The 143,687-nt window shown below is 42.7% G+C and overlaps 2 protein-coding genes and 1 pseudogene across 8 annotated transcripts; 1 reads left to right on the forward strand and 2 right to left on the reverse strand.

Annotated features, from left to right (window-relative positions):
- Positions 1 to 18,830: 18,830 nt before the first annotated feature.
- golga5 (golgin A5) lies at positions 18,831 to 47,837 on the reverse strand. 2 transcript variants are annotated; one of them, XM_078562212.1, is made up of 13 exons: positions 47,645 to 47,837; positions 44,074 to 44,688; positions 40,956 to 41,177; positions 37,966 to 38,185; positions 34,234 to 34,357; positions 31,990 to 32,193; positions 30,791 to 30,961; positions 28,917 to 29,045; positions 27,737 to 27,835; positions 26,062 to 26,284; positions 23,467 to 23,572; positions 23,240 to 23,303; positions 18,831 to 19,218 (listed from the first exon to the last, which is right to left on the reverse strand). In XM_078562212.1, the coding sequence occupies exons 2-13, from the start codon at positions 44,651 to 44,653 to the stop codon at positions 19,132 to 19,134; spliced, it is 2,229 nt and encodes a 742-aa protein (XP_078418338.1). In that variant the 5' UTR covers positions 44,654 to 44,688; positions 47,645 to 47,837; the 3' UTR covers positions 18,831 to 19,131. The 2 variants fall into 2 exon arrangements, with proteins under 2 accessions (XP_078418338.1, XP_078418339.1); XM_078562213.1 differs by lacking the exon at positions 47,645 to 47,837 and adding an exon at positions 47,372 to 47,491.
- Positions 47,838 to 61,512: 13,675 nt separating this feature from the next.
- Positions 61,513 to 121,575, forward strand: lgmn (legumain). 6 transcript variants are annotated; one of them, XM_078562215.1, is made up of 15 exons: positions 61,513 to 61,555; positions 61,932 to 62,095; positions 85,915 to 86,080; positions 87,251 to 87,348; positions 87,438 to 87,519; positions 92,564 to 92,649; positions 93,725 to 93,800; positions 95,114 to 95,176; positions 101,613 to 101,679; positions 105,760 to 105,878; positions 106,618 to 106,707; positions 108,885 to 109,082; positions 114,034 to 114,204; positions 115,381 to 115,448; positions 119,173 to 121,575. In XM_078562215.1, exons 3-15 carry the CDS (start codon positions 85,934 to 85,936, stop codon positions 119,213 to 119,215), a joined length of 1,308 nt encoding a protein of 435 aa, XP_078418341.1. In that variant the 5' UTR covers positions 61,513 to 61,555; positions 61,932 to 62,095; positions 85,915 to 85,933; the 3' UTR covers positions 119,216 to 121,575. The 6 variants fall into 6 exon arrangements, with proteins under 6 accessions (XP_078418341.1, XP_078418346.1, XP_078418343.1 ...); XM_078562217.1 differs by lacking the exons at positions 61,513 to 61,555; positions 61,932 to 62,095 and adding an exon at positions 62,224 to 62,357; XM_078562216.1 differs by lacking the exons at positions 61,513 to 61,555; positions 61,932 to 62,095 and adding an exon at positions 84,815 to 84,957.
- Positions 121,576 to 124,303: 2,728 nt separating this feature from the next.
- LOC144693459 (small ribosomal subunit protein uS17 pseudogene) lies at positions 124,304 to 124,837 on the reverse strand (annotated as a pseudogene).
- Between the last annotated feature and the right edge of the window lie 18,850 nt (positions 124,838 to 143,687).

Here is a 143,687-nt window from a genome sequence, read left to right on the forward strand (position 1 = left end):
CAAAGACTCACTTGATTACCAGGTTAACATTAACAAATTAACGGGAGACCACAATTAAAATCTGTAGCTTTGTGGGATAGCAAGTTGTTGAAACATGTGGCAGCAAGTATTCCTTTTATTAATATCTTCAAACTAAGCAACTGAGAAATTCATATTGTTGGAGTTTCTTTTTGCCCACTGTGGACTTTCTGCCCTGAGGGACACATCCACTTGTTTAAGCACAATCGGGACCTCCTCAAGGAGTATCGTTGGAATTTAATCAGCTAAAACTGTGCAACACGTCAGCACAAAGCATTGTTTCTCCCATTTTAAAAAAATCCAACCAATTAGGCAATTGTGTTGCAGAATTGGAACCAAGTGACAAGAAAGCTAGCCATGACTGACAGGTCTACCCCTTCAGGCTCCATTACTGAGCCAGGCTTGTCAGTTGATCACTAACCCTGCTTTCGAGTACTGTAGAATATCCCTCTCTCTCTTGGGTCAGATTATTCATTTTCCACAGAGTGCTCATTTGATTCCAAACTTCCACCACCAGCCGTATCATTGTGGAGCCATTTCAGACTCTAAGGACTGGGCTTACCTCTCCCCTCGAGGATAGTCACTATTTAATCATTAGTTGGAGTTTCCTGGTCAGCCATATTGCAGAAGGCAACTCTGTTATGGTTTTACCTCGGGATTCTTTCCTTCTTACTCTAGAAGCGATCTTGTTGGAAACAATGGTCTTTTATTGAAAACATGTTTATTTACATACTAACTATTTACAAAGGCTAAGTAAGACCAAGATGTACTCTCTAAGATTCTTCTCAGTCATCTTCCTTTAGTGAGTGACATCACTGTGACATAGCTCCTGATGCACATCTCAGTAGCTTTCATTAGAATTAATATTTTCCACTACACCTCCTCCTGAGTCTTCATCCCCCTACTTTATACACAGATTCCCCTACACCTCCCCTGAAAGTCTCTTCTCTTAAAGGGAAGGTCCATTTGGTTGTTTCACCAGTCTTCCTGAACGCATGTGGAACCCCTTCTGAGGTAGCTGGGAATCCTGTTGTTCTGAGGTCAATTTGTGGAGGGTTGTCACTCCTGGTTTCCCTCATTTGAGGTTCTGTAGGTGTGACGTTCTCTTGAGGTTTAGCGTACTCTGCCCATTACTGTTAATGGTGTTCTGTCCATTGAGATTAAGGCAGATCCATTCCTTCGAATGATGCCTGACTGTGTCTTGACCAGATATGATTCTGTTGCTGTATCTTCTCAATTACTGTTCCTGCACAGTTCTGGTCTCTGATCCATACCCTCTCTCCCCCTCCAAGAATGGAAGGTCTTGAGCCCCGTGTCCCTCGTTAAACGCATGAGCTTGATTCGCTCCATAGGCTTCTGCCTTCTTCGATGATGGTCTTCCACTGGGATATTTGGTAGTGAGGTGTGGGGCAGGAAAGGAAGTTGGATCTTTAGCTTGTGGCCCATCAGAAGCTCTCGGGGGGCAAACCCATTATGTAATGGTGTTGAACAATAATTAAGCAGAGCGAGCTCAAAGTCATCATTCTTCTTCAAGAGGTCTTTGACAGTGCGTACTCTTCAATTAACTTCTCCGTTAGACTGAGGGTATTTTGGGGAGCTTGTGGCATTTACAAATCGATATGACTTTGCGAAGGATTGAAAGCTCTCATTGGTGAATGTGGTCCTTTATTGGCGATGACAATGTCTGAAATGCCATGCGTAGAGAACATTTTCTTCAAGGAGGTAAGAACTGCTCCAGAGGTGAGGACATGTAGTTCTTGCACCTCTGTCCAGCGGTAACAATGGTCTACCACTATAGGAAATGTTTTCCCTGTATAGTCAAAAAATCCATGCCAAGGATTTCCCCTGGCCTTAATGGGAAGGAGGGGGCAGAAGTGGCTCTTTCTGCTCCTGCCTGTGGATGGCGCAGGTGACACAGCTGGAGACCTCTGTTTGATAGTGTACGAAATCTCTGCCAACATATCGACTGCTGTGCCTGGCGTAACACTTAGTTATGCCAAGATGCCCTTGGTGGATCTTTGGGAGGGCTTCCAGGCAGAGAGCTTGTGGTACCACCATTCTTGTAACGTATACCCGGAGGTCGGCTACAATACTGAAGTGGTGTCGCTGCTCGAAATATTGCCTCAAGATGGGGTTGCTTGGAATGTGATCTGTCCAGAGGTATGTGTGAATCTGGATGCACTCTTCATCTTGTCTTTGAGACGTATGAAATTTGCGCAACTTCTGGTCTGTTGCCAACAAATATTTGATAGACAAGGCTGTAAGGGCTTCAACTGCTGTGCTGGGGGTTTTGTCTTCCTGTACTGGGTAAGTAGCGCAAATCCTGGACAGCGTATTGGCCAAGGTCTCATTTTTACCTAGTAAGTACTCTGTAGTAGTATCGTATTGCATGAGTTGAAGTTAGAATTGCAGAATTCTGAGTAGCATCTTTGTGATTTACTTTCTGTTCAACAATGTTACTAATGGCTTGTGATCAATCTCAATCTTAAAGTGCAGGCCCAGTACCTAATCAGAGAATTTCTCACATGCCCAAGCTGCTGCAAGGGGTTCCTTTTTAATCACAGCATAGTGCTGTTCAGTGTCGGTTAATGACCTGGATGTATAGTAGACAGGTTTTCATTTGCCATCACTTTGGACCTGGAATAGCACTGGCCTCAGTCCAGTTGCAAATGCATTAGCTGCCACAATTGTGAAAAGTTCAGTGTTGTAATGGGCTCGGACTTCTGGGGATATTAGCATCATTTTGCGTATTTTGAATGACTGCTGCTGATGCTCACTCCAGCACCATGCCTGGTCCTGTCGGAAAAGTTGTCCGAGGGGTTTATTTATCTGGGCTAAGTGAGGCAGGAGTTCTCTGGTTGACCATGCCCAAAAACCTTTGTGGCTTCATTACATTTCAAGATGGTGGGAATTCCTTTACAGCCTTCGTTTTCTGTGGGTCTGCGGTAATCCTGGTTGCTTGAATAATGTGCCCTAGGAACTTTATCGTAGGCCTAAAATACTCACATTTGTCAATGAGTGTCAAGCCAGCCCCTTGCAGTGTGAGTAAGACTGACCAGTTTACCTATTCCTGTTTCGTTGACCCATGGATCAAAAAGTCATCCTTGTGGCATATTATGCCATCAATGCCCTGCAGTATAATGGACATTGTCCTTTGGAATATTTCAGGGGCTGACATGATGCCAAACAGCAGACATTTTAAACAGTACCGTTCAAAAGGCGTAATGAAAATAGTTAAGAGTTTGGACTCCTGGTCCAATGGCAATTGCCAAAACCCACAGTTGGCATCAAGTTTGTGAAGATGGTGCTTTGCAAGTTTGACCAAGTTCTCATCTACCACCGACATTGGATGCATTTCTCTTTCAACTGCCTTGTTAAGATGTTAGATCAGCTCAGATTCGAATGGAGCCATTAGACTTTGGGACTGGGGTACCATGCCAGAACGCCACATGGTTGGTTTAGTGACTGGCCAAATGACTCTTGTGGCAGAATCGCCTCAATCTCACTCCTGGGTGTGTGTGGGACCTTCCTTTGCATGAATATACAGAAGGGCTTAATGTCTGTCTTGAGTGTAATGTAATACATGGTTTTCAGCTGACACAAGCCTGTAAAATGTGTGGGGCATGATGTCCTAAATTCCTTACTGTGTGTTTCTATGTTGACCTTACCGACTTTCGGAAGCAGGCTCAGAGCTATTAAACAAAGAGCATTACTGATTCTGGACAATGTACAATCTTTCAGAAATTTCTTTATCTTTGTATTTCAGTGTCATCTCTAGCTGGCCTTGAACAATTAATTTGAACCCCCCCTGGTCCTGGGAGTTGCATAAGGTACAGTTTCAGTGTCACTTTATTCAGCCATGAAACTCAGCCAGATAACACTGAGACACCAGCTCCTGTGTCTAGCTTGAATTCAGTCAGCTGCTCATTCACATCAGTGTCAGCACTTTGATGCTGGTTATTATTTTCCTTTCTTTCTCCTAGGAAGATGATTTCTTGGTTGTTGAGGTCTTGAACTTCTTGAATGGAGGTTCATTTAACAGATTTCGCCTTCTGTCTTGTAAACAGAGATTGCCTGGAACGACAGGCCATTCTAAAATGGCCTAACTTACCACACCCATGACACTGCGCGATTCGGGTGGGACATTCTTCCCGCCTGTGGACCTTCCTCCCACCACAGGGGGCATTGGAAAATGGGAGCTAGTGCCTTTTCAGGACGTTTCCCTGGTTGCTGCCTTGTATAGTTTTGGTTTTACCACCCACAAATTGAATGAGAAATTACCCTCGCATCTCTGACAACAGCCTTATTTCTGCCTCCACTCTTCGGCCTGTCTGGCCAGTTGTTCAGCTTTGCTTATATTTAAATCTTCCTAATGTTGTAAGAAGTCAGAGAGATTCTCTTGTAAAACACCAACGACTATTTTATCCCTGATCAGGCCGTCTTTTAGTGTTCCATACTCACAACTTTTGGCTAGGTGGTAAAATTCATTGATGAATGAGATGGTCCCTTCACCCTGTTTTTGACCGCACCGATTAAACTTCACCCCCTCAGTGACAACATTTTTATGAAGTATGAGTCAAAGTTTCCGATGACATCGTCGTAGGAGGCTGTCGCTTTGTTCGCTCTGTGTTTGTCCAGCACATCATCTGATCTGCTCCCATCATCGTATGACAAAGTGCTAATGTGATCTTTGTTCTCTTTACTCGCAAGACCTGAGGCGTTACAAAATGATGGGTAAAATGTCTTTGCCAGTTTTGCCATTGCTCAGCCTGTCTGGGGCCCTCTATATTTTGAAATGATTCTGGCTGGGGCGAAGTTGTAGCCATTTCTCACCCTGTTTTGAAGCTGTATTTGCCCCTGCTGCTTGCCCTACCAGTCGCTGGGCTGCCTTTGTTATTTTGTTGTCTGCGGGATGGTTGCTGGGTTGGCCTCGAAATCCTTCACCCACTGAGCTGCACTGTAGCTGGGCTTCACTTGAGGCTTTTCCCACCATTTTTATTGTTTCTGTGTGGGTGTAGTCACTGCTGCCACCATCTGTTATCGTGGTTTTATCTTGAGATTTGTTAGCTTCTTACTCTAGAAGAGACCTTGCTGCAGGCAATGGTCTTTTGTTGAAAACGCATTCATTTACATACTATTTGAAAAGCTAAGTAAGACCAACACATAGCTGGAGCTACTCTCTAAGATGCTTCTCGGTCCTCTTCCTTCAGTGAATGACATCACTGCGATAGCTCCTTGTGCACATACTCAGTAGCTATCATTAGATTTAACCCTTTACTCCACAGCAACAGCAAACTGCTGCAGTACTTTGCCAAGCATAATCATGAACCAATCCAATGGAAGCCCATGGCATGATATCTAAAGGAGGAGGAAGTCATTAGTCTGATAAAGGCAAATATGAGCCATTGATAGGGAGGCAAGAGTTACTGTGAGCTCCCCATATTTGCTGGATGAACAGCATAACTTAACATAAAATGTTGGTGTGCACTGATATCATTCTGCCGATAACGGCACAAACTTACATCATCTCCCACTTAAAGGTAGTTCCAATGCTGTAAATGGCGGTGCAGTACTTCTCTTTGCCTTTTCTACAACCTAATCATTGCACGCTCCCACCATTGGACACATAAGCATGTTCGGTGAAATTTGTAAATTAGGAGCACCAAGGGATTTGCAGCACGGTCTTAATTTTCCAAATGGCTTTTCTATGTACAGTGCACTGGGTAAGGCAAACACCCTGGGCTTGGCTGTACCTCCTGTAGTTTTCCTTCTTTCTCTTTTTCATATGGGATTGTGCCCAATTCAGGGGGCCTTCCAATATGATGCGAGTCCAGTTCATTTGTTGGGTATCCTAGTTCATTGTTATCCCATGTACCTTTTCCATTGAGGGAAGGATGTATTGATCCTGGGATCTGCTAAATTGGCAGTTTGCAAAGGACAATGTGGCTGCTATTGTTGTATATGTCTTTAAGCGGTGGCAGCATGCCATTATAATATAAAGGTGTTCAGCAGAGCAAGGGTTAATGTGGGGCTGGAGAATAGTACCACCCACGGTATGATGTATAGAGTTACATGATAGTAGATTTTGGGAGTAAAGTCTGGAAGGAGGCAATATCCATGCATGGCAGTACCTGGGGTATATACACAGTTATGGGTTAACAATTAATGGTTTGTGTTTAAACATACAAGTTTCAAGACCTCTTAGTGAGAGACCAAATGAACCTTTACAATATGGTGGCAGCCAAATGACTGAACCCAGAACCCCAAAGCAGCTAGAGGAGGACCATGGGATCCTAAGGTATGAAAAATTTACTGAAGGCTGACTTAAGAGAGGTATACCTGCATTGAAGACACAGTTGCAGTTTGCCGAAGAAGAAAAATTGAAGTCACATTTGGACATTGCCTAAATAGAAAGCTCCATTACAGACATGGGGGCTGAAAAGCTACCAGAGCGTGTGAAAATCCATTGTTAGGCCTGATCAAAAAAGGCAGAGTCAAGGAACCTGGCCTGATCATTAAAAAAAAAAGGGCTGTGCAAATTTCAAAACAAGAAAAAAGGAAAAAGGCTGACTGAAGGAGGATCCACTGTAAAGAAGAATCCACTGTGTAGATAAAGAGAATCACCTGAGTGAGGCAGAGTCTATAGACCTGGCCAAATCACAAGAAGGGTGAGCAAAATACAAAAATAAACTTTACATGTTTAAAATAGGTGGCAGTCTCAGGGCTCAGTAAGTCTCTAGGGCAGCTGGAGGAAAGCTGCAATGCTAGCCAGCACCATAACACAAGGTGGCCAAGCTGAAGCAAAAAAAATAAAGTTTAGAAAAAATGGCAGGCAGAGTAGAAAGAAACCTGCAGTTAAAACAAAAAGAGGGAGCAATTTTGTAAAAATAAAAAAAAAGGTTCACTATCACTGAGAGATCCTGCCAAACACAAAAAAATGTGGGAAAATCAGAGAGAAAACAGCCAGCTGCAGAGCCATCTTGAAGTGAAAAAATGGTTACTGTGCAGATAGACTTAAAGGGGAAATGGCATTTAAAGCAGTACTACAAAAAAAACCCCAAAAACAGCCATGGATAGAAAATTAGGACCACGAGACTCATTTTGGTTAAGGCAAGGGCTAAACCAAACCCAAGATTGGGACTCTTGGACAAGGGAATTTTTAAATTATTGGAGTGCATTGGGTCTAAGCACAAAATCTGAAGATGTCCAGATTAATACATTTTTACACTTGTTTGGTGAACTTGCTGACGAAGTAATTCTTATACAGTGTATTGATAAGACCTGAACCAGCTTCAATGAAATATACATTTTTTTTAATTCATTCATGGGATGTGGGCATCGCTGGCTAGGCCAACATTTATTGCCCATCCCCAACTGCCTTCTGACGAATGTTTTAATCTTCAAGTTGAGGACCATGTAGAGCTTAAGAAGAAGCGTAGAAAGCAATGAAAAGGCAAAAGACAGTCCCTGAATAAACCACATGAGGGCACCAGAGAGCCACAAAACTTTCTGCAAGTTCCAGGAATGCATCTAATCGGGGAGCCCAAGACAGAAGTCCCAAATGATTTCCTTTTCAAAGACACAGACGTGTTTCTGGAACTCTAACAGCAGCTGGTAGCGAACGACAAGGAAAAAGCCCTGTGGCTGGAAAGAACAAGCAGGATTAAAATCAGAAAATGTTTGTAACAAAGCTGAGCTGGAAGATTTGAAGCATGAGATTCATGCTGGGTAATGTACCTTTGAAAATGTACAATACGCTGCAGTCTTCAATGCACCAAGCTGTTCAGCTCCGAACAAACATATTTTAGAGACGACGCAAAAATATCAGGGGGAAATAACGACCCTCAATTCCGCAGCGGGCAAATTGAAACAGGAGTTGGGAAAAGTCAACCAGATGTGCAGCCAGGCAAAACAGCAGGCAGAAAAGGCACGCAGGGAAGTTGTGACCCTGAAAGACTCATCGAAGAATCAATACGTAGCCAAGGAAAGAAATGAGGAACTTAAAAGGATGTTGGATATTACTTCAGAAAACGGTGTCTTGGAACTAACAACAGCAATAAAGCAATGTGCTGAAGCACAGAGTGAGTTGGCATGAGGTCAATTAGTAAACAGCTGAAGAAACATTTGATTGCCATTCACGATCAAATGCAAAAGGGATAGGTAATCCTCCAGCAGCATAAAGAAATGACAACTGTCATAAACAGTAGAATGGAAGAACAGCAGAAAAAATTCACGGAAACTCTGCTGACTTGCAAGAAAACTCAAGATGAAACAATTGAGCTTCACAAAGACAAGGAAAATCTGTTGAAGGATCTTCACACATTTCAAGGATCCTTTAGGGCAAAGTCTGTTCCTCTGGAAAATTAGGATGAGAAGCAAAATGAATTTAAAGGCACTCTGAACAAACTGTAAAATCAGTTGGTAGAGAAGACTCAGCAATGTTCTATATCCTAGGAGGAAGCCAAAAGGTACAAGAAAGAGACTGAAGAGCTGAAAAACCAGGAAAAGAGGAGGCACTGAAAGGAAAAGCCATAGAACTTTTCAAGCTGCAAGCGGATAATGAAGACATGAGTAGCAAGATTACAGAACTGAAACAAGGTAAGACTTTGCCGGAGGTTAATAGTGAGACTGAAATGAAGGACAAGGACAAAGCTCTGCTGCAGATAGAGAAAGAAAGAGCAGAAGTAAGATTGGACAGTGTAAATCTGATGCCGACATTCAAGGAAATAAACATACTGAGAACCACTGAGTTGTCGAAAAATGACATGGCAGAAATGAAAATCAAGAACCAAGAATGTCAAGAAAAAGTTGAACAGTTGCAAGGAAAAGTAGAAGTTCTCACAAAGCAGCAGGAGGAGTCTCAGAGACAACTAGCAGAAGTAAGATTAAAGAATGTGAACTTGCAGGATAGCACACACAAATTAGACCCTGCTAAGGAAAAACTGGTCAGTGTAGAGAAACAACTTTCATGTACTTAAAATGAGCTTGTTGAAATGTTGGAACTTCATCATCAAAAGAGCAATGAAATTCTTGAACTTCGATCCAATCTGAAGAAAATGAAAAATGAGATGTATAATATGGGAGAGCAAATTCAGACTTTAAAAGCAGAAAAGGAAAATTCTAAGAAACAGATTGACAATCTAATGAGTGAATTTGAAGAATCTAAAGAGCAGTCAGTGACCATGGAAGAAAGAACTGAATGCCCAGGTGAAGTTGTTAAGTGTGTAGAAGTATTTTGCAGATCACTCTAAAGCAATGGCAACTGAACTCACCAGATTAGTTGCTGAGCTGAATGAAAAGATTCATAAGCTTGCAAAACGATTTAAAAATGAAACAGCAAATAATGGCAGCCAGCAACACCAATATCCCATGAACGAATAAATATAAAAAAAGAATGCTCCCTAGTATCCTGGCCGATATTTAGCCCTCAATCAACATCAGTGAAAAAGATTATCTGGTTGTTATCACATTGCTGTTTGTGGGAGCTAACTGTGTGCAAATTGGTTGCCATGTTTCCTATGTTACAATGGTTAATATAGTTCTAAAGTACTTCATTAGCCGTAAAGTACTGAGTTCATGAAAGGCATTATGAAATGTAAGTCTTTCTTTCTTTAGGGGCTGTTAGTAGCTCATTAGTATTTAGCATAGTGGTGGAGTAAGTTTGCTAATTCTGGTTGGGAACATTCCTGGAGATTTGATCATATGACATTTTGACCACATGACAGCTGTCCATGATCAATGTGATGTTAGATCACATGAAATCAGATCACATGACTTCCACATATTTTAATAGATTTACCTTATAAAAGTTAGGTTCCATATAACTGAGAATCTTTACTTGTGATTTCTTGCCCCTGCTGTTATGTGTGAAGTGTCAACAACCAGGAGGCTACCTGAAAACACCCAAAGAGGGGAAACTGAGGGCAGGAAAAATGGGGAACTATTCTCTTTATCTCTCTTCCCTATGTCCAATTTTCCTCTTCCCTGAGTCCCCAGACTCCCAATCTCCCTTTCTCCCATGAGCTCTCATTCTCCAGCGTTCCACTGCCTCCAGCTCTTGAGCCTCCTGTGATTTTACACAAAATATTTAATATATCCCTGCCATAGTTTCATACAACAAATTCTATCTCCCATCTCTAATTACCACCACTCTCTTTAATTATTCTTCTGTTTTTAATATGCTTAGAAAACCCCATACAATTTCCTTTTATATTATCTGCTGGACATTTTCATCTTCCCTTTTAATCTCCTTATTTATCTTCATGCTACATTTTCGATATTCATTAATCAAATTTGCATTCTGCAACATTACAGATAAGTCAATGCAAAACCATGTTTGATGACACTGGGATTTCAATTCACAATGATGATCTTGCACTCAGTGCATCAGGACATGTAACTGAAAAACTTGTGAATTAAATTCAAGATTATTGTTACACTTCTAGCAGACTGGAGTACAAGGTAAGAATAATTAGCTATTTTTCTCTTCCTAGAGTTTTCAGTACATTTTCTTAAGAAACATCTGGCCAGATTTTTCTGCTTTCAGGTGAGGTAGGTCAACAAGTTAGGTGCAGCAAATTTCTTCAATGGTGTTGGCATCCCTAGCATCCCCCGCTCCATCAAAAATCTTGCTGCAATTTTAAGTAAAATTTCCTGAATAGAGATAGCCTTGACAAGGAAATAAATGACTTGTATATGATATGTGAGCAGCACAATTAACCTGTTTATGCTATTACAAGTGCAAGTCTTTATAAGATGGTTAAGTTTTAATCTGTCACTTTTAATTTAAGGTAAAACAGAATGTCCTAGATTGGTAGATGGTGAAATCTTACTGAACCCTGCCTGGGGACAGGCCCATGTGATTTTGTTACCATGGGGACAGAGGCCCAGATAAAAACTCATAGAAACTCAAGTGCCAGTTTTTGCACCTTGTCAAAAAAAGAGCTGGTCTTGATGGACATGGACTTTCAGACTCAGGGGGAGATCTGAAGAGGAAAACCTAAAACAGTTGCTGCTGTGCCAAGCAAATGAAGAGACTATTTTGTGTTAACCACCAAGAAGAATGCTGGTGAGAACAAATTCCCTGTTTGAAGAGAAGGAACATGTACAGATTTAAAGACCAAGGAGTTGCTGGAAGTCAATTCAACAACACTCAGAAGATTGAGCGAATGAACTTGAATGAAAAGGACATTGGAAGACTCACCCTGGTGTGGCAGGGAGAAGAGAACCTGTTGAATAGCTGGGAGGAGTTTTGAACTTTATCAATAAGTCTACATATCTGCTGAGTGTGGCATAATATAGAAATGTGGCAAGAGTTTTTGTTTATGTTAATTAGTTAATGGGGAAAGTACCTTTTCTGTAGTTTAGTGTGTTGGTCGCCAACTAAGTAATGTTTAGTCAATATTGATTTTAGTTTGTTTGTTACAGTAAAAGTCTTAAAATGCGAAATCTTGTAACTCTTTCCATCAGATGCTAGGAAATTCATATCTCTTTTTAAGTTATCAGTCTCTATGGTAATCATAACAATGCTAAGCTTAGGAGCTGACACCCAGCCTCAGTATTTGAAATATCCAGTTTTAATAGTGGATGTTGAACAGCTCTAGGATTCAGGCAAAATAAATAAAAAATGAGTGCTGATCAGTGGTTTCTCCATAACCACTGTCTATTCCAGAACCACTGTTCTGGAAAAGACATAAGAATAAAGCTAGAGTTTCTTTTATTAAAATACCTACCTGATTTTCTTTTAGTCGAGGATCTCTGAAGCCAACTGTAGTGACCACTGCTGCCAGCAGTTTAGCACACTATAGGGACTGACACCTGGACCTGGCTGGTTTACATGGGTGAGTGCTCATACTGGATAGAAGTCAGCCTCATTGGCCCAACAGAAGGATCTCAACACAGGATTTTGATGGAGTTTCAGCCAGCGCCAAACAGTGACACAGGACATCAACAACAACAACTAGTATTTATATAATGCCCTTAACATAGTAAAACATCCCAAAGTGCTTCACAGGAGTGTTATCAGACAAAATTTGACACGGAGCCACATAAGGAGATATTAGTGCAAATGTCGAAAAGCTTGGCCAAAGATTTTAAGGGGCGTCTTAAAGGAAGAAAGAGGTCGAGAGTAGGAGAGGTTTAGAAGGAAATTCAGGAGCTTAGGATTCAGGCAGCTGAAGACAAGGTAGAGCGCTTAAAATTAGGTACGCTCAGGAGGCCAAAATTAGAGGAATGCAGAGATCTTGGAAGGTTGTGGGGGTGGGTGGCTGGTGGCAGGGAGCATGTTATGGTACTGGAGAACATTGCGGAGACAGGTGGCAAGGCCATGGACAGATTTGAAAATAAAGATGAGAATTTTAAAATCAAGTTGTTGCTTAACCAAGAGCCAATGTCGGTCAGCAAGCACAGGAGGGAATGTGTGAACGGGACTTAATGCAAGTTAGGCATAGGCAACAGATGATCTGAAGTGCCACACTAACCTGGCAGGGAAAGACGAAAGGAACTAACAACTACCAGAGCCTGTATTTGGGGTGGGGCTTGTGCGCAAAAAACAGCTCCAAATGTCTGTCTTACCTTACTCAGTCTCATGCCCCTAGCTAACACCTTTCACAACCAGGACACTGACACAGAAAGTTAAAGGAAATGAAAATCAGGGGAGATGTATAATGGCAGCTTAACCAATGTCATCTGTCTCACACTATCACTCAAAGCCAAAATTACACCCAAAGTGTGTAATTAGTACAGCCATTCTCTCAGTCTCAAACATGCACAGGCTCTTTAAAGTAATACTTAATATCAATTTTACCTCAAGCTTTTGAAGTTTAAAGCTGTTTCTTGGCACACTGGCATATTGATGTTAAATCCCAGCCTGTCGTTTTAACTAATTTACAGCTTCTCATGGAATAAATAACAAATTAAAATGACTTCTGAAGAATTTATGCAAACACGGTGATTAGAACATTTTAATTTAAACTGTGCCTGACTAGTGACTGCTCCAAATCAAACATGCTTTCAGATTCCCCGCAATTCCTTTGCGTGTTGCCTGGTTGAATGGAAATAAACATGATTTAGTTGCTCTTGGCAAGCCAGACTGGCCTGTAGAGATGATTGTAGTACGAGTGACTCAAGCCATTTGTCTTCTAAATTGCTTTGATGCAGTTGCTATGAAATAAGCACCCAAAGTTTGAACTGTTGATCTGCCACATTCTTCAATGTCCTGTTGTAATGATGCTGCAAATGGACAAAACAGAGGCTCAGCAAGTTACACCCCTGAGGTTGAGGTACACAAACAATGAAGGTGGTCTGTGCTGGGTTATCTAAATGTGAGGCAGTAGTTGTGATACTGTAATTAGCCTGAGCATGAAGTTAAAGCAAGGGTAATTCAGTCTGGTTTCACTTTTCTGATGGCTTTTCTTGACCACGAGAAGTGGACATTCAATTTTCAGCCAATCAGGTACAGCTGTGATGTGCTACCAATGTGTTGGTTGACAAGTTGCCATTTATGTGACAATGGAGGGAGAAGATAGCTGGAAGAATTGTTCCATAGCAGAGTATACATTGGAACATACATTGGAGGTTAAGGAGGTCGATTTTGGAGAAAAAACTAAGAAATACATTATTACAGCTTTCAAAATGATAAGATTTTGTTCAAAACATAATAGACAAATCAGAGGCCATGGTGACAAATGAAAGAAACCACAAACTAAAACCTTGGGGCAGATCTACAACTTCATTTGATTGAAGTGCATGTTGTAAATTAGTATTTTTTTAATTCATTCACAGGATGTGGGCTTCGCTGGCTGGGCCAGCATTTATTGCCCATCCCTAATTGTCCTTGAGAAGGTGTTGGTGAGCTGCCTTCTTGAACCGCTGCAGTCCATGTGATGTAGGTGCACCCACAGTGCTGTTAGGAAGGGAGTTCCAGGATTTTAACCCAGCAACAGTGAAGGAACGGCATTATATTTCCAAGTCAGGATGGTCTTGGAGGGGAACTTCCACATGGTGGTGTTCCCATGTATCTGCTGCCTTTGTCCTTCTACATGGTAGTGGTCGTGGGTTTGGAAGGTGCTCTCTAAGGAGCCTTGGTGAATTCCTGCACTGCAGGTCAGTGTGATGATCTGCACAAGGTGCACTGCACTGTAAAAGTGATACTCAGAAAATGTTTCTGCTCAAGTCTTTGACTTGTGGAATAATTCATCACCTAGTTATCACCTACTACTGTAACACCCAACAGGGAAACTAGTAGACAGGTAGGTATTTGAGTGAGAAAGACAGAACAACCCAAAAACATTTTTATAAACAGGTACAAAGTGTAGGCAGTTTGTTAGGGAAAAGTTGGGCCTTTAAAGACACAAAGAGAAGTTTTCAAATTAAGGGAGGTAACATGCAAAAGTATGAAATGAATATTTTGTTTCTGTCTTCACAAAAGAAGCAAATGATGCAAAGATTACACTAAATGAGTATTGGGAAGTTATGGTCAGAATAATAGAGGTGATGTATTAAAAGAATCAGTATTACTGAAAGTTGGTAAGTCACCAGGACCAGATGGAATGCATCCTAGATTACTGAAAGAAGCAAAGGTAGAAATAGCTGAGGCAATGGTCATAATATGTCAGTCCTCATTGGATACAGTAGTATTGGAAGACTGGCTAATGTTATACCACTATTCAAGATGAGAGGGATAAACCAGGAAACTCCAGGACAGTCGTTCTAACATCGATGGTGGGGAAGTTACTGGAAACCTTTATCAGGGACAAAATAAACTTTTATTTGGAAAGACATGGGTTAATCAAGGAGAGCCTTGATTTGTTGAGTCCGACAAACTTGATTGAATTCTTTGAGGTAACAGAGGAGGTTGATCAAGACACTGCAGTAAATGTTGTACATATGGATTTTCTGAAGTCATATGACAAATTGGAAGACAGAAGGCTTATTAAGAAGATAGAATCCCATGGAAATAAGGGAAACTGGCAGTATGGATACAAAATTGGCTAAATGACAGAAAGCAAAAGGTGGTGGTAGTTGGATGCTTTTCAGACTGGGAGGTGGTCTGCAGTGGCATTCACCAATGATGAATTTTGGGTGATTACTTGTTCCAACTAGAGTCAGTATAGAGAGAAGCATTATAAAATTTGCAGATGATCTATATTGTCAAGTTTCATATCACGATAAGGATAGTTATAGGCTTTAGGATGACAGAGAAAGCATAGTGAAATGAGAAGCATTGCAGATGGAATTCAATACAGAGAACAGTGAAGTCATGCACCTCGGTAGGTCTAATGCAGAGACAGTACACAACAAATGGCACAACTTTGAAAAGTGTAAATGAAGAGAGAGACTTCAGTATCCACGTACACAAGGTTGGGGGAGGGGGAGGGACAAGTGGCAGTATTGCAGCATTGATTAAAGATGGCATTACAGCACTGGAGAGCAAGGATGTTCCAGAGGGGTCAAGTACAGAATTGCTCTAGCTAAGAGGTAAGGAATGAAAAAGGTGCAATAACATTGATCATGTAGTACATAGACCACCGACTAGTGGAAGGGATGTAGATAAACAGGTTTGCAAAGAAAGTGCAGAGAGGTGCAAGAATTATGTAGTAATTATAATGGCGGTCTTCCATTATCCAAATATAGACTGAGATAGGAATAGTGCAAAGGGAAAAGAGGTGCGAGAGTTCCTGTAACGTATTCAAGATAATTTTCTGCAGAAGTACATTTCCGGTCCAATGAGAGGACAGGCACTGTTGGACCTGGTTTTGGGGAATGAGTTGGCCCAATGTTGATCAAATATCACTGGGAGAGCATTTAGGGGACAATGACCATTATATCATAAGGTTTAAGTTGGCCATGGAAAAGGACAAGGAACAATCCAGAGCAGGGAGAATTAATTGGGGAAAGCCAACGTCGATGGGATGAGGATACATCTGAGTCAAGTGAGTTGGAATCAAATGTAGGCTGAAAAGACGGTGGCTGAACAATGGGCCACCTTGAAAGAAAAAGAATTGCAGGCAATGTCAAAATATATTCCCTTGAAGGGGAAAGGTAGGACAAATAAATCCAGAGCACCCTGGGTGGCAGAAGAAATAGAGGTGAAGATGAAAAGGAAGAAGTGTGCGCCTGACAGATGTCAGGTAGAAAACACAAGGGAGAATCAGGCTGAATATAGAAGGGCCAGACGGAAAGTGAAAAAACTAATAGGAAAAGCAAATACATGAAAAGAGACCAGCAACTATCATAAAAGGGAATCACAGGTCTTCTATTGGCATATAAATAATACAAGGGTGGTAGAACAAAAAGTAGGGCTGATTAAGGATTAAAAAAGGGGACATGTATGTGGAGGCAGGAGAAATAGCGGAGTAGTTAAACAAGTACTTTGCATCTGTCTTTACAAAAGGAAGAAGATACTCCCAGGCCAAGGCGAGAGGAGGTAGTAACTGATAAACTGGAAGAATTTACCATCGAGGAGGTGGTGTTAGAAAGGCTTTCTTTACTTAAAACCGATATGGCACCAGGACCAGATAAGATGCATCCAAGGTACTGAGGGAAGCGAGAGTGGAAATTGCCATGGCACTAATGATAATTTTCCAGTCTTCCTTAGACACAGGGGAGGTGCTAGAGGGCTGGAGAATTGCAAATGTCACACACTTGTTCAAAAAGGGGTGCCAAGATAAAGTCAGCAACTACTGACCAGTCAGTCTGACTTTAATGGTAGGGGAACTTCTGGAAACTATAGTTCGGGATAAAATCAATAGTCACTTAGACAAGTGCAGGATAATTAAGGAAAGCCAGCATGGATTCATTAAGGGAAAATCATATTTAACTAATTTGGAGTGTTTTTTTGAGGCAACAGAGAAGGTTGATAAGGGAAATACAGTTGATATGGTATATATGGATTTTCAGAAGGCCAGCCAGTGCCACACAATAGACTTGAGAAACATTCTAGCTCATGGAATAACAGGGAAAGTGGGCACTTGGATAAGAAGTTGGCTGAGTGACAGGAAATAAGTGGTGGAAAATGGCTGTTTTTCACATTGGAGGAACATTTGTAGTGGAGATCCCCAGGGGTCAGTGTTGGGACCCTTGCTCTTCCTGATATATATTAATGACCTGTGGTGTTCAGGGCATGATTTCAAAATTTTCAGATGATAAGATGATTGGAAATGTTGTCAACTGTGATGAGGATAGTCTTGAACTTTAAAAGGACATAGACATGTTGGTGGATTAGGCAGACAAGTGGCAGATGAAGTTCAATGCAGAGAAGGGTGAGGTGATTCATTTTGACAGGAAGACTATGGACAGACAATATAAAATAAAGGGAGAAACTCTAAAGGAGGTGCAGGAACAGAGGGACCTCAGTGTATTTGCACACAAGTCATTGAAGATGACAAGGCATGTTGAGAGTGCAGTTAATACAGCACATAATATCTTAAGACGTTATTAATAGGGTGATTGAGTACAAGAGTAAGGAGGTCATGTTGAACTTGTATAAGACACTTGTTTGGCCTCATCTGGGGTACTGCGTCCAGTTCTGGGTGCCATACATAAGGGTGTGAAGGCATTGGAGAGAGTACAGAGGAAAGTCACAAGAATGATTCCAGGGATACAGAACTGTACCTATGTGGATAAATTGCAGAGGATGGGACTGCTTTCCTTAGAGAAAAGGCAGCTGAGAGGAGACTTGATAGAGGTATTCAAGATCCTGAGGGGTTTGGACAGGGTAAATTGTGAGAAACTGTTCCCACATGACAGAGCATCAAGAACTACAGGGCACAGATTCAAAATAATTGGCAAAAGTAGTAAAAATGATGGAAGAAAAATGTTTTCACCTAGGGGGCGGTTGGAGTCTGGAACGAAGTTCCTGAGAGGGTGGTGGAGGCAGGTTTGCTCGAGATATTGAAAAGAGAATTGGACTGCTATCAGAAATAAATAATGTGCAAGGCTATGGGGATAAGGCAGAGGCATAAGGGACTAGGTAGAATGCTCTTTCAGAGAACCAGTGTAGACTTGATCAGCTAAATGGCCTCCTTCTGCACTTTAAAGGTTCTGTGAAATCCATAAAGATGCAGGCCAGTTGAAAAGGTGGCTAAAATTTGGGTTCCTTTGTTTTTATACTCTATATCTCTATTTCTGAAGCTAAGATATCATGCTAGAAATTTATATATTACTGGTTAGGCCTCAACTGAAGTATTGTGGACAATTCTGGGCACCATACTTGGGAAAACGTGTGACGAGGTTCATCCATGTAACCATGGATGAGGGACTTGCATTACGAGGAAAGATTGGAAATGTTAGGACTGTTCTTGGAACAGAGGTGGTGTGCAGGTGGCCTAATAGAGATATAACATGTGAGGTTTTGAAAGAGTGAATAAGAAAAAGATATTCCTTCTGGCAAGTGGGTCAATACTAGAGATCATAGATTCAAAATCATTGGCAAAAGTCTAGAGTGGAGATGAGCAGAAACTTCTTCCAGGAGGTTCTCAGAAATTGGAATGCTGTACCTGAAAAGGTAATGGAAAACGATTCCACAAATAATTGGAAAGAGAATTGGATAGTACTTGAGGTGGAGGAATTTACAGGGTTAGCGAGAGAAAAAACACAGGGATATGGACTTAAAGAGCCAGTACAGGCATAACAAGCCAAATTGCCACCTCTGCTGCATGCTTCTATGATTGAATGAACACTGGAAAATGTTCAGGTTGGATCATGGAACAGGCTGTGGATGGCAGTGAGCTGCACAACCTTTTCTCATTTCTATGTTCTTATGGTTCTGTGCCATTACATTATTATAGTACCAAATATAGTACCATGCAGAGTCAACATTTTTGGAATAAGTTTATTAAAAGATATTGCACAAATCAAGTCATTTCTGTCCCTCAATATAACTACATATCTGCATTTGTATGTACAGACTCTAAGAGAGGGGAGGTGGGAAAGTGCCAAGATAAAATGCAGAAAAGAATTAAACTTTTTAAACTTGTATTTCTTATTCTCATGATCATAGTCAAAATAAGCTAGTTCTACAGTATATACAGACTTGTTGGTATGTAGCCATGTGCTCCATAAATATATTTAAAGATATGGATTCAACTTTGATGGGCTCATGGTTGTTTCTTTTCATTGGCCATCTGGTCGGGAGGAACCGTGGTGTATCTCTGGTGTGTATGTCAGAAGTACTATCATTACCCAGAGGTGTAGCAGCACCTAAAGCAACAAAATTATTTTAGTTAAACATGCATGCAATTTCTAGGAAAATATACGTTAACATCAAGTTTCTCCTTGTGATCTAAGGGAGGCATTTGCTTGCTTTTCAAAGGTGCATGGATTGCTAGTAACAAGGAAACAAATTCACAAGAAAAGACTTGTAAATACTTGAGCTATTTAACCATAAAAGGAGGCGACTAAGTATTCACTGAAGTATTCAAAATATAAACTGGATAAAGATGGGTCAGAACTATTGTTTCAAGCTAAACCACAATGGTAGGAAAATGGGCCGCAGGTTGTGAACAGTGAAGGGCAAATTTAGGGGTCACATCAAAGATAATATACATATAGGACAGGATTCTGGCTAGAATGAATGCAAAAATCAATTAAGAAATAATGAATGCAGTGACTGAAGAACGAGGTGAGCTGTACTTTTCTTCTGGATGGAGGGACTTAGATGGCCGAGGGATTTTTCATGTTATTACTTAACTGCAGATATTACGCTGAAATCAGCAATGTTGTCCCTGTATTTGTAAACTGACTCTAAGGTTTTGCTTTGGGGAATCTGCTCTCAAAATAGCTCTAGTTTTGATAAATGTCTTTCACCAAAACCGCATCCCCCAATTTCAGCTCAAACTCATTTTCATATTGCTGAATGTAAAATCTGCCATGACTAGTGTAAATCCAAGTGTTTTGGAACAACATTGCAAAAAATTTGCAAGAAGAAGAATTTCCTTCATATATTTAAGCCGTGCAGCTTTATTAATACAGTTGAAATTGGGATTACCTCAAAATAAGCATTTTAATCCAAGTGTTGAGACCACCACTTTAAATGACTATACAGAACCATCTGCTAGTTATATTGGTGCACAGTAGCCAGTTTCTTTGTAAGTGAAAAAGATATTGAATAGCAATGTTTTAAAAGCTTTTGATGTCCTTGCATCTAAAAAAGAGCTAATTTTTAAGCCTCCGCAAAGGTCTACAAATGAGAGTAATAAAAATTTGCAAGTGATTAATTCATCCTTAGGTGTGGCCATGTTTATGGATGGGGCTGACTTCTAGTGCAATATTTTTTAAACTAATGCAAAAGATCGTGGAAACTATCTATTGTGAGTTTCTAATTCTAATTTCTATTTAAAATTCTGAGATCTTTGGTGTTAGTTTAGACAATTTCGGGTGAATTGTAGCAAACAAAATCCCAGTGCAACCTTGCAGGAAAGCCAGGCTTATATATTTTAATTCCTGTTCAGCAAAGCAGAGGACAATGCTTTTACATAAATTTACATGAATGTCTGAAAATGCCTTGCTTCACCTGTTCACCCATTTTGTTTCTTTGATTTGGGTGCAAGAAATCAGAAATTTGTTGTATTAAGAAATCAGATTATATCTTGGCGGCAATTTTCTTTATCATCCTCAAAAAATAAAAATTAACTCCTCACTTAGTGAATATATCTTTGTTAATGTTTATCTGATGCTTATTTTATATGATCTTCATTTATTTTCAGATGGTTGCTGATAAGAATTTTGTTTTCCTATATGTCCCAGCTAGGAATCTGAATGAATGGTTAATTTATCAAGGACTTTTAACATATTCACCTATAGATGCTTTTATATTGCAGCGGCCTCGCTGGGCTCCCTAAGCACAGGTCTTGCATTGGTGGCTGCAAGCCAAATAAAGAACTACCTGGGACTTGCCAAGAGAAGCCACCCAGAAAACCTGCTAAGATGGGAATTCCTGACAGCCACTTTTTTTAGTATTACGTGTGTTTTGTGGCTAGCTGCACACAATCCATGCAAAGAAACCTCAGCATCAGTAGTTCAATATAAAAGTGTTTTGTAATTCTACAGAGCTGCTCTTATATCTGTATTTTGATACTGAATGCGACCTCATTGCATGAGGTAAGTTCTACAAAAAAGACTGTCAATAGCATGAAAGATGGTCGAGCACAAAGCAATGAAAGTACATACACAATCGGTGAACAATTTTATGCTTTGATCGGAGTGAAACCAAACTTTCTGAATTATGCAAGCATGTGCATCCGTCAAGTCAAAGCTTCAGATTTATGGGAATCAAATACTTTTGTTAGTCAGATTTAATTATATTTAATACATTTAAGGTATCAGTACCAACAATTTAGAAAATGGTCTTGCAGGTAATGCAACTTCAGTCAACAATGTTCGTTGCTGCAAACAAAGTCCATATACATAGAAATTAAGGCCCTAGGTACTCCAATTACAGAGGGTGAATAGCTGCAAATTTTGATTTATAAACCTGAACTGTTACTGTGATAAATTGAGAGTCAGAGCATTAATAATCTAGAGAGAGCAGCAGAAACACATGGGTGAAACAACTGAGCTTTTAATTCTTAGAAGTGCTGTTGTCTGTGTTGGGGAAGATAGTGAGCACAGGGAAGTCACTTCTCCATAAGAGGAACAACAAAAAAAGAAATATCAACTGGCAGTATTCATGCTTCTTATTAGGCCCCACTTACAGTTTTGGGCAGGTCTCTGTTAAGGAAAGATACAGGCCTGAAGGTTGAAAGTATGGATAAACTTGCAAATGTCACGTGAAGGTCTCATTTCCACAATTACAAACCTTAGTCACCGTAGAAACTGCTGCCAAGTTTTATTTCTTTACTCTCCTTGAACTCAAATTGATGGTTTATTTTAATAAGCAAGTGTGCTCCACTCTTGCTAAAGCAAATCATTTCAAAGCTTGCATGAGTAAACAGCTTACTTTGTACAGATTTTCTTTCCCCATCTCATTGAGGTTGAAAATGTTGAGTTCTGTTTTTATGTAATAATTCATCTGGTTAGGATTGTTAGTTTTTGTTTTTACATATTTAGTCATTAAATCCGTTGATGGGATGAACATGAAGACCTAAAAATTCAATTAAACAATGCTGTTCTCCTCTGTTTCTCTCCCCTTTCCAGTCCACATACTCTACCTACACTCAACTGCGAGTAATATATATTAGGAAGTTGGACAGCAAAAGATTCACAAGCATTGAATAGACAACATTGCTTTCACAAACTCAGTGATATTTCAGTTCAGGCTCTGGGCAAGAGACGCCAAACCAACTTCCATAATCTTACATCTCAGATGCAGGCTTCCCAGCAGCAATGAATCCCACACTTCTGTACATCATTCAACCTGCTTTTCAGTTTTCATTCCCAGTCAGAACTATTTAAAATTGGAACACTTTAAGATCAGTCTGTACTGATTCCACTTTTGCAGGTGAGATACGGCTACAGAGTATTACACCTCCTACCAGTGTTCTTCAGCCAAGTAGATATTTGAACAGGGACACTATAGATGACAAATAAGGTCAAACTACCTACAATACCATATACCAAAAAATAGTGAATTTATGAAAATACATAATAAAAAATTAGAATTTATCCTTATATATCGTTCCTTTGTGCATCCCTTCTCTCCTTCAGCCTGCATTTTGCAATGAGAACAGTTCAAGGTGCTTCTCAGCTGTATTATCCTTAGCAGATACGTCATTGAAAATGGGCTGATAGAAATGTTGCTTAACATTATGTGCAGTCCATTCGAATGGCTATATAATGTAGAGGTCAATCTACTGACTGCTCACATGCCTTGGTTGGCAGGAGAGGGGGAAGGGATCTAAATTTTTTTTGTGCACATTTTCAATGTTCAGGCAACCACACTACAATTTGCATCTTGTAAAGGGTGCTATCTTCACATTAGGATTAGGAGCAGCAGTAATGGGAGCGACAGTGCCAGCAGCAGAACTGTGGTGGCAGAAGCATGCATAGGAGCTGGCAAAGCAGCCAGAAATGCAGACTGAACTGACAGCAGCAACAGAAGCTTGAAAAGCTGCAGTTGCCCTATGGTCCACCTAACGTACCCCTAGCAAAGAAAACCTTAGCATCACCCATCTGAACTAGTTCCAATGGCTGCTTTAAATTAAATTAAAATCTAAATGCTGAGACAAACCATCAGCCAGAATATGCCAGACATACATTGTAACTCGTAAAAGAATAAACTCACCATATAAATAATTACAAATACCCTTGCAATTGGATACCGTCTCAGAAAAATTCCTAACCGGATGCTGTAAAAGACATGAGGCATTATTTCCACTGCCATCACCATAAAATAGAAACAGAACACTAAAACATATGAATGAAAAAAATTAAAGATCAAATGTATATATACTAGTCACAATTACGTTCTGTAAAAAGAAGTCAAAGCAGGATTTAACAGCAGAAATTTACCTGAATCGATCTATTGTATTTGCTGCTTTGCGGACTTTCCCATACATTCCTGCTGTAGTGCTGTCTGTTTCACTGAAAAGAACTGGAACAGTCCTCATGCGAGCACCTAGTTCAGGTACAATATATTCATTAAAGTATTTAATCAATTCACAGATGTACGATTTTTTCTAAAGCAAATGACTGAGTGTGGCATCAAGAAGCCCTAACAAAACTGGAGTCAATGGGAATCAGGGGGAAAGCTCTCTGCTCGTTGGAGTCATACCTAATACAAAGGAAGATGATTGTGGCTGTTGGAGGTCAATCATCTCAGTTCCAGAGCATCATTGCAGGAGTTCCTCAGGGTAGTGTCCTAGGCTGAACCATCTTCAACTGCTTCATCTATGACCTTCTTTCCATCATAAGGTCAGAAGAGGGGGATGTTCGCTGATGATTGCACAGTGCTCAGCACCTTTCATGATGACTCAGATATTGAAGCAGTCCATGTCCAAATGCAGCAAGACCTGGACAATAAGCAGGCTTGGGCTGACAAGTGGCCAGTAACATACGTGCCACACAAATGCCAGGCAATGACCATCTCCAACAAGACAGAATTTAACCGTCGCCCCCTGAAATTCAATGGCATTACCATCGTAGAATCCCCCACTATCAACATTTTGGGGGTAACCATTGACCAGAAACTGAACTGGACTAGCCACATAAATACTGTGGCTACTAGAGCAGATCAGAGGCTAGGAATCTTGCAGCGAGTAACTCGCCTCCTGACTCCCCAAAGCCTGTCCACCATCTACAAAGCACAAGTCAGGAGTGTGATGGAATACTCCCCATTTGCCTGGATGAGTGCAGCACCAACAACACTCAAGAAGCTGACACCATCCAGGACAAAGCAGCCTGCTTGATTGGCACCCATTCCACAAACATTTACTCCCTTCACCACTGATGAACAGTGGCAGCAGTATGTACCATCTACAAGATGCACTGCAGGAACTCACCAAGGCTCCTTCAACAGCACCTTCCAAACCCATGACTGCTGCCATCTAGAAGGATAAGGGCAGCAGACAGGTGGGAACACCATCACCTGGAAGTTCCCCTCCAAGCCACTCACCATCCTGGATTGGAAATATATCACTGTTCTTTCACTGGTGCTGGGTAAAAATCCTGGAACACCCATGTACCTACACCACATGGACTACAGCGGTTCAAAGCAGCACCTTCTCAAGGGCAATTATGGATGGGCAATAAATGCTGGCCTAGCCAGTCACACCCCCCATCTTGTAAATGAATAAAGACTTGGCCCAGATTTTGTGGTCAGCAGCAAAGTGATGATGCTTTTTGTTGATCTCAAACAAAAATGCCCTTTAAGATCTAGCAAGCTCTTTAGCATGGATTTCATCTTTCCCATCATTTCATTCTGGGTTAGCTATAGAGGATCTCTGATGTTCAGCAGCAGTAATGTCACAAAGCAGGCTTAGAAATCAATTACACTGAAGCTTTGTTAAGGAAAGCAAGCAGGAAGTAAGTCAGGGAGTAAATCATTTTACATAAAGGAAAAAACGATTGTGACATACACATAGGATTAAGGAAGATGAAATATTAAACTTTAAAAAATATTTTTAAAATCTATGGAATTATCATAATGGAGAAATTTGATGTTCTACAAAGATAAAATTAGATTTTCAGGGCTAGAGGAGATTGCGCATCAGTTATTATAACTTGCACTTAAAAACCCAGTTACATCTCACTCAACAAGGTGTAAACCTTTTAAGGGTTACTCTAGCAAGACAAAACAGTGCAAAAAGTGAAAGCGATTTCTATTTCCAGATTTCCATCTGCGGAAGCTTCAACAGCAGGCCTTATGGAAGAGTGGGATATCAAATGACAGCAACTTAACTACGCATCAGACATCAGAAGTTGCTGTCGGTTTCAGAGCAATTCTGGTGAACACTGATGGTTTTACTGTCATTACAACTGCAAAATCTGGGCCTTTAGCCAGAACTCCCTAAGCCGGGGAAAGATGACTGATTTATGGTGCAGTGGGATAGCATTTATCATGCTATTCAAATAGCAATCAAACAACATACATCTTCTATACAACTCATTATACAGTGAAGCCATATTCTAATCATCTTTTTGATGCATAATGGAAGTTGAGCCTTCAGTTAATGGACAACATTAAAGGATTATATTCATTAAAATTAAGTCATTAAATTTGTTCACAGTTACTGAAAACTCGCAAAACATACATGATTGCAGGGAAGAGATCAGGGACAGATGTCCTAATTCTTATTTCACTGGTGAAAGGACCTGGATAAAAGGATTAGGATACAATCCTTTGACATGATATTAGCCCATTCCAAATTAAACATCAGTCATTATTACTTAACCATACCGAATCCAGGGCAAAACTGATTTTCCACAATAAAATATAAAACTGTGTGAATTTGATTGAAACCTTTATAAAATGTACCATAAATATGAATAAGGCCATTTTAATCAAAGGCTCAATCTTAAATTAACACAGTTCATTTTCCAGCCTCAAAGCCCTAAACCAATAACTTTCCAAAGTAGTTCCTGTCACTGAAAGTGATAGTTGCCTACCTTCATTGTTTTCCAATAAAGACACATTAATAGCAGGGCCATTAACACTGCTTCCCTGTACACTCTTAAGCTGCTGCTCGAGACGTTCCAGTTGGAAGACAAGCGAGTTCTTCTCTGTACTGAGGGCCTCTAGCATGGTCTGTTTCTGGATCAAGGTCTCGGTGAGTTGGTGAAGTCGGTTTTCCAGTTCGGTATGGCTGCTACTCATAGCTTTGTTTGTAAGCTGAAAGTTGTTGGGAGGAAGGGGAGGGGGTGGGAAGAGTGGGTAGACAAAACTCAGCAGTCAGTAACTACAGAAATTTAAAACGCAGAATGAGAAGATTTGGACTATCAATGTCTCTCTTAGAACAATCCAAGATTAATCCCACTGCCCTGCTGTTCCCTCCATAAGGTAATTAGCCATAGTCCATGAGCCACCATAGGCATCTCTCTGTTAGAGAAAGACATGTGGTTAGATAGCTTGAAGGGCACCCAACTCCACACCAAGCATGGGGAAAAGCAAGAAGGCAGGCTTCCATGAACAACCATAGCTGGAACAGGGATTGAAACCGCACCATTGGCATAGTTCTGCATCACACTCTCGCCAATTAAACTAACTTATCCCTAGTTTCTCCCCATAGCCATGTTGCATTTTCTGCTTCAAATATTTATCTGTTTTGCCCTGAATTAAAATGCCTCAACTACTCCCTGTGTAACAAAGCAAAACAATTAAACAGAGCTGAAATACACTTGCAGCTTTGCTAGGAATTATATAGTTGAGCATGTGTTTCTGCAATTGACAATAATAATCTTACCTTAAGGTATGAGAAAGATGAACAAACCAAGAAGGTGCAGTACAACTATTTTTCTGTACTGTGCTTAAAAAATTCTGTACTTAAAAACTACCAAATGTTTTTGACAAAGGATTGTACCTTTTCATCCTGAATAGAAACTGTCATTCTACAATTCTATTGAAACAGCTAAAACCACTTTACAGTGAAGTTATCTGGTAACCTACATGGTTGTGATCTAGACTTTCGAATGGAAACCACAAATGCCATTATCTGGGCAGCAAGAAATACTACCCACACTTTACTGTATGTATATGCTCCTCAACCAAAAGGATGCCGTAGTCTCAAGACTTGCATCCTCCTTGATCCAAACTTCATTTTCCCTCAGCATCCTGCCTAGAACAATCACAGCTTTTGAATCATTATTCTCTTCCTCTTCCACCTTCTAACTCTTGGGCCCAAGGTTCACGTATTGTCATTTTGAATTTCCTCAACTATCAACATGACATGACTTGGCTACTTCGGTACTCCAGATTAACTCATACAAGGCAAAGATTTTATGATACGAAAACAGAAAATGCTGGGAAAACTCAGCAGGTCTGACAGCATCTGCAGAGAGAGAAACATAATTAACGTTTCGAGTCCGTATGATCCTTCTTCAGAACTCTGATGGGTCATATGGACTCGAAACGTTAATTATGTTTCTCTCTCCGCAGATGCTGTCAGACCTGCTGAGTTTTTCCAGCATTTTCTGTTTTTTTCAGATTTCCAGAATCCGCAGTATTTTGCTTTTATCTTAAAGTCTTTATGATATTCACTTCATCAGATTTAACATGGAAATATTTTGAGGTTGTGAAGGCAGACAACCATGTTTCATGTAAGTGAATACTAAACAGGAGCAGTACCTGGTTTCTGAGTTTCTGAATTTCCTCCTCTCGGTCTTTTATTCTAGTCTGCAGTGTGTTCTTCGTCCGGTGCAGCTCCTCTTCTGTGTACTGAAACTCCTGTAATTCAACACGGAGTGATAAATATAAATAGAAGATTATTAATAATTTAATAAAAATACATAGAGTAGCTGAATTATTACTCTAGCATGTCCTGGTACAAAATCTCCTGCTATACAAATATGTTCTATAGAAACACTCCAATATCCACACACCTGAATGTTACAGCTAACCTATTCCATATGGTTTATCGAGCAAATTCCATCAGGCTGAGACAACTCCCTAACTTATTATCGTAAACTATTCCATATTCTAGCAATGCTACGGCTGAACATAATTCATATTTTAAGAAAAGCTCTTTCCTTTAAGTGTTGGCCCCCAAAAACTATATAGAGTCTGGAGACGCTTTACAAACCTATCTAGAAAATTGTAATTTTAACTAACCAAGTGACTGAAAGCTGCGTTCTTGTCAGTTTTCTTGAAAAGTAGCAGCATAAGGGTGTGCGCTCACATCTGCATGCTTACAAATGTTAACTTAGTGGTAGCTTAACATTTAGTATTAAGTTAGGATTTAAAAATACATTTTACTTCATAATATGTGAGCTTTTTACGTAATGAAAGACTGACTAAACTGTCCTTGAGCCAATGCCGTACAGAAACATTTACTGTCATATTAGAAAGAAACTACTTTTCTTCACTGATGCAATTGTTTTAAATACCAAACTGTAGCTGAAAGAATATTTTCTGCAAATTTCTTTCCATCTTTGTGTACTAAACACAGGCATATAATACATGAAATGCATGTGTTCGGGAAGGGTTTTTTCACTATTTCAATTGTTCTAACAGCTATAATGCAGTGCATATTTTGTGCTATAGAGATAACAAAATAACAGATGGCATCATCAGTGTTAGGGTCATAGCAGTTTCTCGGTCAAAATCCTGGACCTCCCTTCCTAACAGCACTGTGGGTGTTACTACAACACATGGACTGCAGCAGTTCAAGAAGGGAGCTCACTACCACTTTCTCAAGGGCAATAAGGGATGGGCAATGAATGCTGGTCCAGCCAGCAACGCCCAAATCCCATGAATGGATAAAAAAAATTTTGTAAAGTTAAAGAACAATAAAAAAATTCTGTTTTGCCTGTTTCTGACGCTCCAGTTCAACCTCCAGTTCCTTTTTGCTTCCCATCAGTGTGTTGACTTGTTCCTGTAGCTCTTGGATTTGTTCCCTGGATGACTCGGCCTCACCCAATTGCTGTGTCTCTGTGTCCTGTCATTGAAGTCAGGTACATAAGCTGAATCGGTCAGCAGAATTTCATTTTTTTAAACATGAAATATATTATATATATATATATATATATAAAAAGATATATATCTCCAGCATTAACTAAATTGTATACTTCTTTAAAAGAGTTTAAAGTAGAAACTAGTACAATTACTCAATTTTAAGGTCATATCCTTGTAAAGCCTATGCTTCAAATAGGAAAGGAACAGAATTACAAAATTACACTTTATAGCAAAAACTGGATCATAACATTGGATCATAACATAAACATCTATCACCATTAAATCAGTCTGAACACTATGATTGAATAAGTTAATTTTCTCCTATTCTTATTTGTTGATCTTAGTGTATTACCCAAGATGGTACACTGAAAATGGGACCTGAAGTCACTGGCAGCTATAAATCAATCTTTTTTTTTTAAATGTTATTGAAGATTGAGCATTTGACCGCTTTTCCCTCATCAGAGAGTTATATGTTTTTTTTTCTTTGTAACCAACTGAAAATTTGTCTGCCCCACAATAACTGTTGTAGCAATCACTTAGTGGAATGGTGTCACACTATAGAAAATTTCTATATTTCAATACAATTCTATTCAACAATTTCATTTTACTGTATACCTGATTCAAGGTATTTGGTAGTATTATGTACACCAAATGCATGACAGAATATTGCTTTATAGAACAGCATTTTGACATACAACTGTTATAGCACCACCTAGCGGAAAAGGTCAAGTACATCATGAACAGACTGATGGCCCAAATTAATGTTCTGTTTATGCGGTTTAGATAGTCCTAGGCTTTGGACTCGGAATACGATCCTTGAAAACTACAGATAGCCATGACCTCAGCTAACTTGTGCCTGGCATCCACAAAAGTTTCATTACGTATTAAAACAATCCCTGATGTACTATAAAAACGCATTTGCTCACTGGCAGTGGATGAGCTTTCAATTTTGACCAAAACCCAACAGTTTTGTGCACCTGCTCAAGGCCACAGCAAGAAAGCCCGAAAAGTTGTCAAACTTGTGACTTATCTGAATTTTACTGATGAACTGAACGGGTCCGCTGCTGCAGCTTATTCTTTTTGGAGAGCAGACCATCGGTTGGCTTCTTTTCTTACAAATAATCCTCAGCGTGTGGGCCTCACTGGAAAGGCTAGCATTTATTGCTCCTCTCTAGTTGTCCTGATTAAGGTGTGGTGGGCCTTCACCATTAATCACTACAAAGTGTTCAATATAACTCAGTGGCTCACTAGACAACTTCATCAGGCAGATAAGAATCAACTATGTTACTTTGGGACTGGAGTCACAATATTAGTTAGAACAGGTTAAGGATGACAGGTTTCCTTCTCTAAAGGGCACTCCTTTTATTGATCAGTCAGTAGGGTGGTTGGTCCTGTTGTCTGACTTTCATCTTCCAACAGCCTCCAGTCTATTTTGGTCAGTAGTGCATTTGATGCCTACCTGAAAACTGCATCACGAAGGCAAATGGGTGTCCAAAGCACAGTTCAGATTTTCCTGCTGGAACCACTTGTTTTTAGACAACAAACCCATGGACGACAAATCCCTACACAATCATGCCCCTGCCCCCACACAGTAGTCTCCCACAAACTGCGTCCTAGATAGTGATTTGAATAGGCCACCATTTTGTTGCTAGTTTTGGCTGTCATTGAATGAAGTACAACATATTTTTGAGAGAATTATACAGCTGTTGAAAGTAGGCAGCTGATTACCTGCAGTTCTGCTCTAAGTTGTTGGATGTGACCCAGCAGTTTTTGGACTTCTTCACGTTGCATGTCACGCTCATGCCGCAGTTCCTCCAGTTCCATGGTGATGATAGCGTGACTTTCTAAGCCGTCAATTCCAGAACCCTCTTTTAGGCTGTTAATTAGTTTTTCCTTGGACTGTAGAAAAGATACTTTATAATCACAAATTTGTTTTAGATTGTTTTGGAATAATAGCCAAGAGAAATGTGCATTGCATATCACTTATATAGGTCTATAATCACCAGCATCTCCTAATCCACAATGAAACACATTAATTACTTCAAATAGAGTACAATATTTAAATTTTACATCATCATCTCTCTTTGGCATAAGTTCCACTCAAAATAGTCAAAATGAATCATTTGATCAGTGATCGTATCAAAGACAATATGTTGATTTTATATTTAACAGTCTGAACTAAAATTAGCAATCTCTGGCTGCAAACTGCAAAAAGTTAAAATGATAGGAGTGATACAAATATGGAAACTGACTCAAGCTACACAATTTACTTTTGCCCCTAAAGCACACTTCTGCCATCTACTAACCAAGATTAAATTCTGCAAAGCAACAGAAAATGGGCAAGTTACTTCTTTAAAAAGTATTTCACTGTCAAGTGTGATCATGAGAACCAAATAACATTTTATTTTCTAGCATTGCATATTTCCTACACACAGAAGGGCACTAATCAAAGAATTAAAGTCTCTTAGCCCAAAGGGGACCTGGCAGCTTATCATAGCTCTTTGAGTACAGCTAACTTAAACCCATTTTCCCGCTCGTTTCCTTTTATATTGGTTCTTGTTGAATACTAATCCAAGGTTCTCTAAATGCTATAATCTCTGCCTCAATAGCCACTTGTCATAAAACATTTTGCAAATATTCTGCAAAAGCTCTGGTGAAAAATATTCTCCCCACTCCCCTATTGCTCTTCTGGTATAATTCCAAATTAATGTCCCATTGTTAATGATTCCCCATTCAGCAGAAGCTTGATGCTTTCAAAATATGGTCTAGACCAGGACTCTTTTTGCAGAGCCTAGGGCCTGGGACTTAAAATTCGAACATTTGTCTTGGGACCCTGGTTACATAAAAATTATAAATGGCCAAACCTACAGTACTTCCTAAAGACAAACAGAGGGGTTTTCTGTACTTCTCCATAATCGTGTCTTCACCTGAAGAATTCTGGTCGCCTTTTGTTTGTAGTCCATTAGTTCCTGCTTAGCTAAATCCAAGCTGGTCTTAACAACTTTGAGCTGTTGCTGCTGTTCATCTGCCCTCTTTTTCTCTTCAATCGCCTTTCTCTCAGATGCTGTTAATGTTTCTGCCAGACTTTGACGTTCAAGCTCTACCTTACTGAGTCTAGCTGCAAATTCATTCTGAACAGAAGATACAAAAGAGGCGTTTCAGATCATCTCAAGCATCAGAAAAAAATCAGGCAAATTTTAACCATTTCCATGGCTTATAAGCAGGCATAAAATGTTGCTAAATGTCTGGGAATACAATATAATTTCATATAACACACCTATAAAAAGGGGTATTGAACATTAAGTCCTTGCATTTCTCACCCTCAGGTATTCACAGAAAAGTAACTTTGTACCTATCTCTTACTCATTTCCCAGGATCACATATGAATGACAGTCCTTTGGACGCGGCATTGGAGAGTGCCCAGCATCCAGAAGAGGAGGGGAGAGGATAAAATTGATAGATATAAATTTGATAGATTAGTTTCAAGTTCATCACACTAGGTTTGTCTGTTGGTTGAGAAGACAAGGAGTACAACGACGAGCTGGAACAGAGGCTAAGCGAAGTAATGGCATTTCAGGACCTTTCTTGAAAATTCTATAGATGTGGAGGCCTCCAGAAATTCAGCAATTATGGCTGGTAAACTAGTTGTTTCTAGAAATTAGACAAGAGCTGGGCAGGAGAATTTGTCCCCCAAGAGTTATAGTACTTTTCTTAATTCAGATGCAAATTACCACTAATTTCTAGGAATGAACACAAGAAATAGGGGCAGGAATAGACCATATGGCTCATCAAGCCAGCTCCGCTATTCAATACAATCATGACTGATCTTGGGCTTCAATCCACTTTGCCATCCGCTCTCCATATCCCTCAATTCCCTGAGATACCAAAATATAGACTGTAAATAGCAGAGACCCCAGCAATGATCCTTGCGGCACTCTAGTTGCAGCCTGCCAACTCGAAAATGCCCTGTTTATGCCCAATCTCTGCTGCCTTTTAACCAATCTTCTATCCATGCTAATCTATTACCCCCAATTCCCTTATCTTGCATGTTAACCTTTAGTGTGGCACCTTATAAAAACCTTTAGTGTGGCACCTTATAAAATGCCTTTTGGAATTCTATTTACTAACCTATTTAACCAATCAACTGCAGCCAGTTCTCCCTTCTAGTCTATGTAATTGGCTTTGCTTAAGTTTAAGATTCGTGTTTGTGATTGGAGTACGTCACTTAACATGGAATTCAGTGGTATCATGGTCACTATTTCCCAGTGAATCTTTGCCTACAACACTACTAATTAACCCTGCCTAGGTGCACAATACTTGACCTAAGATAGCTTTATCCCGAGTAGGTTCCACAGCTTATTGCTCCAGGAAACTGTCACAAGAACAATCTACAAACTCATCTTCTAGACCACTCTTGCCAATTTGATTGTCCCAGTCTATTACTAATTCCAGTCAATTATTACATCACCTTTAAAAAAGCAAAAAGTTTATTTTTAAAAATGGTATATATCTACATGTTTTTTTTTACATGTTTCCCTACACCATTATACAATGATGAAATATACAGCTTAAATCAACACAAGTCAGGTCAAATCACTAACAGGGAGAGTGGAAAGTTGGCAGGTGGCAGCCATATTTTTTCACCACTACAGGCTTTGCAAACTGCCAGCATCCCAACTCAGATTTACAACATCCAGAGTAGGTGGCATTTGCAAAGAAAAATATTCTGAATAACCAAAATTGTGAAACCCCTTTTTTTTGTATTTGGCTTCTTTTTGTAATGGCAGACAAGGTACAGGGCAGGGATGGGACTTAAACAGCACAAGGATAACCCGCTTACCAAAGTTTGATACTTTTTAAAAAAACTGAGTTCCCAAATTTTGATTTCTAAAGTTCCATCTTTAGATGTTTGCAAAGCAATGATGCAGGTAAAGCTTGGTGTAAACAATTTTACTGAATCTAGGTCTGCTTCCAGCTTTGAACTACATCATATGGCAAACCATTTGACTTGCAAGTAAGTGCAACCACATGCCCTGGTTTGATGCAAATTACAAACCAGGTGAAGTTAAATCCCGAGTACAAACAAGGCAAACGCAGTATGCTAGATATTTAAATGACATTATCTATGACGTTCAGCTGCCATGAATTGGATTTTTTCTCTCCAAACAAACCTGCATTTGATTGTAATTATCTTGTTCTCGTTTAAGCGATGATTCCACTTCCAGAAGCCTCTCTTGCACCGTTTGTAAGGCTTGGTTGTGCAAGCTGCTCCCTTCACTATGATCTTGCAGTATTCTTTCAAAAGAAAAATACATTATAAAACTATCTCTGGGATTTCCAGATGTTACATGTAACAAGCACAGCATGTCCAACAGGAAAAAAAGGAAGGAAACCAGATTAACTGATACCCCATCGCTTCCCACACTGACCTGTTATCTTTGACAATGGATTGGCTATCAACCCCCCTCTCCGCACCCCCTCCAGAATGTATGTTTCACTTGGAAATAAAGCCCTTGCCATCCGAGTTTATTATAGATGGCCACATTAACATCATGGCTTTGACAGAGACTTGGCTGAGGAATGTTGCCTACCTAGCTACACTGCCCACTTGCTCTGCTCAAACCACCACGGTGGTAGTCTAGCCCTCATCTTAAATCACTCCTCAGTTTGTCTCTCTACACCTCTGGCAACTTCTCCTTTGAACATTTTACCTTGTTCCTTTACGTCGTTCATTTAAAATTCTTGTTCCATATCCCCCACTTAAACATTAGACAAGTTTTTCACTTTGATATCTTCTTGGCTTTCCTCCCTCAGCAGCAACTTCTCATCCTCAGTGATTTCAACCTCCATCTCAACTCTTCTTGCTCTATCTTCTGAGTTCACTAGTCTCCTTTCCTTAAATCTCTCCCTCCATATAAATTCTCTTGCACATATTCACAGTCAGTCCTTGAGCCTGCCATTTCACATGGCCTTGTTAGACTCATTGCAACTAGCACTGATGAGGCAATCTCTAATCATTTCCTTGGATTACTATCCACTCATTTTCCCTTTCCCAATCCCACTACTTTCTTTGTCCAGCCCTGGAAAAAGAATTCTTCTTCAGGTCACTTACTGCTGTACCTCCAAATTTCTAACTACCTAGCCTTTGGACCACATTAATTCATCATGGCATTTCTAGAGCTATCAATTTGCTAAATGACACACACTCTTTGAGGCCCCCATTAAAACCATTGCTCTCTCTCAGCCTTGTTTCCCTGGTATATACCTTATCTCCACTCTCTTAAGTCCAAGGTTTGAGACTTGTGGTGGACAACTGGTCTAGCCATCCATCATCAAGTCTGGTTGAACCACGCACAGCATTATTGGGTCTTGCTCCCTATTGATCAACCTGCTCATTATTGAAAGATTATCCAACAGTAAAACGATAACCCCTGGCTTCTCTTTTCCACCAGAAACCATCTTCTTAAATCAGCCACCCCTACCTCTTCTACCCTGACCTCTAACAAGAGCGAGCAACTCATGAACTTCTTCCCTTACCACAGCCCACCAGGTCAAATTTCCCTAATGCTCACTACTGCCCTAGGCCTGAGCTCATGTTTTTCTCTAGATTCTCTCTTATCTTCTGCCCTGCTCTCTCCAAGCTTACCTTGACAGTAAGACCCAACTCCTGCTCCCTAAATCCTATTCTGACTAAACTATTAACCACATAACTTCCCTTCCTGGGACCTATGTTTGCTGATATTGTTCATGGTTCCCTCTTCTCAGGTACTATTCCCACGCCCTCTTCAAATCGGATATCACTCCTTTCTCCAAAACAAATAAAAAAACTCAATCTCTCCTTCCTTGCAAACTACCACCCCATCTCCAACCTCCTGTTCTTCTCCAACATCCTTGAATGTGTTGGTGCCTCCCAAATCCATGTCCATCTTTCCCACAATTTCTCTGATCAGGTTTCCTGTCCCACCACTATAATGAAACAGCCCTTGCAAAACCACAAATGACATTCTTTATTACCGTGCCAAACTTTCCTTCCTCATCCTTCTTGACCTATCTGCAGTCTTCAACAAAAATTGACCACACCACATTCCTCCAACACCTCTCTGTTGTCCGCCTAGGCGGAACTGCCTTTGCTTGGCTCCGTTCTCAACTATGGAATTGTAGTCAAAGTCAATGGCTTGTCTTCCCTCTCTCACATTTGTCTCTGGTGTCCTCCAAGGATTTATCCTTGGTCCTCCCCTACTATTTTTCATCTACATGCTGCCCCCTCAGCAACATCATTCCAAAATTTAGCATCAGTTTCCATATGCACATGAACAACACCTAGTTCCTATCTCACTATCGCGTCTCTTGACCCCTCCACTATTTGTGAACTGCCAGACTGCTTATTCGACATCCAGTATCGTATGAACTGACCTTTATTTCAACTAAGTATTGAGAATACCAGAGCCATTGTCTTCATGCCTGCCATAAACTCCATTCCCTGGCCAGCAACTCCATTCCTAACTTGCATGAACTCCTATTCACCCCTCGCCCTGTGCTCGCTGACCTATATTGCCTTCCAGTTAAGCAATGCTTTAATATTAAAATTCTCTTCCTCGATTTCAAAGCCCTCTTTGACCTCACCTTTCTCTACTTCTGTAATCACCCCCAACCAACAACTGTCCGAGATGTCTGAGCTCCTCTAATTCTGGCCCTGAGCATCCCAAATTTTAATCACTCCACCATTGGCAGCCATGCCTTCAGCTACTAAGACCCCAAGCACTGGAACTTCCACCCCTACTCCCTCCAGCCTCTTCTCTTTCTTCCTCTAATACTGTAAAACCTATCTCTTTTGACCATGGTTTGGATCACTGGCCCTAAAATCGCCTTTTCACAGTGTCAAATTTTGTTTAATAACACTCCTGTGAAGTGCCTTGGGTTTTTTTACTACCTTAATGGCAATATATAAATGCAAGTTGCTGTTGTTATAATTGTTAAGTATGGATTGCCATGCAGAGGTGTGGTGAAATATATAAAAAGTCGCAACATTTTCTAGTGAGTATTTAGGTTTGTAAATGTCTATGATACTAGCCTAGGATAGTCAACCCTTGATGCAACCATGTCAATCTTCAGAATCTAGAATTTCAACTGGCTGGAAAAAGTTGCCTCTTAAAAGGTTGCTCTCAGTTCCAAAGAAAAAAAAATCAACAACGGAAGTAGGAAGCCAGAACAAGAAAATTAGTATAACAGATATATTAGAGAATAAAACACTTTCTTCAAATTTTATAGCATGATGAAGAAGCCAACGGAAGGAAGGAAGAATTTATTTAAATTTTAATGTAGAAGAGTGTTTTGGGGTTTCGTTTAGGCAGTTCAGGGTCAACATTACAAGTTTGAAGGTATTTTTTATGTTTGCATACTTCCTATTACTTCTATTGTACCATCACAAAGAATGAACAAAAATGCTCGTTTACCTAAGGAAAACAGGAGGTTCCCTCACCATGCTGCAAGTCTGAAGGGTAATAGGCTAATGACCTTTTGTTTATATATTTTTTAAAAACTTATGCAATATCTGGCAGAATATATTTTTGCTCAAGTTGCGGGCAATAGGGGATGGGATAATTTTCTGACATGCAATTCATTTTAGGTAATCCTGAACCAGATACAGCCAAAGTCAAAAGCAGATGGGAATTTCCCAATGTAATGTGGCACTACCCCAACCTTGAAAGAGCATTCTTCGATATACTAATTCATTGCATTTTGTCACCGAGATTTGATGAGTTTATACGAATTGTCCTCACTGGATTTGAATCAGCGTTCAAATTCTTTGCACCATGTAAACTCCAGTCCCTTTTATGAGCTGTGCACTAGATTGGAAATAAGCGTCCAATGAAAAATGTACATGCCAATAAATTCATTAAAACCTGTTTCTTTCATTGTGAAGTAGCTCCAGTGCTTCATTACGCGCCTTCAGAAGCTGATCTGCCTCTTCCAGTCTCACTTTGAGCACAGCCAGCTGAGAATCCTTGGCACTCAGCACCTCATTCAGATCATCCACATGGGAACGCAGTTCCCTACCTATTCTGTCAGACTTCGAGTTTTCAGTATTCCATTTCTCAATCTGTTTTCTGGCTTTATTGAACTCTTAGAAACAAAAATATTTAGAAAGAAACAATTAGACCAAAATACCGATGAAGGAGGCCATTTGTCCTACCCAAGCACATCCAAACATTAGTGTCCTCCCCAAATATAATCTTGAATTAATTCAGGGTTTATAGCTATATAACTATACGTAGAGGGACTTTCCAAGTCTTTATCACTCTTTGCGTGAAAAAATTGTTCCCACCTTCTCTTAAGTGTTCTTACATCAATTTTAGTTGATGCCCCTTATATTAGTGTCTTGGTTTACCTTAAAGTAGTGCTCCTGGTTTACGTATCTATGCCATTTAATATCTTACATACTTCTATATGAGGTCCTCTCTCAGTCCTCTCCTTTCAGGTCTAAAGAGACACAGTCTTTCCAATTTTTTTGTACTTAAACCTCCTGGTTCCAGGGATCAGCGACGCTGTTCTCTGCACTGCATTCATCACATCGGTGCTTCCCTCATATTTTGGAGGCCAAAAGTGAACAGTGGTCAAGGTATGGTCTGACATACTACAAACTTACAAGTTATTGCTTTTGTGATATAATTCATCATTTTATTTGTTTTGTTTTTTGTTGTTGCAAGGCAAGTTGACAATGTAAATGGAACTTCAGTCAAACTTACGATGTGGAAAATTAATTTATGTAATTTCCCTACATTCTAACTGGTCCATCAAGGTTTCCTGCACTGTCTGTAAATTCAACCAAGCTATTGTTTCTCGCGATACTTTTCACACGTCCAATGGTATTATCACCCTCAATGAAACCAGGAAGTGTTGCTCGAGAGCATACAGAGCCTGGAATTCTGTTTAATTCACGCTATGGCTTTGTAGATAGCAGCAGCCACCAATGGGTTCCACCTCCCTCTCTGAGACACTGACTTATGTTGGCAAAAAACCTTTTGGATGTCGGCAACACTCCACTACTTTACTGCGTGATTATTCATCTCTTGTAAATCTAGACAAGCTAGAGCAGACTGTGAATAGCTGCTGCCTAAGGGGAAACATTGTAGTTGAGCTTATTCCCATCTTTCTCATCTGAAGTCCACATTTGTGTACTTTATAGAAGAGGTTTACTGGACTGCTGACAGAATCAGCAAACCTGGCTGTCTTTCCTCTCCCTAGCCCAAGGATGCTGAGATCAGTGTAATCACTAAGATAGCAGTGAAGCAAAATGGTGGGTGTGAGAAATTTTCTACATCTACCTCAACTGTGAAAAACAACCGTCAGTACAAAGACTAAAGGAATCTGTTGGCAGAAAGCTTTTGATCTATAAAATATGAAGTGAAATGCACATGGTCACACATCAGCCGCTCGTGGTTGCAGCTGTCACAGTAATTTAAGGCAGCAGTTCAAGAATATAACAAGGATATGTTGCACAACATTAAAATTTATTGGTTTAATGACCATTGGTCCCATCGTATAATGTCATTAATTTGCCAAATAAGCCTATATGTCAAGAGAAAACACTGGTTGAAGCCAATTATGGTACTCGGTACCATTACTCAAGTTGAGGTCCACTAGCTCAGCAAAGACCATGGTCCTGTTAATTATTTGCGGTCAGAGAGAGAGAGCACAATAAGGATATTTGGACAGGAAACCTGGAAGTAAGAACTTCCTGGGCATCTTATGAAATAAACAACAAGACAGCTCTTAAATTTTTCTGCAAGTTTCCTGTCTGACAGCCAGCAGGGTTCCCTGTTGGACAGGAAAGCCTGCAGCAAGGCAGTGAAATGGGGGGATTGAGGAAAGGAGAGATTGGGGATGGGGGAAGATTGTGGAGATTACTGAGATCATCATGAAGAACATGTGGTCTGTAAAGAAGTTTCCTTGCTGGAACTGAAGGAAAGCATTCCTGGTTCTCTTGGCCCACAAGCAGCACTGTTTATGGACCATCTTGCCTACTGAGATCTGGAAAACCCAGCCAAAATACAATAAAAGTAAAAAAATCATGTAAAAATAGAGGCACACCCCTTAAAAGATTTCAAATGACCCATCCACATCCTGAGGGCGAACTGATCACCAGAAAGGGGAGGATTTGAAATTTTTTTACAATTGCTCTTTCCCACCTGCCCCAAATCCACCTGCTCTTGGAGTTAACCTCAGCCCCCTGCCCCCACCCCCAACCCCAACCCCATCAAATCTGGGATCTTTCTTGTGTGCATGGCTTGGTACAATGTTGCATGATACATTTAACAAGCAACTAATTTTCAAAAATGTATCCTCCAAACATAATCCCGTTGCTGAGCAAACTAGCCTTCTTTTCTGTTCTTATTAACTCTCTATTTGAATTTGAACAATTTCTGCCAGAACATAACCCAGTGATGAAAACAAATCACTTTCCTGGAGCCAAATGATACTTTGGCTTTATGTTTTTAAGCCTGCATTTGCTTGCAGTTCACTTATGCCACACGTCAGCCTTGATAACCATGACGATGAATGTTCGCCCTAAGTGTGTGGGTGCACAGACGCACAGCAAGTGGGAATAAAGAGGTCATGTAATGCAAGGCCACGTGTTTATCTTGATGGGGTCATACAGTGCTACAAGCTGGCCGCGCACAACAAACAAAAGCTAGAGGGAAGCAGTTAAAGCATTTCCTCTTTTTGAACCCAAATTATGGACTAAATAATTTGTGCAAATAGAAACCCTTAAGCTAGAATCCCAATTACATAATTGGTACTTATAGGGGGCTATTTTTTCCCCTTTCAGCAAGTCATGGATACAGATAACCACGGCATTCTGAGAGGCCCAAAGCTACTATTCTGGTCATACCTTCCTGTGTTTGCTTTGATCTCTCAATCAATGAAGCCATTTCTTGGTTCAAAGAGGAGACCTCGCTCCGCAGCAACTGGTTCTCAAGCCGAAGATTCGATAGCTCCAGTGACTGACTGTCATCTTTAGCTGAAAAACTTATGCTGGCTGTATTACTTAGTGGTTGCTCTTTTGAAGACTCAATTTGGTCATCTTGACTCACATTTGAGCTTTCTGAGGCATCTGTAAATATTCAAAACAGTAATCAGTAAAAATAAAAATCAAGTATGAAAATTTATTTTACACTTTAAGGCTTGTCTGATTTCCATATACAACATTATAGATAACCTTTACAATATCAGCCGGCATTGATATTTCAAAATTCGCTTCACAGACAGTTCAGTAACCTACCACAGTGCCAATCCAGATCTGGACACTGTGCAAAACATTTCAGGATTAAACTTTGCAAGGCACTTGCTGAGTAGCCTTATGTAATGGGACTGTGGATGGGTAACTGGGGTGTTTTGGGGAGGGGAGGGTTTCACAGCTGACTAACAGCATTCCTAATTTTCTGATTAATTTTAATGATAGGAAAAAATGGTGCAGAATCAGCAATGCTGATCACTGTGTCCGACTCTGCAATCTGTGTTCCCCACCAAATAAGGCATCATGGTGGAAGTGAAATCTTGTAAAATTTGCTAATCTCCAATGTTCAATTAGGGAAAAAGAAGAGTAACATGCAAGTTCTAAATTCATTCTGCCAGCCATATGTACATGCTTTCTTTGGCCCACTAGAATCCAGGTTCAAAAAAAGGCAAAAAAACAGAATAGGAAACCATAATCTTTTACAATGCCAGTATTTCATTATATTGTGCACATAATCAAATTTTGCAATACTTGAATTGGTAACAGCGTTTCTGGTCTATTTCAAAACTTCAGGCCAGAAACCAGTTACTCCTGCCCTTAAAAAAAGGTAGACCTCATTCTGTATCCATCCATGCCCCCACCCCCACGCCAACCCAAATCACTGCTGTGTGGCCCTCACTGCCAATTAAGAAACTGTGGTCAGGTTTATGGGATTGAGACTAGGCAACAGTTACTCCATGCATGAGGTCACTTCTAAGGTGCTAGAGGTGGGACAAATAGAAGCAAAGTAAACACTTGGGGTCTCTAAGGATTAGCATAATACACATGATTTCCTGGCAGTCAAGTGGAATTAATTCTTGATAACAAAAACAAAAATAACTGGAAAAACTCAGCAGGTCTGACAGCATCTGCGGAGAGGAACACAGTTAACGTTTCGAGTCCGTATGACTCTTCATCAGAACTAAGGAAATAGAGAAATGAGGTGGAATATAAGCTGGTAGAGGGGGGTGGGACAGGTAGATCTGGATAGAGGGCCAGTGATAGGTGGAGGCAAAGAAAAGATTGCCAAAGATGTCATAGCCAAAAGGACAAAGGGGTTTTGCTAGAAAAACTCAGCAGGTCTGACAGCATCTATCTATTATTGTTTTTATTTCAGATTTACAGCATCCACAGTATTTTGCTTTTATCTTAATTCTTGATAATCTTGGTTGTATCATGTGCAGATTGAGAGCTACTGTCAGTTAACTGAAAAAGGCATGTGGCTCATACATATCTTAATAAAAGCCACTACAGGAAATTTCTGGTAATGACAGATATTAAAAACTCAAACGAATTCTAGACTGTAACACAATCTCATAACCAGTGCTCTTAACTTCAGAGGTTCATGAAATCTGGAGCCCTTGATCAGATTAATGCCTTAGAAAGAGAAACGTTTACAGTACAGGAGGATTCCGTTCTCATCTCTGCTGGCTTAATGTTAGGGTAATCCAAAAATTAATCCGCTCTCTCCCATCTTCTGCTTCAAATATTTATTTGATTTCCCCTTAAAAGTTTCAAGTGTCTCAACTATTCCTCTTAGCAAACTATTATACATTCTGCTGACTTTAATCAGAGAACTTTTAACAGCACTAATTATACAACAGGGTTGACCAGACTGTTAAATTAGTATACATTTAGATTAATTGCACCATTCTCTGATTATTGATGAAAGGAGAGGCCTTTAGTTCTCACTATACAGCAAGGATTATACTCAAGTCACCTCTTAATGGAAATTATGTACAAAGATGTTTAGGTTACGGACAAAACAGATATGCAAAGCATTGTGCCTAATAATATTCCCTGTCTTTTCTGAACTTCAACTTTTATTTTATTCTGTCATGGGATATGGGCACTGCTGGCAAGGCCAGCATTTGTTTCCCATCCCTAATTACCCTTGAACTAAGCGCCTTGCTAGGCCATTTCAGAGGGCAGTTAAGAGTGAACCACTTTACTGTGGGCCTGGAGTCACATGTAGGCCAAATCCCAGCCCCGTCATGGGCTTGGTGGTGCCCCAGCCAGAAGTCCATTGACTTGCGGCAGGACCGGAAGATCCCAGCAGTGGGTGAATGCGGAAAATTCCACCCAAGGATTTTTTTTCTCCTTTCCTAAGGGAAGGAGGGAGAAAAATAAAACTAACTCAAAGCAGTGTCTGCAGTCCTTTGTCTCCAAGGATCTTCTCAAAAATGGTGCCATTTCAATTTGCTTTATTCCTTCTAAAAGTTTGGGGAATGGAATGCCTTTCCACTTCTGTCACATGAAAGCGCCCGCATAGCTTAGGCAGAGGGAGAGCAACACTTTGTTTCTATAATGCTTTATTCCCTGCTTCCGATCATACCTGCCTTAATTTCCTACATCAGCCATTCTGATGGTGTCTGAGTCAGATTAAAATTCGCACAGGTTTGCGCTATATGAAGTGGAAATAGGTTGCGACTGTCTGAACTAATTTATGTAAGAGCAGTTCAACAAAACAGAAAGAGGCCTTCATTCAACTGGTTTTGTATTAGATTTGGTTACAGATCCCTTGAAAAAAAACAATGAGCAAACTAATTGCACCATCCAGGTTTCCCACCCACAACGAAAGGAATGTTCTAATTTTGAAATTTGGCAAAATAGCATTTAAATTATAGTAGTGTGCGACCACAAGAAATCCAAACATTTTGCATGATGTACAGAAAATCGGAAGTTATTGGTAAAGAGAAACACAATGATTTATTTTATTCAAACTATTTCATACCAGGTCCATCAGCAGAGTCCTCCTTGACAATGCCCTCTTCAGCTGTTTTCATATTAATGGTGCAAGCAGATACTGAACTCAGACTGGAAGTTCGGGAATGACTTTTTGGTGTGGAAGGCTTCGTTGTTTCGCGTTTGTTGTCCACCCTTCCATTTAATGACTTTTCCGAACTATTTAAGAAATCAAAGAGTTGGTCATCATTTGGCTCAGTCTTTTTTGGTCTGACAAACTGCATTGAGGGTCTGCTTAGAGAAGAGCTTGCAGGTGCACCGGCTGTAACTTCAAAGGTCCGTGATGGTGAGGATACATTAGAAGCTCCAGCAAGCAGGGTGGTCTTTTGTCTCTTAATGTTCCCAGCAGCAGAGGAGACATAACTAATATTAGAGTGGACTTGGTGATCAGGCTTATTACCCAGCTGATTCAGGGCAGAATATTGGCTGGAAGAACTGGCTTCAGCATTGATTGTGTGTGTTGGAGCCACATTTTCAACGGGCGTAGTTAGTAGTGCTGCTGCTGCCCCCTGGTCCACTTTATTCAAGAAGTCCTCTGCCTTCCCTGCAAGCTCAACCAACCATGACATCCTGAACTGGTGTTAGAGCTGAAGTATCACATGACCTATTCACAAAAGAACATAAAGTATAGTTTTAATCCAATTACCAAGAAATGGTTAAAAGAAACTAATCAAAATAATGGATCAGCAGTGGCTCCATAAAGTGTAGAATATTACATGCCAATTTCTGCTTTCTCAAGATGATAAAAATTTCTGCTGAATTATGAGCAGGGTGCTAACACTTCCAGTACTAAATCAATACAAAATAAAACTAAATTACAGAATACAAACTACCCAATGATCATGGTATTAATGTGATTAGTCTCTTGGGGTGAAGGGGGAAATATTAATCTGACCCATTCACCATAATGATGAAGCATTTTAAAATGCACCACTGATTTCCACTGGATAATGCCGAAAAAATATAGATATAAACTTAAGATTGTATTTCTTATCATTGTTTGTACCTTTCATCAAATGTCACATGCACTTAAACAGTGCAAAGCACTTCACACAAGTTTTTCTTTGGAGACATTTAGCAATAGCAATGCCCCATAAACAGGCAGCAAAGAGACTAATGATTAGTTAATCCGATTCTTTTGGTAGCAATACTTGAGAAACAGATGATGGTCAGGGCAATAGCATGCCCTGGAATCTTTAGCATCCACCTGAATGGACTGATGAACCTGTTTACTATCACTTGAAAAATGCTTGAAGTTATCACAATAATACGACCAAGAAAGAATATGACCTCTATTTGAATCAACATCCCTCTGACCCAGACACTCAAGTCAATTGAGTCAAGCTGGCCAAGACCCAACATCATTTATGCAAGGGATATCAAAACAAGGAAACATAAAAATAGTGCAACTAAATTAATATCGCAAAGTGATGGAAATCAGTCATCTGGTAATAGAATGCTGCAATAAAATCAAAATACTATAGTGAAGAATAAATATTCAGACAGAAATACAAAAGAGCAAAGAACCAAAAGCAGGTTCCAGAAAAATAGGTGAAATAACAAATCAAAGAAAATTAGGAAAGTCATCCAAATGAAACTACCCCAAACACCAAATCCTTCACCTGATGAAGTATACATTCATATTACGTCTTTGTTTTTTTTTAAAAGCATATTAAAGGTTAAACAATAACAAAAGCTAGAAACAAAAACATAACAATCAGAGACACAAATGTTCATCTTGTTTAATAAGATACAAGGCTATTACTGTATTCCACACACAGCTTCAAAATGGTTTGGCACTCCTGGATCTTGAGTTAGTTGGAATAGAAATTGTGTTGTATTTAAATGCTAAGTAAACTTATGAAGCAGATGTTCATTCACAAGTTGCACCGCTGCCTTAAACACCAGTTATCAATGAATACTTTTAAGAGGATCTACACCAGACAGCAGAGGGAATGTGATTATACACCACCATATCCAACATCAGAAGACAAGAGCTTTCTGGATGGCAGTGTTATTCTTCCAGAACAGCAGAAAACAAGTGGCATAAAATGAATCCAAAAACACCAGGATGGACAATATTGGTACTTTGTTCACACAAAGGATTTTCTCACGGTAAGTAAATCACAACTATGTATACAGCCCTTGAGTTTAAAGGCTTTCTAATAGAATATTTACAAAGCTTGCAGACTAACTGTATAGTAGAGGTTTTATTCAATGGCGACCCCAAATGCAGTTGTTGGTAAGTTTGTGGTGGGAATGTCATTGAAATAAATGGTTAGGCTATCCTGGTGGAGAGTGTTTGGCATTTTTATGGCATGAATGTTACTTGTTACCTTGTCTGTATGTTGCATGTGGGCATCATCTACCTCATTATACAATCATCAGTAAACTTCTGACCTTATGCTGGCAGAAAACATAGAAACTAGGAGCAGGAATAGGCCATTCGGCCCTTCAAGCCTGCTCCGCCATTCATTATGATCATGGCTGATCATCCAACTCAATAGCCTGCTCCCACTTTTTCCCCATATCCTTTGATCCCTTTCGCCCCAAGATCTATATCCAACCCCTTTTTGAAAACATACAATGTTTTGGCCTCAACTACTTTCTGTTGTAGCGAATCCCACAGGCTCACCACTCTCTGGGTGAAGAAATTTCTCCTCATCTCAGTCCTAAATGGTCTACCCCGTATCCTCAGACTGTGACCCCTGGTTCTGGGCTCCCCCACCATCGGGAACATCCTTCCTGCATCTACCCTGTCTAGTCCTGTTAGAATTTTATAGGTTTCTATGAGATCTCCCCTCATTCTTCTGAACTCCAGCGAATACAATCCTAACCGACTCAATCTCTCCTCATATGTCACTGATGAAACAGGTAATGGACTGGCCCAGAATGCTGCCCTGCAGCAATGTCCTGGGACTGAGGTGATTGGCCTACAACAGACATAACCATCTTCCTTCGTGCTGGCTCTGACTTCTGTCACTGGCGAATCTCCCACCACCTAGGTCCCCCTCTTTGAAGCCACAATCAGGAAAATGAGTGTTAGAGACTGACTATGTAGTGCCATGCATGAGAGCAGAAAGCAGGTGTGTGCAGTTACTATACATCCTGCCACGTTTGATATAGCAGGTGCTTTATTTACATTAAGGATGTCGACACTGTAAACAAACCAACGTGAAACAGGCAGCTTACACGTCTAACAACAGGGCCCACAGACTGTTGCAGAGTACAGTTCGCTGGAATACTTTCGAATATCAATGATGTACAGGAGGAATGAGCTAACTCACATCAAATGTGGGTTTTTGAGGATTGACAGGGCCCAATCTCTGCCGAATGCGAATCACACAACAGCTCAGAATACGTGAAGACAGGTTGGGGGGGGGTGTTGAAAGGTGATACACAGCAAACCGGCACAGCCCCCTCGCGCCCCACGAAAGGAAAGCGAGCGCAGTGTTTACGCAGGGGCCCAATGGCGAGCTGGGTGTCACTTGAGCTGAAGAACAGGCCCTGGGGCCGGACGATGAAGTTAAACTCCCCCCCCACCCCACCTTCACACGTACCCGCTTTCCAATAGCCTCAGCTCAGCCTGACCGCAGCGGAGCCCCAGGGGCGGGAGAAGGGGAGGGAATGTGTCGAGCTCCTGCTCTCTGGCCGGGCTCCGGCTGCTTAAAGAGTCCGAGGCCGCTCCGCCTCCGCTTCGATGGAGACGTGGAGCTGAAGGCGGAACCTCTCAGTCAGGACCCCAACAGCAGGGTAGCTGCACAGCCCGCCTGACAGGAAAACCGGTTGATGTACCTGCGCCATGACGCAGACGCACGTCTTACGCAGAGCGGAGGGTCAGTGCGGTGGATCGAAAAGGCGCCGCTGGGTCCTAGTGTCCCATTCACCACTTTCCAGCCAATGTACATAGTCCACTTGAAGCGCATGTTTAGTTGTAGTTTAATTTTTTTTATTGTGTACTGCTGGACAAGACTGGTGGTGGTAGGGGTCAGCACTGGCCCAGTGGCCAGCTGAAGGAATGCTTTTTTTTTGTAAAAATATACTTTATTCATAAAATATCTTCAATCACATTCCAAACCATTTCAAAAACAACATTACAAGGGTACAATCCAGGTTAAACTTTTACAAAATGTATCACCAGGTGCATCAGTACAAACAATATTACAATCATTTACAGCCTTTCATTTTGATCTGTACAGCCCGAGGGGCTCTAAACAGTTCCCAGTCTCTCGGTGCGCTGTGGTAGAAAGGTCTTAGACAGCGACCCTTCCCCATTGCGCCTTTGCGGCAGCTGCCCCAAGCTTTAGTGCGTCCCTCAGCACGTAGTCCTGGACTTTGGATTGTGCCAGTCCGCAACAATCGGTCGGGGACAACTCTTTGTGCTGGAAGACCAACAAGTTTCGGGCAGACCAAAGCGCGTCTTTCACTGAGTTGATGATCCTCCAGCTGCAGTTGATGTTTGTCTCGGTGCGTGTCCCTGGGAACAGCCCGTAGAGCACAGAGTCCTGTGTCACAGAACTGCTCGGGATGAACCTCGACAGCAACCACTGCATCTCTCTCCAGACTTTCTTTGCAAAGGCACAATCCACAAGGAGGTGAACAACGGTCTCTTCCCCATCACAGCCACCTCGAGGGCAACGTGCAGAGGGGGTGAGCCTCCTGGCGTGTAGGAAGGATCTGACGGGGAGGGCCTTTCTCACCACCAGCCAAGCTACGTCTTGGTGCTTGTTGGAAAGTTCTGGCGATGAGGCATTCTGCCAAATGACTTTGACAGTCTGCTCGGGGAACCATCCCACAGGGTCCACCCTCTCCTTTTCCCTCAGGGCCTCTAGGACGTTACGTGCTGACCACTGCCTGATGGACTTGTGGTCAAAGGTGTTTTTCTGCATAAATTTTTCCACCAGGGACAGGTGGTACAGCACGGTCCAACTACTTGGAGCGTTCCGCGGCAGCGTGGCCAGACCCATCCTTCGCAACACCGGGGACAGGTAGAACCTCAGCACGTAGTGACACTTGGTGTTTGCGTACTGAGGGTCTACGCACCGCTTGATGCAGCCACACACAAAGGTGGCCATCAGTATGAGGGCGATGTTGGGCACGTTTTTTCCCCCTTTATCTAGAGGCTTGTACATCGCGTCCCTGCGGACACGATCCATTTTCGACCTCCAGATAAAGCGGAAGATGGCTCGAGTGATCGCCATCGCACAGGAGTCTGGAATGGGCCAGACCTGCGCCACGTACAGCAACAGCGAGAGTACCTCACACCTGATGACCAGGTTCTTTCCCGCAATGGAGAGGGAGCGTCGCTCCCACATGCCCAGTTTCCTTTTCACCATAGCCACTCGCTCCTTCCAGTTTCTAACGCATGCCCCGGTCCCTCCGAACCATATCCCCAGCACCTTCAGGCCGTCAGCCCTGACAGTGAAGGGGACAAAGGATCGGTCAGCCCAGTTCCCAAAGAACATGGCCTCGCTCTTCCCACGATTTACCTTGGCTCCCGAGGCCAGTTCGAACTGGTCGCAGATGTGCATCAGTCTGCGCACCGACAGCGGATCCGAGCAGAAGACGGCGACGTCGTCCATGTACAGGGAGGCTTTTACCTGAGTGCCTCCACTGCCTGGGATCGTCACTCCTCTTATGCCCGGATCCTTCCTGATGGACTCGGCAAAGCGTTCTATGCAACACACGAAAAGGACAGGCAAGAGAGGACAGCCCTGCCTTACTCCAGATTTAATCGGAAAGCTATCTGTTTCCCACCCATTGATTGAGACTGCGCTACTGATGTTAGTGTAGAGCAGTTGGATCCAATTTCGAATTCCCTCCCCAAACCCCATTTTGGAGAGCACATCCCCCATGTAGGTGTGCGATATTCTGTCAAAGGCCTTCTCCTGATCCAAGCTGATGAGGCAGGTATCCACACCCCTGTCCTGTACATAGGCAATCGTATCCCTGAGCAGCGCCAGGCTGTCAGAGATCTTCCTGCCTGGCACAGAGCAGGTCTGGTCAGGGTGAATCACCAATTCCAGAGCGGATTTGACCCGGTTGGCGATGACCTTGGACAGAATCTTATAGTCCACATTCAACAGTGAAATGGGTCGCCAATTTCTAATTTCCTCCCTTTCCCCCTTGTGCTTGTAGATGAGGGTGATGATGCCTTTCCTCATGGATTCTGACATACTACCGGCCAGGAGCATACTCTCGTACACTCCTAGCAGGTCTGGGCCGATCAAGTCCCACAGAGCCGAATACAACTCCGCCGGCAAGCCGTCACTTCGGGGGTTTTACTCTTCTCGAAGGACTCGAGGGCCTTAGTCAGTTCATCAGGAGTTAGCGGTTTGTCCAGGCTCTCCCGCGTACTGTGGTCTAAGACCTCCGTGATAGAGGACAGGAAGGACTGGGAGGCCGTGCTGTCCGTGGGTTTCACGTCATACAATCCGGCATAAAAGGATTTGCTGATCCTCAGAATGTCGGACCGTGATGACTTTACTGAGCCGTCTTCTTCCTTCAGGCTGCTGATCACAGAGCGCTCTCTGTGTACCTTTTGGAAGAAGAAACGTGAGCACGTCTCATCCTGCTCCACGGAGCGGACTCTGGAACGGAAGATGATCTTGGAGGCCTCCGAGGCAAAGTGCGAGGCTTGCTGGCCCTTCACCTCTTGGAGCTCCTCCTTGACATCGACCCCCATCGACTGCAGCCGGAGCAGATTCTGCATCTTTTTCTGGAGTCGGGACATTTCCCTCTGTTCCTTTCTAGCTTTCTGGGTGCCTTTGAGGATGAAAAACCTCTTGATGCTTCCCTTGGTCGCTTCCCACCAGTGTGTCAGGGACTCAAAGAGGGGTTTCACGGTTCTCCAACCTTTGTAATCCCTCTTGAGCTCCTCAATGTTCTCTGGGGTCAGCAGTTGCACATTTAGCTTCCATGCCCCCCTGCCCACCCTCAGGTCCTTCTCCAAGTGGCAGTCCGCCAGTAGGAGGCAGTGGTCAGAGAAGAACACCGGCTTGACCTCGGTGGATCTGACTGTGAATGCACGGGACACAAACAGGAAGTCTATCCTGGAACGAATGGACCCGTCTGGCCGCGACCAGGTGTATCTACGCTGCGCTCCGTCTGCAGGGTTGCTGAAGACGTCGTGCAGCTTGGCATCCTTAACTGTTTCCATCAGGGATCTGGACGTAGCGTCCAATCTGCTGCCGGCCCTGCCGGATCGTCCAGCCGCATCGATGATGCAGTTGAAGTCCCCGCCCAGAATGACCGGCCTGGAGGTCGCCAGCAGCAGTGGGAGCTGCTGAAAAACCTCCAGCCGCTCAGCCCCTTGTGCCGGGCCATACACGTTAATTAACCGGAGTGGAGCGTTCTTGTACATTACGTCTGCTACGAGGAGTCGCCCGCCCACCACCTCCTTGACCTCGGAGACGGTGAAGTTGCCTCCCCGCAGCAGAATACCCAGGCCGGAGGAACGAGAGTCGTTTCCGCCTGACCAGATCGATGGCCCGTGGGACCACCATCGTGACCATTGCCTGTAGGAGCTGAGGTGCGGTATCGCACACTCCTGCAGAAACAACAGGTCAGCTTTGACCTTGGCTAGGTAGTCCAAGGTCGCAACACATCGCGTAGTAGATTTAATGCTACGCACATTTATGGATACAATCTTTAAACCCATTTTAAAGCATTTATTCTCCTACCAAACCCACTGTCTCTGAGAGTCCCAGACCTTTAGTCTGCTCCTTCATACCCGTAGTGAGCTCAAATTCCTTCACTTTGGATGGGCTGAGGTAGATCTCCTTGGCCGTGTTCTGCTCCGGTGGCATCTGGAGGTTCATGTAGAGAGTGGGTTTTGAGATGACCTTTGCTGGAGAAGCTTCTCCAAAACTCACCCCCTCTGGGGTGTTGCTGTTCCCGGCTTCCTGGAGCTGGGGTGCGATGATTGCCTCACTGCTCCCAGATTCCAGGGGCTGTGGTGCACTGGCCTCCTCAGGTTGCAGGCAAAGTTGGGGTGCGCTGGTCTCCTTGTTGTCTCCAATTTTCTGGAGCTCGGGTGTCTCGTCCTCCAACGCCCTGGAGCTTTGCCGCCTCTTCTGTCGGTGCCGCCCTGGCACTTCATCATCCGAAGAGCTGCTGCCCTTGTCATCCGTGTCGGATGGGAGACGCCTCTTGCCGCTTCTCTGGGAAACGCCTTTGCTTCTTCTTCGCTCCCTCTTACTTTTCTTGTTCTTCACCGTCCGCCGCTCCCCCTGCTGCTTTTCCACTGCTGCCTCCTCCTCCATTGATTCGCTGTCCTGAGGACTGGGAGGTACAGGGGGTAGTGCTGCTGATTGGCTCTCTGTTGCCTCGATCTCTTTCTCCACCTTGTCTCTCTCTGTGTCCTCCTTTGTCCCGTTGAGCTCCCTGGGGGCCTTGGTGGTTGGAGTGACACGAAACATTTCTTCTGCTTCCCCCTGGTCGGCTTTGGCTGCCTGTGCGTAAGTACGGCAGCGTTTGGGGCAGGTCCTGTAGAGGTGACCTGCCTCGCCACACAGGTTGCAGCACTTGGCCTGTTTGCAGTCTTTTGTCTGGTGCCCTTCCTGTTTGCAGATCTTGCAGAGGGAGGCGCTGCAGTTGGCCGCCACATGACCAGCCTTGCCGCATGAGCGACAATGCTTGGGTTGCCCAGCGTAGACCAGGTAGCCACGGTTTCCCCCGATAGTGAAACTGGAAGGAGGGTGGAAAATGGCTCCCTTACCATCGGTCTTTAGCGTGACCTTAAACAGGCGTTTGCCTGTCCAGATCCCCAGGTCGTCTCGAATCTCGGTGCCGCTCCCCACCTTATCGAAGTACCTGGTGAGGAAGGTGACCACGTCGGCGACAGGGACGAAGGGGTTGTACACATGCACCATCACCACACGTTCCCGTTGCAACGGCAGAGAAAAGTGCGGCTCCGCCGTCAGGATCTTCATCTCCGGCAGGTCTCTCTTCTCCTCGAACACCCTCAGGAGCTGGACGCAGTCTGCCACCCGCTTGAACGTCACGTCAAAATAACCACCTTTGCGGGAGTCGTGCAGGGTGAAGATCTCCGTAGCTTCGAAGCCGCACGCCTTCAACAGGATCCTCCTGGTGAAGAAGCCCCGATCCATAGGTGATCCTCCCTCGCTGTGGTTCACCGTGACTCGGACGGTGATAGGTAACCCACGGTATGGATTTCGATTGCGATTGGTTATAGCCCTTCCATCCCGACCTTGCCTTGGTAGGACCATGGTGTCGCCCCTGCAACACTTGATCTTAGCCAAAAGGCTGAGAAATGCTGCAAGGTCTCTATGCTGCACAATGTATGTCAGGTTGCATATCTGCCCTATGCTTTCCATGACCTCAGGACATCCCAAAGCACTTTACAGATAATGCTGCAGTCACTTGCAATGCAGAAAAGACCAAATGCATTAGAGTATGTTGAGTACAGACCTTACTCAACCAACCTGCGCTTGCAAATCCGAAAACAAAACGTTTATTGTTAGATGTGATTCCGTGATTGGGCAGTACTTGCTGAACAATGCTAAATATGCTAATAGCAATACTACAATTTAAAATAATCAGTCAAGCAGCTCATAACCATGACATCTTTGCAGGATAGAAAAGTTACAGCGTGCCACATGAAAAGTCAAGTGTCAGCTGAAACTAAAATAAAAACAAAAAACTACTGCGGATGCTGGAAATCCAAAACAAAAACAGAATTACCTGGAAAAACTCAGCAGGTCTGGCAGCATCGGCGGAGAAGAAAAGAGTTGACGTTTCGCGTCCTCATGAGCCTTCAACAGGACTGAGTAATATTAGGAGAGGGGTGAAATATAAGCTGGTTTAAGGTGGGGGGGTGGGGGGTAGAAACCACGGTTTGTTCGTTGACAGGGCCCTCAACCGTGTCCAGCCCATCTCCTGTGCATCCGCCCTCACGCCTTCTCCTCCCTCCCAGAAATATGATAGGGTCCCCCTTGTCCTCACTTATCACCCCACCAGCCTCCGCATTCAAAGGATCATCCTCCACCATTTCCGCCAACTCCAGCATGATGCCACCACCAAACACGTCTTCCCTTCACCCCCCCGGCGGCATTCCGTAGGGATCATTCCCTCCAGGACACCCTGGTCCACTCCTCCATCACCCCCTACTCCTCAACCCCCACCTATGGCACCTCCCCATGCCCACGCAGAAGATGCAACACCTGCCCCTTCACTTCCTCTCTCCTCACTGTCCAAGGGCCCAAACACTCCTTTCAAGTGATGCAGCATTTCACTTGCATTCCCCCAACTTAGTCTACTGCAGTCGTTGCTCCCAATGCGGTCTCCTCTACATTGGAGAGACCAAACGTAAACTGGGCGACCGCTTTGCAGAACACCTGCGGTCTGTCCGCAAGAAAGACCCAAACCTCCCTGTCGCTTGCCATTTTAACACTCCACCCTGCTCTCTTGCCCACATGTCTGTCCTTGGCTTGCTGCATTGTTCCAGTGAAGCCCAACGCAAACTGGAGGAACAGCACCTCATCTTCCGACTAGGCACTTTACAGCCTTCCAGACTGAATATTGAATTCAACAACTTTAGTTCTTGAACTCCCTCCTCCATCCCCACCCCCTTTCTGTTTCTTTCCCCTCCCTTTTGTGTTTTCCAATAATTTATATAGATTTTTCTTTTCCCACCTATTTCCATTATTTTTAAATCTATACCTGTAATGCCCTGTCAGTCTTTCCACCCCATCCCCACTAGAGCTGTACCTTGAGTGTCCTGCCATCCATTCTTAATTAGCACATTCTCTTAGATAATATCACCACCTTCAACACCTCTTTGTTCTTTTGTTTGTGACATCTTTTGATTATCTGCTCCTATCACTGCTTGCTCATCCCTACAACTACCACCGCCCCAACTTCTCTCCTCCCCCCCCCCCCACCCCCACCTTAAACCAGCTTATATTTCACCCCTCTACTAATATTACTCAGTTCTGTTGAAGGGTCATTAGGACTCGAAACGTCAACTCTTTTCTTCTCCGCAGATGCTGCCAGACCTGCTGAGTTTTTCCAGGTAATTCTGTTTTTGTATCAGCTGAAGCTAGTTTATTCTGTTTGACAATATAGACATGCGTACACAAATGGCCATAAGAGGGTGTTATTACACTATTACAATAACACGGTTTGTTTACACTTGCTTGAAGTAAAATTTATTCATACACAGGGACCTGTTCTCTGTAAACAAAAGGAATATGTTCAAGCCTTGTCTCTTTCTTGAATTACCTGGAAGCCTAGGGATCCTATAATTCCCCATTGTTTTCTTCATGGCAATGCCACAGTCAATCAGAGTTGGCAACCAATCAGCACCTTTTTCTCCTGTAATATAGATTGTTGCGATCATTTGAAATTTGGCATTCTTGTCTGTCCTGATGAGTGCAAAATGAAAAGCTTCAGCAACATGTCTCTCGTTTCAGTAAATTAGAGTTTGTTGTGTTTTTTCAAACACAAGAATGTCCTATGAAGGACACTTAGCAAGGTTGAGATGGGATTATCAGGATCATCTCTAATTCTCAACACAGACACAGGACTCAAACCTTTCTCAATTTAAATTGAAGGCTTTGTGTTTCCACAATTTGAGGGTTGGAAGAACAATCAAGTTAGCTACTCTAATGCAAGCAATGTCAAGTTAGATCACAAAATTGTTGGGTAATATTGCATGTGTGCATCCTAGAACATTCAGGGTGTGGGATATGATTCCTGTTTGAATATTGGGCAAAATTTAAGCCGTTAGGATAAGAACAGTATGCTTAAGAAAGTTGAATTGCAGAAGACAAAATGCCTTCTGCTCATTTGTTCCAGGTGCTGCTATAGGGAAGCAAAACTAAGAGAAGTGTGCAATGATCAGACTCGCCTACCATGCCCCTGGGAACCAAATAAAACTGATTTATAAGTTGCACATGTATTGAAAAAAATACACTGAAGGAATTGAGTATTCATTGTAGAGCAGATACCTTAGAAGGAGAACACATTAGCAAGTTTTCCCCATTCTGGTCTTTAGGCTGGTAACTCCGGATATTGAAAACATCACACATGATTCTCAATCACATGGTATTTGCCCACGGTTTACAAATGTTTCTGCATTTACCTTAGTTGATGAGTGTAGAATTGTCCTGGAGTCTCCAATAATTCAAGATTAATCTCCTGAATACTGCTGTGTGGAAATCTGGGGAAAAAATGTCACTGGGGCATTAAAAAAATGTTGATTCATTTTCTTTGAAAACTTTAATATTGGAGATGGTGAAAAGGGGTTTTGACTGGTTGGTAGTGGAAGGTCATGTGACAAACCACCAGCAACATATCCAGCAAGACTTGGCAGCTGTAGTTTAGTGTCTCAGTCCACCAACATTCCTGTGAAATTGTAAGATAATCATGTCATAGTACACTTTTAAAAAAATAGTTGCACAATTCGGACAAAAGTTTGTGGAAACATGTCACAAAGACATTTATATGGAGGGCTGTTACCTCTGGTTGGATATATTCCTAGAGGTATGATCATATATTTAATCACAGGATATTTGCTCATGTAGCTGGTACAGCAATTGACCCTGATAGTACAACTGGACCATGAGTCAAGGGTATGGTGCATTGTGCCACAGTTATGATGGTGGAACTCGTCTAAGGAAGTTTTATCAAATATTTCTTGTCTTATTATTATTGGTCCAGGATGCATAGGATTACAGAGAAGGTTGTTTTGAGTCCAGATGATCCTTCTGTACCAACATGCAATCTATACTTGCTGATGGGTATCTTCTATGACTGGTGAAAACCACACAATATTTTTTAATTTTCTCTGATTTCATCATTTGTATTTGATGCTTTTGGTTAGTTTGCTTAAAAGTCTCATTGGATGGGCTATCCCTCTCTGAAATTCTTGTGGTATCTTCCTCTTTACAAGGAAATGCTTCTAGCGAGTTGCCAATCAGCACATTAGAAATTTAGGTCTCTTCGTGTCTACTGGCCAGTTTCAAAATCGAATCCCTGTACCATGTCCATTCTCTAGAGTTCAGTGAATAAGCGTTAGCTTGGTGTGATCTTGACTTTGACTCTTATTACCAAGCATCTTGTGATTAGTTTTCCATCAGTTGGAACAGCGGAAAGTAATAGGTTTAAACCTTATAGGAATTTTCAATTAGATGTGACCTAGATTTCAATATCTAACTTGCAGTATACATAATGTATATTCAGGGGAATGAGGCAATTGGATAGCTTTCTGACACAAGAGGGATGGGCTGAATGGCTTCCTTCTGTGCTGAATGATTTTATGATTCTCTTTGGTCTTCTGTACTAACTTCTAAAGGACAGCATCTGTTACTGTTATGGCCAATGCAGTTGGCAAAGCGGAGTTATTTAAAAATCCTAGAGGGAAATTTTAAACAACTGTCATAACCTATAATTTTAAGTGTTATGTTTGAGATGCAATGCTAAACTGAGGAATCAGACCATCAGTTCTTGAGATTTTACATTAAATTAATTGAAACATTTTCTTAATTTACACAGGTTAAAAATATATGTACACATGGCTCCAATTACTACTATCATAACTTTTAACAAATTCCCAAACTAATCTCCATTAAGGAAACAGCAACCCATAGACTTAACCAAACACCAGGGAAAGCATTTTCACCATACAAATTCAAAATGAGGTTCTTTCCACTGTGGAGCCAGTTGGAGGTTTGCAGCTGCCTTTTGGCCTCACATGGCCTCTGCTGTGCACACCTGAAAACTACTGAAGTTATACCTACCACCACTGATTGAATTCAAATTCTCATTGTCTCTTTAAACATTACCTTTTAACAATGAAACCCCATTCATTGTACCAAATTTTATTAGTAATATAAACATATTGCTTGGTAGCTGCTAGAAAGGCATCCAGTTTTCACCCCACTTCTTGAATGCTCTATTCAAAAAATGCAAATACACTCTACCTCTCTGTTTAAATCTCAAACTAGTACATATCAAAGCACCCAGACTAGCTGACTTTAATCTAATTAAGACACACCTGCAGACTAAGCCTCTATTTTAAAAGAAAAATATTTTCCAAAATAATATATACATTAATAGCTTCATGACATTTACATAAAACAGAACAGTAAATACATTAGGTTAACTGCTTGAATTGCGTACCAGCCTCCCTACAAAGCTTGATATATTGATAATTCCCATCCAGGTCATTGTAATGCTTTCATTATGCTAATGTATTCTTTTCTGAATCCACCAGATGTCAGTGATGCATCATAAACCATGTACACAGGTGCATATTGTATATGGCAATGTACTTCACATGACATTGCTTTTTGGTTAAATTATGAATTTTTGGAATAAAAAATTCTTGGAGCGTGCATGGAGGGATGACACCAAAATTTACACCATACCTAACTATCTGGTTGTCTCCTGATTCTTCTTGATTTCTGTGTTGAGCACTGGAACAGAATTCACTGAACTGGTTTAAGGTGCCAGGGAGCATAGTACAAGTGGGTTCTTATATTTACCAGTTATTGGGTATCTGACAACAAACATTTACATTGTTTGTAATATAATTTAGGTAAACGCCTTTAATACTAATCCATTTAAAAAGGACCCTTGAACTAAAAAGGTTTGGGGACTATTGGATTTAAACTGGCTATACATGAGTTTTAGAATAAAATAGAAGTGGGATGCCTACATTCAATTTACTTTTTAAAATTCATTCATGGGATGTGAGTGTTGCTGGCTAGGCCAGCATTTATTGCCCATCCCTAATTGCTCTTGAGAAGGTAGTGGTGAGCTGCCTTCTTGAATCGCTGCCTACACCATGTGGTGTAGGTAGACCCACAGTGCTATTAGGGTGGGGGGGGGAGTTCCAGGATTTTTACCTTTTGGCTTAGGGCAGCTCATTAGCATAACTGGGTGTATATTAGCGCTGTGGGTGTTCCTACATCACATGGACTGCAGCAGTTCAAGAAGGCAGCTCACCACCACCTTCTGAAGGATGATTAGGGATGGGCAATAAATGTCGGCCTAACCAGTGACACCTACATCCTCTGAACAGAGATAGAAAATAATCTAAAGAACAGATTAATGGGAGAATTGTCATTAGTTAAATTTAAAGGTGATAGGAATAATTCAAAGGGAGTGTCAAAATTATGGAATAAAATTGAAAAGGTCTTTAGGAATGGTTTTCAAAAACACTTAGGGCAGCTTTTGACTGAAAAGGGCGGGGGATTTAACGGAAAGAGATAAAATTGAAGAGCAATGAAACCCAAGGTGCAAGCATGAATTAGCAGACAAGTGCAGTTAAATCCAAAAATGGCATTGAGGTCCGACTGACATCATAGAAATTGATTTGAAATATTTTAATCAGGTGAGTTGCCTCGGCAGATAACCACTTAATATGGAAACCCCCCAGCAAAATTGTGGCAGCTGCAATTTTGCAAACTCCTCCAGCTTTGAGGGGGTTGTGGGGGGTGGTGAAGTTGGCTTGAAATTCAGCCTGTTACATTCTTCAGAATTATGAGGGGTTTTTGATCAGATAAAGCAAGACCAATTACTTCCCCATAAATCAGTAGCTAGAAAGACTGAATTTATGATTATGGCCAAAGAATAGAGAAAGAATGTTTTTTCCCCATGATCCAGATTGGGAAGATATGGAACACATTATCAGAAGCAATGGGGGAAAAACACCTCCTGAAATAGTTTTTGTCAGGTAAGCAGAATAATATTTGATAAAGAGGCAATGTAAATGCTATGGGGAAATAGCAGAGTTACCATGTATGTTTCTTTAAGCTAATCTACAAAGATGTACTAGGCCTCTTTTGTAAATGGTCCTCTTTTGCCACCATGACTCATACTCATAGACAGAAGTGAACATATACCGCTCTGGCAGATGTGGTGCTGAGAGCATCAGTAAGATAATGCGAAAGGCTGACTAAATTTCTCAAAAAGACCAAATCATAATTTCTCCTGATTTCCATTGCACGCCATGAAAGAAAGCATGCCAGGCTGTACAGTAGTCAAATTCCTGCCAAAACTCCATCAACCATTTTGCAGGTTCTGTCTCACTTACTTAGCAATGACCGTGTGAGGAGCTCTTCTCAGGGTTTGGAGCAGCAGAGAAACTGATGCAAAGTTGTGTCAAAAGCACACTACACAGCAAAGGACTGGCACATTCAAAGACAGTATTGGTTCGAAACTTTATTCCATGTCCATGCACTGCTGGCCTTATGGGAACAATAGTGCCATACGATGGCACAAAGGACATCCTGCTGCCTGTAGCACCAACTCAGCTTCAGCAACCAAATGGCTGTTGCCATTTTGCTGGCGACCTCTGACTAAGTCACTTGAAATATTTAAAATTGGAACTCTATAATGTCATTAGGACCTCAATGTAATTTTTGGATTGAATGGGTAAAGAATTCCCCCACCATGCGTGCTCTGCATCAGCTGGTGGCTGGGCTGAAGACTGGGACTGTATATTTTGTGGGGCAGGGAGGGGGCAGGGAGGGGGCAGGGGTGCTGCCCCAAGTTCCACAAAAACAGTCCAGGCTCTGCTACTCCAAGTTCTGCCCCTCTCTCCTAGAGGATGGCCCACTACTTCTTCACCTTAATCAATTGTCCTGGAGTCTCGACATTCAAAATTAATCTGTGGGCAACCCTGGAGAAAAACATTAGGGCACTAAAATAGTTTTATGAATTGTCTTTGAACACTCTCATTTATTAGTTGTAATCATATTGGAGATGATGCAAAGACAATTTGTGTTGGTTGGAGGTCGTGTAGGAGGAGTATGCCCAACAAGAGTTTACAGTAGTTTCTCAGTGGCGAGAGTCAGTAGGTTGCATTGCGGGGGGGGGAATGAGGGGGTGGAGTCTCTATTTGTAGCTGCAGCGCTCTGACCGACCCCATGAGACCTGGCCCTTAATGTCGATGCATTTTCCCAGCCACCCACAGTCTGCTTGCGAGAAAAATCTAATCCATTATCGTACCTCCGCTAAATTATTCATGTTATACATTATATATTTATCTCCCCATGCACATACTTGCTCAAAATAATGAAAACTATTGAGAAACAGTGAAGTTCATGATTTTAAGGTTTTGCTGCCCCGTTTGCATTTTCCAAATATAAAACTCCCAAGTCAAAATGGCAGCGGATAAAAACAGTTTCATTCTTGTTTAAAGTCCACACAAGTCATAGAATGGCTCGTGCGTTTTTATACATTCAAGTTAGTTTCCAGGAAATGGGAATGTCTATTTCAGTAGGGTTGCCAACTTGTGGTTAGACGCACAGTCTTCAGGGTTTCACATCATTTCCCAACTGGTCCGCCTAATTAAACAGCCCATTCCCACATCTTCAATAGCTCCATAACCCATAAAACAATGGTTTTCAAAAAGAAAAAAAAATACACTCCATTTCCCTGTGATTGTCTTTCTCCCGAGTTGTTCGCAGTCCAGGAGATTCATGTTCAATTGCTGGAAGGTTGGCTATATTAGAGGTTAATAGAGATGACTATTTTGTTAAATGCAATTGATTGAAAATGTTTCAAATGTTATAAAATGCAGCATAATATTTTCAAAACGATTATTTAAAAGGAAGCAGGCTTATACACTTCCAGCAATTTCCCAGTTTTTAAAAAAACTTCTTTTCCCATCGGGCAGCTTTAATCGATAACCCACAATGCGTCCTGTAAGTCCCACTATTCCAGATGGCATTGGTTGATTTTCTCTTTTACCCCCCTCCCGGAAGATGTACGCTTTTATATATCTGTATTTGAAAAAGAAACTTGATGCATTACAGCAGTTGTATTGAATATATTTTCTTCAGGGGAAACCCGCCTCCATTTGTTACTTTCCAGATGATTGCAGTATGTGGCCAGGGATTTGCTGAAGGGGCTTAACTGGTTGTTACGAGTGTCAGTCAGTGGCGAGTTCCTCTTTCACTGGAGCATAGAGCAGAGGCTGCGCAGACTGGCAATCAGTGAAACCTGAGGAGCGAATGAGGCACAGGTTATCCCGGAAGGTAAGCGGCTATGGCTTGTTGCACCTTGAGTAAGGCTTCGTCAAATAGATCTTAGTACATACAGATCGTTTGCAAATGAACATTGACGAGCGAAGAAAGGACTCAAAGCTGTGTCGAAGGGGACGATAGCTGTGTTTACCGGCCTGATCTGGATACAATAAGACGAGGAAACCAAATCATTGGCAATCTGAAGGCATTTTTTTGGTCCGATTTCCTTTTGCCCTTTTTAATATACTCATTTAAATGAGCTAAAGAGGGTGAGGCTAGTGCTTTATAAAAATGCAGGAAGATTACTAGTGATCCCTAACAATAACTAATAGTATTGTGCAATACTTGGAGGTTTGGATGGGCGGAATAATCTAATTTTAGTTAATATTCTCTGTGAACGTATCTTTAATAAAACGTGCGTTCTTCTGTTCACTGGCACAGTAAAGCCTTATTTCCAACTGCCTTCAGGAAAATGTACTAAATATCTTTTTTTGAGATAAGAAGAAAAACATCAAACCTGAACAATAAACAGAAATGCTGGAAATGTGCACTGCGGATGTTTTGTTGAAAGATCGTTCAACAGAATTGTCCAGAGGTTACAAGTGAAACATTACCTCATTCTTTCTCTTGTCAGATCCCAAAAGATCAAAGCCGACATTTTCAGCAGTCTTTTGTTTTTCTGTTCTTGTTTTGAGTTGTTCCAAAAGACATTTGAAAAGTGGAATATGTTTTGAGCTGGGGCTTAGTTCCTTCTATTCCCTCTTGTTCTTTCGCCCTTCCACCTTCAGGTTCTCTTGTAGAAAACCAATCATGCTGCATAAAAGGGCTACTTAATATACATGGTAGGACCCACAGCATCCAAACTGCTTAGAACAAGCGTTATCAATGTACAGTGCAATAAAACTTTTAGATCTGTAAGTTTCTATATAACAGTGCAATAATTCACTTATGCATGATGCTGTACTATTAGTGGGTTAGCATAGTGTTGCTTTCAGTAGGTTGGATGGTAAGCTTATGAGGTTTGACAGGGCAAATGCCGGGAGACTCACCTGACTGGGGACTGTAGAATAGTGGGTTATAGTCTCGGGGCAGGGAATCAGCCAATTAGCATTAAGATGAGGTGAAATCGCTTCACTCTAAGGGTTGTGAAACTTAGGAATTCTCTGTCCCAGAGGGCTGTGAATGCTCAGTCATTGAGTATATTTAAGACAGAAATTGAGAGATTCTTGGATACTTAAGGAATTGGGAGCATGGGGATAGTGAGAGAAGTTGGAGTTGAGGTAGAAGTTCAGATGTGACCTTATTGAATGGCAAGGCAGAGCAGACTTGAAGGGCTCCTTTTATGAAGCCCATGTAATGCGGAATGTAATATTCTGCTACGGTAAAACTTGGATGTCTTTTTAAGAATGCAGAATTTATTTATTAAGTAAGCTCACAGTGAAACAGGGCTCCTTTTATAAAGCCCATGTATTACACCATGTAATGTGGAATGTAATATTCTGCTACGGTAAAACTTGGGTGTCTTTAAGAATGCAGAAGTTATTTATTAAGTAAGCTCACAGTGAAACAATCAGTTATTTCCTCTAGAGGCTGAAAGTCATAATCCTGACTTTAAAAGTGTTGATAAAGTCCTTCAGACCATGTACCGGCAATTGTGAAACAATTTCTTTTGTTCCTTTATACTTTTTTTATTTGAAATGTGACACATAGGAGGTATGTGTTAGATGTACTGTTATCATAATTCATTTCCAGTAGAGTTATTCAGTTAATGTGCTACTTTATAAAGATAGGAGTCTTATATGATGTCATGTTATTTGATTTCTAACTACTTGGTTTGGAAAAAAGCTGGCTTAATTTACATTAAGATGGTGCTGTTAAGTTAAATTAGCTCACAGTTGATTCAATCCCCATAACATATAAACTGCTGATTTGTTCCAGATGAAATACTTGTCAGAAATGGTGTTTCTCATATACTCACATCAGTTTGTAAGTGAGGTTCATTAACATTCACCACCGCCCCACCTCCAACAAATTTTGAATGTGAGGGTTGCACACAGATCAGAAGGCAGTGGCAGGCTTGATTGGAAGCTCTAAGATAAAAGCGAAATACTGTGGATGCTGGAATATTTTGCTTTTATCTCAGTGTTTAATTGACTGCCACTTCTCTTTCAGGAATGCCTACCTTGAAGAAGTACTGCTCTTTTCTCCGACAGGATTTCCAATTGTCTCTTTTGCCCGGTTCCCTTAAACAGCTTATATTTCACCACATTTCTATTCCTCTTTAGTTCTGATGAAAAGTCATTTGGACTCGAAACGTTAACTCTGTCTTCCTCTCCACAGATGCTGTCAGACCTGTTGAGTTTTTCCAGCAATTTTTGATTGGAAGCTCTACTGGCCATTCTCCACCAATTCATCAATTTGCTGATTAGGCGTCAGCTTTTTTTTATTCATTCAAGTGATGTGGGCTTCGTTGGCGAGGCCAACGTTTATTGTCCATCCCTAATTGCCCTTGAGCTGTGTTATTATGGCCAATTCTGGGAACCACACCTGTAAATCTTATTTGCATTCTTTCTTAGAATGGTTCTTTCTTAAAATGGTACCAGGGATGAGGGGCTTAAGTTCCATGAGAGATTAGAGAAGCTGGCATTGTTCTTGGGGAAAATTTAAGGATATATTTAATAGAGGTGTTACTCTCTGATCGGGAATCTATTTACTGAAAGCAGTTTCAATAGTAACTTCTGAAAGGGAATTGGGTATATACTTAGGAAAGGAAAAGTTTGCCAGGCCATGGGGAAAGGGCAGATGAGTGGGACTCATTGGTTAGCTCTTTCAAAGAGTTAGCATAGCAACGATGGGCCAAATAGCCTCCTGCATGATTCTATGATTCAAAAGACGTAGCTGTGGTTATGAAATGTCAGGGATTTTAATTTGCTGAATAGCTGGAAAGCGAGATTGTTTTCCACAACAAGCTTTGGCAAACTGACTCAGGAGCAGGTGCTGTCCAACCTGCAGGATGTTTCTAACATTTTCTCTTTTTTTAATTTTAGAAGCAGGCTGCCCTGTTCCTAAGGTTAGAGATGAGTAATTACCAATATTTGCTAGTCTCTGCAGTGAATAGCTGGAAGAGTGGCATGCCTTGTTATTATCTATGTCAACAGATTGAAATTCATTGAAAATCATATTTTCATGTAACATAAATCAGCTTATTGGTTTACAAATGACCTTTTCTCAAGCATTTATCAGTTCTTTTTCGGGCAGATGCAAGTGAACATGGGGTGGAACATGCAGCATTATAGTATCCGGTACTTACAGCAAGAGATTCTATTATTTACTTGAATCTTGCTATTATATGACTGAAAATATTGATCATAGAGAATGCAACATCCGCTTGCTAGAGGAAAAAATGATCAAGAGAATATCAAGCGGAGACTAGCAATTTGTAATGCCTTGCAATACGGAATATGTTGATTTAAGGCCAGAAGATTTAACTGCCGTTAAGTGCTAGGTGGTCATAAAGAGATCAGTTAGGAGGCTGCAAACTTTCTGGCTCTAATCTATTATGTTTCTTAAGGTTGTTTTGTTTTTATACTGTTCATACGAAATGTGCCAAGATTTGAAAAGAGATGGATAGGAAATGCAATCTAGATGTGCCATCGTTGTAATAGGCAGTGACATTACTCATGCCAAGTTGAAGGATCTCTTTTTTTGAAACAGTAAGGATGTTATGGCATCAGGACCACTGATTTTTATCATGAGCGGACAAGTGAAATAGTTCTTGGTATTCTGGTTTTTGTTGAAGTTCTGAATTTCCCGATTTGGACTATTTTTCTGTGGAGACTGTAAATCGATGGCTTTGATAATTACATGTTCCATTACCTAGGTACTCAATTTCTGACCTACTTTTCCTTTAAACTGAAGGTACATAGTAAAATTGTGGTAGATAGCTGGCATTTAGTAATGCTAGGGATGATGTTGGACAATACAGCATTGGTTTGGGGTTGTTGGAATCTGGCAGGATTTTAGTAGGGATCTTAAGAATGCAGTACTGGAGGAGTCATCCTGTGATTTGAAGGGCTTGGTTGGAAGTACTGTAGATTGCTACCAGTGAGTGATTTAAAAGGTTGTCTATGCTGGTGGCTCAGATTCAGAGGAAGGAAATTCCTGGTGTTTCATAGAGTTGTAGTGCTCCTTGAGTTTGGGAGCCCTGAGGTAGGAATACTGAGATTTTGCAATGCAGAAAGGGGGTCCTTGTTTTTGTTAGAACTGTGGGATAATGTTATTTGGTAAAGATTGAGGGTTTTAGGATTGCATTGTACTGGGGTGAGATTCCTGAACCCCCAACTGCATATCTGCTACATCACCAACCAATTGTCTTCCATCTCGGTAACATAGCCTGTCTCTCGCCCTGTCTCAGCTCATGTGTTGCTGAAACCAACATTCTGTGCCTTTGTTACTAGACTTGACCATTCCAAAGCCTCTGATCTATCATCCTTCATAAACTTGAGCTCATGCATAATTGTGCCCAAATCCTAACTTGGAACAAGTCCTGATCAATAATCTCTTTCTTCATTAGCCCACAGTGGCTCCCACCCTGAAAATGCATTTGCTTTTAAAATTCCCTCCCCTGTTTTCAAATCCTCCATGGCTATGTTCCTTCCTATCTGTATAACCTCCTCCAGCCCTACAACCCTTTGCGATCTCTGGGCTCATCCAATTCTGGCCTTGAGCATCTCAGATTTTAATCACTCCATCATTTATAGGTGCTATATAAATGCAAACTGTTGTAGGAACATAGGAATAGGAGCAGGCCATTCAGCCCATCGAACTTGTTCTGCTATTCAGTTAGATCATGGCTGATCATCTATCTCAGCACTACTTTCCTGCGTTATCTCCATATCACTTGATGTCACTGGTCTTCAGAAATCTATCAATTTCTGCTTTGAACATGCTCAATGACTGAGCTTCCACAGCCCTCTGGGATAGAGAATTCCAAGGATTCACCACCCTGTAAGTGAAGACATTCCTCCTCATTTCTGTTTTAAATGGCCTACCCCTTATCCTGAGGTTATGTCCCTGGTTTTAGACTCACCAACCAAGGGTAACATCTCATCTACATCTGCCCTATTACACCCTGTAAGAATTTTGTAAGTTTCAATGAGGTCACTCCTCGTTCTTAAAAACCATAAGGATACAGGCCCAGTCTCCCCGATCTCTCCTCATAAGACAATCCCGCCATCCAAGGGATTAATATGGTGAGCCTCTGTTGCGCTCCCTCTATGTAAAGTATATCCTTCCTTAGATAAGAGAACCAAAACTGTGCTCAATACTCCAGGTGATGTCTCATCAAGGCTCTATAAAAACTACAGGAAGACATCTTTACTCCTCTACTCAAATCCCTGTGTGATGAAGGCCAACATATCATTTGCCTTCCTAATTACTTGCTGTACTTGCTTGATAACTTTTAGTGACTCATGAACAAGGACACCCAGGTCCCTTTGGACACCCGCGCTTCCCAACCTCTCACAATTTAAGAAATACTCTGCCTTTCTGTTTTTTCTACTGAAGTGAATAACTTCACACTTATTCACATTGTATTACATCTGCCGTGTTCTAGCCATTCACTTAACCTGCGCAAGTCCTCTTGAAACCTCCTTGCACCCTCCTCATAACTTAGGTTTCCACCCTGTTTGGTGTCATCAGCGTATTTGGAAATATTACAATTGGTCACCGCATTCAAATCATTTATATAGGTTGTGAATAGCTGTGGACCTAGCACTGATCCATGCAGTAGCCCACTTGTAAGCCTGTCATCCTGAGAATTATCCGTTTATTCCTACTCTCTGCTTTCTGTCTGTTAATTAATTCTCAATCCATACTAGTATATTTCTCCCAATCCCATGCACTCTAATTTTATTTACTGACCTCCTATGTAGGACCTTAATCAAAAGCCTTCTGGAAAATCCAAAGACATCTCATCCACTGATTCTCCTTTATCAATGCTACTAGTGATACCCTCAAAAGATGCCAACAAATTTGTCAAACGTGATTTCCCTTTCGTAAATCCATGTTGACACTGCCCAATTTTACCATTCTTTTCTAAATGTCTAGTTATTACATCCTTTACAATAGATTCTAACATTTTCCCTGCTACTGATGGCAAACTGGTTTGTAGTATTCCATTCTCCATCTTCCTCCCTTCTTTAAAAGTGGAGTTAGATTTGCTACTTGCCAGTCTGCAGGAACCTTTCCAGAATCTATAGAATTTTGAAAGATAACCACCAATGCATTGTCATAAAGAGATATTAATGTCTATAATGTTATTGGAAATTATTTTTAAATTGGAATTGTAGTAGGGTCTGTGTCTGTGCGTGGCTTAATTAGGTTAAAGCCAGCTAGTCTGGGTGCTTTGATGTTAATTGGATAAATGTAAGTTAGTTAAAAGGTAAAGTGCAATTTGCATTTTTAAATAAACCATTCAAAAGAATGGGTAAAATCTTGCACCCAGCTGGGGGACGCCAAGCAATGTGTTTATATTACTAATAAAATTGGTGGAATGAAAGGATCATTGTTAGGCGAGGTAAAATTAAAAGACCTAGCAATACAATGGAAACTTTACATTCAAAGGGGAAGCTAGGTATATACAGAAAGGAGTTTTGTGTGTGCAGGTCAGAGGCATTTAAGATCTAATCAGCCTGTAAGCAACTCTGTCTTCAAATTGAAAGGAACATCACTTTGAATTCGTAAGGTCAAATGTGCTTTGCCTGGTGTCTGTTTAAAGTCTATGGGTTACTGTTGCCTTGGTGAAAATTTACCGGGGAGTGATTAATTTGAGGATTTGTTTATAGTTATTATGGTAGTAATTTGTAGACATGTGTACGTGTTTAATTAGTTGTTAAATTAATAAATGTTTAATTTAGTTTTATATAAAAAACATCTTGAGGCTTGGTGGTTTTATTCCTGAATTCAGAGTTGCATCTCAAACATACCAATTGAAAATATAGGTTATGACAGTTGTTCAAGTTTCCCTCTGGAATTTAAACAACTCAGCCTTTACCAACTGCTGTGTCATAACATGCATCCACTATCTCTCTAGCCACCTCCTTCAATACCCTGCGATGAAGCTTGTCTGGTCCAGGGAATTTATCAGCCTTCAATCCAGTTAAAATTTCAAGTACTATCTCTTTACTAATACTAATTTCTTCTAGTTCCTCCATTTCATAAGTCCCTGTCACCTATTATTTCTGGGAGATTTTCTGTATCTTCTTCCGTAAATACAGACACAAAATAACAGTTTAGTTTCTCTGCCATTTCCCTGTTCTCCACTATAAATTCTCCTGCCCCCACCTATAATTGGCCATTTGTCCTAGCTAATCTTTTCCTTTTCACATACCTAAAGAAGCATTTATGTTTCTTGCTAGTTTGCATTCATATTTTCTTTTCCCTTTCTTAATCAGTTGCTTGGTCCTCCTTTGTTGGTTTTTAAATTGCTCCCAATTCTCAGGCTTACTGAATGCAAAATTCTGTCATATTATTTCCAAAAGGCTCCTTTGCAGCAAGGTTATTGATTAGCCTTTTCTAAACTAAACACAAACCAAATACAAAATAGCCTGAACCCTTGTTGGCTCCTCAATGTACTGCTCCAGAAACCCATCTCATATGCACACCAGGAATTCTTCCTCCACAGCATTAGTGCTGATTTGGTTAACCAAGTCTGTATGTAAATTGAAGTTGACCATTATTACTGTACTACCCACATTACGTGCATCTCTAATCTCCTGATTTATACAGTGCCCAACATTAGCACTACAGTTTGGTGACCTATAAACAACGCCCACCAATGTTTGCTGCTCCTTGCTGTTTCTTAGCTCCACCCAAACTGATTCTATAGCCTGAATTTTACCATCGGCGGGCCCGGGAGCGGTTGGGAAATAGGCCTCCAACCGCGATTGGCACCCGACCGTGATCTCACGCTGGCTGGCCAATTAACAGCCAGCCAGCATGAAATATGAGCTGAAAAACTTAGTGCTGTTGGGGTGGAGGTGGGAAGAGGGCAGGCGATGATGTCACCACGGGCGTGGGTGAGCCCTGAGAGAGAGACCTCTGAAGGCAGACAGCTGCCTCAGGAAGCTGCAGACCTGAAAATGCTAAACTAAAGGTTTAAAAAGCTGCAAAAAAATGTCCATGCATCACAATCATTCACTTAAAGATATAACTGATAAAAGTGCTGCCCACAGATATTTATTTTAATTTTATTTCATAACGGAAATTTCATCCCGCCCTTGGATGAGGTTTGATGAAAAATGCAAAGGCCACCTGGCCAATTTGCCTGTCTGATTTGCCTGTCTGCCAACCATAAGGTTGGCAGGTCCTCGAAAAATCAGAGACAATTGTGTCGTTAATGGGCTTAATAGCCTTCTTAATTGTTGGCGGGCGCATTTCCGAGTTTTGCGCGCGCCCGCTGAGTGAAATAGCAAGCGAGTGTGCAATGACATCGGCACGCTCGCCCGACTTCTTCTCGCGTAATTTTATGCCCTATCAGGTTGGGCGCGCACCCGCCCACGGAACATAAAATTCAGCCCTATGCCTTGATCCTTTGATCTAAGATCCTCTCTTACCAATGTACTGATCTCGTCCCTTATTAAGAGTTTTACCCCACCACCTTTTCCTTTTTGCCTATCCCTCCAAAATGCCGAATATCCTTGGATATTCAGTTCCCATTCTTGATCACCCTGTAGCCACGTCTCCGTAATGGTAATTATATCATACCCGTTTACCTCCATTTGTGCTTTCAAATCATCAACATTTTTGTGAATGCTACGCGCATTCAGATAGACTGCCTTTAATTCTGCTTTTTTAACATTATTCTCTACTCTGACCCTATTTGGTACTTCCCTATGCTTTGTCTATTTTTGCTTTCTATTTATACTTTTTCTATTTTTACCAGTTTTGCTTCCCTTGAATCTGAGCTCCCTCTCAGGTTCCCATTCCCCTGCCAATCTAATTTAACCCCTCCCCAACAGCACTAGCGAATCTGCCTGTGAGGATCTTAGTCCTGGTCCTGCTAAGATGCAGCTCATCCACCTTGTACAGGTCCCACCTGCCTCAGAAATCTGATGCCTTCCCTCCTATACCAGTCCTCCAGCCATGTGTTCAATTGCTCAATTTTTCTATTTCTATGCTCATTAGTATGTGGGACTGGAGTAAAACTGAGATTACTGTTTGAGGTCCTGCCTTTCAATCGCCTTCCTGGCTCCCTGAAATCTGCTTTCAGGGCCTCATCCCCCTTCCTTCCTAAATCATTGATACTGACATGGACCACAACCTCTGACTGTTCACCTTTCCACGGAATAATGTCCTGCAGCTGCTCTGTGACACCCTTGACCATGGCACCAGGGAGGTAACATACCATCCTGTAGTCACATCTACGACCACAGAAATGCCCGTCTTTTCCTCTAACTAATGAATCCCCTATCAGTACTGCTCTTCCCCTCTTCTTCCTCCCTCCTGTATAGCTGAGATGCCTGTGGTGCCATGAACTTGGTTCTGACTGCACTCCTCTGATGAACCACTGCCCTCACCAGTATCCAAAACGGAAAACCAATTAGCGAGCTGAACCTCAGGGGACTCTTGCACTACCTTCCTGGTTCTCATGTTCTGCCTGTTGGTCAGCTATTCCCTTTCTGCCTCCATGCTCCTAGCCTGCGGCGTGACCACCTCTCTGAATGTGCTATCCAAATAGCTCTGTCTCGTGGATGCACCACAGTGACTTCATGTGCTGGTCGCCAGAAATCGAGTTTCTGAAGTTGGTGACACTTCCTGCACATGTGGTCATCTAGGTCACTGGTAGCATCCACGACTTCCCACATACTATAGGATGCACACTGCACGCAACTGAGCTGCCCTGCCATGTCTTAACTTTACTTCACTTACGTTCACTTTGTTTTATTTATATTAATTTTAATTGGCCTTAACATAATAAACTGTGAACTGTGCACTTGTACTTGACTTGTACTGAGAAAGGAATCCTTAATTTTTCAACCATTGATCAATTAGGAAGTGAAATCAGAAAGCATAGTTACACACAAATGACAGTACTATTTGCTCCTTCAAAATGCCACAAATGCCGAAATTGTCATGACCGAGATTGATCCTCTTACCAAATCTAGATTTATCAAATGAGTATGGAACAAACGGAGTTGAGGTACAGATTAGACATGATCTAATATGAATGGTCAAACAAGCTCAAGAAGCTGAATGGACCTTGTTAATTGTATATTAATTGTGTTGAAACCCTCATTCATGCTTGCTTTTGTTACCACTAGACTTGACTGTTCCAACACACTCCTGGCTAGCTCCATCATTCTACCCTCTGTGAATTTGATGTTATCCAAAAATCTGCTGCCGGTGTCTTAACTTTCACCAAGTCCTGTTCATCCTATCATCCCTGTGTTCAGTGGTCCCTGGTCAAGCACAGTTTTGATTTTAAAGCTCTCCATTTTTGTTTTCAGATCCCTCCATGGCCTCACCCCTCTCTGTCTCTGTATTCTCCTCCAGGCCCACAATCCTCCAAAATAGCTGCACTCCTCTAATTCTGCCCTCTTGTGCATACCCAATTTTAATCACTGTACCATTGGTGGCTGTGCCTTCTGTTACCTAACCTCCAAGCTCTAGAATATCTTCCCTGTCTCTCTACCACACTTGTTTCCCTTTAATACCTACCTCTTTGACAAGGTTTTGGTTATCTGATCCAATATCTCCTTATGTGACTTGATTTTTTTTATAATGCTCCTATGAGGTGTCCTAAGGCACTATATAAATATAAGTTGTTGCAGTTTAATTATATACAGTTGATGGATGTTAACTGGGGATCACTCATGCCCCAATAAATAGACACAGACTGAAACATTGGTTATTGGTTCAGTAGGTGCATGCTTGCAATGTGTAACTCTGTAAATAAATGCTTATAAAGGTGTGTGTAGATTGGCTCCAGTTCTATCCTTCACCAACTAGCTTTCTGGAATATAACATGGTAGCTCAAGTGGTGAAGGCTGGAAACCATGGCTTTCCATTTGGAATTTTTAAAAATCCTACTGACCATTGTAGGAAATGGCAGAAAGAAGGTGTAAATTGTCAGGGTATGATTACCCTCTGATAGTCCAGACTCTGAGAATATATGATCAGTGGAAGAATGAAATGGATACGTAGACATGGGTTACATCCCTTCCAAACAGGAAACAAGATATGGCCTGGCCGTTGTTACTTTCTGGAAGACGTAAAATCAGAAATGACGTATTTGAGATGGATGATGATGATGATGACTGTCCAATGAACAGTTAATAGGTGCTTCAGGTGTGACTAAAGTATAATTTTTGTGGTGAACTGCCGAAAGCAGAGAGCTAGGGTTTTCTGTCCTAGAGGAGTTGCACATTTATTCATGGATGAGTTCCTGTTTGTGCTTTCGTTTCTTTTTGAATGAAATGGAACATTTGCATGGACAAGAGCATGATGAATTCCACAATCAGCGATATGCATAGAATTGGAGATTTGGACATTCTTCACAACTCAATGTCAGATAATCAAGTTGATGCCAGTGGATGGATCAGGAGTGCTGTCATTTCACTTACCATCTGTCTTTTCTAGGAAACAGCATGTTGGTGATGACTAAGTTGTGATTTCTGTTGATCTCTAACAACAGCTGTCCATCTGAATTCATAGCTCCAAAACAATGATTCATGGCCATCTGCACTTGGGCACCAAGGTCTTTTCCAACATATGCATTGAACCCTCCTAAAAGAGAGATTTTGTCACTTTCTGGTACAGTTGTCAATAATTGGTCAAGCTCATCATGGAATGCCTCCGTTTTTTCCAATTTGTAGACATCTTTGGAGCATAAATATTGATGAAGGTGCCAAAATCTGTTAGATTTGTTGGAATGCGTACAAAACTGAGTTTTTTTGAGTGACTCTTGAGTGCATCAATTGTCTCAACCAATTTCTTTCTGAAGGCAAAATTTACTCCATGCTCATGCCTTGTCCCATCAGGCTTCCAGACCCGTAGAGAGTGTAGTTGTTTAATAATATTAGTTTAGATATGAAGCAGGGTAGGTCTGGAATAACTTTAAATCAACAATCCTGTTTTCAGAGAGTATTACTCCCAACCCGGTTAATAATGCTAGGTCATCACAAAAGGGTGAGGTTATATCTAAAGAAGAGACAGAGCAACTGTGAAGCCTAACTGGGCACTCAGGCTGGGCAGGATGCTAATTTTGATGTGTTGGAGTTAAGTATTATGATGAAACGCCTAAAGTCAAGTATTTTTGAGGACAAAAAAAATCTTTAAAAAATTAAATGTGAAGAAATACATAGTTAGGTTTATACACTTAGGTGACTCAAAGAAATAACCTCATCATTTTTAATGATGTTTCACATGCCAATCTTTGTGATGAGTATTTTGGTGCAGCTGGTTTCATAATTTTATGTCTGAAAATGGGAAATGTTATTCTTTTAGCTTTGGAAGCTAAGGAAATAAAAAGGGATTTAACAGTACTTGAACTGCTGAAACACTAACTTAGTGGAGGCAATGGATATGGGATTCTATTTGTTAAATATTTTAAGTGAGATTCTGTACAGTGGGCACATTGAAGAGAGTTCACCTATTGGATGTATGTGAATAATCATTCATTTTGGGATAATGTACATTCTATGAGAAATGTGAGTGAGAAAAGGTTATGGATTGACTTTGGCTTGAAACAAAAGCTGGAGAGAAAGGAAATCTTTAAAATTAAATGGTTGGATGCAAGTCATCAACTGTCTGATTTATTTAACTAATAAAAATGCTTGGATAGAAAAATTGTTAGGTGTTTTGGTGGAGCACCTCATAATATTATGCTTTGTACAGAATATCGAGGTTTTAATTATTCTATTTTGAAATTTTAGTTATACATGCAAATTCTAATTTTTATTTAGAGAGAGAAGGGAGTCTGTTAATTGTGTACAGGTAGTGGATATTTACTGGGGATTCACTTGAGCCTCCATAAATCAACCCAGATTGAAACTGTGGTTGTTGTGTTCAGAGGTAAATAAATGCATATAAAAGTGTGTAAAGATTGGCTCCAGTGCTATCCTTCACCAACTGTCAGGAATTTATTAGACCTGTTTCTATTAGTTGATCGTTTGTGGTACTCATTTAGAGAGAAACATTTTAAATGTGTCTTAGTTGCAACACTTCTCTGTGGATTTGCATGTATTCCTCTCATTAGTTTCTCAAGTACATCTCATGTTATATGAATAAGTAACTTCATGAAGGTGTACATTCTGTCACACACACGCAATATGGACTCATGAAGTATAAACTCGGAATGGGCACTTTGAAACGAAATGGAGTTGAGGTCAGGTGACTTTATCTTTCCTGCCAATACACATGGAACCACAAAACCCCTGGAGTTATTTCTGGACAAGTCTTGACAAAGTCACTAAAATGCATAAGACCCTTCCTGTGGTTTACGGCTGCCCTTCTCAAGTAATAAAAGAAATTGGTTTCACAGATTTGAAGACCAGAGTTGAAATCCAGAAAATGGGTGTGAACAAACTCTTAATTTATCACAATAGCGTGTGAATGGGTGATACTTGGGCCCCATTGTTTAACAGTGGCCTAGTCATCAGAAACCATGGGCAGAATTTTTTGCTCAGTGTTTGGGCCTGGGCCCAACATACTTGAACATAAAATAACATACGTTGGGTGAGTGCCCAGACCTCATCGCGCACTTGTACGATGTTTCGGTCAGCGTGCGCGCGCTAAACTCGGAAGTGTGACCACTGACAATTAAGAGGGCTATTAAGCCCATTAATGGCGCAATTCTTTTTTAAATTCATTCATGGGATGTGGGCATCGCTGGCTAGGCAAGCATTTATTGCCCATCCCTAATTGCCCTTAATCAAAGGGCATTTAAGAGTCAACCACATTGCTGTGGATCTGGAATCACATGTAGGCCAGACCAGGTAAGGACGGCAGATTTCTTTCCCTAAAGGACATTAGTGAACCAAATGAGTCTTTACAACAATCGGCAATGGTTTCATGATTATCGTTAGACTTTTAGTTCCAGATTTTTATTGAATTCAAGTTCCATCATCTGCCATGGCAGGATTCTAACCCAGGACCCCAGAGCATTACCCTAGGTCTCTGGATTGCTAGTACAGCAACAATAATTGCTGGTAATTAACTGGGAAGTTTCGCTGCCCATTCAGTGTTACAGCTGGCGGACGGGCGAATCAGCCAGGTGGCCTTTGCATTTTTCAGGAAACTTCACCCAAGCCGGGATGAGGTTTCCGTCATTAAATTTAAAAAAGTGTTCGCACAGAATTTTCATGTTGTATAGGTTCAAGTGACTCTTTCTGATACATGGGCATTTTTCCAGATTTTAAAATCTGTTTTTATTGGATTTAAATTCTTCAGCTCCCTGAGGTAGTTCTCTGCCTTCAGGGAGCTTTCTATGAGCGCTCCCCTGCGCTGACTTCAGCGCTTGCCCTCCTCCCACCCCCAACCCGGCAGCACTGAGCGTTTCAGCGTGCCTTTCACGCTGTCTGGCCGTTAATTGGCTAGCCAACCTGAAATCACAGTCGGGGGCTGATGGTGGACAGCGGGCCATTTCTTGGCCGCTCCCGGGCCTGCTGACCGCGCCCGCTTGCCGACCTCAAAATTCTGGCCTATTTGAGAGCAGTGGAAAAGAGATGCTCTGGTCACATCAGGAACCTGGTTTCTGTCATAAGGAGAATTAATAAGGCCCATTTCTGGAGTAGAAAAAGAGAAAACATCCAGACCAGTGAAGGAGCAAGACCTTGCTTAAGAAACATCAGTAGGCAGAGATTCGGATTGTCCTTGACCTCTCTACCTGAGGAACCGGACCAGGATTTCGCTACAGAGTTTCAACATTGCACCTTAGCCGGAGTGGGACAAGAGAAATATGCTGCAAACAAAGCCAACAACGAACCTGCCTTCCGACAACTTCCAGACTCTCCTCTTCAGTGGATCAAAAATGGATTGCAGGCCTGCATCGTTTCGAGACTTCATCCCGGGGAAAAGCGAACGTGGCGGAGAACTCTCAAACTCCTAAGACCTCAGTGCATGATGCCTTTTGTAATCACAATCTTTTCTTGAGTTTGTATGTATGAGTGTGTGAGTGGACATTTTTGTGGATATATTCGGATGTGGAATTTATCTTTCTAAACTTATGAGAAAACCTGTCATTTTTCTGTTCCTAACAGTTACAGCACTTGGGGTTAAAACACTTTTTTTCTTTTCTAAACCACTCTCCTCAGTCGAGAGGTGGAAAGGAGGGAAACATCTCTATCACCTCTCCCCTGTCTATAACAATTCGTACATACGTTTTAAGAAACCTTGAATGATTAAGGTTACATGTAAATTTTGAGGTAATTTGTTCATCTAAAAGAATTACACATCTTGTATGTACTTGCAGAAGAAAAGTATTGATCCACCCAGGCTTCTTTCAGCATAAACAATAACAGTCAGAACTAAGAGAATTTTGTTTGCTGGGACCTGGGGACTGACAAGGCTTGGGGACAGTGCAAAGGGCACATGTATACTGATGGCCATTTTGGTTGGGGTTGATATTGCTCCATGGCCAGTGGATAGGTTGCAGTGTTTGGGGTTGTTTATGTTGAGTGGGTCACCTAAAGCAGGCTCTGAATTTCCCCTCTGCAAGATTGAGGTCAAATACCACTTGTTCTGATCGACAGATGTCCCATGTGTTTCATCCACCTGCTTATTGTGATTGAGGATGTATCAGAGTTGTGCTAGTCTGCTCACTGAAGCCAAGGCCTTTTTTTCTCCAGAGCACAGGCCTAGCAAGTGCTGAGCGGGATCCTCAGGGATTGTAAAATCTCACCGTGTTCCTAATAATGAGGATACTGCATTGACCTCACTCCATTCAACAATTGCCTGGTATGAAGGGATGGAATTGGCAGAGTCTGCACTGCAGATGGTGATGTTCATGACAAGAAGTGTACCTGCAACATCTCTCTGTAATGGTTGGCCATGGTCTCATTGCTAGGCTTTCCTCATCAACAATGGAGGTAATCCTGCTACTTCACCAATCATTAGTGCAATTGCCTTATAATACTGTGTAATGTTGTGATTGCCATAGTACAAAAAGGATATTGCAGGCTGAAAGGATGCAGACAAGAACAATCAGAATATTGAGGAGCTGGAGGGATTGGATTATGAGTAGTGATTATGTGAATATGAATGAATTTTTTAAGAAGTGGCACATTTTCAAAGGCAAAGAAAAGTTTGAGGTGTGGTATTTCTGATTAATGTTATAAAGAGGTTAAATTACATAGACCATCAATGAGCTAGTTCTCCATGGGTCATTTAGTCTGGTTCTACTTTCTAGCTATGTGTGGGAGGAGGCAGATTCAAAACTAATTGGCAGAAACAATAGCTCAATGTGGTCAACCTGTGGAAGAGAATCCCGAGAGAGATGGTGGAAACAGTTAGTGTTTGTTCAGATGCAACTGTGGGATATGGTATACGAGCAATTTGAGACATGGCTTGGTAAGTGAAACATCCTTGGAAATGTTATGACCAAGTGTGATGGGGTGAAATGACTCATTCTACCATTCAATGTTTGTCTGTAATGGTGTTATTATTTTGAGAATGTCTGTGCTTAACCACTTGCGTGCTGATTGCAAAGAAATCAGTCTGACAGGTGTTGTTGAGTTTAAAACGCAGAGGGCTTGGTTTTTCATTGAGCTAAAAACCCACCCAGGTAAAGACGTATAAAAATATTTAAAAAGGTAAACCCATGTCCTGACTCCACAACCCCCGCCACCCCGCGCTCGCTCTCTCTCTCTTTCTCTCACACACACACACACATACACATACACATATACACACACACAGACAGACACAGACAGACAGACAGATAGACAGACAGATACACACACTCGAAGTTATACCATGGGGGTGTTTTTTTAGCCAAATTAAGAACATAAGAAGGCACCTCGAGCCTGCTCCACCATTCAATAAGATCATGGCTGATCTTCCTGTGTTTTGATTTCCACATTCCTATCTAACCCCGATAACCTTTAATTCCCTTGCCTAACAAGAATTTATCTACCTCTGCCTTAAAAATATTCAATGACCCCGCCTCCACCATCTTCTGAGGCAGAGAGTTCCGAAGTCTCACAACCCTCAGAGAAAAGATTTCTCCTTGTCAATGTCCTAAGAGGGTGACCCCTAATTTTAAAACAGTGCCCCCCTAGTTCTGGACTCACCCACAAGAAGAAACATCCTTTCGACGTCCACCTTATCAAGGACATTCGCTGTACTCCAATCAAATCACCCCTCACTCTTCTAAACTCCAGTGGAAACAAGCCTAGTCTGTCCAACGTTTCCTCATAAGACAACCCGCTCATTCCAGGTATCAATGTAGTAAATCTCTTTTGAACTGCCCCCAATGCAGTTACATCCTTCCTTAAATAAGGAGACTCAAACTACACATAGTATTCGAGGTGCCCTGTATAACTCAAGCACAACATCCTTACTTTTATGTTCAATCCCTCTCATAATAAAGGATAGTATTCCATTAGCCTTCTTAATTACTTGCTGTACCTGCATGCTAACTTTTTGTGACTCGTACTAGAACACCTCGATCCCTCTGCACCTCAGAATTATGCAGCCGTTCTCCATTTAAGTAATACTCTGCTTTTTTGTTCTTCCTGTCAAAGTGAACAACTTCACATTTTCCCTCATTAAACTCCATTTGCCAGATCTTTGCCCACTCACTCAACCTATCTATATCCATCTGCAGCCTCCTCATGTCCTTTTCACAACATATTTTCCTACCTATCTTTGTGTCATCTGCAAATTTAGCTACCATGTCTTCACTCCCCTCATCTAAGTCATTGATGTAAATTGTAAATAGTTGAGGCCCCAGTTTAGACCCCTGCGGGACTCCACTCGTCACATCCTGCCAATCAGAAAAAGGCCCATTTTTGCATACTCTGTTTTCTGCCAGCCATCCAAATTTCTATCCATGCTAATATATTACCCACCTATACCATGCATCTTTATTTTCTGTAATAACCTTTCATGTGGCATATTCTCAAATGCCTTCTGGAAATCCCAGTACAGTACGTCTATGGGCTCCCCTTTATCTGCTGCGCATGTTACTCCTTCAAAAAACTCTAATAAATTGGTTAAACATGATTTTCCTTTCACAAAACCATGCTGAATCTTCCCAATTGCCTTGAGCTCTTCCAAGCACCCAGCTATAACCTCTTTAATGATCGATTCTAATAGCTTGACGTCTGTTGTGGGGAAGTTAACTGGCTTATAGTTTCCTGTTTTCTGCCTCCCTCCCTTCTTGAATAGAGGGTTTATGTTTGCTACTTTCCAATCTGATGGAACCTTTCCAGAATGTAGCGAATTTTGGAAAATTAACACCAGTGCATTGACTACCTCATTAGTCACCTCTTTTAAGACCCTAGGATGTAGTCCATCGGGACCCGGAGACTTGCCAGCCCGCATTAAAATTCAATTATAAAAGACAAAAATAGAGAGTTCGCTGTTTGACTCCTTTGCTGGTATCAGTGGCTGTGCCAGAACTTTTCCACAGTGGTCTTGAAATTTCAGTGGAGTTGAAGCCGATGTAAACTGCAATTTCTGGAAGCAGTCTCTTTTTTAAACGTAGTCTGTCTTTTCCAAAAGTTGATGATTTTTGCACCTGATGTTCCTTTTAATGAGAATTCTCTATCTCTGTACTGGATTTGAAACTATAATAGAGATTGGGTCCTGAACTTGAGAGAGAGAGGGCAGAGAGAAAAATGGGTTACTGCTTCATTGGCAGATTTCTTCCAGGCTCCTGCGTAGCAGCTTGGGTGTTGTCTTAAAAGACATTTCAAAAATAGTTATGCTGGTCACATGATCCCTCTCCCAATAGTGATTTCAGAAGGTAACTGATTAGCTCATAAGATAAAAACAAAAAAAACAAAAAAACTGCGGATGCTGGAAATCGAAAACAAAAACAGAAATACCTGGAAAAACTCAGCAGCATCGGCGGAGAAGAACAAAGTTGACATTTCGAGTCCTCATGATCCTTCAACAGAACTAAGTAAAAATAGGAGAGGGGTGAAATATAAGCTGGTTTAAGGTGGGGAGAGGGGGGGGCGGGTGGTGGTGAGGGGAGAAGTGGTTGGGGGGTGGGGGTGGTGTGGTTGTAGGGACAAGCAAGCAGTGATAGGAGCAGATAACCAAAAGATGTCACAGACAAAAGAACAAAGAGGTGTTGAAGGTGGTGATATTATCTAAAAGGAATGTGTTATTTAAGAATAGATAGCAGGACACGCAAGGTACAGTTAGCTCTAGTGGGGGTGGGGTGAAATAAGACTAAAAGAGCATAAAAGGTATAGATTTAAAAATAATGGAAATAGGTGGGAAAAGAAAAATCTATATAAATTATTGGAAAAAACAAAAGGGAGGGGGAAGAAACAGAAAGGGGGTGGGGATGGAGGAGGGAGTTCAAGATCTAAATTGTTGAACTCAATATTCAGTCCGGAAAGCTGTAAAGTGCCTAGTCGGAAGATGAGGTGCTGTTCCTCCAGTTTGCGTTGAGCTTCACTGGAACAATGCAGCAAGCCAAGGACAGACATGTGGGCAAGAGAGCAGGGTGGAGTGTTAAAATGGCAAGCGACAGGGAGGCCTGGGTCATTCTTGCGGACAGACCAAAGGTGTTCTGCAAAGCGGTCGCCCAGTCTGCATTTGGTCTCTCCAATGTAGAGGAGACCGCATTGGGAGCAACGAATGCAGTAGACTAAGTTGGGGGAATGCAAGTGAAATGCTGCTTCACTTGAAAGGAGTGTTTGGGCTCTTGGACGGTGAGGAGAGAGGAAGTGAAGGGGCAGGTGTTGCATATTTTGCGTATGCATGGGGAGGTGCCGTAGGTGGGGGTTGAGGAGTAGGGGGTGATGGAGGAGTGGACCAGGGTGTCACGGAGGGAACGATCCCTACGGAATGCTGCCGGGGGGGTGAAGGGAAGATGTGTTTGGTGGTGGCATCATGCTGGAGTTGGCGGAAATGGCAGAGGATGATCCTTTGAATGCGGAGGCTGGTGGGGTGCTGAGTGATGACAAGGGGGACCTATCATGTTTCTGGGAGGGAGGAGAAGGCGTGAGGGCGGGTGCGCGGGCGATGGGCCGGACACAGTTGAGGGCCCTGTCAACTACCGTGGGTGGAAAACCTCGGTTAAGGAAGAAGGAGGACATGTCAGAGGAACTGTTTTTGAAGGTAGCATCATCAGAACAGATGCGACGGAGGTGAAGGAACTGAGAGAATGGGATGGAGTCCTTACAGGAAGCGGGGTGTGAGGAGCTGTAGTCGAGGTAGCTGTGGGAGTCGGTAGGCTTGTAATGGATATTGGTGGACAGTCTATCACCAGAAATTGAGACAGAGAGGTCAAGGAAGGGGAGGAAAGTGTCAGAGATGGACCATGTGAAAATGATGGAGGGGTGGAGATTGGAAGCAAAATTAATAAGCTCATTAGCTCATGTCTGGACAGACCATAGCCATTGTTTTATGGCCTAGGTTAATGTCCCAGCCATTAACTCCTGAATGCTCTATCCTCCATCTTGTTGAGATAGGAAGAACACCTATATAGCCATTGTCCTGGCAGACTTTCTGTCTCTGCTTGAAAGGTAGCTTTATAGAAATGCAAATGGTGAGAAACAGTAGAGCTTCAGTTCATCTTTTGCAGTAATTCTTGACATCAGGTGTGAAATTCCGCAGGAGGTTGCATTGTCGTGCCTTAATTGTAATTTACATTGGAACCTTCCAAAAATTGGTCAACTTGTAATACCAGATGTCAGGTGACTTGTGATAGCCATCTTAAGTCAGTCTCTTTGCTTGCTTTTAAAAAACCCTTTTAAAGCAGTTCACTATATATTTGATCAGCCGATGAAATTAAAGATTAATCTTTAATGTCACCATCATTGCGACTTAAAACAGCTTTGGGAACCATAGATCCAAACAGTAAGGTTTTCTTCATGTCTTGTCCGGCGATATTGTAAACTGATTGATGGAGATTGATTTGCTATGATTGGTCAGTAATTCCAATCCCATTGATCATGGACTACCAAATAATAGCAGGTGAACTAGATGGACCCAGTTCTAATGAAAGGCCATCACCCTGAAATGTTAAGTCAAGTTTTTCTCTCTCTGCAGATGCTGCCTGGCCTCCTGACTATCTAAGCATTTTCTGAACTTATTTAATGCTTTCAAGCATAAGCAGCATTTTGCTTTTGTGTTGGTGTTGATTCACCTCCACTTCTCAATCAGCAATGTGCACCTTGAAATCCTCTCTTCACTCTTCTATACCTTGTTTATCATCATTGCTTTCTGTTTCCCTCCTTGTATTTGATCAGGTATCATCTACCACATTCGCTTCCTCAGTCAAATCTCTTTCCTCAGCACCTGTCTCCAGCTCCGATTTATTTCATATGGATTCCGACTGAAATTCCACCCTTCATGGTTCAGATCCACTAATGATTACAGATATCTCAAATATTCAGTCTCCTTCAAACTGCTGATCTTGCCACATCCTGGGATCCACGTTCAATGCCTTGAGCTGCAACGTGCACACTCTCGATCCCGCTCTTTTTTTCAAAGCTGTCCTGGTCTGCAGTGCCATTTTATCCTTTGCCTTTTCTGGCACTTTAACAAAAACTTTTTTCTTCCTTTTTTCAGGTGTTGAGGATCATAAACTTTAACAACTCTTGGAAACGAGTGTCCCCATGGATCCTTCTTTCCCTTCATTTTCCTCTGATCCCACCTTTTGTTTCTAATCCCATCCCTCCTTTCAATCTCATCCGCTGTCATGTGTCACAATCCGTTCAGACCTTCCCCTCTCTCACCCCAAAGATCAGTCCTCAACAAAGGTCTCAAATTCATTCCCTTAAAATCCCACCTCACAATTCTGAGCTGCTCTTCCTTTGCCTCTGCATCCACTTCTTTGGCCAGGAGTAATCGTCTCATCACCACCACCACCACCACATTCCGTAAGATCTAGAGGCATCTGCATATTTAGCTTTTGTAGACGGACCTTGACCCTTTCTGGCCTAGTATTTTCTATTTCTTAAATCGTCCTCTGTATGACCACGTACACAAACAGTGGAAAATTGAGAAGTTTTCCGAGTGGGTGTGTTCCCCAGAAATGCTAACCAACTCAGTCTGTCCAGCATGTTTTGTTTTGGTGTCAGCCGTAACTCAGTTGCAGCCCTCTTGCCTCTGCTCTAGCCTGGGCTGATAGTCTGGTGCAGTATTTCATTGGCTGCAAAGTGCTTTGGGATGCCCTGGGGCTGTGAAAGGCATTATATAAATGCAACTCTTCCTTGTTGTTCTGTAGCTGCCTTGTAATGGCCATTTTGAACAAAGTGAAATTTTCTACCAATTTGTTTACCTTCAAATGTTTCAAAATAAGGGGACAGCAAAGAATAAGGAGAGCCAATGAATTATTTGAAATTTATTAATGAAATGGTTCAGTTTCCATGTTATCAATTGTGTAACAGCCACTTGTTGCATCATTCATTTCACAATAACATTTGCAAAGTCTGCTGTTAGCATTATTGAAGCAAAACATATTTTACTGAGGTAGCACATGATGAACCAGATGTAGTTTCTTTATCTCTACTGCAGCAGTTATCTTAGGCTATCAATGAACCGTGGAAATTGATGCAAATTATGTAAAGTAGGCCAGCAACCGAAACAAGCTCCTAGTTCCTTTTTGAAATTTCTGCCAAAAGATCACTCAGTTTTCTCGGATACGTTATGGCCTGTTTTGAAGTTGAAATGGATCAATAGATGGGGTATGCACTCATCTACCTCACCATTGCGTGCATGTCACAATAGTAAATCTCCTTTGGTGTTGCTTGCAGTGCATCAGATATGCTAATTTATAAGGTAAGTACTGTTGTGCCTTGTAATTTGCACCTTTGTATAGTTAGGGGATGGATCTGTGTCCCCTTAAGGTGACAAAGTTGTAATGAATGTCTTGGACCATTGAGTTTAATTGTTTAAGATGGGAGCTTTAGAATTTGGAATGTGTTTATCAGTTGGACGGTTCAGCTCAGAGGCAATCAGCCTCCTTAGGTTGTTACAGGAGTGACTTCTGCTCACCTAGATGTGCTGATTTGATGTTTCTAATGGATCTCTCTCAGAATTACTAACGATAAGTTGGCTCCAAAATGTTCAATATTTCTACACATCGAGGTATACCCATATAATGCTATTCCCAAACATTGACGCTTGCAGAATATGACAAGTTAATGGGAAATTCATGCAGGAAGTAGCCTAATGTAATGTCATATTATGGTAAATGGAAAAAAAATATTAATCCAAGTTTTAAGAAAGTGCTTCGCCCACCAAAAATTCACCTTATGTTTTGAGATCATGTAACTTTCTGAGTTTTTAGGAGGTTTGACTCACTGATATATTTGCATCAACCACATTTACTGTACAGTTGGTGTGGTTTTTTTGAGGTAGGGAATTTATTAAAGTTTTACTTCGAGACAAGTACGATTCAGCAAAATTGTGTATGTGACAAGGGTGATAGAAAATGGCCCTGACATTCCACCTTCCTCGAGGGCAAGTTCAATAAAACTTTTTTGCAAAGTTTGTTTGTTTTTAAGCAACCTTGCTGATTGTATGCCAGTTGTCCTTGAAGTACAAAATTAAGAACTTCTTTCTTTTGAAAAAGTTTATGATGCAATAATAATAATTTTGAGTTAAATTAAGTGATACTATGTTTTTTATTAACTCGGCAGTTAGTTGACCCACGACAGAATGCATTACCTGGCACTAGGACTTTTAGTGCTAAACCATTTCCTGGCTAATGTCAACACTGTTCCATTGGAAGAGCTGGAAAATGGAGGCAAACACTGGGTCGTACTTGTTGCTGGATCTAATGGCTGGTACAACTACAGGCATCAGGTACTGCACTAGATCGCGTGGGTAATGCAAAGACAGCTTGGAAATGATTGCTCATGATTTTATTTTCTCCTTTCTAGTTGCATCTCTTGTGATATTGAAATGTATTTTGAGCAACCATGCCTAGGCATTTTAAGCAAGGTTAACATTATTTTTAGCAGCAAATTCAATTAGCCTTGCCTGCTTAGCAACTGGGTCTAAATAAAACAGAAGTTGCTCTTCAGTTATAGAACCTTATCTAGAACACCATTCTACTCCTGCTAGTTAATCAAACTTTCAAGATGTTACAATGCATGAGTTGGAGTAAGTGTTTTAGACAATCAGCTTTTCATTGCTCTTTTTGGTCATCCTGACTCTTAAGTACTCGAGTGTTCTTTATTGTGCTTGAAGTGTTTTTAATATAACACGCGTTTGAGGTGCATTTCCTCTGGCCATAGTTTACTGGAATCTATACAAAAAGTTTAAAGCCACTGTTCCCTGAGATAATCCCACCTTCACGAAGTGTAATTGGTTGAGTCTCCCCTCTTTATACCACTCCAAGCCCACTCTGCAATCTGGTTGCTAGTGAGAATGGAGATAGGCTGGGGGCATGTCATTAGAGGAGAAGGCTGCACAGCTGAGTTGGGGAGCAGAGGCAGAGCTTCCAGCTAATGCTGCTTAGAGAACATCCCCCAAACTACTTAATTATTACGTTTTGGTGTGGGATGCCAACTATTAAGGCCTCTATGATTTATTTTTGTTCTTGTTGTAAGCAATACTGTGCTGGAAATTAATCTTTAATTCTTGGTGACTCTGGACAATCTGAGAGAGTTGACCACCTTAATCTGTATTCAGTGTGTTTTGAGGGGAGCCACACTGGGAGAAAGTGTGAATGGAATCAGCTGTATTGCCTTGGGACACCGCTCCTGTCCTTCACTTCCTTCAGATATGGTTTCCCACAGGAAGTGTAAGATTGTTGGAGGTTAACCCTCAATTCTGTATGTCAGGGAAGCATTTAACCCTTCACTGTTTACTTGGGGTTATATCTCTAATTGGGTACATTTTTACTCATTCTATTTCTTACATGCCAAAAATGGACATGTTAAATTTTCATATCTTCTTTATATTCAAGGCACTTTATAACCAGAATAAATATATATATTTGGTCTAATAAGAGTTTTGCCCCACCGATAGGCCGATATATGCCATGCCTACCAGATTGTCCACCAGCATGGTATACCCGATGAGCGGATTATCGTCATGATGTACGATGACCTGGCCCTGAATGATGAGTAAGTACATTATGAAACAGTTGCAAGAAGCTTTGTTTGTGAATGCGCAGTAACTGAACAGCTGGTATGTTTATTTTGCTTGTTTGCAGGAATCCAACGAAGGGTATTATTATTAACCAGCCCCATGGAAAAGATGTATATGAAGGAGTACCCAAGGATTATGTACAAGAGGTAATCCTCAAATTGGAGTAGGTTGGAAAATAATTGTGACAATTGTATTTTATTTAAAAACTTAACATATGATGGTCATATCAAAATATTAGTTTGCATTCACTTGGTAAAATTACTGGTGGTGTTTAAGCTTTAAAACCCGCATCACCAATGACTCCAGTGTGTGATAAGAACAAACTGTTAGCAGTTGTATTTAAGGAATACTTAATTTCTCTGTATTAAATGTTAGAAGTTGCAAAAAACAAAATGCAAGGTTCATTTGTCTGTGAATATGTACATTTGATTGAAATATTCTTTCACTGTTCTGTAACTTGGCCCCAGATCTTTGCTAATACTGAGTTAAACAAGCTGTTAGCATGTGTACTGAAGAAAGGCATTATCCTACACGCTGCCTTCCTGAGAGTACTAGAGTGGTACATCAGAGTACTAATGCTCTATCTCTGCAACTACCCTGAATTCTTTCTTTTCTACCCACTTCTTCTTTGTGAGCATTTCACATAATGTTCAACCTGTATTTGGGTCTTTTTCTTGGCTCAGTGGTGGCACTTATGCCCTGAAGCATGTATGCTGGAATCAAGCACGTTAATTTCAGCTGATACTTCAGTGCAAAACTGAAGGAGTGCTGCACTGTTGAGAGTGCCATCTTTCAGATAAGACATTAAACCAAACCAGTGTCTACTCTCTCGGGTGGATGTCCTGGCCAAAATGTATCCATCAACCAACATCGCTACGTGGCTATGTGGCCACTTACGTATTGTTCATTGTGGGACCTTGTTTTGGAAATTAATTCCTAAATTAAATTAAAAACCTCTGTGTGGACTAGCCATATAAATACTGTGGCTACAAGCACAGGTCCGAGACTTGAGAATTTTGCAGCCAATAACTCACCTCCTGACTCCCCAAATCCTGTCCAGTGTCAACAAGGCACAAGTCAGGAATTTGATGGAATACTCTCAATTTGCCTGGAGGTTAAGCTCCAATGCAAGAAGCTTGCCACCATCAAGGACAAAGCAACATGTTTGATCAGCATCCCATCCAGCACCTTAAACATTCACTCCTTCCACCACCAATGCACAGTGACAGCAGTCTGTCCCATCTACAAGATGCACTGCAGCAGTTTATTAAGCCTCCTTTGACACCACCTTCCAAACCTGTGACCTCCACCACCTAGAAGGGCAAATGTAGCAGATGAATGGAAACACCAATGCCTGCAAGTTCCCCTCCAAGTCACACACCACCCTGACTTGCAACTGTGGGTGGAATCGACCCAGATTTCACAAAGTGTGGTAGCGGGAGGGGAAGAAGTCGTTTTCGCACCATATCATCCCATTCCCAGCCTCATTAATGATGCATTCTTGGGAAACACTCCAGATCACTGGCGGGTGGTCTCGGATTTGCCCACCATGCCGTGACCTCAGTGCTTCCTTGCTCTGGATGCCATATTTAAATGCACCAGAGCGCAGCTTACGTTATGTCTACAGACCAGGACTGCTCCAGGTGACAGATGGCCCTGAAAGCAAAGAAGACGGCAGCCCTCAAATTTAGTGACGCCTCTCTGGGGCACCTGCTAGCCGCCAGGATGTCCCCTATCCCCGCTCTGGCCGCAGGAAGTTCACCAGAGTCACCAATCCGGCCTGGGAGGCAGTGAGAGCGGCGGTCAGCGCCACTGGAGCACAGAGGAGGTCAGCCATCCAGAGCACGAAGAGGGTAAATGCTCTCATCCGTTCCACCAGGGTAAGTCAACCATCTCATCGCTCTCAACTCTCGCAATCCCAAACCCATCACACATCCACAGGGATCTCACACCTCAAGGGACAACACCACTAACTCTCACACACACCCTCACATCTCCATCAGGCTCATACCCTCTGGAGCTCGCGTCTTCATCCTGTCCATGGCGTCGCTCACCACACACATTCCACACGGTGCCATGCATCCTGCTCACACTCTCTCCATCTGTTTTCATGCAGGAGAAGCTGGCTCACATCAACAGGGAGAGGTCCCAGACTTGGGGTGGAGTGGCCCACATTAGGCCCCTCACTCACCTTGAGGAGTGTGCCATCACGCTGGCTGGTGAGGATGTGGACCGTGCCTGTGGCGACAGCGAGGTTGACGGCGAACACCCTTGTGAGGATCCTGCACCACATCATCCCTCTCTCAACGGAACTGTGAGCGCTCTCTCTCCTGCTTTTGACTCTGCTGACATGCACTAATTATCTCTACTTTGGTTCACAGGGAGTTCTGCCAAGCAACTGACACCCTCAGCCAACCAGTACCTCATCCAGGTCTTCACCTGCAGCCAAGAGGACACCTCCTCCATTGAAGAGCTGGAAATAAGCAGCCTGGAAGACCCGTCACAGTGCTTACCCACACCCTGCACCAGCACAGAGACACACATCTTGGTGGGACCTGGACCTAGAACAGGCTCGGGTTCACAATCTGGTGGTCACTGCATGGACACGTGTCTGCAGCAGGAGAAGGCAGGTTCAGCCGAGCTCTTTGGCACTCGGAGGACTGCTGGGGAAGAGGCATTTGTGAAGTCCAAGTCAGATGATGAGCCTCTGGATTCGGCCTTCCAACTCATCGCGGAGAGTCAGCAGAAGGCGGAGGAACATCACACACAGCTGTTGGAAGCCCTCAACAGTGGCATGCGAGTTGGAGGATTGCGTCTGCCTGCTCTCTGATGAAGTGGTGCCCACATGTGCGCGCATGGAGGTCTCAATGGGAAGGATGGTGGACACCACGGAACCCTGGTCCAGCAGGACTTGGAGATGCGTGCAGACCTGCACTCCGTCACAATAGTCATGGGCGAGTTCCCTCAGTGGCGATATGAGAGGGAAATGCAGCATCTTGATGTACCTCCAGGTGCTTCTTCCCCTCAAGGAGTCAGGCCGGGGCCCTCAGATGCCCAAAGGGAAAAGGAGGGGCAGCTGGACACCTCTGGGTCATCCACTCAGGAATCTCAGAGGTTGTTCGCTCCCTCTGAGTCCACTTTGCCTGTGACCCCCTCAACCTCATCCTCTGTCATTGCAGAGGGAGCAGCTGGCCCACAGGAGGACAGCCAAAGTAAGCCAGGGTCCCCAAGGCCTTGGCTCTCCAGAGGACGCATGCTGAAGTCATCAGAGGCAACAGGCCAACCATTGCACAGGCTGCCTCCACCCCTGCTGCAGATGTCAGGACATCTAGAAGAAGTGCTCGACCTAGAATAGTTAAGAAATTCTGATCACGTGGTTGCATGGGTCAACACGTTTTGTTACCCTTTATAATCTGAAAATATAATGTGTAATGGTGTCTTTCAGCTTCATTGACAGGCTTTGCGAGTCCTCCCCACCAGCAATTCAGCTCCACGCAACCAGACCACGAGTGATTCTGGAGGGAGAAGTGTGTTAGTGTTTGTGTGTGGCGGGACCTCATGGAAGCACACTCACACGCAGAGGCTTCCTGTATCACACTCATCTCAATGTCCTGAGCATTTTCAATGCTGCCTGCTGGGGTTCTGTTTCCGTTGTCCATCTGAGCTGCCCTGTATCTCCGCCCAGCCACTGATCACACTCCCATGCAGCACCCGTTCCCGTCCAAAACGTGGCTCCATTCACTTCAAATTCCACAACAATGGTCGTAGTCGAGTTTTTGATCAGCTCCCCTGCCCTTTTCCCGCCCCTTGTCACCTATGCCCTTCTCCCCCATCACTGTCGACCCCCTGGCATAACCTTCCACCTACCCACCATCACCAACCAGCTAGAACCCTTTTCTTCCCTGGATGTCCAGGTGAATGTGCACGATCCCTACCTTCCTGAGAATCCCACCCCCATCCATGTTGACCTCCCCAACCTCCTCCTTCCCACCTCCAGGGTCCGTGTCTGCCTCTGAGACCCACCAAACACCCTCGCCGTCCCTTCTACCACTACCAATGAACCCTCACTCTCCCACCCTCTGGCTCACACTTCCCACTCTCATACTCACCATTCCCTTCTACAGCACCCACCCACAGTTCATTGCCCGGGAGGCAGCCATTGACTCTACAGACCCATCTTGCACGTTAACCTGGACATCCCCCACTTACTCCCTCCTCCACCCTTACTCCCTCCCTCACCGTTACTCCCTCCTCCTGTCCCCCCCCCCTCCAAGCTCCTTTCACCTCACTTCCCCAGCAGCAACCCCCCCCGACCCCTCGCTGATCACCTGTAGCAGCCCATGGCCGAGACCGTGATGTTCTGAAGCAGACCCGAGACATCAACAGAGACCACCCACCCTCCGTGAGCTGCTTTGCGGCGAGCTAAGCCAATGAGAATTGACCCAGCATGCAATGCACGTGTTCCTCCAGCACCCAGTAGCTGTAAGGCTCGAGCATCTTCTGCTCCTCGGATACCTGTGATCTGAGCAAGGCCCTAATGTTAAGTCCCAACTTTTGCACGTGACACTTGCCCAGACGTGTTCTGGGCGGGCGTGTTTTCCCGCTGGTGTAACGGTAAATTTGGTGTGGGACGATGATTCCGGTCGGGCCTCACTTCGCATCCAGTTAGTAGGATGCAAATCGGGTTCACGCCGGTCTCCAGTGGGATTGGCATTCTGCCATGGCGGACACCATCCGATCTGTGCTTTCACACCAGCGCGAAACTGATTTTTGGCCTCCTCGTCATATTGTCGTTGTCCTCCATCTGCCATGACACCCAGTGCTAACGGGGCCAGAAAATTCTGGCCTCATGTCCTAGCTCCTTCACTGTCACTCGGTCAAAATTCTGGAACTCCCTACCTAACAGCTCTGTGGGTGTATCTACATGACGTGGACTGCAGCGGTTCAAGAAGGCAGCTCACCACCACCTTCTCAAGGTCCATTGGTAATGGGCAAGAAATGCTGGCCTTGTCAGTAATGCTCTCATCCAAAGGAAAGGAAAACGACTACACCTCGATAGTACTTGGTTGACTATGAAGGAGTTTTGGGATATCCTGAGGTCATTTAAATATGCTAATATCAATGCAAGTTCTTTATTTATTCAAACCTCATTTTGTACATAATGTTATCTTCTATATCCCTGTTACATAGCATGTGACCCCAGAAATCTTTTTGGCTGTTCTGAGAGGAGATGAAGAAGCCGTAAAGGGGAAAGGTTCTAGCAAAGTTTTAAAAAGGTAAGATTTCCGTATCTAAACTAGTTTAATGGCCTAGATGGATTCTGTTTTTTTTCTTTTGGTTTAATTTGATAACACTACTGGACTGAAGTAACTGATGAAAATATCTCTTTGCAACAGAGATCTTCTATCAATTAAAATGAATGAGTGATTTCTGTAGGTGTGTATAAATTTAGGGACATATTTATCAACATTACATTTTTTTCACATAACCAACATTATATTACCTGAATCATGCTGCTTCTGTGTGTCATTTGCAGCAAAGTTAGGCAGCTGAATGCTATTTTAACATTGGCAAATTAGCTCCTGCAAAATTCTAATGCGTTTTAATGACTTATCTGCTTATGTAAAATTTCAGTGGCTGTTATTTTAACAAAGTGCATTACTTAATGTACCAGAAATCATGTTTGGTCAACTAGAAATTCCTGGTGTATTAACTGAACATAATCCATTTTGTAATAGCTACAATGGGGTGAAATTCTACTTTGATAGGGACAATGATGGCAATAGTGAATTGGTCCCTTATATACATCCCAACCAATTTCCCTTCCGATGATGAGGAAAAATATGTGGTTGTATAACGGGCGGCCGATTTATTACTTCCACTTTTTGTTTCTAGTTCCATCTCCCGTACCCCTTTGAACACGTAACTAAAGATGTTTTAGGATAAAAGCAAAATAAATTGAGTTGTATAGCATTGCATTTGCACAGTGATTTGAGCTATTGAATGTATATTCATTTGGGCCTTTTAAATTTCAGAGCTACAGGTTTTCTTGCTATGGGGGCAGCTTATTTGACACTTCCTTCTAAAAGCTTCAGTTTACTGAATTGAAGGCCATCCTGATAGCTATTGAACATCATTTCACTAATTATGGCACTATTTTTTCAAAAGTATCTATTTATATTATTTTGTGTCTTTTTGATTTTGATAAATGGTACAAACTGCAAAGCTTGAAAAACCACCATGCAAACAGTAAAATAATTTTCTAGTTTGCAAGTCTTATATTGTCCTTTTAGCTTTGAATCTCTTACAACAGCTCTATACTGATAGATGATTTGAATTTTGTTTTGGCAGTGGCCCCAACGATCATGTGTTTGTTTATTTTGCTGATCATGGAGCTGATGGAATTTTGGCATTCCCTAACAGCGATGTGAGTAACCTCTCCTGAAAGTAACACTCTTCACTTTCATTTGGTCTTTTAGGTATAATTACCTGTTTAAGGTCCTTTTTTTTTAACCATCTTCAGTGTCCAAGGTGCTACTAATGCTGTTGACTAATGAGAATGTATATAGTATTTTTCTTGAATAGAAGAAATGGTTCATGGTTTTGATCAGCGTGGCACAGGCATCTTTTTAACAAGAACACAATTCCCAAACTAGTAATGCATTGTACAGGTAGATTGACTGCTGAAGTTGCTTTTTAATGTATGTGTGTGTGTGTGCATTGATCATGCCTCTCCTCTTTACCTATGGTTAATTACACACTTGTCTTAACTCCTGAGTGTTATTGTCTTCCTATTCTGGATGTGTCATTTGACATAAACAGATATTTTCACACAACCTGATGCCCTGTTTTTCTCGGTGGGGGTGGGGGTGGGGGGAGTTTAACTTGTCCACCTTCACATGCAGAAGGAACCTTGTAGGTTTTTAGTGTTTTTCCATTTAAACCATGATACTACTAACTGTAAAAGTTAACGTTTCAAAGACACTCTGAAGCTCTCCTTGAAGCACAGCAGCTTTGACATTAATGACTGGGAGGAGCTCGTTACCAATTGCTCAGAATAGCGAGAACTTGTCTATCAAGCTGCACCACTAAAGGTGTCAGTGATGACCTTTAGTTAACAAATAGGAAGATTTTTGATCTTTTGTATTTTGGTCCACTTTTGAGTCACAGTGCCTTAGCGATGAGACAGAGCAGTGGGACAGAAAGCAAGTCCTGCATTCCAGACCCCACTACCTTATGGGATGTCTTGCCTATGTGCACAAACTCCTGCGGTTTGAGAATTGGCTTTTACAGTCACATGACGACCCATGGCAGAAACTCGCACTAGTGTCATGTCTATCATCTGTTTAGATCCATAGCACTTGTAAGCTATGCAGCTGATCTTTATTTTCTGTGACAACATTTTTCTAATGGTTATCCAAATCCCCACAAGTTCTTTCTATGTACTAAGTGGATCTTATCCACTTTTGGCTTGTCACAGTTTTAAAAGCACCACATGGTTCTCTGAGAAATGAAATTGATTCACTGGTTTACTTATCTGTCTCACCGATTTGGAGGGAGGTGTATCTGGCTGTGTTAGGGAACCTTGTCCTTGTAAAGTGTTTTACTTACCATCAAAGTAAATTGTTGCACGCTTAAAACAAGAATTCTTCTGATTTTTATTAAGTGGATGTTTTTAGAACCTTTAGTACATTCTAGTCTTCCACAAGAATGGTGAATGAAGCATGGTTTGTTTTTCAGCTTCAAGTTGATGACCTGCAAAAGACCATCAGATACATGTATAGGCATAAGAAATACGCTAAGGTATTGTAAGCTTTAAGTTCTTCCAGAATATGGGGAGAGGGGGTGGTGAGTGGGGAACGATAGAACTCGGATGAAAAGTTTGTTTCACTAAGGTTTGAAAGAAACTGTGGGTATCCAAAGCAAGTCTTGGGACTGCCTGGTATTTATTTGCCTATACTATGGGAGAAGTAGGAAAGAGAATCCTATATTTTATTCAGGAAAAAATTCAGAACTTGGTTGTCAGTAGCTAAGATCACCTATTTTATTGTATGTAATGTTTATGCCTTGTGAGCTTAGAGTAAAGTATGTGGCATCTATTGAGGCTGCACCATGTACTTAGTCTGCTAACAGTGAATCATTAGCTTATATAATATTGAATTGAATTGTAACTTGACCCGTCGAGGGCTGGACATCCCATATATTCACCTACTGAAGGAGTCCAACTGTAACTAAATTTGTTTTCCAATTTCCATTCTTCACCCCGAGATAAGACTCGTTGAATTAATATAATGTCAATGCTTCTGTCTCTGAAACCAACAAAGGGAGATTTTTGACAGTGGGATTACATTAAAATAAAATTATAGCTATAGGAGCGCCATTTTGTATAGGAAAAGACTTTTGAGTCACTATTGGTTTAGCAGAAACAGTATTGTTTTTTAAAATTATTCTGCAGGTATTTAGTAAGAAATTTGAAGCAAAGGTTCTATGTTGGCATCATTAACACTTGGTTATAAATAGGAAAGAATTTTAGGAGGTGGGGAGAGGTAAGGTAATAAAAGGATAAGGATAGATGTCAGTGATGACCATTAGTTAACAAATAGGAAGATTTTTGATCTTTTGTATTTTGGTCCACTTTTTTTCTATTCAAATGTGAAGCCATCAATACTTTGGATTAGATATACTAGACTGGAATTGTGTGGAAACAATAATTTGCCTTTACATACTATTCTTTAACCAATACAACATCCCAAGGCATCTCACTGGAGTGCTGTCGAACAAAATTTGATGCCAAACTGCATAAGGAAATCTTAGGACAGTTGATGAAGGTAGATTTTAATGAGTGTCTTATAGAGGGGAGAGAGAATTAATTAGGGAGTTTAGGACTTGGGCCAATGATGGAGTGATTAAAATTGAGGCCATGCTAAAGACCAAAATTGGAAGAGCGAAGAGATCTCAGAGGGTTGTTGGGCTGGAGGAGATGACAGAAATTTGGAGGTGTGAGGTCATTGAGGGATTTGAACATGTTGATGAGAATTTCAAAATTGCCCCAGGATGTTGCCATAATAGTAGAAGAATCCAGTAGCATTGAACATTGGTCAGCTGTGGTGTTCTGGGTTATCTTAAAAGTTTTATTTCCCTGTTTGAACACACACATAGACTTGGCGGTATGTGTAGAATCTGTTTTTTGACTTCAGCATGGCTTGTATACTGCTCGCTGCAGATGAGCAGGCAGCTGTGGGAAAACAGATTGGCTGCCCTACACATGACTCTCAGATTTTGTGTGAACTGTTTTTGTGTGGGTGCTTTTCTGTCGACACAACTTTAGCCTATTGGATCTGTGCCAAAAGACGGAGTCAAATAAGTTCTGAGTTTGGGCTACTAAGTATCTAAAAAAAAAAAAATGACTTTTGGCCTCATGACTTTGTTCATTTTGCTGCATTGTGTCTCTTTCCATGTGAGCACTTCCTCCCAAAAGACGAACTGAAATCTTGATGGGTGAAATTAGTTTCTGTTTTGCTGAGGCATATGTAAAGTATAAATTTCTACCAGCAGATCGGTATGTTTAAATTTTAAACTAGGTTTGTGGTATTTAAGACCATAAGACATAGGAGCAGAAATTAGGCCATTCGGCCCATTGAGTCTGCTCCGCCATTCAATTATGGCTGATATGTTTCTCAACCTCATTCTCCCGCCTTCTCCCCGTAACCTTTGATCCCCTTACCAATCAAGAACCTATCCATCCCCGCCTTAAATACACTCAATGACCTGGCCTCCACAGCCTTCTGTGGCAATGAATTCCATAGATTCACCACTCTCTGGCTAAAGAAGTTTCTCCTCATCTCTGTTCTAAAAGGTCTTCCCTTTACTCTGAGGCTGTGCCCTCAGGTCCTAGTCTCTCCTACTAATGGAAACATCTTCCCCACGTCCACTCTATCCAGGCCTTTCAGTATTCTGTAAGTTTCAATCAGATCCCCCCTCATCCTTCTAAACTCCATCGAGTATAGACCCAGAGTCCTCAAACATTCCTCATATGTTAAGCCTTTCATTCCTGGGATCGTACTCGTGAACCTCCTCTGGACCCTCTCCAGGGCCAGAACATCCTTCCTGAGATACGGGGCCCAAAATTGCTCACAATATTCTAAATGTGAATTCTAAATTCTAAAATAAAGCCTCAGCAGCACATCCCTGCTTTTATATTCTAGTTCTCTCGAAATAAATGCCAACATTTCATTTGCCTTTCTAACTACTGACTCAACCTGCAAGTTAACCTTAAGAGAATCCTGGACTAGGACTCCCAAGTCCCTTTGCACTCCAGATTTCTGAATTCTCTCCCCATTTAGAAAATAGTCTATGCCTCTATTCTTCCTACCAAAGTGCATGACCTCACACTTCCCCACATTTTATTCCATCTGCCACTTCATTGTCCATTCTCCTAACCTGTCCAAATCCTTCTGCAGCCTCCCCGCCTCCTCAATACTAGCTGTCCCTCCACCTATCTTTGTATCATCTGCAAATTTGGCCAGAATGCCCTCAGTTCCTTCATCTAGATCATTAATGTATAAAGTGAAAAGTTGTGGCCCCAACACTGACTCCACTAGTCACCGGCCGCCATCCTGAGAAGGACCCCCTTATCCCTACTCCCTGCCTCCTGCCAGATAGCCAATCTTCTATCCATGCTAGTACCTTGCCTCTAACACCATGGGCACTTATCTTACTGAGCAGCCTCCTGTGCGGCACCTTGTCAAAGGCCTTCTGGAAGTCCAAGTAGATAACATCCATTGGCTCTCCTTTGTCTAACCTACTCATTACCTCCTCAAAGAATTCTAACAGATTTGTCAGGCATGACCTCCCCTTGATGAAACCATGCTGACTTTGCCCTATTTTACCATGCATTTCTAAGTATTCTGAAATCTCATCCTTAATAGTGGACTCTAAAATCTTACCAATGACCGAGGTCAGGCTAATCGGCCTGTAATTTCCCGTCTTTTGCCTCACTCCCTTCTTAAACAGGGGGGTTACATTAGCGATTTTCCAGTCCTCTGGGACCCTCCCTGACTTGAGTGATTCCTGAAAGATCACCACTGACGCCTCCACTATCTCTTCAGCTATCTCCTTCAGAACTCTGGGGTGTAATCCATCTGGTCCAGGTGATTTATCCACCTTCAGACCTTTCAGTTTTCCTAGCACCTTCTCCTTGGTAATGGCCACCATACTCACCTCTGCCCCCCGACTCTCTTGAACTTTGGGGATGTTACTCGTGTCTTCCACCATGAAGACTTACGCAAAGTACCTATTCAGTTCCTCTGCTATTTCTTTGTTCCCCACTACTACTTCTCCAGTGTCATTTTCCAGCGGCACAATGTCCACTTTTGCCTCTCTCTTACCCTTTATATATCTAAAAAAACTCTTGCAATCTTCTTTTATATTACTGGCTAGTTTACCCTCATATTTAATCTTCTCCCTCCTTATTTCTTTTTTAGTTGTCCTCTGTTGGTCTTTGTAGGCTTCCCAATCCCCTGGTTTCCCACTGCTCTTCGCCGCATTGTATGCTTTCTCTTTAGCTTTTATGCTGTTCCTGACTTCGCTTGTCAGCCATGGTTGCCTTGTCCTCCCTTTAGTATGCTTCTTCTTCCTAGGGATGAATTTTTGCTGTGTCTCCCAAATTACTCCCAGAAACTCCTGCCATTGCTGTTCCACTGTCTTTCCTGCTAGGCTCATCTCCCAGTCAATTCTTGCCAGCTCCTCCCTCATGCCTCTGTAGTTGCCTTTATTCAACTGTAATACCGTTACATCTGATTCCAGCTTTTTCCTCTCAAATTGCAGGGTAAATTCTATCATATTATAGTCACTTCCTCCTAAGGGTTCCTTCACCTTAAGTTCCCTTATCAAATCTGCCTCATTACACATCACTAAATCTAGAATTGCCTGTTCCCTAGGGGGCTCCACCACAAGCTGCTCCAAAAAGCCATCTCGTAGACATTCCACAAATTCCTTTTCTTGGGATCCACTACCAACCTTATTTTCCCAGTCTACCTGCATATTGAAATCCCCCATGATCACTGTAACCTTGCCTTTCTTACACGCCTTTTCTATCTCCTGTTGTATCTTGTGCCCCACATCCTGACTACTGTTCGGAGGCCTGTACATAACTCCCATTATGGTTTTATTTATCTTTGCGGTTCCTCAACTCTACCCACACAGATTCTACATTTAGAAAGCAGCATCTGTGTTTCCTGCAAGTACAAACTCACGACATAAACTTAATTTCTTGTACATCAATGGTATCTCTGGTTAGATCAGCACATCTAAAGGAGAAACAAAGGCGGAACCGTCTCACGTTTGCACAAAGTGCGATAGAGGGGGCGGGAAAAAAGTAGTTTACCCACCAGCTGCAATAGCAGGTTTTCACGCCGTATCGCGCCCCCTTCCCACCTCATTAATTATGCAGCCACAGGAAACACAGCCGTCTCGCTGGCGGGCGGCCTCCGATTTGTCCGCCACACCGTTACCTCACCGCTTTCTCATGCTGGACACCATATTTAAACTGCAGCCGCCCGCACACATCTCAGTGCTTGCAGCCCAGGACTGCGCTGGTGAAGACATGGCCCCAAAAGCCAAGAAGAGTGCAGCCCCCTGATTCAGTGATGCATGCATGGGATGCTTTCCGGATGCCATGGATGCCCGCCGCCTTGTCCTCTTACCCCCACTCTGGCTGCAGGAGGCTCATCAGTCTCACCACTCCAGCTTGGGAGGCGGTGGCAGAGGTGGTCAGTGCAATGCTACACATGAGGTTGGCCATCCAGCGCAGAAAATGGATGAATGGTCTCATCTGTGCTGTCAGGGTAAGGCGACCATCTTATCACTCTAAACACTCACACTCACAAGCCCATCACACATTCACTGGCATCTCACTCACTGCCAGCTCAAGGAACATCACCGCTCTCTCTCTCCGCACCTCACATCTCCATCTGACCTCATCTCCTCTGGAGATTGCCTCCTCAGCCCTCGCCATCTTGAAGCCACTTGCACAGATCAACATGTTTCTCCACACACACCCTGGGATAGCCCCCTCCCCCAGTACAGCTCTCACCCCGCAGCCTCTCCCTTTGCCTGAGGCCACTTCTCCCGCTTCCCCAAGGAAACCCTAGCCCTGCAGCCGTCAAAAGACCGCCCCCCCCCCCACCACCTTATGGCTGGCCTGGTAGGTAGAGACCTGCCCGTGAGCGCCCCCAAAAGTGATATGGTGCTGCCTGTGAAGCCTGGAGCTGATGACTGCGAGTGTTGCCCAAAGCAAAGCAGGCAAACAAACCTCAAAGTCCCAAGTGAAGCGCAGCTCGCCAGGTGCAGTTGTGAAACGCGTTGGCTTGCCCGGATGATCTAGCGGGGGGGGCTGATTCCAGCGAGCAGGGCTTATAATGAGATGCTAAAGTGTTGAAATTAGGTTCCTGACGTGCGGTCCACTATTGATGGGTGGAGAGGACGATCGCAAGCTAGTTTCACGACCAAAGGATTTTTGGTCTCCTTGCCATATTGTCCCCCTGACACCCGATGCCAACAAAACTGGAAAATTCCAGCCAAAGGCAAAGTAGTTTCAAAGTAAATGGTATTAAGCAAATTTAAGCACTAGGCTTGATGCATCTAGGTTTTTCTTTGCTTGTTACTACTTAAGAAAACAGTTGAAATATGATGATCTGATAGTTGTATGAAATTGTTTACCTGTTTCAGTAATATATTAACCAAGTATCTCTCAAAGTCTAGTGTTCTAGGCAATCAAATAGTTTTCAGTCACTCAGCTTTTCTGCTAAGAATCTCTGATCAGCTCAATCCAGTCTACTAAGCATTGGTTAAATTTTAACAATACCACCCTGTACCCACGTTATTCTGAAAACCTGAATTTGCTTTAATATGCCTTACAAGTAAAAATGCATTACTGATCAATATGTTTTGATGCGGCTTTGCATGGCATATTTTTGGCAGTTGATCACTTTATAAATGGGTTGCCCTTGTGACTTGAAATGTGTGGTGTGAAATTGGGACTGCTGTTTGAATGTTGTCCATTGGTTTTGGTTTTGTTCCACAACTGCTACATAAACCTTCACTTGTATTACTTCCAACTTCCCCAATGGGTGGAGGTTTTGGTGCCTTTTCTATGTTCCAGAGTGACATTTAAGAATGCAGTAATAAGCTCATGTATGCTATGGCTAAGATTTGATGACCCATTGCACTGCTTCCACAGATGGTGTTTTACATTGAAGCTTGTGAGTCTGGATCAATGATGCTGGATCTGCCAAAGGACATTAATGGTATGAAAATTATAGCAGTTTAAGGTTGAGTAGGAGCTATAAAACTCAGATATCTGAATGCTAAAAGGACCTTTGAAATGATTTGGCATTTTAATGTTTTTTTTAAATACAGTACAGCGCCTCAAATCTGCTGTCCAAAAACAGGAGTTGTCTGAAAACACGACAGTTTTAGAATGTGCCATGCATCAATTTGAATTGAGTAAAATTGAAAAAAACTTACGTGGACAATTCGGCTAGGTGCTGCATTGGCATGGTATGGCTCCAGACTAGTTGTCCCCTTTGTTGTTCATGCACCAGCCTATTCCCACCCTCTGAGCGACCCTTGACCCCACCCAGCCTGGTTTGACCCAAGCCGCCTGACCCGAAATCAAACCAGATCTGAAATCCGGCACGGCATCAGTCCTGAGGTTGCCAGTTTTAAGTCGCTGTACCTGTAAAAGTTTTCCAATGTACTGAGTGACCATTAGCTTTTCATATTTCGGCCTTCTAATTTTTTTTCCAGGCTTTCTACAAGCTGATTAATATAAACTTGGAAAAATCCAGTGTTCATGCAGAACTCAAGTTTAAACAATCCTCTGCACAACAAGCTAACATTATTGTGATTGTTATCGCAAAAATATTATTGTCAATATTGATGCATGCAGCATTGTTTAACTAACACCTTAGCTTTTCCTATATGTTTCACAATAAATAATATTGCAATGTATGGTGGAATTGCTAAATCTATTTTCGTTGAGCTCTAAAATTGGACTCTGCTAATGGTCATCTTTGCATACATCAGACATCATTTCCTGACTGAATATGTCTCCTAATGGTTTATTATTGGTCATTAGGAGCTGTGTAAGTGTATTACCCATTGAGTATCCTTTTCTGTTCCATTGCTTCCCATAAATGAGCCAGAGCCTGTCTCTATCTCTGACTGTCACTACTTGGGTAGTTAAAATCATGGTCTCAGGGGAGTAAAGAAGTGAGGTTTAACACAAAAGATGGTACAGATATAAATGTGGTTTCTGCTAGATATATATTCCTGGGAGTGCTGCTCCTGGCCCTCAAATCATCAGTGTTTCCTTATCAACCCAATTGCATCCCTTCCTGGTTGCCCACCTCTCCTCCACCCTGCCTCCCCACAAATCATTGGCCTCTGGGCTAGAGAATTCCAAAGATTCACAACCCTCTGAGTGAAGAAATCTCTCCTCATCTCCATCCTAAACAATCAAACCTTTATCCTGAGGCTGTACGCTCGTGTTCTAGATTTCCTAGCCACAGGAAAGAACCTCTGTGTCTGTCCTGTCAAACCCCTTCAGAATCTTGTATGTTTCGGTGAGATCACCTCTCATTCTCCTAAACTCAGAGAATATAGGCCCAATTTACTCAGCCTCTCATCCCAGGAACCAATCAAGTGAACCTTTTCTGTACCGCCTCCAATGCAAGTATATCCTTCCTTAGACATGGAGGCCAAAACTGTGCAGAGTACTACAGGTGTGATCTCACCAACACCTTATACAATCGTAGCAAGACTTCCTTCTCCTTATATTCTAATCATTATTCAATAAAGACCAAAATTCTATTTGCCTTTCTAATTGCTTGTGGACCCGCATGCTAACTTTTTGTGTTCCTTGTATGATTACACCTACCTCTTCCTGAACATAAACATTTAAAAGTTTCATAACTTTTAAAAAAAAATTCTGCTTTTCTATTCTAACGACTATAATAACCTCACACCTCCCCAAATTTATACTCCATCTGCCACCTTGTTGCCCATTCATCAACCTGTCTATATCTCTTTGTAGCCTCTTTGTGTCTTCCTCACAGCTTACATTCCTACGTAGCTTTGAATTGCATAAATTACTCTTGGTCTGTTCACTAGTCATAGTCTGCCAACTTAAATGTCCCATTTATCCCTACCCTCTGCTTCCTGCCCTTTAACTAATCCTCCATTCACATTACCCCTAACTCCATGAGCCCTTCCTTGCCTTCTGTGTTGCACCTTATCAAAAGCCTTTTGGAAATCCCAGTATACTACGTTATTGGCTCCGCCTTATTTACCCAACTAACCACACCCTCAAAAATCTCAATTTTCAAAAACGATTTCCATTCAGTAAAACCATGTTGAGGCTGTCTGATCATACTATGATCTTAGTGCATTGTTAAGGCTTCCTTAATAATAGACATTGGGAAAATGCTGGAATCTGATGTCAGGCAAACTGGCTTGTGGATCCTTATTTTCTGTCTTTGTTCTTGAATAGTGGTGTTCATTTGCTAACTACCAATCTGCTGGGACAGTTCTGGAATCTAGGGAATTTTGGAAAATCATGACCAGTGCATCCAACACCTCTGTGGCTACCTCTTTTTAGGATCCGCGGATGTAGGCTGTTGGGTCCTGAGAACACGTTTGCTTTTTTGTCCTTAAGCTTTTGTAATACTTTTTCTCTGCTGATATTGATTCCTTTAAGTTCTTATTCTACTGTGAAGCCAGACACAAAACATTTGTTCAGCGTCTGTGCCATTTCCTTATTCCCCATGATAATTTCTCCTGTCTCTTCCTCTATGGGGCCAATGACTAAAATCAGGGGTACAACCCTAAAGGGTGTGCAGGAGCAGAGGGACCTGGATGTACATGTGCATAAGTCATTAAAGGTGGCAGGACAGGTGGAGAGAGCAGTTAATAAAGCATACAGTATCCTAGGCCTTATTAATAGGGGCATAGAGCACAAGAGCAAGGCGGTTATCCTGAGCTTGTATAGGACACTAGTTAGACCTCAACAGTTCTGGGCGCCACACTTTAAGAAGGATGTGAAAGCATTAGAGAGAGTGCAGAAGAGGTTTACAAAAATGGTTTCAGCGATGAGAAACTCCAGTTATGAAGATAGATTGGAGAAGTTGGGACTGTTCTCCTTGGAGAGGAGAATGCTAAGAGGAGGTTTGATAGAGGTGTTCAAAATCAGGAGGGTGCTGACAGAGTAGATGGGGGAAAACTGTTCCTCCTTGTAAAAGGATCGAGAATGAGAGGGCACAGATTTAAAGTGATTTGCAAAAGAAGCAAATGCGAAATTAGAAAAATCTTTTTCAAACAGCGAGTGGTTCGAGTCTGGAATGCACTGCCTGGAAGTGTGGTGGAGGCAAGTTCGGCCGAGCATTCATGAGGGCATTAGATGATTGCTTCTATTTAAATAATGTGCAGGGGTACGAGGAAAAGGCAGGAGAAGGGCACTAAGTCATAATGCTCATTCGGAGAGCTGGTGCAAACATGATGGCATGCCACATCATTTGCCTTGGGTATATTTGAAATCAGACATACTGATGGGTATTAAATGGCCTCCTTCTGCATCGGACAATTCTATGATTCTGTGATGTTTACTTTCACCACCTTTTTTGAATATATTTGTAAAAGCTCTTACAATTGTTTCATTTTTATAATTCCCGGCTAGTTTATTCTCACATTCTATTATTTTCCTTTTCATCAACATTTTGGTCACCATTTTCTGGTTTCTAAAACTCTCCCATTCCTGAGGATTACTTCAACTCTTTGCAACATTATAAGCTTCTTTGAATCTAATGCTATCATTAACTTCCTAGTAAGCCAGGAGTGGACCTTTCTCGCAGAGTTTTTGTCTTCTTTTGTGGCACAACCCACTCTTCCACTATTGGTGACACAGCCTCCAGCTAACTCTACTTATCTCTCTGGAGCACTGTCCCTAAACCGCTCTATCATTCTACCCCCCTCTCAGCCTTTCCTTTGCACAGCCCATCTCTTGCACACCTAGCCATTTCCCCGCTGTAAAGTGCCTTGGGTGTTTTCTACATTTAAGGTATTCCTATAAATGCAAGTTATTGTTGTTGCTGCTCGTTCAAGTGCAGTGTCACTTTCAGTAAATTTTAGTCATAACTCAATTGCCTTAAAGTAGCACAGTGTCAATTTGAAAGCATTGCTGATGTTTTGTTATTGAAATGGGAAACGCATCGCCTTTCCAGCATTTTCCATTGGTATTTAGTAGAGAAAAATAAACTAACATTTCACCTTTTAACCACTGATCACTCTTTTTTCCCTTTTTTCGTTAAACTCTATCCCTCTGATTACAGTATTTGCCACTACTGCTGCCAATGAACAGGAGTCATCATATGCCTGTTACTATGACGAGAAAAGAGAGACCTATTTGGGTGACGTGTATAGTGTTGTGTGGATGGAAGACTCTGACCAGGTATGTAGGAATACATCAAAATAACAATGCTAAGCATTCAGGTTGCAGTGTAATTAATTCTTAATGTCCAAAAATCTCTCTCCTCATGAAGTAGCTAACTCTGAAGTAGAATTGGTATAAATGTACACACTGCTGCCCAAATCTTCCTGGCATGGTTATCTGCTTAAATTTGGAAATACCTAAGTGACCTGCCGCAATGGAGAGGACTAACCTGGTTGTCAGTGAACATTTCCAGATAATTAAATCTCTAAATTCTGATTTTGCACGTATTGCATAGCTGCACCTAATGCAAACGACAAAGATAATGTAGGCTATTCTTTGGGTAGACAAACACAAGGCTTTATCCTGAGAGCATTCTGGTAGAGAATAGGAGAAGGGTCCATTGTAATTGGAAGTTCGTGTTTGTGAAAGAATGTATTTCCTTTCTTTTAATTGTAGGAATGCTAAATAACATTCAGCAAAGAAAAATATTTCAGTTATTAGATTACCTTCATTCAAAAGATTAAAAAAGCAGTCAAATATACAATTGTTAAAGAATTACTGATTTTGCAGTTTCACCTATAACTTGAGGTATTGATGCTGTAAATGTAGAAACTTGCTGATTTTTTTGCAGGATGTCCAAATTTGTGCCATATCATTTGCCTTGGGTATATTTGAAATCGGACAAGCTGACAAGTATTAATGTGTGGAAATAGTGGCGTGGTGCTGAAGATTTCTATTTTCATTCCTATCCTTTTAGGAGGACCTGAAAAAAGAATCATTACATAAACAGTTTAAAATTGTAAAGAGCAAGACCAACACGAGCCATGTGCAGGAGTATGGAAATCTGGTAAGGATTTGACTTCTTCATTCATAATGATAGCAATTGCTCAATAACTTTAGGAAGAGGAGGCTGGAATAAACCACCGTGTTATTTTTAAGCCAGCTGCTCAGGCAGGATGTGAATGTAACAAGAAATAGGAGCAGCTTTGACCTTAAGACCTCCTTGAGCCTGCTTCGCCGTTCAATGAGATCATGGCTGAACTTTTACATCAACAACACTTTTTCGTACAAACATGTGAGTTAGGAGCAGGAGTAGGCCACTCGGCCCTTCGAGCCTACTCTGCCATTCAGTAAGATCATGGCTGAACTTCTGAATCAATTTCACTTTCCCCTTGATCCCCTTTAACGCCGAAAAATCTATTGATCTCAGTCTTGAATGTGCTGAACAACTGAGCATCCACGGGCAACTGGGGTAGAGAATCCCAAATATTCACAAATTTGAGGGAAGAAATTTTTCCTCATTTCAGTCTTTAAATGGTCAGCCCCTTATCCTGAGGTTGTCTCCTGGTTCAACACTTTCCAACTAAGGAAACACTTCTCCTTGTCAAATCTTCTGAAAACCTTATCTTTTAATGAGGTCACTTCTCATCCTTGACACCAGACAGTATTGTCCCATTCAGCTCAAGCTTTCCACATAGGTAGGCCTCTCATACCAGGATTCAACTGAGTAAACCTTTGTTGCATCTCCTCTAAGGCAAATATGTCTTTCCTTGGGCATTGAGAATAAAACTGTAGCCGCAGTGGGATTCGAACCCAGGCTCCCAGAGCATTGCCCTGGGTCTCTGGATTACTAGTCCAGTGACAATACCACTATACCACCTTCTCCCCTATCCTGAAATTGAATGTTCTGTCACCTTTTTAAAAAATAGTTCTGCACTTCCATTCTTCCTACCAAAGTGAATAATTTAACACTTCTCTACATTATACCCCTCCTTGCCCTATTATTTAACCAGTCTATATCCCTTTGCAGGCTTTTTACATCCCCCCTCACAGCTTACTTTCCCACCTAGCTTTGTATCATCAGCAAACTTGGGCAAATTGCACCTGGTTACTTCGCCTAATGTAGAATTTCAAATCTAGCTTGGGAAAGGTATAAAAACGAAATGTTTTATCTGGAAGATTGAAGTTCATTAAGGCTAAAATTTTAATTCACTCATGACCTTTCTAAAGGGAAAGAGGGGAAGCCAACCCAGCCCTGTCATTGGGTCTCTGTTTATTTCACAGTCTGGTTCATAAATGGAAATGTCATAGTTGTAGACGATTTTAGTGTTGCATGTTTAGTATTTTCAAACTTGTGATGTTTTGGTGCTTTTTTTTTTACAGCCCCCACTTTAAATTTGAGTTGACTGAAAGCATAAGACCCTACAATGGTGTTTTGTGTTTTGCCCTTAAAAAATGTACTTGTTGCCTTTTGGCAAATCCCCTAGATAAAGAGTGTTTAAGTGAAGCCTTAAAATTAGAATTAGTACAGTCAGGTTTAAAATAGCCAGCCCTGTGATTGGTTTGAATGTGATCATTTTTTTTCCCACAGTCAGACTTTTATGACTTTACCGCTACTGAGCTCTGCTCCAGTGCATGTGGCATCTCTTCCCAACTCCTTTCTGAAATCATGGTGGAGAATTGTGGTAGAGAATTTCATCAACAGGCAAAAAATATAACCTAGATTTTCAGCGTTCATGAAACTCAACAATGAGAAATACCATGTTATGATTTATTTTTAAAAGAAAGATCTTGTATTTAAATAGTATCTTTCACTTTCCTGCAGACGATAAATAACTATTGAAATGTTATGACAGAGGCAAATGCACAGGCGGCAATTTGGACACTACAAAGTCCTAGAAATAATGATTGCTGGTGTTGGCTGAGGAATAAGTGATCATGTCAGGTCACCTGGATACTTCTCCTACTTTCCTTTGAATACTGCCAGCAAATTTCTTAGAGGCAGGTAGAGTCGGAGTTTATGCAGAAGACAGAACATTCAACAGTGCAGCACTTGCTCAGTACTGCTTTGGTGCATGAGCCTAGATTATGTGCTCAAGTTCTGAAATGGGGCCTGAGCATGCACACCTTGTGACTCTGAGACAAGATTGCTAGCACTATACAAAGCTCATGCTGTTGAAAGCTGCTCATTAAAAGCAATACTAAATACAGGAATCTTTTCATATTTGTTTTTCCACTCCTCAGACACTTTCCCACATGAAACTGAATGCATTCCAAGGCTCTAGGAAGGCTGCCCTCAACACAAGACAGCCTCTGCCAGATATTGTGGATGCAGTACCAAGTCCTGATGTTCTTCTTGCCATCCTTAAACGGAAGTATATGGCCACAAACAACATTGAGGAGGCTCAGAAGCTCTTGGTGGAAATCGGTGCACATCTGGGGGTGAGCAGAACACAGCAAAAGTCATCCAACCAGAAACTATTTTCTTTCTTTCTGAAATTAAGGTTCTGGGAAATGGTTCAGATGTTGGATAATCAATTCAAACTCATTTTGTCTGCAGTGAACTATGTCTAGTGAAAACTCCATTAGTATTCTTTTAATTATAGACCCTGAAAAATTGAATAGCAGAATTGTAGATATTTGTATTGATAATGTAAATCTATATTGATCCATTTGGTGTGTAATAGAATTTACTCTGACATCGGGGGCCAGATTTTCGTGGAGGAGGCAGGAAAGTTGAGTCAGGAAACTTCCTCACTCGGCGGACCTGACTCCTTCAAAAAGGCCCCCACCTGTCTTATTTTCATTCTAGGGAGGTCGGAGTGGAATGGAGTTGGCCCCACCCCCTCTGGAGGCAAGCCTGAGGCAGCAACAGAGGTGGACGGGTGGCAAGGCAGCAGGCTGGAATGCCTGCCTTCATTTACTGGGACATCAGTCCGCTTGTAATGATGAATGTCAGGCCCTCAAACCTTCACCTCTCAATGCCCTTGGCCCACTCCCAACCCCATGCTCTCATCCAGTATCCACTATGGGCAGATCTCAGGAGCCATGTCTTTGAAAAGGACATAGGGAAAAAAATCTTCTAACAATCTTATAGAGCTCTCACTCAAACACACTTCATACTGAGAAAACACTCATTCAAAGAAACAAATTTAAAACAATGTGTCCCCACAAGTGGTCAATCTGTTGTAAAAACACACATGTATTCAGTAACCACATCAAAGACAGATGATAATCCTTTAGTAACCTCTTAAAATTGCCGATCAACTGTCTACATAACCCTTTATTGAGAAAAGTGGTTCTGTAGCTTCCAAAACTGAGCCGTATTCATAGTGACACCAACTATCAAAACAAACCCTTCCAAATAGAACCAATGAAGGCTGTTGAAAGTGCAAAAATAGATCGCTAAGTTTTCTTTCTAAGCTATACCAGATCATCTGTCAATCAAAACAGTCCAGGAACAAGTCTCTGTTTTTCTCAGTGAAAGCTGCAGACCAGTTTCTTCTTCAAATATAAAGCACTACAGATATTTAAATCATTTCAGATCATGTAGCTCTTTTCTCAATGAGGAAAGTATTCTAATGCATCTCAACACCTACACAATGCTGATCGATGTAATGGTCAACTTAACTGTACAGAACAGAGTCCTATAATCAATCGCTGCAGTAAAAACACATGTAACTTACAACACAGCATCTAACTTGAAACTGAAAGAACAGATTTTTTTTGTATTTCAAAACATGTCAATGAAAGAATTACAGGAGTGTTATGGTACAGCAGATGGTAAGTGCTGAGCTGCTCAATTCCCTGAAGGAAACTTGAAACAGCTGCCACAACTGTTTTTCAGCTTATATTTTTATTTTGATGTGTGTGCCTTGAATTCAGTAGTAATAAGACCACCGAGCCTTAGAGGTTTTTTTTTTTCAAAACTAAATTAAACATTTATTAATAAAAGAATCCCCTAATTAATCTAATTCACATCTCTGTTAAGGCAACAGTAAAACTAGATATATTTCAACAGACCCAGGCAAAGCACACAATACCCTGGACAGTGATATTCAGATTGAATTCTCTTAGCTTTGGCTCCTGTAGGCAGCAGCTTAGTACATAGGGGTTGAAGGCTTTTCACACTTGTTAGATCTTAGAATTCCTTCCTTACACATAGCCTTCTCTCCTTTATACATATTTTCCTCTTAGAATGCAAATTTCATTATTTCAATAGGTCTTTGGACTTTAGCTTTCTAGTAATAAACATCTTTCATAGTACCAATTTCATCAATAAGCTTTGGGAAAAATAAACACACTGTTTGACTTCTGGCTAAATGTAACATTTCACCCTCTCGCTTGAAATTCAAACTACCCTGGTTTACCTAAAAATGCAAATTTTTCTTTACACCTTACATTCTAAAACGTCACCCATGTTTACTTACTTAGCATTTCACACCTAGCTCCTCTTCCGATACATCAAAGCCTTCAGACCAGCTGTCTTTAATTCAATTAAGTCATGCCCCTCCAAATTACTGGAAACAGGATTGGAGGCGGGAATCCTGGAATCAGGTCCCTCCCAGCATTTTTAAAGGGCTCCTGAGTCAGCCCAACTCAGTGAAAATCCAACCATGGGTCTCAGATCTTTAAATGGTAAAGTGTGTGATCAACTTACAGAACGTGTTCATTTTTTTTGAGGGAGGAGGGATCAATTAAGCCGTACAACATTAATTGGCAATAAATCTTGTATGGTAAGATGGGTTCTCAAAGTGGCTAGCATTGAGCTTTTTAATGTAGATATTAAAATCAAAATTAATTTGTGATGAGGTATATTGAAGCCCCAAAAATATAATAATCTAAGTTGCTTGGCATTTGGAGCTCATTTTACTACTGAGGTAGTATCATGCCTTTTATTGTATTTTTTAATATTAGGTACCAAAAAGAGGATTTACATAATGGAGGAAGAGAGAACTTTAGAGAAGGTGCTCTCGACCGATTCCTGGGATGAAGAGATTAGTTTATGAAGAAAATTTGAACAGTCTGGGCCTATACCCGTGGAATTTAGAAGAATGAAAAGTGATCTTATTGAAACATATAAGATGCTGAGGGGACTTGACAGAGTGGATGCTGCAAGGATGTTTCCCCTGGTGGGGGAGACTAGAACTAGGGGATGTAGTTTAAAAATTGGGAGTTTCCCTTTTTAAAGATGGAGATAAGGAGAATTTTTTTCCCCCCAGAGGATCATTAGTCTGTGGATTTCTCTTCCCCAGAGAGCAGTGTAGGCTTGGTCATTGAATTTTTTCTAGGCTGAGTTAGATTTTTGATCAAAAAGTGAGTCAAGGGTTATGAGGGATGGACAGGAAAGTGGAGTTGAGGCCACAATCAGATCAGCCATGATCTTATTGAATGGTGGAGCAGTCTCAAGGGGCTGAATGGCCCACTCCTGCTCCTAGTTCTTGTGTACTTGTGGTGTTCTCCTTAGAGAAGAAAAGGCTGAGAGGTATTCAAAATCATGAAGGGTCTGGGCAGAGTAGATGGGAGAAACTGTTCCCATTGGAAGAAGAGTCGAGAACCAGAGGATGCTGACCTAAGGTAAATGGTAAAGGAACCAGAGGCAACATGAGGAAAATCTTTCTATGCAGTATGTGGTTAGGATCTGGAATGCACTGCCTGAGATTATGGTGCTGGCAGACTCAATTGTGGCTTTCAAAAAGGAATTGGATAATTATGTGAAAAGAGAAAATTTGCAGGGCTGAGGGGAAAAGGCCGGAAAGTGGACCTCCCTGTGAGAGCCACTATGGACATGATGGGCTGAATGGCCTCCTTCTGTGCTGTAACTGTTCTATGAAATTAAAAGATACATAATTCTGATGTAACCAGCATTGAAAATATTTCATTCCACCCCCCAACCCCCCAACGTCCCGCTCCATTTGAGACTTTTTGCTGAGGCCAGTGTCAGCTGTACCTCAGTTGGCAGCACTCTCACCTCTCAGTCACAGATTCAGGTTCAAATTCCGCTCCTGGACTTGAGCTCAGTAATCAAACCTGACAACCCAGTGCAGTGCTGAGGGAGTGCGGCACGGTCGGGGGTGCCATCTTTCTGATGAGATGTTCAGCCCGTGGCTCCATTTGCCGCCTCAGGTAGACATAAAAGATTGCATAGCAGTATTTGAGGAGAAGAGCAGGGGTGTTATATACTCTGGCATGGACAATATTTATCCTTCAACATCAACATCACAAAAACAGATTATTTGGTCATTATTAATTTGCTGTTTGTGGGAGTTTGCTTTCCACAGATTGGCTTCTGTGTTTCCTACATTGCAGCATTTACTACATTTCAAAAGTACCTAACTGGCTGAAAAGCAGTTTGAGCATCCTGTGGCCATGAAAAGCACTATATAAATGCAGCCTCCCTCTGCCTCCCACCCCACCATCCTTTAATATAAATGGGAATTTTAAAATTAGCCTCAGCTACCCACATCCCATTATATAAAGCTTCAATGAGAGATGAGCAGCCTTGCCATGCCACTTGCCATTTGTTCCTTGCTGGGCAATCTATTTTGGAAATGCTAAAATAACACCGACTCAGGGAAATGGACCAAATTCGTTTTCTCTATTGAGCGTTACCCTAAATGCAGTCTGGTTCTAAGTCTTTTAAAAGCATTAATAGGTATGTGAGAACTGAACAAGATGAAGGTTAGTTGTTGTTAGGTGTTAAAAGCAAGTGAACCAGCAGATGTATTAGACAGAAATCTACCTGACCGTTGAAAAGAATTTGTTTATTCATCAAATTAGCCTGTTTTATTCTTAGTCATGGCTCAATACAACTGGATGGTTCATTAAGTCTTCTCAGAAGACAGTTAAGAGGCAGCCGTATAAATAAAAGCAGAATACTGCAGATGCTGGAAATCTGAAACAAAAACAGAAAATGCTGGAAAAACTCAGCAGGTCTAACAGCACCTGTGGAGAGAAAAAACAGAGTTAACATTTCGAGTCCATATGACTTTTCTGAAGAAGAGCCATACGGACTCGAAATGTTAACTCTGTTTTTCTCTCCACAGATGCCTTTAGACCTGCTGAGTTTTTCCAGCCTTTACTGTTTTTGTTTAAAAGGCAATCATGTTTTTGAACATGTTAAATTTGGAGAGAAATCCTGTATTAACCAAGAACTCTTGTCTAAGATACCTTCCTCCTTTTTCTTTTACTTGAAATAATTATTGTAATACCCATTCTTACTATTTTTTGAAATTGAGATTTTAATGACGTCTCTGGATAGATAAGTCCAGCAGCAAGAAAATAAATGAATGCGGCCTCCCATATATCTTTAGAAAATCTAATTGGACATTTCTGGTTTTCTTTGTGCAGTAATGCTTTTTGAATATTGACCAGTGTATCTGTTCTTTGGTAGAACAAGCGCCTAATCCAGGAGTCTGTGCAAAAGATTGTGTCCATTGTCACAGAATCTGAGGAGCATGCAGCACAGATTCTAAACTCCCGAAGTCGTATCCGTGATCATGCCTGCTACCAAGCTGCAAACTATCACTTCAAAACTCGCTGCTTTAACTGGCACACACCACTGGTAAATATATAATTAGTTCATTTAAAAATTAGTTTTAAAAATGCTGCATGTTTGTTGGATCATGTTTTGCTTTGTAAGGGCACCAATCATGTTCTAGATTTGGAATTGCCAATGAAATGTGCCCACCAAAATTTCTGCTTGACGTTCTGCAGAAAGAGAATGAAGATTGCGTTTGTTACTAACTTATAAAGTGAAGATTAAGCAAGTTTTTTTTTTAGCTGCTGCAGAAGGATGGGTAGCACAGTTTAAATGCAAACTGGGAGAAACTTTTCTAATGTGTGTCTCCCAACTTCATCATTGTGCTGTGCAGTTCTATTGGCATCGCTCTGCACTTCAAACAAGAGGGATTTTCCTTGTCTGAGGCTGGGTACAGGGTGCTGGTTTGCTGTTTGGTCATGGGAGCACAGCAGAGTCTATTCTTGTCATTGTCTGCTATCCATGCCATCCAGGTTAGAAATCGGGAGCGAAGTAGGCAAGGACATTCTGACCCAACTCTCATCCTTTTCCCTAGCTTGCAGATTGTGAAGAATCTAGATGTGTATTGCTCATTTCTGAGGGATTGTAGAATTTCCCCTGTCACCTTATCTGAGATTAATCAACTCAACATGGATTACTGCTGCTAATTGTATAATAATCTTTGGAAATGCAGTTAACATTTGACAAAGATAACGTTGGGTTCAGAGGTGGTGACACACCCCACTCAATGTGCAACACAGCAAAAAACTGACCTTGGTTGAGGGACTGGACGACATCTTTTACCAGTGGAGCTGCACCCTTGCATGTTACTGTAATGAAGACCAATAGGAAATAATGGAAAAATGCTTCCATGATGTCAATCTTAATTGTGTAAAATGTAATCCAACAAACTGATCTTTGGCACAGTAACCATTGCTTAATTATCTCCATATAGAGACACGTATGGACTATCTGACTTCTGAATCACTGAAGTCTAGTGTAGCTGAAGAACATTTCATAATTGATTTATTGACGTGTTGTGAAAAGTTCATATGTCAAGGGGGGTTTTTGCATTTCATTTATAATGAGCGTGTTAAAATTAGACATTGAACCCTTAAACTGAAATTGCACTGAAACTTTGTTGTAACATAATTCCCAATGCATAGGTATTGGCAAAGGACTGCTAATGTCTATTTTTAATGTTGCTGTGTTTTTCTTTAGTATGAATATGCACTGAGACAACTTTATGCTTTAGTCAATCTTTGTGAAGAAGGTTTCTCAATAAAGAGGTAATGTTTATGTTATTTTGAATTTAACAACATATTGGTTGAGTGACAGTAGAAGTGTGCAAAACTCAGGGCTGAATTTTACGTGCCCCCAATTTTCCCCACTACCGACGTCAGGATGACTGGTCTATAATTCCCTGTTTTCTCTCTACCTCCCTTTTTAAATAGTGGGGTTACATTAGCTACCCTCCAAGTGTAGGAACTGTTCCAGAGTCCATAGAATCTCGGAAGATGACGACCAATGCATCCACTATTTCCAGGGCCACTTCCTTAAGTACTCTGAGATGTAGATTATCAGGCCCTGGGGATTTATCGGCCTTCAATCCCATCAATTTCTCCAACACCATTTCCCTACTAATACTGATTTCTTTCAGTTCCTCCCTCTCACTAAACCCTGTGTTCCCCAACATTTCTGGTATGTTATTTGTGCCCTCCTTTGTGAAGACAGAACCAAAGTATGTATTTAGTTGGTCAGCCATTTCTTCGCTCCCCATTATAAATTCCCCTGTTTCAGACTGTAAGGGGCCTACGTTTGTCTTCACCAATCTTTTTCTCTTCACATACCTATAGAAACTTCTACAGTCAGTTTTTATGTTCCCTGCAAGGTTACTCTCATACTCTATTTTCCCCTTCTTAATCAATCCCTTGGTGCTCCTTTGCTGAATTCTAAAGTGCTCCCAATCCTCAGGTCTGTTGTGTTTTCTGACCAATTTGTATGCCTTTTCCTTGGATCTAATACTATCTCTAATTTCCCTTTTTGGCCACCTTTCCTATTTTGCTTTTGGGCCAGACAGGAATAAACAATTGTTGCAGTTCACCCATGCGCTCTTTGAACGTTTGCCATTGCCTATCCACCGTCATCCCTTTAAGTAATGTTTCCCAATCCGTCATAGCCAACTCGTGTCTCATACCATCAGAGCTTCCTTTATTAAGATTCAGGACCCTGGTCTCAGAATCAACTATGTCACTCTCCATCTTGATGAAGAATTCTATCATATTATGGTCGCTCATCCCCAAGGGGCCTCGCACAACTAGATTGCCAATTATTCCTTTCTCATTACACAATACCCAGTCTAGGATGGCCTGTTCTCTAGTTGGTTCCTCAACGTATTGGTCCAGAAAACCACCCCGTATAGACTCCAGGAATTCCTCCTCTACGGAATTGTTACTAATTTGATTTGCCCAATCTATATGCAGATTAAAGTCACCCATAATTACAGATGTTCCTTTATTGCATGTGTCTCTAATTTCCTGTTTAATGCCATTCCCAACATCATCACTACAGTTTGGGGGTCTATATACAACTCCCACTAATGTTTTTTGCCCCTTAGTATTTCTCAGCTCTACCCATACAGATTCCACATCGTCGGAGCTAATATCTTCCCTCATTATTGCGTTAATTTCCTCTTTAACCAGCAATGCAACTCCACCACCTTTTCCTTTTTGTCTGACCTTCCTAAACACTGAATACCCCTGGATGTTCAGTTCCCATCCCTGGTCACCCTGCAGCCATGTCTCCGTAATCCCGAGTATATCATACCTGTTTACATCTATTTGCGCGGTTAATTCATCCACTTTATTGTGAATGCTCCTTGCATTAAGGCACAAAGCCTTTAGACTTGTCTTTTTAACATTACTTGTCCTGTTCCCACTATTTTTCACTGAGGCCCTGTTTGATTCTTGCCTTTGATTTCTCTGCCCACCACTTTTCTTATTCCCCTCTCTGTCTTTTGTTCTTGTCCTTGATTCCCCCTCCTCTGACTCCTTGCATAGGTTCCCATCCTCCTGCCATTTTAGTTTAAACCCTCCCCAACCGCTCTAGCAAATATTCCCCCTAGGACATCAGTCTCAGTCCTGCCCAGGTGTAACCTGTCCAGTCTGTACTGGTCCCACCTCCCCCAGAACCGGTCCCAATGTCCCAGGAATCTGAAACCCTCCCTTTCACACCATCTCTTCAGCCATGTATTCATCTGATATGTCCTGCTATTTCTACTCTGACTGGCACGTGGCACCGGTAGTAATCCTGAGATCACTACCTTTTGAAGTCCTACTTTTCAACTTACTTCCTAACTCCCTATATTCTGCTTTTAGGACCTCATCCCATTTTTTACCTATGTCATTTGTACCAATGTGTACCGCGACTACTGGCTGTTCACCCTCCCCCTTTAGAATGTCCTGTAGCCACTCTGAGACATCCTTGACCCTAGCACCAGGGAGGCAACATACCATCCTGGAGTCTTGTTTGCGGCCACAGAAACGCCTGTCTATTCCCCTTACAATTGAATTTCCTGTAACTATTGCATTCCCACACTTATTACTCCTCCCCTGTGCAGCAGAGCCAACCATGGTGCAACGAATTTGGCTGTTGCTGCTTTCCCCTAAGAGGCCATTCCCCCCAACAGTATCCAAAGTGGTGTATCTGTTTTGCAGGAGAATAGCCACAGGAGATTCCTGCACTGTCTGCCTAGTCCTCTTGTTCTGCCTGGTGGTCACCCATTCCCTCGCTGCCTGTGGACTCTCGGCCTGCGGAGTGACTACCTCTCTACACGTGCTATCCACGATACTCTCCGCCTCGCAGATGCTCCACAGTGTCTGCAGCCGCCGCTCTAGCTCCGAAACTTGGGCTTCCAGGAGCTGCAGCTGGAGACACTGCCCACACATATGCTGGTCCCGGGCACTGGAAATGTTCCCGGCTTCCCACATAGAGCAGGAGGAGCACACCATGGCTTTGAGCTCTCCTGCCATGACTTACCCCTTTAAATTAAATTAAACCTTTTGGAAGATACTTAATATCAATTACTCTAAGGCCCTTCTGCCCTGCTCCTCGTTGTTACAGAATATAACCCTTACAATGAACCACAAAATAAGACTTTAAAAACTATAAGCGATAAAAGTAGTAAATACTTGCCCAACTGTACTCACAGGATCACCTCATTCCCTCCTCACCGAACTCCTTCAGTCACCTCTGCTCTCCCAGCTCCTTTTCAACTCCTGACTCCTCTCACGCTTCCACGAGAAGCACGGGTGGGGAGGTGCCCTTTGCCAATCGTGGGGCGGCTCCCCCAAGACCGAAGCCCCCCCTCCTTACTACCTATTCTTTCTCTCTGAAACCAACATCTCCCCCCCCCCCCTCCCCCACCCCTCCACTGCCCCTCTCCCTAACTTACCTCTTACCTCCTCTGGGGATCTTAGGCCTTGGGCTCCTCTCTCCAGCTGCAGTCCTGGCAGCTGCCACTGATGCCTTCCTGGCACTGCCGGGACTGGCAGCTCATTAATCAGCTCCGCAGCACTTTGTTGCTGCAGGGCCGGCCGATGTGGAGCCGGTTGGCTTCACGGTGACGCGGTTTCCGGCGGGGCATGCTGTCGCCATCCCACCCCGCCCAACCTCCACTCATATTATTCCACCCTCTGTCTCCATTACACCTGTAATGAACATTAAACAGAGCATTGATTTAATATAAAACAATAACAATAAAAGGATAGGACTAGAGATAAACTTGTAATCCTTATGATGACCAGCACCAACTGAAGGGGAGGAGTGGCATCATGTGAGCATTTTGTAGTACCTTTTTATGAGGACTTCTCCATTCTCCCCACCCCCAGCAGTAATTTGAATTCAGTTCAGTAGAAGTAGACCTTGGTATCTTTTATCGATGATCGAGCAATAATTTGTATTTCAAAGTGAATATGTAGATCATCTGAATAACCCATCTTATCTCCTTTTCAGCATCCTTCAAGCTATGGATAAAGTCTGCCTACTGAAGAGTTAAGAAGGACTGGACCATATGTTTAGAAAAGTTCCTGCCTTATCTCACTTGGGACTTCAGGGATTGCAATTAATTGAACAAACCATGTTTGAATTCTATTTAATTTGCTGTGAAAAGAATTTCTCTTCTCTGCACCCCTCCCTCGATTTTTTTGACTCTTCAATACTAATGGATTGTCATTTCAAATATATTGATTTTTAGAACCAGTTCAGTATAACTTTTTTTTTGAATCGTCTGCTCAAGTTGCCTTACTAACGCAGAGTTATTCTTTCTGTGTAATATGCACTTTCTAACTGCAGAGATTTATTTTCCTTGAGTGTAATCAGTGTGCAAGTTAATTATAAAGGACTGGGGTAAGAGGAAATCACTAATTATCGCACTTCTGTCACCATAAGCAAGATGTTCAATTAAAAAATAAACAAATGTGTAAAAACAAGAATTCTACCTTCTCTATTTACTTAAAACGTATATAGCTCTAGGTGAAATCTAGAACTTTCAGGAGTAAATTTAAGTGAAATGTTACAACTCTTGGTAGTGTCTTCCATCTAGCACTGTCTCAGTCTATTTAATATACTATCTTCCAATAGAAAATACATTTCTAACATCTCAAAATAGTGGAAGGGGAAGAACTTCTTGAAGTAGCTGAAGGTGCTTGAGGAAACTGCTCTGAGGAACTGCCGCAGTGAACCTGAACAGTGATATTAGCCTTCAACCAGGGCTATATTTTTTATATGTTAAATATAATTTCAGCCACTTAGAGGTTTCTCCTAACCTCCATTTTGCTAAGGCTCCTAAAGTCCTTTCTTAGTCAAATGCTGCTTTGAAGGGGCAGAAAGAACTCACATCTGGGTATTTCCAGCATTTTCTTGTTTTTATTTTTGAAAAAAGTCAGCTATTGCTGACTGGGAGGTCTTGTGGGCCATTGGGTAGTGTCCCTTCCTCAACCAGAAGCTCTGGGTTCAAGTCCCATCCCAGGATTTAATGACCAAGAAGGGTGTGTTCATAACACGACCAAACAGGTTTAGTATCAATCTGCAAATCCTTCCAATACGTGCCAATGTCAGGCAGAAAGAGTGGGAGAGAGAGATAAAAGCAAAAAACTGCGGATGGTGGAAATCCAAAACAAAAACAGAAACAGAAATACCTGAAAAAACTCAGCAGGTCTGGCAGGATCGGTGGAGGAGAGCACAGTTGACGTTTCGAGTCCTCATGACCCTTCAACAGAACTGGTCCGCCGATGCTGCCAGACCTGCTGAGTTTTTCCAGGTATTTCTGTTTCTGTTTTTGTGTGAGAGTGGGAGAGAGTCCCGATCAGCCATGCAATGGAAGAAAGTTGGGAGCCTCTATCCATAGCTGCAGACTACAACATGCATGTAAAAAGTGCATGTTGCCACAGCAACTCTGAGGTCTCTGAGTGAACTGTAACTCACCACCACTGCTGATTGCTGTCTTGTCATCCCCACGTGAAAAGCTCATGAGTGAGGATGTCAGGTGAGAATACAGTTGTCCTAGGTTGTGATGCCTTTCATGGACTGTTGACACTTAGGAATTTCGACTTCACAAGAGGCTGAAGATGGACAGCAGCAGCTCAGCTCAATGCAAGAAAATCTGGTGGAGCGTGTAGCAGGTGGTCAGTGTACTACTGACAGTTCTGTACCCTGGTCAAAGTTGATTTTCTGCCCAACTGCCTATGAAAAAGAACCACTTGGGTGAGGCACTAAAGACATGGTGGCACCTCTGGAACACCAGCAAAAATTGAATTTCAAAAGAAGGGAAACCTGGAATGTAAAAACCTAGTTCAGCTTTGATTCTCTCTTAATACAGTACTTTGAAGCCCTGAGCCATCTCTGAACTATTCCCAATATATAGATCCCAAACTATAGATTTTCTAAATGTCAGCACATCAATGATTTTTTCCAGGGTTTGAGGGTTGTTTGTTTTATTTATGTCTTTTGACATTTTTCTGGTACTTAATAGTTCCAGAGTGACTGTAAACTTTCAGTGAATTGCTGTTAATTGTATTCTCATCCCCTTCATTCTTTGCTAACAGGCGTCTGTTTACTATGTAGGCACATTTTATATTTCCTGTTCCAAAGTTTGCCTCTGAACCAGATTAAAAAATATATACCCTGAGGGCCGAAACTTTCATAGCTGTGAAGAGAATAAGGAGGCTAGTCCCATTGTGCACTGTGTAGATTTAAGAAGAGAGATTACTGCAGATGGTATTGAATATACAGTAATTGAGAGAGGTTTATGATTTACTAAGCATTTACTTAGGATCTACAATTCGGTTTTGTAATGCTGAAATAATAACATGTTAATGGATAAATAATGTTATGTCAATAAAGAAATTTGAATTTCAAGAGTGGATTTATTATACCTCAAATACAAAAAAGAAAGCTAAAAATGTGAAACTCTTAACTTTTATTCAGTTGCCTTCTTCCTATTCCTGCCCTATTATTTTTCCAGACTTCATAATTTTTCCATCTTTTCTTTCAACTCTCTGCATAGAACTCTCTCTCTCTATGCACCTTATTTGTTCATTCTCTGTCTATCTCCATTTTTGGAACATAGTAGTTGGATTTGAATTGTCTGAGAAGCAACTACAAAGACCATTCCCCCACCCCCAGCCTATCATATGCACTTGAGATGGACATGACATCCATGTTTGCCTACAGATGGGGCAAAATTGGGATGAAGTTGCCAAGAGGTGACTATACTTAATGACTCGCAGTGAAAGAACTGGCTTAGTTGAGTGGTTGTCTGGCATTTTAAGACAGTATGTGGCTCACTCATTAGCTTTTTTTCATAAGTTCAGTGATGGTATTACTGGATTTCAAGGTCTGACTATATCGTGTGACATTTAGTAAATCATGTCTCACGTCTCACTTTGTTAATGAGAATGAATGACAGAGGTGAAATAGTTAACTTCAGACTGCCAACCAGCTTCAGGAAATTATCTCCCTGATCTGGTTGCTTTGAAAGCAATGCAAGAAGTAAACTGCACCCTTGATTTACAACGATAAATACCAAAATGCAAAGTAATCAAACCAAAATCTTTGCAAAAGAAATCCTATTTTTATGTCAACAGTAAATGGGTCTATTAACACTGATTGAACAAACAAAATCTTAATCTTGGAAATTTGTATCGTGCACATCTTGACCTGTTCACCTCTGAAGCTCCAAGTCTGCCTGGCCCTTCAGCACTTGCTTCACGTCTGTACATTTGTTTTACAGTCCAGCAACATTCTGTTCAACCTCTCTTACCTAAAGCAAAGGCGCAGCAGGAAAGGAAGGACATCAAGTTCTGTTGGTATTTGTTGGTCACCCCTGTTGTGTAGATGGGGCATCACATGACTGTTGCGAAAGTATAATAATTTTCATATTTTTCTGATTTATTATAAAGTAGGTTTATGGGTGTGAGTATAGATGGTTCTGCCTGATTTAATTACATTTGGAGTCAGGTACACTGCAAGCTTGAAATTATCAGAAGAAGCTAGGTGTAGGTGTATACTTGAAATGCTAATGAGTAAACATGTCCTCGGCCCAACCATCTTCAGCTGCTTCATCAATGACCTTCCTTCCATCATAAGGTCAGAAATGGGGATGTTTGCACAATGTTCAGCACCAATTGTGACTCCTCAGATACTGAAGCAGTCCATGTCCAAATGCAGCAAGACCTGGACAATATCCAGGCTTGGGCTGACAAGTGGCAAGTAATATTCGTGCCAAGCAATGACCATGTCCAACAAGAGAGAATCTAACCATCGCCCTTTGACGTTCAATGGCATTGCCATCACTTAATCCCCCACTATCAACATCCTGAGGGTTACCATTGACCAGAAACTGAACTGGACTAGCCATATAAATACTGTGGCTACAACAGCAAGTCAGAGGTGAGGAATTCTGCAATGAGTAACTCACCACCTGACTCCCCAAAGCCTGTCCACCATCTACAAGGCACAAGTCAGGGGTCTGATGGAATACTCCCCACTTGCCTGGATGAGTGCAGCTCCCAAAACACTCAAGAAGCTTGACACCGTCCAGGACAAAGCAGCCCGCTTGATTAGCACCACACCCACAAGCATTCACTCCCTCCTCCACCACCGATGCGCAGTAGCAGCAGTGTGTACCATCTACAACGTGCCCTGCAGGAATTCACCCAGGCTCCTTCGACAGCACCTTCCAAATTCATGACCACTACCATCTAGGACAAGGGCAGCAGGTAGATGGGAACACCACCACCTGGAAGTTCCCCTCCAAGCCACTCACCATCCTGACTTGGAAATATATCACCGTTCCTTCACTGTCGTTGGGTCAAAATCCTGGAACTCCCTAACAGCACTGTGGGTGTACCTACACCACATGGACTGCAGTGTTTCAAGAGGGCAGCTCACCACCACCTTCTCAAGGGCAACTAGGGATGGGCAATAAATGCTGGCCCAGCCAGCAAAGCCCACATCCAATGAATGAATAAAAAAAGGATGCTGTCTTAGCATGTAAGGTGTGAAGGGAATTTGCATTTTTAGATAAGTGAAGGGATTGGTTGGATTCCAGGGATGTTAGTCTGCTTACAACTAGCCAGATAAGCAATGCAAAGGAGTGTTTATTTTTCCCAAAGGTTACTGACAATATAGGCAACATGAAAGTATTTATATTATGGGAAAGATACAGCTCCAAAGAGATATGGAACAATGGAATTTACATATTAAAAAGAGAGAAACATATATAAAGGAGAACGAAAGGCTATCTTGAGGACCATGTAAGATCTAACAGGAGTGTGTGAGACAGTCTTGAAGAAGCCTCCAGCCATTTGTGCATAAGTCTGTTATGTCCAGTAACTAAAGCTGGAGAAAGCCATTTGAATTCCATTGTCAAGTGGGTACTATGTTAACTTGCTATCTTGTTTTTTTAAATCTAAAATCTATTTTGGACTGTTGCCTTAAAGAGGTGTGTAACTGGGAGTCAGGTTAATTAGGAATTTTAGGATTTGGTATAGTAATAAGTAATTGTAGTCTTAGGTATGTGCTTGAAATCTTTTCTTTTGTTAATAAATATTTTAATTTAATTTTTAAAATCTCTAAAGGTCTTATTGTGGCTGATTTACTTTACAAACATATTCAAAATTTCTGGAACTGTTTCTTGGCTCCTGAGGCTTTAGTGGCCTTGAGGATATTGAAACGCACAGTCTTACTGAGAGGCCAACATTCCCCCACAGTCACACTGTCCCCATTCTCTATATTCCCAATGCAGGGTGATAGGTGGACAGATGTGTTCTCATGTCGCTTCTCAAAGCGATTGCACTTCCTGATGTAGTGCAAGTAGTCTCTGCTAATTACAACGGTCCGCTGCATCTTCATCTTAGTCACAACACCTGTCAGGATCCACCCCCGGATCGACACGTTCCCGGTGAATGGACACTTCTTGTCAATGTAGGCCCCATCGATGGCCTCTCGTGGAGTCTTGAAGCCCAGGCCTACGTTACGATAGTAGCCGGGGAGCTTTTCCTTGCTGCCTTCAGCCACAAGTGTCCGTTTCTTGTTCTGGAAGATGGTGGGCTGATTTTGGTAAGTTCGCTCAGTCTGTATGTCCGCCATCTCGCGCCGTCAATCCTGGGAAGAGACCGAGGCTCGGTGAAGGGGTCTCTTAAGCAACCTCGCATGGCCTTGGTGGACACAATACTGCTGAATTCAGTGCACACATCTTAATAAATACAAATTGCAAAACTGTTGTGATAGCGTGGCCAAGTTTCTCTTGTGGAAATGGTCCGCCTGGCACACATCATCTGCCACGTCATAACATGACTTAATCTCAGTTCGAGCTGATAATTTTCCATACATTCATTAAGTTAACTATTTTTTTCCCTCACTCCCCTACCCCAAACCAAATCAAGCTATCCTCCCTACCAAATCCACGGAAATGTTAACCACCTTCTTCATCCCTTCTGGCAATGCTGACCCTACCCTTTCCTCTGTCAAAGCTGACCTTTTCCCCCATTTTTTTCCATTAATGCTGATCCTCCTTTTCTCCATCCCTGATTTAATGCTGACCCTTTTTTCCCTCCGTCAATGCTGATAATCTCCCTTCATTCCATCCCCTCAATTAATGCTGACCTTCCCCCTCTGGATCCCCTTGATTAAGGCAGACACTCATTCTACCCAGTTCTCCTATCCTCTCAGTTAAGTGCTCAAAACTTCTTGAAATTTATATGCTTCATTTACTTTGCTTTCCTTAATGGGGTCAATAAATCCCAGAATCACAGTGCAGAAGAGGCCCTTCGGCCCATCGAGCCTGCACTGACACGTGAGAAACACCTGACCTACCTACCTAATCCCATTTACCAACACTTGGCCCATAGCCTTGAATGTTATGACATGCCAAGTACTCATCCAGGTACTTTTTAAAGGATGTGAGGCAACCCGCCTCCACCACCCTCCTAGGCAGTGCATTCCAGACCGTGACCACCCTCGGGGTAAAAAAGTTTTTCCTCACATCCCCCCTAAACCTCCTGCCCCTCACCTTGAACTTATGGCCCCTTGTGACTGACCCTTCAACCAAGGGGAACAGCTGCTCCCTATCTACCCTCTCCATGTCCCTCATAATCTTGTACACATTGATCAGGCCGCCCCTCAGTCTTCACTGCTCCAACAAAAATAACCCAAGTCTATCCAACCTCTCTTCATAACTTAAATGTTTCATCCCAGGCAACATCCTGGTGAGTCTCCTCTGCACCTCCTCCAGTGCAATCACATCCTTCCTATAATGTGACGACCAGAACTGCACACAGTACTCCAGCTGTGGCCTCACCAAGATTCTTTACAACTCCAACATGACCTCCCTACTTTTGTAATCTATGCCTCGATTGATAAAGGCAAGTGTCCCATATGCCTTTTTCACCACCCCACTAACATGCCCCTCTGCCTTCAGAGATCTATGGACACACATGCCAAGGTCCCTTTTGGACACACATGCCAAGGTCCCTTTGTCCTTCAGAACTTCCTAGTGTCATGCTGTTCATTGAATACTTCCTTGTCAAAATACTCCTTCCAAAGTGTATCACCTCACACTTTTCAGGGTTAAATTCCATCTGCCACTTATCTGCCCATTTGACCATCCCGTCTATATCTTCTTGTAGCCCAAGACACTCAACCTCACTGTTAACCACCCGGCCAATCTTTGTGTCATCCGCAAACTTACTAACCCTACCCCCCACATAGTCATCTATGTTGATTATATAAATGTCAAATAATAGGGGACCGAGCACAGATCCCTGTGGTACGCCACTGGACACTGGCTTCCAGTCACTAAAGCATCCTTCTGTCATCACCCTCTGCCTCCTACAACTAAGCCAATTTTGAATCCACCTTATCAAATTACCCTGTATCCCATGTGCATTTGCCTTCTTTATAAATCTCCCATGTGGGACCTTGTCAAAGGCTTTGCTGAAATCCGTATAAACTACATCAACTGCACTACCCTCATCTACACACCTGGTCACCTCCTCAAAAAATTCAATCAAATTTGTTAGGCATGACCTCCCTCTGACAAAGCCATGCTGACTATCCCTGATCAAACCTTACCATTCCAAGTGGAGATAGATACTCTCCTTCAGAACTTTCTCCAATAGTTTCCCTACCACTGACGTGAGACTCACTGGCCTGTAGTTCCTTGGCTTATCTCTACAACCCTCCTTAAATAGCGGAACCACATTAGCTGTTCTCCAGTCCTCTGGCACCTCTCCCGTGGCCAGAGAGGAATTAAAAATTTGGGTCAGAGCCCCTGCGATCTCCTCCCTTGCCTCCCTCAGCAGTCTGGGACACAAATCATCCAGACCTGGAGATTTGTCCACTTTTAAACTTGCCAACACCTCCAATTCTTTGTCACTCCCTATATCAATTTGCTTAAGAACCTTGCAGTCTCTCACCCTGAGTTTGATATCTTCATCCTCATTCTCTTGGGTGAAGACGGACGTGAAGTATTCATTCAACACTCTAGCGATGTCCTCTGGTTCCACCCATAGATTGCCCCCTTGGTCCCTTATGGGCCCTACTCTTTCCCTGGTTATCCTCTTCCCATTGATATACTTATAGAATATCTTGGGATTTTCCCTACTTTTACCAGCCAGAGCTTTCTCATATCCCCTCTTTGCTCTCCTAATTGTTTTCTTAAGCTCCACCCTGCACTGTCTGTACTCCACTAATGCCTCTGCTCATTTGCTTCTCTTGTACCTGCTAAAAGCCTCTCTTTCCCTTCTCATCGTAATCTGAATATCTCTGGTCATCCATGGTTCTCTGGGCTTGTTACTCCTTCCTATCACCCTAGAGGGAACATGTTGAGCCTGTACCCTCCCCATTTCCTTTTTGAACACCCCCCACTGCTCCTCTGTAGATTTCCCCTAAAGTAACTGTTCCGAGTCTACCTTGGCCAGATCCTGCCTTATTTTACTAAAATTCACTCTCCCCCAATCCAAAACATTCTTTTGCAATTTGTCTATTTCTTTGTCCATAACAAACTTAAACTGTACCATGTTGTGGTCGCTATCACTAAAATGCTCGCCCACCACCACCTCAGCCACCTGTCTGGCTTCATTCCCCAGAATTAGGTCCAGCAATGCACCGTCCCTTGTTGGGCCCTCTACATATTGACCTAAAAAGCTCTCCTCTACATATTTCAAGAAATCCACTCCATCCAAGCCCTTAACATTATCTATCCCAATTAATGTTGGGAAAGTTGAAATCGCCTAATTACCCTATTGTTATTGTTTTTACACACCTCCACAAATTGTGCACATATTTACTCCTCAATTTCCTGCTGACTATCTGAGGGTTTATAATAAACACCTAATAATGTGGTTGCCCCTTTTTTATTCCTAAACTCTATCCACTAAGCTTCATTCGATGCCCTTTCCAAGATATCATCTCTCCTTACTACAGTAACTGACTCCTTAACTAATAATGCAACGCCTCCTCCTCTTTTACCCCCCTCCCCTGTCTTGCCTGAAGATTCTATATCCCAGAATGTTGAGCTGCCAATCCTGCCCTTCCCTCAACCACGTCTCAGTGATGGCTACTATATCACAATTCCACGTGTCAATTCTCACCCTTAACTCATCCATTTTACCTGTAACACTCCTGGCATTAAAGTAGAGGCCATCCAGCCTTGCCTTACTCCCTTGAAGCTTATTGCAGCTGTACTCCCTCTGACTTGATTGTTTTCCTGTATTAAGATGTGCCCCTGTTCTGCTAATGTTTTGTGTCCCCTCCCCCTGACGAATTAGTTTAAAATCCTCCCAACAGCACTAGCAAACCCGCCCGCAAAGATGTTATTCCTGCTCTGGTTCAGATGTAGACTGTACTGCTTGTACAGGTCCCACCTTCCCCAGAAACGGTCCCAGTGATCCAGGAATCTAAAACCTTCCCTCCTGCACCAACTCTTAAGCAACATATTCATCTGCACTACTCTTCTATTTCTGAGCTCACTAGCACATGGCACTGGGAGTAGTCCAGAGATTACAACCCGAGAGGTCTTGCTTTTTAGTCTACTGCCTAACTCCCTGAATTCTTGATGCAAGACCTCATCCCTCTTTTTACCTATGTCATTGGTACTAACATGTACCATGACCTCTGCCTTATCACCCTCCCCCTTCAGGATGCCCTGCAGCCATTCAGTGACATCCCAGACCCTGGCACCAGGGAGGCAACATACCATCCTGGAGTCACGTTGACGGCCACAGTAGCGCCTATCTGTTCCTCTGACCATAGAATCCCCTATTACTATTGCTCTTCCTCCCTTCCTCCCCTCCTGTACAGACAGGCTGCTTGTGGTGCCAGAAGCTCGGCTCTGTCTGCACTTCCTGGAGGAACCAGCACCCTCATCAGCCTCCAAAATGGAATACCAGTTTGCGAGTGGGACCCCAGGGGACTCCTGAACTACCTGCCTGTTTGTCTTGGACTGCCTGGGGGCCACCCATTCCCTTCCTTCCTCAAGTCCCTTCATCTGTGGTGTGACCACTTCTCTAAACGTGCTATCCACGATGCTCTCAGACTCGCGGATGCTCCACAGTGTTCCCAGCCGTCGTTCTAGCTCTGAAACCCGAGCTTCCAGGAGCTGCAGCTGGATACACTTCCTGAACACATGCTGGTCCCAGGCACTGTAAATGTCCCCGGCTTCCCACATGGAGCACGAAGAGCACACCACGATTTGAGCGCTCCTGCCATGACTTATCCCTTTAAATTAAACCTTTTAAGTCAATTACTCTAGGGCCCTTCTTTCCTGATCCTTGTTACTGTAGAATATACAAACTGTAAACCACAAAAAGACCTTAAACTATAAGCGATTAAAGCAGTAAATACCTTACCCACTACTTACCAGTGATTCCTTTCCCTTGTAGCCTCTACTGCTGCAGCACGCTCTGAAGATTTAAGAAGTTGGATAGTAAGGAAAAAATGTTAAGAGCATCTCGTCCCCTATGCACTGAATTCCCACTTTGCACCAAATTCCGAATACCCTCTCTGGCTGTGCCCCACTCAGGATGTGCTCTCTCTCCTGTTCGTGTGCAAGTACACTGCAGTGTGCTTCTAGATAGTCGCTTTCTTAAACAGAGCTGAGTGACTCACCACTAGTTAAGCTTCAAATAGTAAATAACACCTATTCAGGCCCTAATCAGGCTTCAGGTGATTGACAGTTAACTGTCACACAGTCAGCTGAGTCAGCTACCTTACCAGCCTTTTAAATAGACTACTGAACTTACAAAAATTAAAGAGAAATTAAAGAGAAAGACTTACTAGTTCAATTCCTGCTTTGCACCAAATTCCGAATACCCACTCTGGCTGTGCCCCACTCAGGATGTGCTCTCTCTCCTGTTCGTGTGCAAGCAATAGCCTCCTCTGCATGAACTTCTTGTACCTTTGCAGTCTATTCAGCTTTCCTCGTATTAGTTATCTAAGATTTTACTGGAAATCATGTCACCGTTCGTGTGTTTTTCACATTATTGGTAACCATAGCAATGTTACATCCAGCATCAGGCTGAGGGGCGATGGTGAAGAGAGTGGTGAAGTCAGTGGAGCTAAGGACCTAGCCCCAGATTTTTCAATTTTTTAAACAAGGAGCACAAGAATTATGGATAGAGTAAGAGACAAGATCAAGAGATTATGTTAGGTATGAGAATCATGGGGCAGTTTCCATTTTGTTTGTATTGGGCAGTGGGTTTTTATGAGTCAAGTACAAGAAATTGCAAGCTGCACTGATCCTATCATTGGCTGATGCAATTTGAATATCTAGTGCAGAGATGTACAAAACATCTCAACTGTTGACTTCTGACACACACTGTAACTATACCTGTGCTTGTCTGCTAACAGCGAGCAAGGCATCTGTAGGCAGCCTGGAAAAAAGTTCATTTCTATATGTGCATTGCGATTGAAAATCCCATTCCACCACCTTCTCCACTACTGCCTATGTCTGTGGACAAGTGGGTTACAAGATCAGGAAGTTGTTAATGGATAAAAGCCCCCACCCCCTTGTTCCAAGACTTCCTGCGTGGGTTACAGGCATCTGACACTGCCTCTGATCAAACTGGTGGAATTAACCACGTGAAAGTCCAAGCAGTTAATTCCCATTACCTCAGTGTGGCTGAACTTTTCATGTAATTGGCTTCAGTACAAACCAGGTGATAAACAATGAATGGCCTAGTTTCACCGATTTCAACTGCAGGTGGAACTTGATGAGGGACTTTCCGTCTAGATCACGCGTTGCAGAGTTGTTTGAGTTTTATGAAGAATTTGCATAAATATCTCATATAGCAATCTCCTTATTCCAGCCTAAGAATTAAAAAAGATGTGTCCCGTCTTGACTTTTGAGAGGTTCTTTCTTTAATGTTGGTTAGCTTTCCTGTTTAGGGCAGGCTTCTTGAAAAGCAAAGCCAGCATCTGCGGCTCATCTATGTCATTTGACCTGGAATGGTTGCGATGGACATATCTGAGACATGACTGAGTTGTGTAGGATAAGGTTTAAAAGTTAAAGCTAACAAAGAAAATTGCTTTCTCTTTTTCCCGCCTTGCAGTTTTTTTTGGGAAGTATGTGGTCTTATTAACCAGTTCTTTGAAAGCTCAATGAAATTAGGAAATGTCAGTTAATCCGGGCAACTTAATAAGAGTTAAACTAAAAGGATGAAAATAATATTGGTTTGTACTTAAGAGATTTATACTTTCTTCATACTTGTGAATTTGCAGGAAGCATATTTCAGTCAAATTGACAAGTGGCTGGTTCTGGTAGTTTCAGGGTGTGAAAGTACAAGGATCAGAAACCTACTACCAGCCAAGTTTGATCATTTTCTATAAACAGTGAACGCTCTCTTGGATTGTTACCAACTACTATACTTTATAACTCTCTATAGTAAAGGAAAATCCCAGCAACATTCATATTACTGCAGTTTAAAGCCCCTGCCTTTGTACAGTGTAATGGTACATCAGTATTTTCAATAGAAAATTATGAACAGAAATTAATGCACTTCCTGGTGGTGAGTTGTGGTTTTGCGAGGGCAGGATCATTTAATCAGGCAGGAGGGTGGTGGGTGGGGATGCCACATTCAGCAGATAACATCCAAAACAAACAGGGTTCTTGGATTTCTGAAGAGGAATCTATGGGATTGCAGCAAAGGTAACAGAGTTACAGTTTACTAAACATTTGTCCAATCCTGGAGTACGCAAGTTGTGTGTGGGAATCTTGCATGGTGAGAGATATAAATAAGATTGAAGCTGCACAATTCTGTATGAGTCAGTATGGGAAATATGCCAGTGTCACATCCTTGATCTAAGATTTGGAACGGGAATCAAGACAGAAAAGGAGGAAAAAAAATAGACTGACGGCATTCTGTAAAATATGGAATGGACTTCTGGGAATTGATGGAAACAAATACCTGGTGCCCTCCGGCAATGCCAAACCATGAGGTAACTGTCCACACAAACTACAAACACCATTTGCTTCCAAGGCAGTGAGGGGGATTTTCCGTGCCCACTGGCATCGGGTGTGCTCGGTGGCATGAGTTGAGTGGACAGTACGGTGAGAAGACCATAAATCGGTTTCACAACATCATGAAACCAGTTTGCGATCGTCCCCTCAGTCTGTCAATGGCTGGCTGCGTTTCCTGCTGTCGGACGTCAGGAACCTCATTGTAACACATCTGCATATCATTATAAGGCCAGCCCGCTGGAATCATTCCCTGTGCTCCTGGATTGTCCGCCCACATCGGCGGGAAAACATGCCAGCGTAGAACATGTCTTGACAAGTGTGATGTGTAAAAGTTGGGACTTACCATCGGGGCCTTGCTCACAATTGCGGACATCCGAGGAACAGAAGATGCTGGAGCCCAACACCATCGGGACCCTGGAGGAATGTCCATGGCATGCTGGGTGGATTCTCATGGACGTGGCTCCAACGCAAAGCAATTCACAAAGGTGTCAGGGGGGTTAGGTGGGGAGGGGGGAATGAAGGTGTCAGGGGGTTGGGGGGTGAGATTGGGAGGGAAGAACAAAGGTATCAGGGGGGAGTTTAGAAGAGGGAAGGACCATTTAGGACTAAGATGGGGAGAAATTTCTTCACCCAGAGAGTGGCGAGCCTGTGGAATTCAATACCACAGAACGTAGTTGAGGCCAAAGGAGTTAGATATAGCTCTTGGGGTGAAAGGGATCAAAGGATATGGGGAAAAAGCTGGAGCAGGCTATTGAGTTGGATGATCAGCCATGATCATAATGAAGGGCAGAGTAGGCTCGAAGGGCCGAATGGCCCATTCCTGCTCCTATTTTCTATGTATGTTTCTATGTAGGACTACAGGGGAGGAGGGGATAATGGGGGAGAAGACAGCAACTGGGGAGGTAGGTTTAAGGGGTGTGGAAGGTGTAGGCGAAGGAGTTTGGAGGAGGAAAGGAGTGCAGAAAGGGGAAGGTGTCCAGGGGAAGGAAGAAGTCCAGGGGGAGGAAGGATTGCGGAGAGGGGAGGGATTAAGAATGGAGGAAGAAGTAAGGGTGGAGGAAAGAGTCGGGAAGGGGGAAGGAGAAAGGCTGCAGGAAGAAGTAACAGTGGAGGAAGAAGTAAGGTGTCTGAAAGAGTCAGAAATGGGGAAGGAGTAAGGCTGGAGGAAGAGGTAAGGCTTGAGAAAGACAAGGCTGGAGGAAGGAGTCGGGAAGGGGGAAGGGCTAAAGGCGGGGGGGTAGTCCGGCGTGAGGGGAAGGACTGATTGGAAGTGGGGGGGAGTCTGGGTGGGGAGAAGGGGTTCCAAGGGGGGAGGGGGATCCAAGGGGGGAATGGATACAGAGGGGGGATGTGCGGGTGACGTGCAAGGGAGGGCTCTGATGAGTCCATGACTGCCTCCTGGGGAGCGAACTGAAGGTGGGCGTGGTATGAGGGAACGATGAGAATGACCGAGGGCAGACTGAGGCGGTAGGATGGGTGATGGTTCAATGGTATCGGTGGAAGGGACGGCAAGGGTGGTTGGTGGGGACCTGGAGGCACCACTAGGGGTGGGAAGGAGGTGATCAGGGAGGTTAATGTGCATCGGGGCGGAAATTTCGGGAAGGAAGGGAACGTGAACGTTCACCTGGTCATTCCCGAAAGAAATGGGTTGTGGCTGGTAGGTCACGAAGGGGAGGTGAAAGGTGATGCCAGGGGGATCAACAGTGATGGGGGAAAGGAAATGGTTGACTGGTGGAGGGGAAAGGATAGACGAACGAAAGAAAAACTGCATTACCACCATGCCAGCTAAAGCGAAAGTGAAATAAGAGATGTGATGGGCGAGATGAGGTGCTGCCTGGGAGTGTGATCAGTGAGTGGACAGAGATGCAGGTCAGCTCAGATGGTCAACTGAAAGTGAGCCCCAACAGACAACATTGAAAATGCTCAGGACCTTGAGATGAGTGTGATGGATGAAGGCTCCGTGTGTGTGGGAGAGAGTTTGCACACAGCTCTGAAAGGCCCTGCCACACATAGCTCTCCCTCCAGAATCGGGCCGGCTGCATGCAGCTGAACTGCAAGTGAGGGTTGTGGGGGGGATGCAGTGGGAGGACACAATGCAAATGAAAGACACCATTACACATTATTCAGTGAAAGGGAATATATTTCTAGATTGTAAAGTGACAAAATGTGTTCACTCATGTAGCCAACTATGATCAGAATTACTTAACTTTGAACGCCTTAGACTTCTAGTTACTGCCTGACTCTTTGCAGCAGGGGTGGAGACAGCTCATGCAATGCTAGGCCCTGTTGCCTCTGATGTATTTGGCATGGGTCCTCTGGAAAGCAGAGGCCTTGGGGACCCTGGCTTGCTTTGACTGTCCTCCTGTGGACCAGCTGCTCCCTCTGCGGTGACAGAGGACGAGGTTGAGGGGGTCACAGGCAAAGGGGGCTTGAAGGGAGAGGACAGGCTCTGAGATTCCTGAGTGGATGGCCCAGGGGTGTCCAGCTGCTGCTCCTCCTCCCTTTGGGTGCTCAGAGGCCCTGGCCTGACTCCTTGAGTGGAAAGAGCACCTGGAGGGTCATTGAAATGCCCCATTTCCCTCTCGCATTGCCACTGCAGGAACTCCCCCATGACTCCGGCGATGGAGTGCAGGTCCCCACACACCTCCACGTTCTGCTGGACCAGGGTCTCCATGGCGTCCACCAGCCTCCCCATGGAGACCTCCCTACGCGCATATGCGGGCACCACTTTCATCAGAGTGCAGGCGAATGCACTCCTCCAATTCATGTGCCACTCTGTGTGATGTTCCCCCACCTTCTGCTGACTCTCTAGGATAAGATGAAAGGCTCGTCATCTGACTCAGACCTCACAGATGCTTCTTCCCCAGCAGTCCTCCAAGAGCTGGGGAGCTCAACCAAACCTGACTCCTCCTGCTGTGAACATGTGTCCACGCGGTGACCACCAGATTGTGAACCCGAGCCTGCTCTAGATCTAGGTCCCACCGAGGTGTGTGTCTCTGCACTGGTGGAGGGTGTGGGTAAGCACTGGGATGGGTCTTCCAAGCTGCTTATTTCCAGCTCTTCAATGGAGGAGGAATCCTCTTGGCTGGTGGTGAGGACATGAATGGAGCTGAGGCACTGGCTGGCTGAGGGTGTCGGTCACTTGGCAGAGCTCCCTGTGAACCAAAGTAGAGATAATTAGTGCATGTCAGCAGAGTCAAAAGCAGGAGGGAGAGCACTCACAGTTGCGTTGAGAGAGGGATGATGTCGTGCAGGATCCTCATGAGGGTGGTTGCTGCCGACCTCACCGTCACCTCAGGCACGGTCCACATCCTCACCAGTCAGCACGGTGGCATGCTCCTCAAAGTGGGTGAGGGACCTAATGTGGGCTACTCTCCCTGCTGCTGTAAGCCAGCTTCTCCTGCATGAAAACAGGTAGAGGGAGTGTGAGCAGGATACATGGCACTGCATAGAATGTTTGTGTGGTGAGCGACGCCATGGACGGGATGAGGATGTGAGCTCCAGAGGATATGAGCCTGATGGAGATGTGAGGGTGTGTGTGAGAGTTAGTGCTGTTATCCGTTGAGGTGTGAGATCCCTGTGGATGTGTGATCTGTTTGTGAGTGTATGAGTTGAGAGTGATGAGAAGAGTGAGTTACCCTGGCGGAACGGATGAGACCATTCGTTTTGTTGTGGCATTGGGTGGCCGTCCTCTTTTGCCAGGGTATTGGCGCTGACCACCGCAGCCACTGCCTCCCATGCTGGATTGGTGATGCTGCTGTCTATCCTCTGGCCAGAGTGAGGGTAGAGGGTAGAGGCCATCGCACCAGGCCTTCACTGCGTCCAAAAGACGCTTGAGGGATGGATCATTGAATCAGGGTGCTGCAGTCCTTTTGCCTTTTGGGGCCATGTCTTCCATGCAGCAGTCGTGGGCTGGGAGCACTGAGAGGTGTGCATGGCTGCACTTTAAATATGATGCCCGGCGTGATGAAGTGGCAAGGTGATGGCGTGGCGGGTGAATGAGAGCCCGCCTGCCTGCCATTCAAACGGTGTGTTTCCCAGGAATGCATAATTAATGCGATGGGATTGGGATGATATGGCGTGAGAAACCGCCATTGTGGCCGACATATGCTATTGTCACTGTAGCACTCATTGGTTCTATACAGTGTACAGTGGGTGAATGGTCATGGAAGTGCCATAACTTGGCATGAGAGGTTATGAGAGGCCATAGTGGGTGAGTGAGGGGCATAACTTGGCAGGGGGCATGATGGGGCATGGAGGTTGGGTGGGAGAGCATGAGGTGGCATGGATAGGGCATGAGGGGTCTTTGCGGGGTGAGGGGGTGTGAAGGGTGAGGCTATAGGGTCTTACTTTTTTCATTATAACTTGGGAGAAATCCCACAGTATTGAGACGATCCTTTTAAACAACCCAACTCGGCACCTGTGGCAGCCTCTGAACACGGGACGCCTGGCCAGATTCTAGCGCACACCTGCCCCCCACCCCCGCTCCCCTACCCGACGATGAATCGCTGTGCAGGCACTTTCTCCTGAGGCAGGCGGGCCGAGCCGGGAATTTTCCCAATTCCCGCTACCATCCTCGAGGATGAACATCCAGCCCAGTGCATCCATTCTGCCGGGATTAAGACTTTTTTTTAAAACATATCATTTTTGCGGGATATATTTAAAATTGTGGTTACGGGCTGACCCCACTTACTAATTAGATCAGTTTGTTGAGCCATGGGAATATTTCCTCCTGCATTTTCAGATCATTTTACAGATGCAATAGCCTGGGGCTTCTATTCGAGGGCGCTGTTTTGTTCAGTGTCAGATGGACGAAATCAGTGTGACCGGCACAAAAGATTGTGGAATTTTAAGTTTAAGTTATTTAATGTAACTCAAGTTTTTGTGACCTTTTGTCCCAGTTTTGAAAGCACCACACTAGAGCCAGGCTTCATCCACAAAATTGACCACCCGCCCACTCCAGGGTGAATGAAGCACCACTGGACATTTCCACGAATTGCACTTCCTTACAGGCCTACCAAGAGGCTTTAAAACTTAATCTGGCTCTTTTTGGTCCAAGAATACTATAAGATCAATTTAAAAAGTTTTTGAGTGTAATTTCTGTTTCAATTTACTGAGAAATGCTCCAGTGTACCCCAATATAATGAGCAAATGGTTTTATATATTTTTGAAAAGTGAATTTCAGTCATTTGAATGAGGTTACTCTGAGGTGGTGGTTTGACACTGATTAAAAAGATGTACTTTTTGTGATAAACCCATTTTCAGCTGTTTCAATCAAACTTCACCAAATTGTCACTTTTAAGTTATGAATGAAAAGATTTGAGGTAATTGTTTTCAACAAAATGTACATTTCAAAGCACTGGCCAATTGCACTGGTTCATGGAAGATTCTGCATTCGGCGAAATGCAAATGAGTTGGACTGGAAATTGGGGGAAAATAACGTTTGTCAACATTATGTGCCAGGATCGCTGATTTTGTCCAAAATGGAAACTCTACCCCACTGTTTGCAGGCTAAGTTCCAGACACATCAAGTGACAGCAAAGGAGAGCTGCCAAACAAGAAGGTCAGAAGAAAATAGAAAAAAATAAATTCAAATACATTTGGGACAGGGAAATGAAACCCAGGGTAATAGAAAAAGTCTAACTTCCCCACTGGCAGCAATTGAATGTCAGACCTGTCAACTCAGCGGAGGAGGAAAATCTTTTACATTTCCAGATTCTACACTTATTTCCTTGTGCACAGCCCCTGAGAAAACCCCAGTCAAAGGGCAAAGCGGCATCTTTTTCGGTCAGACTATTGGTTTTGTGGGATGTATTCCCCCATAAACTTCAGCAAATTAACAACCTTTATGATGTCAGCAAGCCACGGGACAGATGCAAAGTGAAAGCTCATGCCCAGGGGCAGTAAAAAGAAGGCTTTCGTGATGGCTAACAGGAATTGTAATATTGTTATTGGATCTTGACTGCCAAAATTACACCACCATCAATAGCAAAGACTAAATAGGATTTGTCCAATACTGTGGCAGAGCTGCTTTAATATTTTCTTTCACATGAAATGTTGAAGAAGAGCCAATCACAAAGTTGTTTTTTACTGGGAGGCTGTACGTGGTGGGTGGTGGCAGAGAGCCCCCTAGTACACAACTCGGTTATCACCACCAATGTGTTATTCGTGACAAAATGCTTTCCCCCCATTTAACACATTCAGCGACTTTAGCTTTATGTTCAGCTTGCTAAAGCTAAATTCAAACTACAATAATTCTTCCAAGTTTATAGGGCAGAATTTTCCCAAATTTGCACTAAGTGCGGTAGTGGGCGGGTAAAACGGCGTGCTGCTCATCAACCACGACGGTGAGTTTTCACGCCGTATCGTCCCAAGTCCACCTCATTATTTATGCACTCCTTGGAAACATGCTGTTTCTATGGCGAGTGGGGTCCTCATTCACCTGCCTGCCATCACCCCGCCATTGCATCACCCTTGGAGCCATGTTTAAAGGCCAGCCACAAACACAGCTGATTGCTTCCAGCTCACCACTGCTGCCCAGGAGACTTGGCAAGAAGACTGCAGCCACCTGGTTTAATGATGGGTCACTCGAGCGACTGCTGGATGCTGTGGAGGCCCCCTGGGATGTCCTGTACCCCAGCTCTGGCTGCAGGATGGACAGCAACGTGACCAATCCAGTTTGGGAGGTAGTGGCAGCGGTAGTCAGCGCCAACGCCCTTCAGGAGAGGACAGCCACCCTGAGCTGCAAGAGGATGAATGCTCTCCTCTGTCCTGCCAGGGTAAGTCACTCTTTTCATCGCTCTCAACTCACACACTCACAAACCCATCACACATCCACAGGGCCCCCACTCGCTGCCAGTTCAAGGGATATCACCATTCACTCTCTTACACGCACTGTCATTGTCCTTATCCCGTCCATGGGACCACTCACCACCCAGGGACATTTATCATCTGGCCCGGCAGGCGTCCTGCTTACACTTTCTCCATCTACTCCATCTCTGTGACAGGCGCTACAGGGTTCTCTCATGCTCTCTGTGTGCTCTCAGCACCTTTAAAGGGGGGGCTGGCTCCCATCTCTTCAGCATTTGTGACCACTGATGCTGTGCTCCAGCTCCTGAAGGGCTCAGGTGCTGAAGGTGGACAAAGCATCACATGCTTCTAAAGTTTCATGGCTGTGTCTCTACGATAAGACCCTGATCATGTAGCGCAAGCGAGCTGCCCTCGGCCAGACAGGAGTCAGACATTCTCAGAAGCTGGGTGAACATTTATGGAGAGTCCTCAACGTATGTTGTCATCATCCTCTTGCAATCAAGCAACCACAAGGGCCTCCACTGCATCTCCATGACAGGAGCATTCTCACAGAGGGTATTCGCACTGCCATAAGCCAGACTGGAGTCAAACATTCACAAATATGATGTGAGGAACTATGGGGACACCTCACTGTGTGTTGTCATCATCCTCCACAAGTCTAACAGCTATGAGGGCCTCCTGAGCGTGCCTGCCTTGTCTAGCCAGTGTGAAGCCCTTATCCCCATCATTGTTGCCTCTGAGGACCTCCTCACCCTCATCCCCGTCTGCGTCCTCCTCATCGCAGGAGACATGAAGCTACTACATCTCCTCCTCAGCCAGCTCCTCACCCCGTTGCAGCGCCAGGTTGTAAAGGGCGCAGCAGACGACGACAATGCGTGACACCCTCTGCGGACTGTATTGCAGGGCTCCACCAGACCAGTCCTGGCACCGAAACCTCAACTTCAGCATTCCGATGGTTTGCTTCACCAAGGTGCGGTTTGCTGCATGAGTCTCATTATACTGTTGCTCTGCTGCAGCCTGAGCCGCTGCACGGGTGTCATCAGCCACGTCCTCTGCAGGTAGCTCCCGAGAAGCCATCCCTGCAGCTTCTGTGGACCCTGGAAAACTCCAGGGATCTGTGAGCAACTGAGGATGTAGGCATCGTGCACACTCCCTGGAAACCTTGTGCACATACCTGCAGGATGCGTTTCTGATGGTCGCACACCAGCTGCACATTCAGTGAATGGAAGCCCGTGTGGTTGATGTTGTGACAGAGATCTGAGTGCCACCTGTTAGAAACCCAAGATCTGGGCGAATCCAATCGCTCTTGCATCCTGGCTGTCCCGGTCCCGGGTGAAATACACAAAGTTGTATTCCCTCACGATGATGGCATCCGTGACCTCATGGATGCATTTGTGGGTGGAGGCTTGAGACATCCCACAGGGGTCACCTGTGGAGCCCTGAAAGGAGCCACTGGCATAGAAATTGAGCGTCGGGGTCACTTTCACAGCCACTGGCAGTGGATGCCCTCCATGTCCCCTTAGGTAAAGTCCTACAGTAACTGGCAGATATGGGCGACCAGTTCCCTAGACATGTGCAGTCTTCGGAGACACTGGTTCTCGGTCATCTGCAGGAATGAAAGGCGGCGTTAGGTGCTGACCAGCGACAGCTTGTTGCGGCTCTTGGGTGTCATGTGCAGGACCCCCAGCCGCCCCTTCTTCCTGAGGTTGCTGCTCCTGCCTCTGCACAGCCAGGAGCTTCAGTCACTCTCTCCTCCGTCTTCTTTGCACTCTGTAGGCCATCAGGCATACAGCTAGCTCACCAGGCTCCATGATCCTGATGTACTCCTCCTGCAGGATGAAAAAGAGAGATACATGGTTAGCATAGATGTACTAAGAAACTGTCCTGGTTAAGTGTAACGGCCCCTTAGCATTTTCCGGAGAGCACTGGCCACCACATGGATGGCCAGAGATTGGTGCGCTGCAAGGCTGCCCTGTTAGCTTGAACCATGGGGGAGACTGGCCCAAACTGGGATGCTGATATTGCAAGGGGCTGTGAGCATCTCCAGCAGTGACTGCTCCATGGCCAGCTTTAGTGAGGAGATTGTACAACGTGTGTAGCCCAACTGCTCTGCAGTCCACTAAAGTGCTCATGGATTTGCAGTCTGTGCCAGGGGTGAGCTGGGAGGCAGGGGTGGGGGAGCTCTGGAACGCTTGGTGGTGCTTTGATGCCTCTGTGTTGCTTGAGTGGACAGATAAGCTAGGAGACCAACCACCATCATATCAATGTGGTGGCGCCTGAGCTGTCTCAGTTTCAAGAGGAATGGTCACTTAATACAAGTTTCCCGAATGCGTGGCCATTTCTCTTGCCCATCCTATCCACCATCCCGAATGCTTGTGTGCTATATTCAACAGCAGGGCTGCCCTTGTGCCCCCACTGCCACCAGTCGCCTCAACGGCAAGGCTGCACCTGCCCACTGCTCCCCCTCACCCTCAAACGTCACCTCCGAGGCTGGGCGGCACCTCCCGGTACCCATGAAGCCTGCAAAGCAACAGGTGACCCCGGTGAGCTCTGCAGAACGTTGTTGTGCACTCACCTCCAGTTCACCCAAAGTACAGGCCGCCAAGTGCACGTCGCCTCTGTGCTGTTGTAAAACACGTTGGCATGGATGGACGATCCAGCGGGGGTGCAAGAGCCTGGCGGGATGGACTGATAATGATATGCTGATGTATTACAATGAAGTTCCCGACGACCGATGGCGGGAAACGCGGCCCGCCATCAGCGGGCTGAGCGGACAATCACAACCTGCCTTCCCGCCGTCGTGAAACCGATCGCACCATTTTGTCCGCTCATGCCACCTATGGCACGGAAAATTCCACCCATAATCAAGCATATGCCAATGCTGAGGAACCTTGCCTGCTGCAAGTGCCTACTGGAATATTGTGGGGGGCAGTATGCCCATAGGTTTTCCACCAATTGCAATTCAAAGCCCGCACCAAGCACTCAAGCAAATGTTCCCTTCTGCTGGATGGGTCCCTCCATGATCCCCTTGTTCCTTCTCCCACTGCTCTATTTTCAGCTTGCCACGAATGTCTTGTCACTTCCAATCACATTGCTTCAGTGCAGCTCAATGTACACTGCAGGAAGAGTGCCATTGCTTTCACTTACACCCTGAGTGTTGACTTTGATAACTTTAGATGTGAGCCATAGCATTCATTTTCTTTCCAGTAGGTTGGGTGTGATGTGGAATGGGACTGTCAGCTTCAGGGTGTGGGTGCGGGGAAAGCAGGCTGACTTATCAGGTACAGACACTGTCTCAGAAAACAACGCTCCGTGTCCCAGGCGTTGACTTTTTTTAACCTTGAGGTTTGTGGCTCATTTGCATTTTCCTGTTTTGGTTTCAGACCTGTTGCATTTACAATACCTTACTTGTTTTTATTTCTCCTTTTTTCTCCATGCTCCTTACTTTCTCATATTTGTTTGGGCCTTTCCCACATCTTGTCACTGTAACTATTTTCATATTGGTCTGAATTAGTAATCTTACTAATTATCTTTAATGTGATACAGCTCTAAGCGGTGTGCAAAATGTACAGCACAGAAACAGGCCAATCGGTTCAATGGGCCTGTGTTGGTGTTCATGCTCCACACAGGCCCCATTCCACCGTTCCTCCTTTAACAATAATTGCGTATCCTTCTATGCCTTTCTTCCTCATGTACTCATCTACCTCAAGGCATCTGCAGCTAGTTTCAGGTTCTAACCATTTGTGGACTTAGAAGATTATTTACCTTCTTTGTGATCTCCTGATCTGTTGATTCTCTCCCTCTCACCGCTTTCCCTTTTCTTGCCTATTCGTTGTTCAGTTTTAATGAATGGAGCATTACCAGAAATTCACAACCTACGCTATTCCTTCTCTTTATGAGCAGCTGCTGTGTATTTCCAAGTTCCATTTCCGACCTCCAACATTTTTAACTTTAATTATTTTTTTATTTCACTCTGTGTATCTCCACCTGCAACCTTGAGCACAAGTATATTTCATTCCATGCCACAATATCAAGAGCTCTGAGTTGTTACTCTGTAAAAGGCACTGTCCTGCTGCAGGTACAATTGAACTACAAAATTGATGCATATTATGGAGGGTCAGGAAAATGCTCTGAATTTTCCAATTAAAAATTAGTCTGAAGATATTGCCTATTTCACTGAATTGTCTGAAAAAAATGGAACAATGGAGAATAATTCCGTTAAGGTTAAAAACAAAGATTTTCATTTACATAGTGCTTTTCATCACTTCAGGATGTCCCAAAGCACTTTGCAGACAATTAACTATTTTTGAAGCGTACTCTCTGTTGTAATATGGCAGCCAAATTGCAAACAGCTAGGTCCCACTAACATCAAAGTGATAATAACCTGAAAATGTGCTTTCAGTGATGTTGGGAGAGGGATAAATAATGGGATAACTCCCTTATTCTTCTTCAAAAAAGTGCATGGAGTTTTCTTATGTTCATCTGGGAGAACTGTTATACTCCTGATAGACAGTTGGTGAGGAAGAAACCAGAACCAGTCTTCACTTGGAATATAGAGTGAAATATTACATCTACATATCTACTTTTGTGTCAGTGAATCTTTATATGTGCTCAAGTAAAGATCCAAGCAACGCCCTTACTGTACTGTAAGTGTCAGCCTAAATTTTTGTGGTTCAGTCTCTGATGTAGGAACACCACT

This window comes from Cetorhinus maximus, chromosome 18 (genome assembly GCF_964194155.1).
Source record: "Cetorhinus maximus chromosome 18, sCetMax3.hap1.1, whole genome shotgun sequence".
NCBI classification, from domain to species: domain Eukaryota; kingdom Metazoa; phylum Chordata; class Chondrichthyes; order Lamniformes; family Cetorhinidae; genus Cetorhinus; species Cetorhinus maximus.

Coding starts and splice junctions, on each gene's coding strand:
- golga5 (XM_078562212.1), bottom strand. CDS start 44,653: ATGTCATGGTTGGTTGAGCTTGCAGGGAAGGCAGAGGACTTCTTGAAT. Junction 41,178..44,073: donor GGACTCTGCTGATGGACCTG/GTATGAAATAGT, acceptor GAATATTTACAG/ATGCCTCAGAAAGCTCAAAT. Junction 30,962..31,989: donor AGGCGACCAGAATTCTTCAG/GTGAAGACACGA, acceptor TCTTTTCTACAG/TCCAAGGAAAAACTAATTAA.
- lgmn (XM_078562215.1), top strand. CDS start 85,934: ATGCATTACCTGGCACTAGGACTTTTAGTGCTAAACCATTTCCTGGCT. Junction 95,177..101,612: donor GGCATAAGAAATACGCTAAG/GTATTGTAAGCT, acceptor CTGCTTCCACAG/ATGGTGTTTTACATTGAAGC. Junction 106,708..108,884: donor TGCAGGAGTATGGAAATCTG/GTAAGGATTTGA, acceptor TCCACTCCTCAG/ACACTTTCCCACATGAAACT.